General features: G+C 42.0%; 1 protein-coding gene, 1 long non-coding RNA gene and 1 other non-coding gene across 4 annotated transcripts; 1 reads left to right on the forward strand and 2 right to left on the reverse strand.

Moving 5' to 3' along the window:
- Positions 1–208: 208 nt before the first annotated feature.
- TOP1 (DNA topoisomerase I) lies at positions 209–93,861 on the reverse strand. 2 transcript variants are annotated; one of them, XM_003253580.3, is made up of 21 exons: positions 93,581–93,861; positions 93,225–93,249; positions 63,604–63,706; positions 48,848–48,971; positions 47,503–47,558; positions 44,966–45,061; positions 43,932–44,007; positions 40,614–40,720; positions 32,323–32,438; positions 27,328–27,449; positions 26,334–26,456; positions 24,446–24,633; positions 23,339–23,483; positions 11,708–11,851; positions 10,481–10,666; positions 9,247–9,315; positions 8,291–8,405; positions 6,396–6,523; positions 2,906–3,000; positions 2,540–2,689; positions 209–1,498 (listed from the first exon to the last, which is right to left on the reverse strand). In XM_003253580.3, the coding sequence occupies exons 1-21, from the start codon at positions 93,611–93,613 to the stop codon at positions 1,396–1,398; spliced, it is 2,304 nt and encodes a 767-aa protein (XP_003253628.1). In that variant the 5' UTR covers positions 93,614–93,861; the 3' UTR covers positions 209–1,395. The 2 variants fall into 2 exon arrangements, with proteins under 2 accessions (XP_003253628.1, XP_030681930.1); XM_030826070.1 differs by lacking the exons at positions 32,323–32,438; positions 40,614–40,720; positions 43,932–44,007; ... (4 more) ...; positions 93,225–93,249; positions 93,581–93,861 and adding an exon at positions 27,656–28,358.
- Positions 23,495–26,335, forward strand: LOC105740710. Its single transcript, XR_004033016.1, has 2 exons — positions 23,495–24,034; positions 25,847–26,335. It is a non-coding gene; the product is annotated as an uncharacterized LOC105740710 (long non-coding RNA).
- A 4,300-nt stretch (positions 93,862–98,161) lies between the features above and the next one.
- Positions 98,162–98,351, reverse strand: LOC115838175. The gene has a single exon (XR_004033211.1). It is a non-coding gene; the product is annotated as a U2 spliceosomal RNA (small nuclear RNA).
- Between the last annotated feature and the right edge of the window lie 45,828 nt (positions 98,352–144,179).

A 144,179-nucleotide genomic window follows, 5' to 3' on the forward strand; every position in this document is an offset into this window, starting at 1 on the left:
GAAAGGATATGGACTTTGAATCCCCTTTAACCCACACCCACAGCAGCAGGACAGGCACACAACACCCCTTTCCAGGCCAGGCCCTGCCTTATCTGCTCCTGGGAGGAATCTACTCTTGCGGACCTGAGTGGTGAGACCTCATCTCACACTAAGTCCCAGCCCCAACTCTGGCCTGAGGCCCTTTGTAACAAAGAGGCAGACACTTAAGTTTCCGTTAAGTTGTAGGAATTTATTTTAAATAACCTACAGTTGATTAAAAGGGAATTCATGATAAAAATAGAAGATACTTGAGGAAAGATGTGGGAAATGGACTCTGCACACACACTAAACTAACAATGCCTCTAAAACTAATGATTATAGCAAAAATGTCTTCACATTAAAATTCTGCTTTTTATGTTTTTTTTCCATTTTTTACACAATTACAAAAGAAAAAATAAAAGCCCTAAAATCTTGATTATTTTTCCTTTTTTTGGACCAAATACTCATTTTCCTCTAAATTTATTGACCTGTGGAACTTTTTATACAATAAAATCTTTCAAGTGAAAGATTAGGGTTAAAAAGAAAAAGATGGATATCTTAAAGGGTACAGCGAATGCTCAGAACAAAGGATGATGGGAAAATGGTTTCAGTCACTGATTATTTCATTATCCTTAGACTCACTCGCCCTTCATCCCTCCCCAACCCCAATCTACACGATCTTTAAGATCCAGAAAAAGGTTTAAATATTTTAAAATAATTAAAAAGAAATAAAAATTCACATTTAAAAAGGAACACTCAAGTCAGGAAGTATTTTCCCATCATGCTTTTCTGTGAACAGGTGTCTGAACCAAAACACTGCCAAAGCCACGACTGCTTCAAGTTTAATGAAAATTGATCCCCATGACAATAGAGTGACGACTCTAACAGGTGCGCTGGGTTTTTTGTTCTACTTAATTTTAAATTCCTGAAATGGGGGAGAGGGGAGGGAGTTTAGGAATTTATTTCTATTAAAATATAGAAGTTATTGCAAAACCCTAACTGTAAAAACGCACCAATATAATCGGACTTTGCATACAGTAGCTAAGAGAATCCAAACATTTCAGTGAAACAGTGAATTTGCCTGGTACAACGCTGACAAATTCCCATCCACTTGCCCTCTTGAAAATAAAAACAAAATTCAAAACAAATCATACAGCTAGAATTTTGATATCTGAAATATTTTTAAATAAGTTGTCCATAGGACAACTGGCTCAGCTCTCCCTTATAATATCTCCAGGTTTATCTTTTCGCAAAGATGTTGGTTTGTTAAGACTTGCTGCCTCTCTCCCCCAGGCACGAGGGCAAGCGAGGCTCAGTTTATCCATCTTTCCCAAACCACACTGTTCCTTTTCACAGAACTCTGCCTCTTGAGACTGGCTAAAACTCGTAGTCTTCATCAGCCATGTCAATGGCCCAGGCAAACTTTTCCCGCTGGGTTTTGTTGTAAATCTTCTCAATTGGGACACCCCACTTCTTGCACCTGCAAACAAAGGAGAAATAAGTGGGGGGGGGATTAGGGTGACTCAGCAATGGCCCATATCTGAGGCCCAGGGTCAGATGTTCCATCTTCTCTTTCACATCTGTCTAGTGAGGATGCAAATTAATAGTGCACCAAGCATGTTCTAAAGGTTTTATGTGATCAACTCATTTAATCTTGGCAGTGATCTCTAAAGTAGGTGCTTCTGCAGATGTACAAGTGAAAAAGGTACAAATGAAACTAAGGCAGAGACATTAGGTAATTTACTGATTTTCTCACACAGCTAGCTGGTAAGTGACCTGAAATTTGAACCCAAGCAGTTTTTCTCCATGTTCTTAACCACTATACTATATTGCCTTTTAAGAGCTAACCAAATCTCCAGCACCAAACAAGGCAAAACGAGCAGAAAGAGGTACAAAAGAGCTAGGTGGAACCTTTAGCCCGGACTAGCAAGTGCCATAGGGGAGGATATCTCCACCTATGCTCAGAACTTAACAGCTCAAACTAAACATCTTCCAAAACAAAGCCACTTGTTTCAGATGTTATGTGACAGTGTGTGTGACACACAGAGAAACCTAATATTTATCTGCCTTGTTAAAGGTCCCTCTGCCTAAGTTGCTCAGATCTGTATTCTCATCTTTATCTCCTGTTCCTACTTTCAACTGCAAAAAAAATTCAATGAAAAGTTTTGTTGAAGTGTAGAGATGGATGGGCTCTTTCCTATTCTTCCAGAAGCTAAGAGTTTCCATTCCTGTCCTAAAGTTCCATTAGGAATAGGGATGGCACCTGCCTCTTAAAAACATTAACATACACTACGAGGCAGTATGACAGCACTGACCATTTAGGAGCAACCAGAATGTTGCAATGCATTTACAGACAAGGTGCAGCAACCAGAGTAACTTGTACACAGCTGAAGCCAGAAGTTTCCCCAGAGGACTAAAGTGTGCAGCTTAGGAATGGCATGTGAAGGCCACCAGTGCTCTCGGAACCCCCTCCACCTTTCTCGAGCTAGCAGCAGGAGCTCAAGGAGGGCTCAACACTTACCAAGCCACTGTGATCCTAGGGTCCAGATAATTGAGTTTGGAGGTTCCCAAGGCAATCTGTTTATTTTCCTCTCGGTCTGTGGCTTGAACTTCCAGCTTCATCAACTGTTCCTCCAGTCTCTGAACAGCCTTCTTCTTTGACTCTACTACCCTAGAAGAATAGCAAGAGTCCTCAAGAACCAGGCCTGGGCTCTAGACAAGAGCACACTGTACCCATCCTGCCACTTTGAGTCAATAAAAGCCCTAGTACAGAGATTTCCAAAAGACATCCCTCAGAAACCATCAAAAAGCCAGGGCCCCAGGGGCCCTGACATGCTGCACACACTTTTCTCTACCAGCCTCAACTTTCACAATACCAGGTACGTACTTCTTCGTCTTTGCATCCTTCATGACCTTGGCATCAGCCTTAGCACTTTTCAGGTCTCTCCGGGCATCTGCTAGCTGTTCCTTCTTGGCATCAATCTAGGGGAAATAATAGTGGTAAGGTTATGAGCTGTAGAGGAAAAATGGCTCCACCTGAGAAGGTGAAACCAAGATGTTATCTGGACCAGGCTGTCTCTGTCAGTGGTTAGATAAAAAAAAAACAAGGGTGGCTTCATGAAGGCAGGGAGAAGATGCACAAGGACTATTGAATTCAACTATTTGTTCTTCAGTGATCCTGAAAGAAACAAGGGTTTTATAGGGCAGTAACCAGGGGCTCAGGGAAAGGAACCCGCTGGGGCTGGGAATCTGGGTGCTGATCTTTCCATCAGAGAACACTCTGCTGTCATACATCTGGGAGGATGGCTACAAATGACAGCTGTTTATCAAATAGATCCTGTGCCAGTTTTTAGCTTTCATTCCAAGAACACTGTAGGAGCCACTCTTTAGGAAGCTGAAGCAGGATACCTGCATCTACTGGGGAACCCCAGCTCATTCCTCAGATCCCACCAGTACTCTGGGAAGGTGGTGCCAGCTTATCAAGGAAAATGGATGCACTGAGGAGAGTACTCAAGGGGCTACAAACTGGCAATTAAAAGACACCCAGGAAGCCAAAGAGCTCAGCCAGTCTGTCCCAAACCAGGACATGGCAGGGCTTAGCTTTGGCATTCTGTTTTTAAAAGGAGAGAGGTCACCGGGCACGGTGGCTCACGCCTGTAATCCCAGCACTTTGGGGAGGCTGAGGCGGGCGGATCATGAGGTCAGGAGATTGAGACCATCCTGGCTAACATGGTGAAACCCCATCTCTACTAAAAATACAAAAAATTAGCCAGGCATGGTGGCGGGCACCTGTAGTCCCAGCTACTCCGGAGGCTGAGGCAGTAGAATGGCGTGAACCCGGGAGGCAGAGCTTGCAGTGAGCCGAGATCGCGCCACTGCACTCCAGCCTGGGCGACAGAGCAAGACTCTGTCTCAAAAAAAAAAAAAAGGAGAGAGGTCTGAGGTGGGAAGGACCTTAGTTGTCACTCAATGGATGTGAAAACACTTTTAGCTGTGGAGCTTTTTTTCCCATGTGAACTCTCATGGAATCCATATCTATAAGGGAAGAGACAAGGGCAGTTTCAGCCTTTCTTGCTTGTTAGAATCTTTGAAGCACCCCTGGTGAATCTAAATTCTTCTTAGATTCCTGCTTAGAGACAGCAGTGGATAACAATATGGAGCTAGAGCCCCTGTCAATGAGCTCACGCTGCTCGGAGGGCAGGAGAACCCCATACCTATGATCATCTATGTGAGGTGAAGACAGCCTCCACAGAGTAAATAACATGTGTGACACACACTGGGCTGCTCACTGAACCTAGAATTGTTTGTTGTTAGATACACACAGCCCAAGATTGGAAACAGAGGCCACCATTGTGAGAGAATCGCTAAATATGTTTTACTATGAATGGCTTACTTCCAACATCTATGTTGTCCAAAGCCAAACTGAGGGAACTGATTCTATATACAAAAGCATCACAGACACCACTAGCCAGATTCTTTTTAGGATAGAAATGTAGCAAACCACAATCTTTTAACCATTTCTGTGAATGCTAAATTGGCAGGCTATGTCAAATTCTCTCAAAGCATCAAAGACTCCATTGATTCACTTGGCAAACAGGGGTGTGTGTTTGCTTTGTGGGCACACAGGAGAGGAATCCTGGGCTTGGAGGGCTCGTCTGGCAGGCAGCCTGGGCTGCCCAAACAGTGGTTCCAGAGCGAGAGTAACAAAAGGCCACCTCATGCTCCTGGGAGGGGTTTTCCTGAATTAGGTAAACAGCACCTGAATATTCATGCTTTTATTTCTGGCTTGTAACAATAACATGAGGAGAATAAACAATTCCAGATGACCAGCATTTAACAGAGTGGCAGCAAATGTGAGCTGCTAGGATGGGCCGTCTATAGAGTTCTTTGCCTGCCAATCATATGATCCAAGGACTCAAGGTCTATGGATGTACATTCATTCACTGTGGACATGTAAATCTCTTCAAGAAAGCCAGATGGCATCTGTAGCATAAATTACAGGTTGTGTGTTACCTTTTGAACCAGCTGTATTACTCATGGGTACTTAAGGAAATCTCAACAAATGGAAAACATTCTGGGCCTTAAAATGCAGTCTCATTCCATAGCAGTAGTTCTTAAACTCCAGTTGTACAAGTATAGAATTCCATGAACTTGGATGAGAAAAAAATCTATAATTTCAATAACCTCTTTTTGGGACTTATTTATATTTATTTTTAAATTTTTAATAGAGACAGGGTCTCACTATGTTGCCCAGGTTGGTCTTGAATTACTCAGCTCAAGTGATCCTCCCACCTCAACCTCCCAAAATGCTGAGATTACAGGTGTGAGCCACTGCACCCAGCTTCTACCTGAAACTTAGTATTTCTTCTTCAGTTATGAATATGTGGAACAAACCATAGTAATAGCAGCAGCACCTATGACTTTATCATCAATAGATGTTAGACATTTTCATTTCATATTTGAATTGCTGCAGAAATCTTAAAGTATCATTGATATTAATTAATTACTACCTTGAAATTTACTACAGGCCACCTCAAGACCTTAATAAGGAAGCACATTTATTATCAGACTTTAAAATGTATTTTGATAACTGTATTTCAATATAATTTGTTTCCTTTTTAACCCTGTGTATCTGTTCTATAATGAAATATCTGCAAATTCTCACTGTGGACCACCACGTTAGGATGAATTAGTTATGAAGTCACTGCCAACACAAAAATGTTCATCATCAAATGTTAAGTGCCTTATGGTTTAAAAGCTCAGTACCAGGCGGAGTTAGGAGGAGGAAAGAGGCTCAAGGACAAGGAATAGCACCTATTTGCACACCAGTCTTTCCCTCTAGGGCAGCAATTTGTCTGGCACATGGCCAGTATTCAACAGATGTTTGATGATGAACTATATAAAAACATGATTCACGTGGAATGCGTAAAAATAAAAATAGCTATGCTAGGATTTGAAATACTTCAAATATATAATTGTTTCATCATCTTTTCAGTTTGAAACAATCTAATTTGGAAATGGCTGTATTTCTGGGCTGTGGCAAGGAATTATGAAGACTCTTTAAATCCACTTTCTTCATGTACAATAAGGACAGTAATTAGCAATTAGAATGTATATCAAAGTTAATTTTTCAAAATAGGGAGTGGCCAGTATAGAACTTCTATCCGTAGAATAAAGATTTCTTGAATAATGGATACTCTGATATTCAGTATCTTGATCAGAGATTAACTACTATCATATTTCCATTCGTTTATGTTTAGCATAGACCTTCTACGGTAGACCCAGAACTGGCCTGCTGATATGTCAGCCCTGAATCCTCTCATTTGCAGATGATCTGCCCACAGCAGACACAGTTCCCTTCATTTTATCCAAGATACCTTAGTTTGCAAGTTCATCATAGACTTCTCAAAAGTTTTTGGTGGTGCCCTCTGATGGTTACAAAGAATTGCAACAGCTCGATTGGCACGGTTATAAGAAAGGATCTTCGCTGGGACGTTCTCATCCGCTGTAAAGAAAGGAACATGGTAGCAAGAGGGTCAGTTTGTGCACCAAAAGTGAACACACAGTATGTCTTCCCCCAGTGCCTCGTCCCCATGATTTTCCTGGCCCTTATCTTACTCAGATGATTAATTCAAGTTGCCCCCAAAGACTAAGGTCAAAATTTGAGTCAATAGTCTTAAGAAAATGATAGTAGGAAGTTTATATGTAAGCTTGGCCTGGGTAAATTCCTATCACAAGAGGAACTCTGAGTCTAAGTAATATAATAAAATCTACACCTTTCTTTTTACTCAGGGAACTTGGCTAGGGACCCTTCATCTCCTTGCTTCCTCCCCACCCATATGCTCATCATAGGTGCTGCTGATATTACTATGGTTTGTTGCCCATATTCATAAGTTCTATACTGGCCACTCCCTACCTCCCCACCTCTCCACCCAATGTAGCCAGAACAGAATGAGGAACTGAAGGGGCGTTAAAAGTTTAAAAATTTTGGCTGGGCACGGTGGCTCACACCTGTAATCCCAGCACTTTGGGAGGCTGAGGCGGGCGAATCACGACGTCAGGAGATCGAGACCATCCTGGCTAACACGGTGAACCCCGTCTATACTAAAAATACAAAAAATTAGCCGGGTGAGGTGGCGGGCGCCTGTAGTCCCAGCTACTCGGGAGGCTGAGGCAGGAGAATGGCATGAACCCCGGGGGGCGGAGCTTGCAGTGAGCCGAGATGGCGTCACTGCACTCCAACCTGGGCGACAGTGAGACTCCGTCTCAAAAAAGATAAAAAAATTTAAGCCACAGTTGGTAGTATTATTATGGTTATTATTATTATTTTACAGATAGGGTCTCACTCTGTCACCCAAGCTGGAGTGAGGTGGTATAGTCGTAGCTCATTACAGCCCTAAACTCCTGGGCTCAGCCTCCCAGGTAGCTGGGATGACAGGTGCACACCACCACACCTGCCTAATTTTTAGAAATGTTAGTAAAGACGAGGTCTCACTACATTGCCCAGGCTGGTCTGGAACTCCTGGGTTCAAGTGATTCTCCTGCCTCGGCTATCCAAGTGTTGGGATTACAGGTGTGAGCCACCGCACATGGCCTGGTAGTATCTTATTTAAAAAGAAAAATTAAAAATGCCATCCAAAAAAATTGTTTTTATTTGTATAGTGTGGCATTCTTTATACCACCTTAAAATACTGACCCTCAACATAGCTACCTCTGGCTTTTCTGGTTCATATTCTAAGGCCATCTGACTTATTTACAGAGGGCAGTAGAAATTCAATAGTGACTGAGCTCCAGGAAAGAAAAGCCCATGGATCTTGGTGATAATATTCTAAAAATCAGCTATAGAAAGTATCTACTCTCTTATGGGAAAAAAATGACAGAAACCTCAAGGAAAGGACTTGTTCCTGTATTTTTCTGGTAACCATGACAACTTTACTCTCTCCAATTTAACAGAACATCACAGCACTGTCTTCACTCTGTGGGCTTTTAAGTAATATATGTATAAAACACAAATGCAGGCATTTTTATAGCAGGTGAAAAGCTGTCAGCATTCCATGAAATTAATCTTGAAGTCGGGGTGGGAAGGGGGAAACAGCACTGATCCTATGTTTATACAACAAAGCATTAGCTCACTACTAGAGGTCTAAAGGGAAAAAGTGTCTGACCACAATGGTAGGGAAAAAAAGTAGAACTGACTCTAGGACTTAGCTAAGCAAGATCACCGGATACCATTAGTAGGGGTGTGGGCCCTGTCTGGCCAAGCAATACTCACGGGCTGTGAGTTCTTTTAGCTGCTGCTGTAGCGTGATGGAGGCATTGTATGTTCGGAATACCTTGGCTGTCAAGCCCTCCATGAGATCCTGAAGATGCTTATTCAGAATACCAGTCTGGAGGAGACAAAGCAACAGAGATTTAGGTCAAAGCTATACTACCTGCTCCTTCTGGCAGCCCTAGGAGTAATTTATGCCAGTGCATTCACAGTCTTGTCAAGTTTATTGCCCTAGAAGTGGGAAGTTAGGGAAAGAGGAAAAGAATTCCAGAATACAGGGTTACATGATGCCTCTCTATGAAGTATTTCAATCTTTGTGTGTGTGTATGACAGGGTCTCACTCTGACACCCAGCCTGGAGTGTAGTGGTACAATCTCGGTTCACTGCCGCCTCCACCTCCCGGGCTCATGCAATCCTTCTGAGGCTCCTAAGCAGCTGGCATTATAGGTGTGGACTACCACACCTGGATAATGGTTTTGCCATGTTGCCCAGGCTGGTCTCAAACTCCTGACCTCAAGGGATCTGCCCTACTTGACCTCTCAAAGTGCTGGGATAACAGGCGTAAGCCACCAAGCCTGGCCCAGGTTGGTGGGCTTAACAGACCAATAAAGCAAATTTGTCCTTCCCTATTAAGATATCAGGGACAGGTTTTGGGTCTCCAGCAGGGGTGGCTGGGCATCCAGTGAAGGGAAAGCTCTGCAGGAGCAGGGAAGGATAAAAGGTAGGGCTCATCTACCCCCGACCCTGAGTGCTTTAGCAGTTGTTCTGCAGCAGATGTGTCTTCTCTTGACTACAGATTCACCGGGGGGCTCAGAAGGAGGAAGAGAGGGTGTATGGGATGCCACAGAGCAGGCCAGGCTAAAGGGAGAGCCCAAGTCATCTGCCAGCAACCCTCCCCTTTAGCTACTGTGAGGCTCTGGTTGGGAATCCCTTCAACATTGTGTGCTTTGTCTACTCACATTGAGTCTATCAAAAAGATCATCCTCGGGCTGCTTGTTCTCCATAAATAGTTGTAGGTTCTTAAAAACCTAAAAGATATAAGTGAATCCTAATTATTACTCTTTGAAAAAATCCTAGCTTTAGAAATAACCCCAAACTTAAAGAAACTTGCAAAGAAAAAGGCACAAGGAACACGCATACATCCGTCACTGAGATTCACGGTTAACATTTTACCCCATTCATCATTTGCACATTGCGCATTTATGCTCTCTCTCTCTCCATGTGTATATTTACAGATATATATACATAATTATTTGTTCTGAGCCATTTATAAGCACTTACTTACAATATGGTCCTAAAGTACATTTATAAGTACGTACTTACAATATGGTCCTAAATATTTCATTGTGTATATTCTAAAAATAGATATTCCCTTACATTTACACAGTATCAGCTTCAAAAATTTACATTGATACATACTGTTATCTAATCTGTCCAGAGTACTTCCACAGCCAGCAAAGCCTGATTACTGATTATGGTGTCCTTATGAGAAGAGGTGTCTTTATAAGAAGAGGACTGCTGGTGGGCTGGATTATTAGGATCCTGCACACTACAGGTCTCTGGTTCAAGCCCAATACTATGGAAAAGATTAGGTTGGGACTTTGGAGCTGTAGTACCCTCTTTAGTGATGGGCTCAGAGATCTGGGGACTAACATTAACCTTTCTCTGAGTCAGGAGTTGGAGAGAGGCTGAGCAAAGATGAAAAGTGACAAATGTGCCACAGGACCAGGAGATACTAAGATATAGTTAAATTATATGCTGAGTTTGCTCTAAGGGCCTATTCTACAGCATGCTCCATTGAATACTGCTATAGGAGAAGGCCATTCCTTACCAGGAAGGTAGCACAGGGCAGGACAGTGACTAAAAGGAGGTACACAAGATATCAAATAATACCTCTCCCCCCTTTCATTTATTTTTAATTTGAGAGGCAAAGTCTCACTATTTTGCCCAGGCTGGAGTACAGTGGCTATTCACAGGTGTGATCACAGCACACTACAGCCTCAAACTTTCGGTCTCCAGTGATTCTCCTGTCTCAGCCTTCTGAGTAGCTGGGTCTACAGGCACGTGCCACAATGCCTGTCTCAAGTCACTTTTGCTGGTGCCCAGCAAAGTGCAGAGCACACAAAAAAGCAGTCAACCCATGCTTGCTGAATAATGAAAAACAAGCCAGACAGTACGGGTACATTAACTTACTCGTTTCTCAACAGGGACCTTGTTATAGTATCTGATGGAGTCCTTCCCGAGGAAGTCAAACTCTACCACATATTCCTGACCATCCAACTCTGGGTGTAGATTGATGTGCTCCACACGAAGTGAGCAGCAACCCACAGTGTCTGCTGTTTCTCCTTCCTCCTTTTCATTGCCTGCTCTCAGAGCAAGCTGCCCAGGAAAGAAAGAAAAAAGATGAGCATGAATGAAGAGACATGACGCTTACACAATTTGTTTTTTTTTTTTTTTTGAGACAGAGTCTCGCCTCGCTCTGTCGCCAGGCTGGAGTGCAGTGATGCAATTTTGGCTCACTGCAAGCTCCGCCTCCCTGGTTCAAGTGATTCTCCTGCCTCAGCCTCCGGAGTAGCTGGGACTACAGGTGCCCGCCACCACGCCCGGTTAATTTTTTTTTTTTTTTTATATTTTTAGTAGAGACGGGGTTTCACCACATTGGCCAGGATGGTCTCGATCTCTTGACCTTGTGATCCACCTGCCTTGGCCTCCCAAAGTGCTAGGATTACAGGTGTGAGCCACTGCGCCCACCAGCCTTTTGACCCTTATGCAATTTCTAGGAATCCAAAACAGAAGCCTCCCAATTCTGTTTGAAGCCACAGCATCAGTCAGCATGGCCTGGGAACTCTGGATTCTGCAGTGTTACTTCCTCCCCCACTCACTATGAAATCTATAGGGATGTTAAATATTCAAGCTCCTTTTCTGTCTATTCTGTCCTCTGAAATAGGGATGGAGAAAAGAAAAAAAAATTAAATAAGGCAGCAAATGAGGGAGTGCTGCTACTCTGGGCAATCAAACTCAAAAAGCTAGTGATTTGAGACAATTCAGAACTTATGTTAAAACACAAGACTGGGAGAAAAACAGGAACTTTTTTTTCTTCTTGTGAGTACCAAGAAATTGATCTCCTCTAGAGCATGGTCTTTAAAACTATATAATGGTGATACCTGCATGGTTTATTTAACCAATTTTATAAGTTATAAGCAACTTTCTAAAGGAATGAAATAGAGTTAAAAAAAAATCAGAATCTACTGCTCACAGTAAGGCTAAGCATTGTTTTGTGCAACTTTTGATACAGTTATACACACAAATATGTGTGTGTTGAGTTGTGATATACAGTATGTGGCACAGGGCCTGGGGCAGAGCAGAAACTCCCTTTGTTAAGCTCAACACTGGACAATGCTGATGGGAAAATGCTCTCACCTTGTCGATGAAGTACAGGGCTACAGCTCTCTGTCGCACTTTCATCTCTTTGGACTTCCAGTCTTCTCGATACTGGTTCCGGATCTTGTCCACACATTTTTTCAGCCGCCGAGCAGTCTCGTATTTCTGCCAGTCCTTCTCACCCTGTAAAGACCCAAACCCAAATGTAGATTACTTCGGGACAGTGTAGTAAAGACAGACTTCGAATATAGCCAGGCAAGGTGGCGCAAGCCTATAATCCCAGCTAGCTAATCAGGAGGCTAAGGCACAAGAATTGCTTGAACGCAGGAGGCAGAGGTTGCAGTGAGCCAAGATCACGCCACTGCACTCCAGCATGGGTGACAAAGCAAGACTTTAAACAAAAGAGCAGGAACTTGACCTTAAGCAAAGGTAAAAAAGAATAGTACCGAAGAGAGAGTTTGGCACATTTAACCTGTTAAGAATGCACACTGTCCCATCTCACTGCCAAGCACAACTGACTTCTAAGGCTTTCCCAGAAGAAAGTTTCTAGCTTTAATTCTGTAAAATGTTTATGTTCCTGGGAAAAACCCACATGGGATGTCCCAAAAACTAACTTCTGTCAACACGAAGCACATAATCACCCCCCATTCCCACATCAATTTCACAGCCTTGCTGCCAACTCTGTGACCCAATAGCAGTTTTCTACCAGGACTGAATTCCATTAAATCTAAGTGAATTCCATTAAATTACAGTGTGGTGGAGCTGTCAAAGAAGCAGAACCAAAGACTACAACATGTAATTACTAAGGACACAATGACTTCCAGGAACAGACATAATTATTCACCGTTTTCTAACTTCTGCATTTAAAAGTATTTCTTGATGAGATTGAGAGAAATTATGTTTCTGGGAAGCCTTTAAAAAAATAAGAGCTTTGGGTGGAAGGGTTAAAAGCTGATTCTAAAGCCAATGAAGGGTTACTAACACCGTGTGAAAACTGAATCTAAACAATAGTGAAGAAGACTTCTGCTACCAAGCTGAATGAAAATAGACTCACAAGCAAGAGCCAATTATGACAAGTGAGAAGGGGAAAAAAATTCAAGAAATCCCAGAAGCAGGGAATTACATAAAACAGCATAAAACAGACTACATGACATAAACATAGAGAAGGAATTTAAGAATCCAAGAATCTCTGCTCTTAATTTCCCCACCGGCAACAAAGGAAAGTGGTAGTGATTTCTGCCCACACATGCCTGGTTCCTCACTATGACGTGGACCCGTGGTCCTTGAGACATAAGACCTGTGGTGAAGATAACCAGCCTTTCAGCCTGGGCAACAGAGCATGACCCTATCAAAAAAAAAAAGGTGGGGGCAGGGGGTGGGGTGGGGGCGGAACCAGCCTTCTGGGTGTGCAGAAGCATGAGATACCTAGATCAAGAATGTCTTCCACTTCTCAATCCTAAAAGTACTCAGAAATTAAAAGCTTACACAGTTAAGCTAAGGAGTCATCTGCACTCTCACATCATGTGTACCAGTGTTATGTACTTGTTTGGCTACAAAACAAGAGTTTCAGTAACTACCTGCTATTATGGGTGGGTGATTTAGGAGTTGGTGACGCAGAAAAAATACCTAAGTCTTAGTACATTTTGACATTTAACGGGGTGAATAAGAAAAGGTGAGATACAAGCTGTCTTCATGCACAAGTCAGTGGTAAATCTCCATGACAACTGTTCTTACACATGCACGGAAAAATTGGACACAAAAGGCTCACCTTCAACAGTAGAGTACCCAGCTCAGGAGTGGCCTCTTTCCCCTCACTCTAGTGCACATGGACTACCAAAGCCTCTCTCAAAGTCCCCTAAGGGTTACGTTTGCTCAGTTCCTTAGTCACACCACTGGAATGTAAGGTAGGAGTCAGGTAAACGAGATTTAGAAAAACCCAACCCGTACGTCATTCACAGGATACTACCAGACCAACTTTTCTTCACAGGCTGCCTGGGCTTCTGCACCAAGGATCTAGGATTCTCTCAAATAAGCTGAGATGGAGGTGGAGGCAGAAGCCACCCCACTTAGATCCAGCAGGAGATAGCTGGCCTCCAAGAAGTATGCTTGTCCCTGCAGTGTTCAATGCCCTGAACAAGCTTTCTTAGACTACTTTTAGAAAATAAACTATCCACCTAGGTCTTCCAGGCAAGGTCTCACAAAACCATCTCAAGAAGACAAGGAATCCACTGGAGAAGGCTGCCTTTGACCACCTCTCCTCTTTCCCTAATTCAATCACACTTCAGTAATGGGTAAAAATCTAATTTAACTGATTATAGATGACATTCTTTGGGTGACTTTTTTAAACTAGTAGGCCCACTATATTGTCTCTCTAATATAGCTATCCATTCAGCAGAGTGGTTGGGTGGAATCAGGATCTGGATCCAAGATTCCAAAGTTGGGGGTGAGAAGGCAAATTGGATTCTGTTTTCTAGTAACTTTCTCAGACGTCTGTATTGGGGAAGAGGACATCTGCCAGTATTCTTAGATGACTCTTTATTTCCCTTCTCAGTCAATCTCCACCAAACAACCACTGATCCTTCAATCTGATTACTATCATCATAGATTAATTTTGCCTAGTCTAGATTATATAAATAGAATCATACAGTATAGACTCCTCTGTCTGCCTTTTCAACTTTTTTTTTTTTTTCCTCTGAGACAGCTTCTCGCTCTGTCACCAGGCTGGGCTGGAGTACAGTGGTGCAATCTCGGCTCAGTGCAACCTCTACCCCTCAGGTTCAAGCAATTCTCATGTCTCAGGTGTGCGCCACCCCTGGCTAATTTTTGTATTTTTTTGTAGAGACAGGGTTTCGCCATGTTGGCCAGGCTGGTCTCGAACTCCTGACCTGAAGTCATCCACCCACCTTGGCCTCCCAGAGTGCTTGGATTACAGGCATGCACCAACCACACCTGGCCCTTAACCATGTTTTTAAGATTCATCCATGAATATATAAGTAGTTCCCTTCTTTAACTGCTGATAAATATAGTATATTCTATGACTATACCATAATGTGTTATCTATTCTGGGATGTTTCCAGTTTTGCACTCTTACAAATAGAGCACTGCTATGAACATTCTTGTATAAGTCTTTTCATGGACAAATACGTTTTTATTTCACTTGAGGTAAAAATAGCTAGAACTGGAATTCGTATCTCCCTGTGGTTAAATCTTCACTGATAATTAGTGATGTCGAGCACTCTTTCATTTGCTTATTTATTGACCATTCCTATATCTTCTTTTGTATAGCATATGTTCAAGTCTTTTGCTCTTTTTATTATGGGGATGGGATGTCTGTCTTTTTATTATGGAGCCATAGGAATTCTTTGTATAGTCTGGATATAAGCCCTTTGTCAGATAAACATGTTGCAAATATTTTCTTTTAGTCTGTAAATTCTGTATTTATTTTAGCAGTGTCTTTTGTTGAACATAAATTTTTAATTTTAATGAAGTCCATTTAGTCAATTGTTTCTCTTGTTGGTGTTTTTCTGTCCTAAGGAATCTACTCTAAGGTCATATTCAACCATGGTATCACCTACAAGCTTTACTATTTTAGTCTTCACACTTAGGTCTATGTTAGTCTTATTAATAAATAGATTTAAAACGTTTTGAATTTTATACTAAGATGCCAGGCTCAGAATATATATATATTTTTAATGAGCTTTTGTCTTATTTTCTCTAATAGAACTCACCAAAATGAGAGCTTCCCAAGATGAATATTGTAAAGATATTTTCCTACACATTTAGCCCTTTAATCCCTAAGTGGTTACATATAAAAGGTTGTAGGCACATACATCTTTGGAACCCCACAGAATTCTAGACTCTAAAGAGAAAAAAGGCAGAAGTGTGTATTTGGCACTGAGAGTATTTTAACAGGACTAAACGTAAAATGATGTCAACATTGATCCTAAAGTTTGCTGTACTGCATTTGAAAGAAAAATCATGATGATAAATTCTGTTTGTAAGGTTAAGGCTGGTTTGAAAAACCTGAGTTTTACTAAGGGCTACTTTCCCTGGGTTGTGAGAGCAGGTAATGCTTCCAAACTTGGCAGTGGACCGTACTTAGCAGTGAGTACACATAAGCAGCCTTTTTGTAAACTCCTAGACTATGCAGGATAAGAAACTCCTGGGTTATCTGGAATCAGAGTTTCCTTGGTTGAAACTGCAGGTTCCAGAAGGCTAGCTGTCATTCCAATGCTATTTCAGATCCTATGGGCACCAGGCACAGAGTGGGAGAGAAAGAATGGAAATACGCTTGCAAGATGTCTGTGTAATCGAAATCCTGGGGGGAAAAGCAAAAACAAACTGGGATGAACATAAAAAGATATGAATGAGTTCAGGACAACCTTTTCAGTACCTAGAGCAAGTGTTATTGTGGTTCTCAAAAATCCCAATCCTTTCAATGACCTTTGAGGCTAGAAGTAGTGTAACTGTGGCAATGACTGCAAGTAGGCCAATCCAAGTTTCCAGAAAGGGGGCAAAGACAGGATACATAAAAAGAACACACTTCAGCTGTTCTACAACTTTGTGCTTTTTACCCTTGAATGATTCCTCTAATTTTTTAAATTGTCGAAAATTCATAGTTCACATCATGCTTGTGCTACATTTCTTGATAGAGCACAGATGGGATACAATGATACACTATTACGTGAGGGAAGTGTAAGTAAAATATAGACACAAGAGTAAACAAAGACTCTTAGAATAGGAGACATCTCTGGAGGCTGAGCAGAAATGTGTAGAACAAAAGCATCATGATGGTAGCCTCCCATATAGCCGACCTAAAGCCCTCCATGAAGTAAAACCACCAGTTACCACCCTTCAACATTCTACTACAAAACCGTATCTGTTATTGACTGCTGGGTCACAATAAGTCATACTTTAATTATGTTTGCTCCAAATATGTAGCAATGTAAGTGCTCTAAGCTGGATGTGGTGGCTCACGCCTACCCAGCACTTTGGGAGGCTGAGACAGGAGGATCGCTTCTTGCTCCATGCAACAAGGGGGGACCTGAAGTCAGGGGCCTTATTAGCTTGGGCTGAGCTGGGCTAAGAGACTCCCTCCAAGACAAAAAGTAATGAACAGAGAAGAAGAAGGGGAAGAAAAGAGAACAATACATAAGCAAAAAACACCTCCCAGTTAAAAGGGCTTACAAACAGAAATTTCAAAAGACACAAGGAAAATGGCTCAGAAAAACTGCCAACAGTAATTAGCACATAAATTCACTTCAGGTAACATTTTATAGAACAATCTTAGACTTTCAAGTAAGTATGTTTAGTATGCATAAAAAGATGTAAAATCTAGAAAGAACATGAAGCTATAAAACAAAAATGAAACAAAATCAGCTATAAAATCAGAAATTTTGAAAACAAAAAGTGGTAATTGAAAAAAATTATAGATGGAATAAATTTTAGATTAAATATAATTAGAAACAGAATTAGTGAATTGGAAGTGAGTGCTACAACTCACCCAAAATGAAGTATTCCCCTGAACTTAAAAGTTAAAAAATCAGACCTAAAGAGACAAAGAGTATGAAAATATAGTTTAAAAAAGATGTCTAGATTGAAAAGTGTCAACACTCATCTAATAGGACTCTAAAAAAGAACAATAGAAGGAATGGTCTAGAAGCTATGGAAGAAATAATGATTGGTAATACTGTAGGATAAAATACATTAGTCCTCAGATTAAAAGTCTATCTATAAATACATATATATCCCTGGATATAGCATAGTGAAACCAGAATCTATCAATGATAAGACACTTTCTTGACTGGAGAAAAGACAGACTATGAATTAAGATGAAAATAAAGAAATTTTCAGGTAAACAAAGGTGAGTGAGTGCCACTGTTGGGTCTTCACTAAAGAAGCATTAAAGGGTGTATTTCAACAGGACAAGAAACCCCAGAAGGTATGAGATACAAGAAACACTGAGTATAGCAATTAATAAAACATTTGGCTGTGACTGCTGTTGACTAGGGAAAGGGTTAGGGTTTTATGGATAATTGTGTTTAAAAATAAAAATTAAAACTTAAACATGAAATATATGAACTGAAAATGAAGAACTGTTTTTATAGATAAATCATCTACATAGAAACCCCAAATGACAGACACTTTTAGAACTAAGAGTTCGGCAACCCTGAACAACTCTGAGCAACCTCTTGTATCTGCTGCCAGATACAAGACCAACGCCCCAAAATTATAAGCATTACCACTTCAGGAATAACCAACAGAAACGTAATGGATAAAAATCTCATTCACATTAGCAATAACAACTATAAGGTCACTTAAAAATAAAAATTTTTTAAATGTAAAACCTTTATGAAGAAAATTACAAAACCATATTGGTGGATATATTCAAAAGACATGAATTAATGGAGAGGTATAACATGTTCGTGAATTGGAAACTCAATTATATTGTCAGTATCTTTCCCCATTAATCTATAAATGTATTGCAATTTCAATAAAAATCTCAACAGTTTTTATTAGAATTTGTTAATCAACAAGTTTATCAACAGTTTTCATTAGAATTTGACAAGTTTATCTTAAAGTTAATATGAAACAGCAGAGGGCCAAGAATAGCCAAAGCAATTTTGAAGAATGAAACAAACTTGTCCTACTCAATAGACTTTATAAAGCTACAGTAGTTAATATGCTACTGATGCAGAAAGAGATACACAAACTAATTAAAGAGGACAGAGAGCCCAGAAACAGTCTGACATATATGTAGATATAGCTGATATACAAGAGAGCAGGTAATACAACTAAATAGTTCTGTGACAACAGTTTACTCATTTGGAAAATATATTAGGTTTCAGCTTCATCCCATATGCAAAAATACATTCTAGTGGATCTAAGACCCAAATGTAAAAAGCAAAACTTTAGAAACATTAGCAAGGATATGGAAAAAGAGGAATACTGTTGTGGGTGGGGGTGGGAGAGGAAGGAGGAGGGGAGTAATGATGTAAATTGAAGTACTTAAGAGAACAATTTGGAAATATCTAATAACGTATAAAACAAATTTTCATCCACATACACAAGAAACATGTGTTTCTTCCAGCACTGTTTATAAGGGCAAGAGACTGTGTAACAACGCTAAATGCCTCCTTAACAAGAGAATAGAGGCAGGGTATGGTGGCTCACACCTGTAATCCCGGCACTTTGTGAGGCTGAGGTGAGCAGATCACTTGAGGTCAGTTCAAGACCAGCCTGGCCAACATGGTGAAATCTCGTCTCTACTAAAAATACAAAAATTAGCTGGGTGTGGTGGCACACGCCTATAATCCCAGCTACTCAGGAGGCTGAGGCACCAAAACCACTTGAATCCGGGAGGCAGAGGTCACAGTGAGCCAAGATCACACCACTGTACTCCAGCCTGGGCGACAGAGCGAAGATACTGTCTCAAAAGACCAACAACAAAAACCAACAGAATAGGTAAGTTTTTATGATATAATAGAATACCATAACATACCAATAACAAATAAAATGGATTAATTGAAAGTGTAGGTTAAGATAATAAAACCACAAAATCAAAGCTGGAGAGAAACAAGTTGCAGAATGATCCCAGTAACATACCTAATTTAAAACTAAAACTTGTTTTTAGTTTACAATAGGTTGTACAATGTCTTTAGCTTACAATAGTTTACAACATATTGTAAACTAAAAAGTTTTAGTTATAAATTAGTACGTTACTAGTGTGTTACATATTGTAAAATTACATATTGTTTATGCACACATAAATATACTGTAAAAATACAAAAAATATGTATGAAAATAGAAACACCAAGTTCATAGTAATCTACAGGGAAGGAAGTGAATGGTATACAAGTGGCTTCAGCTATGTTTATCAGTATTTTTTATGAAATGAAACAATTGAGCACATAAGACATAATTTTAAGATTTTACAAAGCCAGATGGTGGACATACGGGTGTTCATTACATAATTATCTATTCCTGTATGTTTGAAATATTTCACTAAAAATAAAACCCCTAATGTTTGTATCTTTCTATTTTTTTCTTTTAAATCTAAAAAGAGAATGCTTCTTCCGCTGGCAATATAAAGTTAAAAATTACTCAAGGCACTACCAAACCCCAACCTTTGAAGATCTCACTATTCTGCTGAGTAGGAGACAGCCTAACAGACAACTGAGAACAAGCTCAAGAAATCATTTCTTTTTCGCCTAATGGCACCACTTTTCCAGGCCTTTAATGACTCCTATTGGGATCCCACTGCAGTTCAAGTCAGGCACTTGAGTATAAGGTTCAGAGTCTAACTCCGGGTGACTTTTAGGTTCACTACTATAATCATCATCCAGAAACTTGCACAAATGTCTATTGTGTATAGCAGTTAGCTGGATATTGGCTGGAATAAAATTGACTGGCTCTCTGCTCTTGAGGCGTTCCACCTGGTCTATCTAACAAGGATCTCAGCCCTCAGAGATGCTCCAACAATTAACTCTAATCCTTACCTGTACAAGTACTCAACATGCATTATGTATCTGTCACCTCTCTCCATCCCCATTGCCATCATTTGTCTTAAGTCATCACTGTTTCTTGCCTGGAGTACTGCAACAGCCTCCCACTGATCTCTCTACTTCTTGTTTGTGTCCAATCCAGTCTCCACAGGGCAGCAGTCAGAATGATCAATTATGTAACAAGTTTCCAAAATACAAATCTGGTGTCATTTCCCTCTTTAAATCCCAGGTTGGTGGCTTCCTTTTAAACTTAAAGGCCCTAAAACTAGCCCAAGATCCAATAGCTAGTAACTCTTAGATCTTCTTAGAGTGTATGCTCCTCATGCTCTCCTGTGACATCCACTGCTAAATGTGGCCAGCTTTAAATGCCATGTTAAAGAGACTGAACCCTTAAAGGACTTTGAACAGTGGAGTTGTCTTGAACATAGCTTCACTTCAGCAAGATTTACAGGCATTATATGTAAATCACACCAGTAGATTTACACTGCTGTAAATGCTGCAAAGGAAAAGTACAGGGTGCCATCTGGGAGTATACCAGGGTACCTGATTCGGCCTCTAGGATTCAGGGATGGCCTTTCTGAAGAGGTAACATTTAAGATGAGATTTACAGGATGAACAGGATTGTATCCCTGGAAAGAATAGGAGAATGGGTGTTTCTAATAGAGAAAATAAAGTAGCCTTTTGAAATCCCAGAGGTGAGCAAGAGCTTGGTAGTTCTGAGGGAAGAAAGAGGCAGGAGAGGAAGCTATATAGTGAGGCCAGCCGGATCTTCAGGTACTAATTTAAAAAAAATTTTCTTTACATTGTCCTTTAAATGTTATCTCTTCAGAAAGGCCATCCCTGAACCCCAGATGCTGGATCAGGTACCCTGGTATACTCTCAGATGGCACCCTGTACTTTTCCTTTGCAGCATTTATAACAGTTTATATTTACTGATGTGATTTACATATAATGCCTGTAAAACTTGCTGAAGTAAAGCTATGTTCAAGACACTCCACTGTTCAAAGTCCTTTAAGGGCTCAGTCTCTTTAACGTGGCATTTAAAGCTGGCCACATTTAGCAGTGGATGTCACAAGAAAGCATGCAGAGACTGAAGATCTAAGTTACATTCTAAGAAGATCTAAGTTAGAGTTACTAGCCACTGAATCTTGGGCAAGTTTTTGGGCCTCCCAGAGACTAAATTTACTCATCTGTAAATGGTGGCATTAGTATATGTACGTGCGGTATGCTGATCCAAATGTTAACTTAATGTGCAAATGTTTTTAATAGTAACTCTGTTATTTTGATCATTTTTAAGTTGTGGTAAAATATGCATTGATACAATTTACCACCAGTGACATTTAGTAGTATATCCACAACGTTGTGCAACTGTCACCACTTGATAATTCTTTTTATCACACCTTTTCTCAACCCCTATCCTCAACATACTCTGTATGGAGTATGTTGTATCCATACTCTGTATGGAGTATGAGGATAGGGGTTGAGAAAAAGTATCACACCTTTTCTCAACCCCTATCCTCAACATACCTCCCCTTTGTCCACGACACAGTTCTCCCTTGTTTGAAATACTACTTTTAAGACCCAACCATAACCTACTTTTCTTCATAAAGTTGTTGATCTCTAAGGTACTGCAAATAACTCCTCTGTTTATCTAATGCATTTAACTTTTATCTTTCTTCTAATACAACTGAATTCTTACCTGATTTGTCCACCAGCCCGTAAGTTCCTTGAGGGCTAAAACTATTATTTTTCTGCTTTTGTAGCCATATATACAGCTTTGTGATACTTCAGAAGAGGAATACGTGTTTCTTTAAATGACTAGTCTGCTCAACATGAGGGTTCGCTTTCTGATTTTGTACTTATCTAAACTACGAAAAGTACATTTTATTTTTATTTATTTATTTGAGACAGAGTCTCAGTCTCTTGCCCAGGCTGGAGTGCAGTGGCATGATCTCGGCTCACTGCGACCTCTGCCTCCCAGGTTCAAGCGATTCTCCTGCCTCCGCCTCCCAAGTAGGTGGGATTACAGGCATCCACTACCACGCCCGGCTAATTTTTGTGTTTTTAGTAGAGACAGGGTTTTGCCATGTTGGCCAGGCTGGTCTCGAACTCCTGACCTCAGGTGATCCGCCCATCTCGGCCTCCCAAAGTGCTGAGATTACAGGCTTGAGCCACCACACCCAGCCAGAAAAGTATATTTTATAATTGGAGAAAATATATAAACAGGTATTTTTCATTAGAAAAGTAGTGATATACAAAAGAACACAAGGCTACAAGCCAGAAAATGTACAGTTTAGTCTTGCCTATTCACATAGCCTTTTCAGCTGTGGCTTTCACATTTTAACAGACGTTATAACCTATGAACCAGGATCAAGAAGGTCTTTAGTCCCAGGTCTCCTGCACATAAAACAGTAACAGTCTACATAGAACTAATTCCTTGACTGTGTTTTTGTCTCTGTTAGGTTTATATTTCATAGTATGTTGGAGGGAAGAAGTTCGTGGGACTCTCCAAAGCTGGATATACGTAGCTATCTGGCAAACAAAAACTGATTTCCTCCAAGGCAGTTATCTTCTTGCAATAACACTATCAATAAATAACAATGCATAGATATGTAACATAGTTTTATGATGTGCTTTCACACACATCATTTCATTTGGCCCTGGTGAACCTACCCAGATGAGACTGCAGGAAGCCAGAAGTATGTAAGACACTAGATTTTACAACTTGTTTCAGGATATACAGAAATTACATTCCCTTCTCATAGCCAAGAGAGGTGAGGAAGTAGAAGACATCTGCAGAGGCCAATATACAACCACCATACTTCAACACATTCTGACCACTGGACGTTAAGCAACGTGAAGGCAGGGCCTACGTCTATCCTGTTTACCAGCATAATTCCTAGCACCAAATGTATACTGTGTGTGGCACATTTGGGATTTCAGTAAATATTTGCGAATTAATAAATAAATAAGATTACAATGTGACCAAAAAAATGGAGGCACTGTAGGAAGATCACCATAATGCTAACGATGAAAGTACTTGCCTTCTTTCAATGGGGAGGATTTTTAATTTGTCAAAGTGATTCTAGAGGACGAGAACGTTACATTTCAACAAAAAAAGGTTATCAGCACCATGAACCAGTGCAGCTCTCAACTATCTCCTTACCTTGATTCGTGAACTAGGGTTAAGCATGATGTATTTAATGGAACCTTGGATGTTCTCTGTCCAGGAAACCAGCCAAGTAACCTTGTTATCATGTCGGACCTCTTTCCACTTATGTCCTGGAGGAGGAGAAGGAACCTTGGCATCTCTGGAAATAACAGAGCAAGAGGATAGTGAAATAAGATGTGAGGAATAATTTCATCTTTCATGACCCCAAGGGGACATATCTGCTGAGCATAATTTTCCAAGTTTCCTTCTTAACAGTCAATACAGTAGTCCCACCTTATGCATGGTTTTACTTACCCTCAGTCAACTGTCATCCAAAAATATTCAATACAAAATTCCAGAAATAAACATTTTGTAAGTTTTAAATTGCACATCATTCTGAGGAGCATGATGAAATCTCTTGTAGTCCCACCTGGGACACGTGAACCATATATACAACATACCATGCTGTATACGTCACTTGCCCCTGGGTAACCTAGTAGCTGCCTTAGTTATCAGGTTGACTTTAATGGTTTTACGTTGCTTGTGTTCAAGTAATCCTTCTTTTACTTAATAAAGGCCCCAAAGTGCGAAAGTAGTGATGTTGGCAATTTGGATATGCCAAAGAGAAGCTGCACAGAGTGCTTTAAATGAAAAGGTGAAAATTATCGACTTAATAAAAAAAACCGTATGCTGAAATTGCTAAGATCTAAGGTAAGAATGAATCTTCCATCTGTGAAATTGTAAAGAAGGAAAAAGAAAGTCGTGCTAGTTTTGCTGTTGTGCCTCAGACTGCAAAAGTTATAGCCACTCTGTGATAAGTACTTAATAAGATGGAAAAGGCATTAAATTTAGGGGTGGAAGACATCAACAGAAATGTGTTCCAGGTGACAGCAACTGGGTCGAAGTTTCAGGCATCCACTGGGGGTCTTGGAACATATCACCTGTGGATGAGGGGAGACAACTGTACCTCAAAAACATCTGGAGACCTATGCATGAAATACTGTCCTGCTCTTAAGTATCTCCCTTCCCAAACAGTCCTGTGTAACCTGGGAAATATTCCCAAGTACAATAAAGGACGCCCTCCACCCCCTTTTTGGCCCATAGGATGAAGTGCGAGCTCACTTGCTACAGTTGATGATTATATCCTCGGGCATGATTCGTCTCTTCAGCATGCCCATCTTGGGGTGGTTGCCACGGCCACGGAAAAGCCCAGGAGGCTCTATCTTGAAGTTAGCAATCCTCTCTTTGTGGTTATCCATAATACAGAATCCATATTCTTTCAGTAATTTTTCATTCTCCTCTTTGATTTTCTGGAAGACAGCAAGAAAGTACTCAAAATAGATTCAGATTGCTGTTCTCTACTAATACATTTTTATCTCTTGTGGGAGACTAAGTCAAGGTAGAGAAAAGTCTGAAAATCACTAAAAAATAAATTCAAATAAAGGAAAACCTCTAGTGGTTTTCTCAAACTTAAGTATCATAAAATTCCCCAAAAAGATCTGCCTATAAGGATTGATTTCAACTAGATTCAAAACTGATTCTTGTGTCTTAAAGGATATATGTTTATAAATGTTATTTGGGTGTTTTTGAATGTACTTTAAAAATTCATACTGTTTTACTGAGTACTATCAAAACAGGAAATGGAGAAGAGTCTCTGATAGAGCCTCATAAAAGAATAGCTCAAGCCATTTAATTAAACAGCAGTTAAACAGCTTAAAAACATGGGTTTTTAAGCCCAGACAGATCTGTCAATAATTTTTTTGTAGGTATACAGGTATATATGCTCTATACTATGATCCTTGCTCCAAAAAGGTGGGGGATGGTGGGGGAGATTTTGAGCCTCCTTACCCTCTATTGACTCTTTGCGTTTTATATACTTATTGATTCAGTTTAACTAAGTTGTGCTGCCTTGTGGGTGGGAACAGATTCAGACCTTGCTGGCAGCAGGTGTCCTTGGCAGAGGCTCTGACAAGGGGATGTTTATAAAATCTATCTTTGGATCAATATTCTAAGAACAAAGCTCCAAAGTTATCTTTTAAGTTTCAAAATGCCCCTGAAGTAAATAATATACTAAATTTCACTAACTTGGAATATTGAGGATAAGATTTACCTGAGACACAAAGTCTGATGCAATTAACATTCTTATAGTAATGCATTAATTTTTAAACTAGTGACCAAATAAGTACCATGAAACAATGAGTTATATAAATACAATGGTCTGAATTATATAAACATGCAAGTCCTTTAAAATACTGAAACTACAGGAATTTGAAGTACAAAGAATTCCTTAAAATCTTTAACTTCTGGACTTCCGATTGGAAAAAATGAAATTCTAGCCTGGATTCCTTTAGTTCAGGGGCTGACAACTTTTTCTAGATAGAAAATATTTTAGGCTTGAGTACCACAGTCTCTTTTGCAACTACTCATCTCTGTCATTGTTGCATAAACACAGCCATAGATAATACGTAGACAAGTAGAGGCAGCTGGTTCCAATAAACTTTTTTTTTTTTTTTACAAAAACAGGCAGCCTGTAGAAGAAAAATGACATCCCAGCTGGATACCAGAAAGATCCTTCAGTAATAAGGATGGCCAAGGCTGGAAGATGGAGATGGATGAGCATCACAAGATTCCAGAGTAAAACAGATCAAAGAACAGAGAGGTACATGGCCAATATGATTTCATCTGTCTTAAATCCTTAATATCCAGTAGCCACTGTGGGACAGGTCTGCCCATCCTTAATTACTATATTATTGACTGGAGTTACTGACCGGTTTTTAGGTCACTGAAGCACCAAGGTTCCTATACAGAGCTACTGAGCAAAGTACTTGTTCACAATTTTCAGTCTAACTAAAACCTTTAAGAAAACTTAGACTTTGAGAATTCTAAGTCTTTAGCACAGAATGATGTGAAATTACTGATGTTAATGTTGTGTCATAAGAACCAAGAAGAAAATTAAATGAACCAATCACAATTCCAAAATTCTCCAGAGGTTTAATAAATTCTGTAGTACCAGTTTCTCTTCCTTGCTCATCTGTTTCCGAGCTTCCGTCTGGGCTTTGAAATACTGGCTCATCTGGGTAAAATCACATTTGCTTAGGTTGGTGATAATATTCTTCTCTTCATTAGTCATTTCCTAGCCAAAAGAAAATGGGGAGATGAAAGAAAAACAACAAAAATACACTAATAAGTCCTTGGGTTTCTTTGCAAATACACCCAAGCACCATTTTTTCAGTCAAAAGGTTTCTGGAAGTAGCCAATCTCAATTAATGAATTTTGAAAAAACAAAAAAACACAGTTGTATTACTTTATTATAAAATATGTACTTACTAATATTAAAATGTTTTAAAATGACTTCTCATGGAAAAAAATGAACTCTTATGTGGTTTCTAAGACTCCGTGGCACGCAGTCCCCAGGCGTAATGAATACGAGTTTGAAATCCCATACTGATTCTCTCTCGGAAATATTACCCCTATTCTATTCATTTATTAAGTCTGCTTTTTCAGAGCTAGTTCAGGAAGTAAACTTTACTGCTGCCTCTGTCCACATTATCCAAATTGAGAATAATGAGATTTTAAAAAATCACCTAGGCAAATATAGTGTATGTGGTTTCAAGAGTAGAAAGTACCTACAACAAATAAGCAAGAATTAACAGGGAGTGTTATATCAGATTAACATTTCTCTTTGCAACAGCAGACACGGGGCAGTCCTGCAGAGACAAACTTTCCGGTGCGCAACTGGAGTTGAGGTTTTCTGTTTGGCCTAATCTGATAACCCCCCACCTGCCATCACATGAGAGCCGATAGCAAAGATATACAAGTATTCTTGTTGGACAGAAACCCTACATAATATAGTAAATGAAGACAAAAAATGCGCAAGTTTAAATACAACAAAATCCATAAAACTCAAATTTTACATCAGGAAATGTTTTGCAAAATGATAATTTATTACTTAGTACTTGATTGTTTTGCAAGGTACTAGGATATTAACACATGGGCTACAGTACCTTTCTCCAGTCTTTAAAGAAATTTTTCCTAAATATTTCCTTAGTAGTATATTCATGGTCGAGCATTTTTGCAAAGAATGTAGCTACTTCCTCTGCTTTGGGGCTCAGCTTCATGACTTTACCTAGAGAAAAAAGCGGTTCCAAAAAGTGAGGTATAGTATTCATGATCTAAGTATAAATACCCAGGGCTAGCGAATTCTCTTTAATAATGGTTTGCCTTCTCATGGTATATAAAGGTCTGGTGACACATAGTAGCAACAACAACAAAGACAACATACTGATTTATATCTACTTGTACAAATTCTCCTTCTTTTTAGCATATATTTACCTGGGTCATTCTCTGGAGACTATGCCAGTTAATTGTTCCCAGGTGCCTGCTCAGGACAGGGATGACCTGGGGGAGGCCCAGTCACTCTTCCTTTTCCTTTCAGCAAGCAGGGTCCTTTACACCTCTTCAATGGTTTTTAAAAATCAAATCCTCAGAGGGACTCCTGCCACTGCTAAGCTAAGCAGCCTCTGTTCAAGAAGGGGAGGAAGGGATAGGGCAGGGAGTGGAAGAAAGGAATTGTGGGGAAAAGAAATAGGCATCTTTCTTCTTCAAAGTTAGGTGGGTGGAATATGAATAAAAAAATATATATCCATACTAGGCAAGCCCAGATTTCCCATATGAAAAGCCTAATAAGACCTTCTTCTAGAACCTTGCTATTCAACAAGTGGTTCACAGACCAGCAGCATTGGCATCATATGGGAGTTTAGAAATGCAGAATCCCAGGCCCCCTCCTAGACCTACTGAATCCTATACAGAAATTGCATTTTTAACGAGACTTGGATGCACACTAGAGTTTGCAACGCACTGCTCTGGAACATGGGTACCATGATGCTGCCTCTTTCAGGGAACCAGGATGCATCCACAGCACAAGGGATGACTGGGGTTCCTGGTGTATCCAATTGTTTATGTAAAAGCTGTCTAAAGGGGCTGGGAGCAGTGGCTCATGCCTGTAATCCCAGCACTTTCGGAGGCTGAGGCAGGCAGATCACTTGAGGTTAGGAGTTCCAGATCAGCCTGGCCAACATGGCGAAACCCCATCTCTACTAAAAATATAAAAAATTAGCCGGGCGTGGTGGTGGGAGCCTGTAACTCCAGCTACTCAGGAGGCTGAGACATGAGAATCGCTTGAACCCAGGAGGCAGGGGTTGCAGTGAGCCAAGATCGCACCACTGCACTTCAGCCTGGGCAACAGACCGAGACTCTGTCTCAAATAAACAAAAAGCTGTCTAAAGGAACTCAGATGTTTCACAATGAAAGCTACTAACTGGTGAAGAAAATCTGAATAGGGCCTACGGGTTTTATGCACCTGATTTAGTTAATAAAGCAATGAAAGAAAAGTACTTGGGACTTTAATCCACTTTTCAAACAGAATGCTTTTGACAGTACTCTTAGCGCCAATTTCCATTCTTTCTTAAAAATCCAACTTTACAACGTCACCTGGAACCAATCCATGCTATACTAAGGGCATTTGGCTATACTTAAAATGAGGTTAACTATAATTCCACCACCTTACTATTACACAGGTATTAATAATTTACCAAGGGTGCCCACATTCTTTATAGAAAACTAAAATTTAACCAGAAATCCATTTATTTCGAAACTCAGAAGACATCTTATCTCATAATGATATGCCATCTGACTGCAGGGGTGTAGAGAACTGTAGCACAAAATTGAAACGATTATAATAGAAAGAACCCACTTTGGACGCCATTAACTTAAAAGGCCAACAGGTGGCGCAGCTGCCCCCATCAACCCCCAAGCTTCTGCTTTGGAAGAAAGACACTTCGGGGAAGATAGGCCTGTGTATTAAGATTCCCTGAACTTCTTTAGAAAACTGTAACATGTTTCCGATATAAAGGAAAACATTAAGTCACTAGGAATAAAATAAATGAAATAAAATGGCAAGAAAAAAATGTAAACTGTTTTCAAGTATGTTTGGTATAAAATAAATGTTAATACCATTTTTAAAAAAAATGTGGCTGAGCATGGTGGTTCACAACTGTAATCCCAGCACTTTAGGAGGCGGTGCAAGGATCACTTCAGGTCAGGAGTTCCAGACCAGCTTGACCAACATGGTAAAACCCTGTCTCTATTAAAAATACAAAAATTAGATGTGGTGGCACGTGCCTGTAATTTCAGCTACTTGGGAGGCTGAGGCACGAGAACTGTTTGAACCTTGGAGGTGGAGGCTGCAGTGAGCCAAGATTGTGCCACTGCACTCCAGCCTGGGTGACAGAGTGTGACTCTGTCTCAAATAAATAAACGTAAAAATAAATTTTAAAAAATGAGACTTTGGGCTGTTTTACTGAATTCTGTCCTAATAGAGGGAGAAGCAACTGTGACTCCTCCTATTTTAGATGAGCTGTCAAAAGATGAAATGACGGCTCCCTGCAGCAAAGTAGTGGGAGGATGACTGGAAGGTTCCTGGCAATGTTAACACTTTGTGAAAAAGGCTGAGCTCCAGGAAAAGGAAACTGCTGAGTCAAAGCTGTAAACTGAAGGTCCTTAGAAGACGCAGTAATTCACTGCTTCAGCTAGCCCATGCCCCACCTCCCTGGCAAGTTCTAAAGGAGTCTAAGAATTCTCCTCCCCAGAGAGTAGGCAGCACTTACTGTATCAGTTTGAAGTAAAGTCAAATATGACTTCTTGACTTACTGCAGAGTAAGAGTTCACACAATCAAAGAGAAGAAATCCCAGCGGAGGACCAACTGAGAAAATGCTGGAGCCCTAAAGCAGGATCCTATAAAGGAGGACTGGGCAAGAATGGGAGGAAAGGACTATGGCAACCTGTGAACTAGACCAGGCCTCTGCTTCCTATCTTGAAGAGAAACCACAGGACTAGGGAATCTAGCTTTCCCTCTCATCGCTTTGAACCTCAAAGTGAGACTTTACCAGCTGAGCATCCTAAAGCTCCTGGTAAGTCCAGACCAGGGCTACGGAATACCTACGCTTTAAGATGGTGCTCTTCAAGGTCCTAGGCCCTTTCTCTTAATTAGGAGTTTTGGCTTTGAGTTATACTTAAGAGTCTCCAGGAATGACCAGTGTGAGGGCTGAAAGAACTGTCTTAGACTCTCTGGTCAACAGGTCAAAATGTTTACGTAATATAAGTATTTGCCTCTGAGATTATGGAGTCCTGTTAGGCTGCAAACTCCCCAAGATCAGGGTCTAAGTCAGTAGTACTATCCACTGCTGGGTCTTGGTGTCTGAACACAAATACATTCAATAAATATGTTGTTTTATTTATTTATTATTTTTTGAGACAGGGTCTCACTCTCACACAGGCTGGAGGGGAGTGGCACGATCTGGGCTCACTGCAACCTCTGCCTCCTGGACTCAAGTGATCTCCCACCTTAGCCTCCCGAGTAGCTGGGACTACAGGCGTGCACCACCACACTTGGCTAATAAATATGTCATTTTAAAAAACAAATTTCAGGCCGGGTGCAGTGGCTCACGCCTGTAATCCCAGCACTTTGGGAGGCCAAGACGGGTGGATCACGAGGTCAGGAGATCGAGACCATCCTGGCTAACACGGTGAAACCCGTCTCTAATAAAAATACAAAAAATTAGCCGGGCGCGGTGGCAGGTGCCTGTAGTCCCAGCTACTCGGGAGGCTGAGGCAGGAGAATGGCGTGAACCCGGGAGGCGGAGCTTGCAGTGAGCCGAGGTCGCGCCACTGCACTTTCCTCAGTTGCAGACCCAGCCCTTTAGTGTAAACTACTACCTAGGCCTACAAGCACTGGTGGACCTAAGGCCACTACTGGTGGGAAGAGGGATGCACCAGAATGCCTGAGTGTTCACCACTGATGCTTTTCAGCAGTTATCCTGCCCAGCGTTTCTCAAAGTTTGGTCAGCAGACCACTTGGTTCAGAAGTACTCAATCCCACCCCAGAACTTTTTCTTTTCAGTGGGGGCAGTGGGATGGGTGAGAAGAAAACAGTGAGGGGTTGAGGGTGGGAAAAATGGTGGAAAAATGGGGTGGTGAAATAACAGTGGCCAAAAGATGGTGGCAAGACAAGTGGAGGTGGAAGAGGAATGCTGGGGAAAGGAGAAGGGGGACTGTGGGGAAAGGGGACAGAAGAGGGAAGGATGGTTGGGAAAGGGGAAAGAAGAAGAGGGACGGTGGGGAAAGGGAAAAGAAGCCCACCCCACAACTGTTAAACGGGCTCAGATCCACTCTGGTGAGTCATAAGCACATAAGGGTATGAGGAACAATGCTCTAACCATTTCTGGATAAAACTCATGGAATGAAGAAAATCAGTTATTACCGTCTACATACTGCTACACTGCCAACAGGAGGCGTGTCAAAGGCTACCCTGAAATCCTTCAACCCAAGGATAGAAATACCAACGACAGATAAGAGACAATTCTGAGGGTTCTAAGAGACCCAGGCAGGGCATTTCTTTAAAGCAGCTCATCAGACTTGATTGCACATATATCAAAGGCATAGTGTTATGCTACATAGAATAGGTGACAGATGCCTACCAGCCCTATCTAGAGATTGATGGCAGACTATTAATCCTCAACCATATATTAGTACTGTTTCTAGTGATGAGCAGCTTGTCCGATTGCATTGTTATATTGCTAACATAAAGTACTACCATTCAAGTGAGGCTTTTCTAATAACTCTTGCAAAGAGTCGCTCCCTAGAAATGAAGTTCAGATCAAAACCTCCAGCTTGTGGACCACATACTGTGAGCCATGCTGACAAACCTTTTTTGGACTATGTAGGGAAGACATGAATAGCCCCTTTTTCATGGCACTTTTTCAGCAGCAAATGGGCCTTTAAGAGTTAACACCTGATGCTCCTTCCTCAAAATTGCATGGCAATAAAACAAAATGAAATAAAAAGGATTATCTATTATATAGGATCCTTTCTCGTTTTCTATCCCTAAATAGAAGCAGATTTCTTTTCTTGGCCAAGAATCAAGAACCTTGAAACAACTCACCATCATAATAAAACTTGACACTCTCTGGAAGAGGCTCATATGGTGGGGCAAATACTGGACCTTTATGTTCTAGGAATTTCCACTTGATGCCTTCAGGATAGCGCTCTTCTTCCCACCTTTAAAAGACAAAGCACAGCCTCATTTAGTGATCACCTTGTCTAACATGGGGATCATCACTGATTAAATGCCAAATAATTATCCGCTCAACTGATTAGTGCTCTGGAATGACTTCTGGGCCTCACATTCAAGGCCTGGATCAAAAGAACCAGTGTCTCTCATTTTGAAAAAGCCAACACTCACAAGTAAGATGAAATACCATGGTGAATAAAGGAAAATACATTTCAACAGCTCAGTTCAAGAATACTGGACAGAAGAGATCAACAATGAAGGAGCTCAGCAACAAGTGAGGGACTTGAAAATGTAAACAGTTGTTTCACCACAATGGCATATATGACAGAGGGATTGTTTACATTGTTCATAAGTAGGAAAAGGCCTCCTCAGAGTGGTGATGTCAGATGGAAGGTAGAGGGGAAAACAACCCTGTGAGAAAGGACATAAAGCAAGAAGACTAGGAAATGATAGCTTAACTGGGGCATGGGGCATGTTGAGTTTAAGGTACTTATGGATTACCTGGAACTATCTAGCAAACACTGATAAGTGAATCTAAAGCTCAGTGGGAACAACTTTTTGAAAATGTATTTTTAAAATGGTCGAACATAAGAAAAAAATGAGTAATACAATAAACACCATATACGCCTGTAATCCCAGCACTTTGGGAGGCCGAGGCGGGCGGATCACAAGGTCAGGAGGTTGATACCAGCCTGGGCAATGTGGTGAAACTCCGTCTCTACTAAAAATACAAAAACTAGCCGGCCATGGTGGCGCGCACCTGTAGTCCCAGCTGCTCAGGAGGCTGAGGCACGAGAATTGCTTGAACCCAGGAGGCGGAAGTTGCAGTGAGCCAAGATTGTGCCACTGCACTCCAGCCTGGGCAACAGAGTGAGACTCCATCTCAAAAAAGAGAAAAAAAAAAGGTTAATAATTTGCTACATTTCCTATTTTGGCTGAACCATTTTCAAAGTTAGTTGCAGATTTGATACTCCACCACTAAATATTTCAGCAAGTATCTCTACAAAAATAATATTCTTCCACATAACCACAAAACTATTATCACATCTAACAAAATAATCTCCTAGTATAATTCTAATTCCCAATCCATATTAAAAACTTTTTCCTATTTTATCTAAATTTATTTTATAGACCAGGATCCAACTCAGGCTCACAAACTGCAACTGGCTGATATACCTCAAGTTTCTTTTACTCGAATAGATAACTTACTACCCTCATATTTACTTTCCAAGTCCAATATTTTATTATTTTATTTTATTATCAATCATTCAGCCATGGAACAAGTCCAATATTTTAAACAAAGTTCGGAAACATCAAATAAAAATTACATGTATCAAACCATATTGTAACAATGGTATTACTATAAAACCAAAGTCAACGTATATGGTCAAATGATTTACAACAAGGATGCTTAAGACCATTCAATGGAGAAAGAACAGTCTTTTCAACAATAGTGTTGGCAAAATAATCAAACTGGGTCTTTACATTATATACAAAAATTAATTCAAAATGGATCAAAGACCTAAATATAAGAGCAAAAATACAAAACTCTTAGAAGACAACATAGGGGAAAAGCTTCACAATACTGGATTTGACAGTGATTTATTGGATATGACACGTAAAACACAGGTAACAAAAAGAATAAATGAATTGCAGCTAGGCAGAGTACCTCACACCTGTAATCCCCGCACTTTGGGTGGCTGGGGCGGGCAGATCACTTGAGGACAAGAGTTTGAGACCAGCCTGGCCAACATGGCGAGACCCCCGTCTCTACTAAAAATACAAAAATTATCCAGGCATGGGGGCACACGCCTGTAATCCCAGCTACTCAGGAGACTGAGACACAAGAATCGTTTGAACCTGGAAGGTGAAGGTTGCAGTGAGCCGAGATCACGCGACTGCACTCCAGCCTGGGCAACAGAGAGACACTCTGTCTCAATAAATAAATAAACTGAACTTCACTGAACTTAAAAACTTCTGTGCATCAAAGGACACTTCAAGAGAGTGAAAGACAACTCACAGAATTAGAGAAAATATTTGTAAATCATGTATCTGATAAAGGGTTAACATACAAAATATATAAAGAGCTCCTATATCTCAATAAACAACCCAATTAAAAAAATGGGCAAAGTCTCAGTCTTAAGGGGCTGGGTGCAGTGGCTCAAGCCTGTAATCCCAATACTTTGGGAGGTCAAGGTGGGCGGAGGGATCACTTGAGGTCAGGAGTTCGAGACCAGCCTGGCCAACATGGCAAAACTCTGTATCTATTAAAAATTCAAAAAATTAGCCAGGCGTGGTGGTGCATGCCTGTAATCTCAGCTACTCAGGAGGTTGAGGCATGAGAATCACTTGAACCTGGGAGGCAGAGGTTGCACTGAGCCAAGATTGCGCCACTGCACTCCAGCCTGGGCAACAGAGCAAGACTCCATCTCAAAAAAAAAAAAAAAAAAAAAAAACAGCGTGGGGGTGGGGCAAAGAACTTGAATGGTCATTTTCCTAAAGAAGATATACAAGTGGCCAATAAGCACCTGAAAAAATACTCAACGTCACTAATCATTAGGAAAATATCAATCAAAACCACAATGAGATACCACTCATACTCAGAAGGATGGCAATAAAACAAAAAATAACAAGTGTTGGTGAAGGTGTAGGGAAGCTAGCACCCTTGTGTGGTCCTGGTAGGAACGTAAAAAGGTGCAGCCAATGTGGAAAAGATAGTACAGCAGTTCCTCAAAAAGTTAAGCATAGAAATGCCACATGACCCAGCAATTCCATTCCCAGGAATATACCCAATATTCAAACAAATATTTGTACACAAATGTTCACAGCAGCACTATCTGCAACAGCCAAAGGCAGAAATAACCCGTGTCCATCAAAAGATGAATGAATAAACAAAATGCAGGACAAACAATGGAATATTATTTAGCCTTTAAAAGTCAGAAAATTCTGAAACATGCTACAATATGGACGAGCGTTGACATTCTGTTCAGTGAAATAGGTCAGTCACAAAGGACAAATACTGTATGACTATTAATACAAGGTACCTAGAGTAGTCAAATTCATAGAGACAGAAAGTAGAATGGTGTTTACCAAGAACTGGGGGAATAGGCTGGGCACGGTGGCTCACGCTTGTAATCCCAGCACTTTGGGAGGCCAAGGCAGGCAGATCACCTGAGGTCAGGAGTTTTGAGACCAGCCTGGCCAACATGGCGAAACCCCGTCTCTACCAAAAATATAAAAAATTAGCCGGGAATGGTGGTGGGAGCCTGTAATCCCAGCTACTTGGGAGGCTGAGGCAGGAGAATTACTTGAACCCAGGAGGCGAAGCTTGCAGTGAACTGAGATCGCACCACTGCACTCTAACCTGGGCGACAGAGCGAGACTCTGTCTCAAAAAAAAAAAAGAACTGGGGCAACAGAGAAGTGGTGAATTGTTAATAACTACAGAGTTTTGGTTTTGCAAGATGTAGAGTTCTGGAGATGGTGATGGTGTACAACAATATGAATGTACTTAATGCCACTGAATTGTACACTTAAAAATGGTTAAGATGATACATGTTATGTCATATGTATTTTACACAATTTAAACAAAAATATTTAACAGAATCTTAGACCTCAAAGGAACATTAAAGATCTTCTATAATTAACCTACCACTTTTTCAGATATGAAGTTGGCAGAGTCATTGATATATTAATAGAAAGATCTCAATGCAGGAAACCACCCAATCGTAGAGTCTTATTACTCTCCAAATAGAGAAAATATACATATATGTAGGTGTATGAGAACATCTGCAAGAAGCCTATCTGTAGCAGTCACAGAGTAACTATGAGGAGATTCAGAAGGTCACCCTTACCCTTATCCTGGGACTTTGGCACCATTCTTCTCATCGACTACAGTGTTTTTATTTATTTTTTTTGAGACAGAGTCTCGCTCTGTCGCCCAGGCTGGAGTGCAGTCGCGCGATCTCCGCTCACTGCAAGCTCCGCCTCCAGGGTTCACACCATTCTCACGCCTCAGCCTCCTGAGTACCTGGGACTACAGGTGCCTGCCATCACGCCCAGCTAATTTTGTTTTTGTATTTTTAGCAGAGACAGTTTAGACACCATGTTAGCCAGGATGGTCTCGATCTACTGACCTCGTGATCTGCTCGCTTCAGCCTTTCCAAAGTGCTGGGATTACAGGCGTGAGTCACCACGCCTGGCCCTACAGTGTTTTTAAATCAAGACTCCGAACTGTTTTTACAATTCTTATTTCAACATGTGTATCTTGAAGACCCACAGCAACTTCTTTACCATTTAAGCAAATTAAGAGATTCAGCAAATCACAACACTAAACTTCAGTTTAAACAGAAAGACAGAATATCTGTTTCAGTAAGCTCACGTGACTGGGTTGACAGCTATTATTATGAAATAATAATAAAAGCAAACAGTTCTGTCCTTTTAGCCTCCCCATGAATGCATATATCCTCTCCCCTAATTTAAAAACAAATAAACAAACAAAAACATGTACTTAGACATCAAAATGGCTTCCCTTTGGCAGCTTGACTTGAATAATCAAGTATCAATTTAATAATAAAATTTGCCTGAAAGGGGAAAGGTGGAAAAGTGCTAGAAATATAAAGACAGGAAAGTAAACTCCACGTGCTGTCTGATATCAAGTTCCCTTGCAGTTAACAAGCACTTCACAGTATGCTATAAAACTCATATTTAATTTTTTTAAATTTAGAAATAAACGTCAGATGCTATAGCTTCTGAATGTTAATCCTTGAAATTTAAGGGCAGTTTTTCTGGTTTGAGCAAAATGTCAATAATCCATATTCCATAAATTTCTTATCACTATCACTGACCATATATTTATGAGTCCTGGTCTTGCAACACTAATTCCTTACAACATTATAGTCCTGACTCTTCACAGCATTTTACCTTTGCTAAGAGATTCAAAACTCCATTTAAAGTCACACCTAACACCTGCAATAAACTTGCCAGGTTCTAATTCTTTATGAAGAATCATCTGTTGAGAATTAACTTGCAACTTATATTCCCACAGGTCAGCCCTGACACAAAAGTGTACTTAATTAACCCAACAGTGCTGAAACCCTGTTCAGCTACAATGGCCAACAGTTAAAACTCAGGACATCTGGGATAAACAGGATTTCATGTATGAACCCAAGCACACTGCCACCACTTATAACAATCTTTCTATGGCGATAATGTGATATAGCAAAGAAACCCTGAGGGACCTGGACCTTTTCCAACTGAACAATTACCAAAGGAGGGAGATAAAGATCAGAGTAAGTGGTTTTTTCTGGTAAAGACAAACAGGTTTGCGGACTTAGAGGGAAGCAAAAGATCTGCAAATTTGTCAAGCTTGTAAAGTGTGTACTTCTTTTAGTGAGATAGCATAAGGAATAGTAAAAATAAGAGTATCTGCCATTTAAGTCCCCGACTAGGTCATCAGTACCAGTCACCGAGGACTGGATAACTGACTTCAGAGTACGATACACAGCCTCTAGCTATCAGTTAAGAGGCTCTTCATTCCTATTCTCAACTCCAAAAACTCAGTGTGCCATTCAAGCACTGTGCTTGAAAAGAATGTGCAAGGTTTAACCATCACACCTGAGAAATGCATGTGTTAGAAGCTGTAGCAAAGCCTGCTCATTCCTCAAAAAGCAACTTTTAGTTAAAGACTAGCCAGTTCCCCTTTAACCCAAAATAAGAATAAAAACCAAAAGTCATGGTCTGCCAGAGTGAATGTGTGGCAACACTGATAAGGATTTCAACCACAAAAGCAAAATTAGGCTCCTAAACCCCTCAAGGGCACCTAATTCTACACATACAAGGCCGGACCCAGTGCACTTGCCTGGATCCCGAAAAGAGCCAAAGCTCCCAAGTAAAGGGCAGACAGCAGGGAGCTCCTGATAAGGAAATGTATTTGTTCATTTATCAAGCATTTATTGAATACCTACCACAGAACCCTGACTGATGAATTACTAACCTACCATTCTCTTAACTCCCAATAATAACCCCTAATTTACACAATCACTTTATTTCTAGAAATCATTTTCTTAAAGGTCAAGATCACTGAAAATGTATTAGTTCTAAAGAAAAGTGAAATAAAAACGAGGAAAATAAACCCATGTGGGTTTTTCTGTTTTGTTTTGTTTTTGAGACAGAGACTTGCTTTGTTGCCCAGGCTGGAGTGCAGTGGTGCAATCTCAGCTCACTGCAACCTCCACCTCCCGGGTTCAAGCAATTTTCCTGCCTCAGCTTCCTAAGTAGCTGGGACTACAGGTATCCGCCACCATGCCCGGCTAACTTTTGTATTTTTAGCAGAGATGAGGTTTCGCCATGTTGGCCAGGCTGGTCTCGAACTCCTGACCTTGTGATCCACCCACCTCGGCCTCCCAAAGTGCTGGGATTAGGCATGGGCCACCGTGCCCAGCTTTTTTTTTTTTTTTTTTTTTAATTCTTTTTTTGAGAGACGGAGTCTCGCTCTGTTGCTCAGGCTGGAGTGCGGTGGCACGATCTCAGCTCACTGCAACCTCCGCCTCCCAGATGCAAGTGATTCTCCTGCCTCAGCTTCCCAAGTAGCTGGGACTACAGCTGTGCGCCACCACACCCAGCTAATTTTTGTATTTTTAGCAGAGATGAGGTTTCGCCATGTTGGCCAGGTTGGTCTCGAACTCCTGACCTCAGGTGATCCACCAGCCTTGGCCTCCCAAAGTGCTGGGATTACAGATATGAGCCACCGCACCTGGCCTCCTTTTACTTTCTGACTCCGACCTCTGGAAAGAGGCAGGGTTGCTCTGCTCTGTGATATTCCTTTTCTATACTTCCCATTTAATCCCACGATGCCATAGCAACATGCCAATCACACAGCTGTCACCGTGTGGCCACATTTCTGCCACTGTGGCTCTCCTTCTCTCTGCCACCTTCCTGGTCAGTGCTCTTTCTCCCTTTCCTCAGAGGTGCTGTGGACATCAAAGTTCTAAATTACAAAAGCCATAAAGGCACATAAACAGGTTTGGAAGGCTATACACCAAATTATGAACAGTGATTACCTCAAAGCTGGAAAGGAAAATGAGAATGGGAGAAGAGAGGTAAAGGTGACTTTGATTTTTATTCTAACTATTAAATCTCTCAATCATTTGAGTTTTTTCATCATAAACACAAAATCATGTACTGCTGGTATAGTTAGTTAAACAGAACATGTTAACAGAAATAAGTATTTTTTAAAAACGTTTATTTCAAGATTCTAAACAGCAAAAGTAGAAAAGTTCTCCACCTAAATACACTTCTCAAGAGCAACCAGCTATGACTAAACTGTCCTTCATAAAGACTGAATTTTCACTCCTACAGGAAGGCGAATGCTTGTTTTCTTATATTTGCAACTCTAGATATTTTCACTTACTTATTAATCTTTCCCAATCTGAGAGGCATTAAACAAAAAGATTTATCATTTTTTTTTGCATCTTTGATTACTTATGAAGTTGATCACATTTTTAGATGTTTATTAACCATTTATTTTACTAAACTGCCTATTCCTCACATTCTGATTAGATCATTCCTTTCATATTTGTTTTAAAAGAGCTTTTTTTATATTAGGAATATCAGCCCTTTGCATTGCAAATATTTTGCCTTGGGTTTTTTTTTTTAAATGGCATGAAGTCGTCCATCTGCCATCAATTGAACTTTCATGTATCAAATGTAAAACACCTTTCCTTATGGCTCTGGTTATGTCTTGCTTCAAAGGATCTTCACTACTGCACAATTATAAAAATATTCACCCATGTTTTCTTGTTGAGGTTTCTTCTGTTGTTGAACAGGCAGTTCTCCCAACACGACTTACATAATAATCTATCCTTTCCCTATGGTTTTAAATGCATCTGTACTCTCTTCGTATGCTAAATTCCCACCTATACATAGGTCTGCTTCTACAGTCCATTCTGTTCACAGTGGTGGAAACCAGTTGGAGTTCCAGTAGATTTAGAACCAGTTAATGATTACACTAGAAGTTGGAAAACTTACTTCAGAATGTTACTCTAGAGCAATTAAGTATTTTCCCCCAAATATCAGGATATTAATTTTAATAACTCAATACTCTTGCTTCGTAAGGATATGCAATAAAAGAGGTGGCATTTTAACCCAGTGCTGAGATGTTACCATTTCCACTTCTGTTCCTCTTCTTTCTTCGGCTTCTTTTTCTTGTTATCTGGCTCAGGAACTTTTTTATCTTTATCTTTATTCTTGGGTTTTTTCAGTTTACCATCCTACAAAGAAACATGGTGAGAAAGTACTTAAATAAGGACTGATCACACTTCTGGAGGCAGTTTTTGGGAGCCATGAGGAAGAAAAATTGTAATCATAGAGTATTAGAACTAAAGAAGATCTTAGCACTCCTCTCATTTGACAGATGAATAACAATGTACTGGTGCTCTGTTCTAGAGCAGTATTTCCTAAAATTTCCTGACAAATAACTACTTGAGAAAGTAATCAAAAAAACACTCTGCAGGGGAAGAGACTGGGAAACTTGTTTTTTTTTTAAACCTCAAAGGAGTTTGGAAAAGTACTGCTCTAGAGAGTAATCCGAGTATATTTTCCTCACTTATGTTTAATCCTACTCATCTTTAAACCTCTTCCAGTACAATCAAATAACGGCTATACGAGGCTTTGCATTAGATATTTAGTATTCAGCATGAAAGAAAATTCCCAGTTGCTTTAGTGGAGTATAGTACTATCGCTGCTGCTTGTATACATAGTCATGACGCAGTAAGCAAGTATTTGTGAGGTTCTAAAATGATACCAATTCCTATGGTGGTATTTCTTTATGGCTCTTCTTTGAACTCTGAATGTAAATGGGCTGACCACAGTGACACAATAAAAAGCCATCAAACCTAAACAGGCACAATTCACCAATACAGGAGATAAATCTCAAAATATACACACAAAACCCAAACAAAAATGTAATATTCAACAAGTGAAGATCCCACTCAGAATCTGAACTCTTTTGAAGAATATTTTCCTTTGTCCTGCCTATTCAACATAATTTAACTAACTATTCAGTCTTTATTCAACAAGTTTTATATAGCAATGAAAGGTGGTTTTGAACCATCTGAAAATCAATTAAAGAGTGGCACAGCTGGAAAGTGTATGGATGGGTTCATTTAACCACTTTCAGTTACAATCAAGGACTTTGAAACATGTTTTGTCACTTGATCAAGGTCATACAGCTGTTATTAACTATGATAAGGGCCTAACTTTATGAGAAAAATAACAGAATGTGACTTATGGGAATAAATGGAATAAACATTTTAGACTCTCATAATAGGAGGGCAATCAAGATAGGAATAGAAAAAAGAGGAAAGCTTACAGTACCATCCATATTTTAAAACAGGCACGGAGAATATAAATATGTGGGTATGTTTGGGAGAAGGTACTACAGGATCACATTAATTCAGATAATGTTTACTATTTAGGGTGAAACACACCACAGGAAAGGGAAATGCTTTTCAGTGAAGATACTCTAAACAGCTTCTGAGCAGGCATCCAGCTGGTCCCATCAGGAAACGACTGGCTACACTGTATGTTTTCAAGCCTCAAATTGGGGTTTCAGTCACTTAGAGACCTCAGAACAATTCTCAAAAACAAGAGAAAAAAACAAAACAAAACAAAAAAACCATAGTTGGCGAGTGAGGTTTAATGACAGATTCTGCCATCTGGGGTCCCTGCCACAGTAAGACTGTGTTAATTCAGAGTCTTTCAGCCAGCATTTTTCCCCCTATATGGTAGGGCTGCTAAATAGAATGATAAAAAATGAAGTCAACTGTTCTTTTTTCCCCAATGGTTTAACAAACTCAGAGTATTATTTTTGCATAAATGCAATATAAACGTAACAGAAAAAAACACTTGGAGAACTCAAGTTTTATATTCCTTTACTGACTAGTCTGTACTGATTAGGTACATAGAAGTGGAGTGATTGGCTACCATAATCACTACTTAACATTTCACTCTCAATTCCTTGAATTAGTGCTTATTAATCTCAACTTCGGCCAAGAATAAACTAGTTGTCAAAAAAAGTGCAACCTTCTAAATTCAGGACCTGATCATCTCTCTATGGCTCAACTCACTCACTAATAGTCTTATGATTTCATTAAAGACCTTTCTTCTCCCTCCTTGCAGAATTAGAGCATCAGCAAAGTCCCAGAGGAGGTAGGATAATATAGTAGCTGGTGTGCTGGCACTGAAGTCAGACTGCATGGGATCAAATGCTGGCTTTTCCACCTTAGTAGCTATGTGACCTCAGGCAAATGATTCAGTATTTCTATACTCTATTTCTGCATCTGCAAAATGGAGATGATAATAGGGATATAACAACTATTCAGGTTGTAAGGATGAAATGAAATGATACATATATAAAAAATATAGAAGAGTGCCTGGCACATGGTAAGCACCTATTACATTTAATTGTGATTATTAACATCATTCTATTATGATAGATTATCCTCTTAAGACTCCCTGCCCCTTCACTATCACTCTCTTTACTGCTGGTACTTCAAACTATCCACTTTACATCTGTGAACCCATTTTGCCCATGACAGTGGCTAACCTCAAATGTAGCATAAGAGCTAAGAACTCACCCAACCCCTTCTTCTCTTAGGGGAGGGGCATCATTAAGACCCCTGTGAATTTCTGACATCTTTTCTTGAATTACCTGCTAACAATTTTTTAGTACAAGAACTCAAAAGTGTCAAAAGGAGGAAGCATATGATTCTATTTTCAATCTACCACAAGCATCAACAGGAACATTTAGGAAAGCATTTAAACAGAACTGAGTTTTTTGAGGAAGGTTATAGGCCAAGAGGATAAAGAAGGGAGCATGTGTGTTCCAGATAGAGGAACAGCAGGTGCTACATAAAGCTTGGAAGTTTGAAAGAAAGGAGGCTAGTGTGACTGGTACAAGTAAGCTAGAGAAGAGGCACAAGATGAAGAGAGGCACAAGATGCAGAGGCCAGATTGGGATAAGCTGCAGTAAAGAGTTTGGGTGTCAATTATATGTCAAAGGGGCACCCATTAAAGAACTTTAGATAGGAATGGTTACCCAAAGTGAATGATGAGCAAAAAATTCTTAGGGAAATTTCTTCAGGGTTATAAGCCAAAATGTGGTTTCCTGTTAACACTGCCTCTGTATATACGAAGATGACATAGTTTTGGAAGAACATCTGTTGGCAGCATAGCTGTGGGTTGACAGACACCCAGGAAGGCTGAGAGCAGAATCACTGCTGGTTGTGGTTAAGACACTGTGGGGATTCACAGAGATCTTAAAACTACCAGTGCCACAGGCCACCACTTATTAAATGTTTTCCCTGTTATTACTATAACAAGCCAATAAATACCTAAAACTCATTTGTCTTAAGAAGTTGCTTACTGGAAAACTCCCACTTCCAAACTCAAGTCCCAAAGGGCCTAAGTCTCTTTACTAACCTCTTCTTCCTCTAGTTTTCTTTTCTTCTCCTTCTTGGTATCTTCTGTTTTAATTTTCTTAGGTTTATAATCAGCACTAGAAAGGGGAACATGAATACACAGTTAACATAATTATGATTCAGGAGTTCTCACTCATAAGAGACCTACAAACTCTTGGAAGCCTCCATGGCAGGAGTAATTACTGTTATCCTTGGCTGGGCATTCTACGGTCAAGACTAACAGAAATAGAGAAAATAATAAGGGTCAGACCAAAGAGTAATAGTTACAGCCCTATATAGAAGAAAACAAACCACTTACACCAGCCTGGAAGCAAAATAGGGTGGGGGGATATATGCAGAAATAAATATCATTATCAGATGAAAGTCTGGAAAAAAAATAAAATAAATAAAAATAAAAGATGAAAGCACACTAGCTACCACATAGCAGTAACTCACTGGAATGTGAAGGAAAGAAATTCTATACTGAATGAATACAAATGAGTTCACTAAGTATTTCCCTTCTCCCTTTCCATCCAATTTCTACTGTAATAATAGCATAATAAGCTATGTAAGAGTGAAAATAATGAATATAATTTAATCTCATTGAATCTGGGGAAAGAGGTACATGTAAGCCTCAACTGTTTTATGAGCAGTTTTATTATTTTTACACACTGAAACTTCACTTAGAATGTTTGACAGGAACAGGTCTAAGAGAAACTGCTTTAAGTTATCTGCGGTAGGCAATGAGAAATTTTAAGTAACTTAAATAATTTATTCTTCATTAATTCTGTATTATTTGAAATTTCTACAATAAATATCTATTGCCTTTTCAGTAAGAAAAATTTATATAATCTTCATGTAAGCCTTGGGTATACTGCTTGTTTAGCAAACTCTACTTCTCATAGTTCAGAGAAATCAGTCCATTAATCACAAATTCCAAATGAGTAAAAGCCAATTAATGCAGTTTCTATATGTATTATAAAGAAACACATCACATTTATTCTTTAAACTCCTCCTTTTTGTTTTCAAAAGTCAAAGTTTTAAGAAAATACTCACTCATCCTCATCTCGAGGTCTCTTTAATGGCTTTATATCCTCTTTAGGAGGAACAAAATAGCCATCATCTTCAGGTTCATCTTTAATTTGTGGTGGACTAAAGAGAAAAAAAATTGCTGGTCAGAGTGCTAGAATATCTGTATTCTATTAATACAAAGAAGGAATATGTCATCTTGTTGAAAAGAAGCTAATATAAATAAGGATAACCACATACATATTATGAAGATTTTCTGTGAGCACTTTTTCTCACTTCAATCCTGTGAAGTAGACAGTATTTGTCCTCATTGTACAGGTGAATGGGCAATATCAGGATTTGGGATCAAGACTCCTTAATTCTAAGTCAGAATTCTTTCTCACTATTTCTTAGCTATCTTTGCCAGCATGGCATGAACCACTCCAGAAATAAACCTAAGGTGTTTTCTTGCCTTACATGAGAAATCTACCATATATTTGACCCGACAATCTGAACTGATTGTTCCAGTACTCCAAAAGCTAAAGTACAGCTTTTACAAGGAAAGGAATAAACATTGATTTCCCCAACTTAGTACCTTAAAGTTCTAAAAATCTGGCAATAATGTACATGTATATCCAGTTACATGGAAAAATAACCAAGCTGACAACATTACAACAAAAGAAGGGCACGTGTTAAACCAGAATAAACAGAAGGTATCCTATGCCAAATCTATTCATTGTTCAACGTCCTAACTTAGGTTTACTTTATATACAGAAGAGTGTCTCACTACTATTTGTTAAGATCTTACCTTCAAAATATAAATATAAAAAGACAATCCTTTGAGACAACCATCTTGAACCAAAACAGAGAAGGAACAAGTAAAAAATACCATAGAGCCCAGCAATCACTGCAGCCATGGGATGCTCTCTGGCCTGGCACATCTCTTCAGAACCTCACTGCCTTAACTCAGTACAAGAAATGGCCTCCTTACATGCAGCTGCCCCCTGTGGAGGGATCCAAGGATTAAGAATCCAGACTCCACTGCAAAGTATATTCACAGGGTTTCAAGAGTACCCTCAACCAAAAAAAGCATACTGGGTCCCCTTGCTTGTGATAGAATTTGAATGTTTAAAGAACTTATTTCAGCACACTAACCAAATGCCAGCTTCTACAGCTGTTCCCCCTCCTGCCTGAATACTGACAGAGACCCTAGGGTCCAGAAGGAAAGAAAGCCTATCATTTACCCAACTAGTTAAGTAAATGCTAGATCCTAAGTTTGTCACACTGAAGACAAAAACATGTGGGAAGGGTTACGAGGTCTGAAGGAAGAAGTCCTAAAACAATTTACCAGAAAACTATTCCAGTGAAGCATCTGGATTCTCTACAAAGACATACACACAAGCCAGCAAGGAGTCCAGCAAAGTGAACATGGAGACCACTGCCTCAAAGAAGGCTGTGTTCCTAATCTTCTAACCCAAAAAGTCTGAAAATGAACTCACGACTACACACCAAGTCCAAAAAGTTTATTTGTATCAGTTTAATAAAAATCCAAGGCAGTCTCTTGGCAGAGATTAGCCCAGCAGTGCCTCAGTCACTTTATCTCAGAAATCAAAATTCCTAGGGCAGCTTGCAGCTCTAATGCTTCCTGAATTTTATTATTCTGCATTCCTAGAACAATTATGAAACATGCCTGAAGAGGGCACCTGCTTCTCCTTGTCTAAACGACCCCAGAGTACCAGGCACAATTGTCAAAAATTTTAACAAATGAAACTGAAAGTTCAAAGATTCAAGGAAGCAAAACTCTCAAAGTGTTTTGTCCTAGTCAATAATGCAAACACTTAACAACCATTTCTAATAAATCCCTTCTGTCATTCAGTGAAGTGAGAATATACAACAATAAACATCCAGTTGTTTCGAAACTAGAGGGGACCTTTGGGCTTATTTTAGGAAATTGAGGCTGAGGAAAACAAAATTATAAAGGTAAAAACAGTATAGGGAGTAACCTCTAGATTGTGCGCATTTTCCTCTCCTTCTAGAAAAGAGATAACATAATTCTACCCAAATCTACACTCATCCCTAACATGTAGGTCAAATGATTTTTTATATATAAGCCTCCCAATATTACTAATGACGAAATCAGACTAAGTGATTTTTCAGAAAACTCCATAATCACTACTGCATATGAAGTTTCTTTTTAGAGAAATGAAAATGTTCTGGAATTAGCGAAGGGGCTGTAATACCTTGTGAATATACTAAAAAAACAAACAAAAAAACAGTACACTGTATACCATTAAAAAGACAAATTTTGTGATATGCAAATCAAATCTCAATTTTTAAAAATCTCTCCTGTCAACCTTCTCTATTCGAAATAACCTTCTGGAAAATGTGCTGGTCAGTCTCACTATATGGCACTGTAGAAAGACTCAGGTTGGCTTAGACCAAGTCTTCTCACTGCTGAGTTTCTGGGAACCATCAAGATGGCCAGGTCAGTGGGTTTTGTGTTAACTCAGACAACACTACAACACAGGCAGCTGGCCTGCTGCCCACCCAGAGAAAGGGAAGCCCATGCAGCAGCAAACTCTTACCTAGAGAAGCCATTTTCCTTCTCCTTCTTTATTTTTGCATCCCCAGAGGCTCGAACCTGAAAAGTAAAACAACAGTAACTAGTACCTTGAAAGGACTAAATTTGAAGAAACCTCTTTTTGAGAATACGTAGCATCAATTCTTGGGACATCATGATCACAGGCTGGCTCTTATGTTAGCAAAACTGAAAAGATGAACTAAAGGTCCTGACATTTGTGTCCAAAACTCGTTTTTAACAATTCTTCTGGGTGAAACTGTCCAACTCATTGAGAAAGGTTTCCCTTCAAAATGGCAGCTTTTTACTTTTAAATGGCGGCAGGTCTCTTTTCCCCAATAAATATGTTCCACTACTCAAGAATTTGCCATTGGCAGTGCAGAGAGGAAACAAAAGCAAAAACCAAACAAACAAAACATATAAACTGGGCCAGATGTGATGGCTCATGCCTGTAATCCCAACACTTTGGGAGGATGAGGTGGGAGGACTGCTTGAGGCCAGGAGTTCGAGACTAGCCTCGCCAACACAGTGAGACCCCCGTCTTTATTTAAAAAACAAACAAAAAAAAAAGTAGTCTATGCCCTGCCTTCTCTGACTTAGACAAAGTATACTCATGACCCCCTCCCCCTTTGACTTCCTGCTTTCTAGATTTGTCAGAAAATTTATCTTTCAAAAAAATCTTCATATATACACACAAAGGGATACACACACACATACAGATATACAGAGTATCTCTGGAAGGATACAAAACATAATCAGTATAGTGGTTGCCTCTGAGAAGGATGGGAGACAGTGAGTCAGGGGTGAAGAGATGTCTTCTTCACCATATTCCTTATTTCATAGTATCTGAATTTACCAAGTACAAAAATTACTTTTGCAAAGCTAAAATAAAAACAATCTCTTTTTAAAACTATACAGAGTATTATTCATTCTTAGCCGGGTGAGCCTAGTCCTTTTTAGAAGGCTTGCAGTGGTTATGCTGGAACCAAAAGCCACAAAGGACACCAGCATCACTAAATTTTCACTCGGGAAGAACCTCTAATGAACAGACGACCAACAAGGCATTAGGCCTTCTCCCAAAAACAATTAGTTTTTCCTAATGCATTCTCAATGCATCCATTGGCAATATAAAGTAAAAAAGGTAATGATAGGGACAGATCTGCTACTGTGAGACATATGGTGGTAAAAGGCTTAGTTTTTATAGTTTAGGACTAACGTTTGCTCTAAATTCTCCTGACAAGAGAACTTTCACTTCAAGACCAAGGGATCTTACTATGCAATTAAGATACCTGCTTTTAAAGGTAAACAAAAGTGCATCCATGTCCCTTCCTCCCCTATAGAAAACTCTGTACCTTTTCCTCTTTTCGTTTTTCCTTGTCTCTGTCTTTATGTTTGTCTTTATGCTTTTCTGAGCTTCCATCTTTGTGTTTGGTCTTCTCCTTCTCTTTGTGTTTCTTTTCAGAATCTTTATGTTCACTGTAAAAAGTTAAGTCACAAAGCATTAGCCCAGAGTAGGGACCACAAGGATTTGTTTCACAAGATATCCTAAGGTAACATGAACCGTGGAAACTTACAGTACTTAAACAAACAGTACCGACAGAAGGTTCAAGTAGAGGGTCTTGGCTACATCGGACTTTTTCTTGTTTGATGTTTTTATTTTTGCAAAGAACAGAAATCATCATTCTAGACACACCAGGACATTTTTTTTTTAAAGTGACTAAGAATACACAGCCAGCCCTGTGTATTTCTGCAACATTCTACCAGCACAAAAACAATAATGAAAGCTCCAACTTCAGCATTAATATCTGATGTGAGGAAGTTAAAACCAACTCACCAAAAATGTGTTTGGTGGCTTTGTGCCAGACTCGAAACATACCACACACGTAGCCAAGCCAGGGTTTATTTCCTGGCTAGGAATACAGTGGGTATTTCCTTCTAGTTTTAACTAGGCAGGTTAGTCACTTCTAGATGGGACTCACATTAGTCCTTTCCTCACAATAAGAAAAGACCCATCTGAAAGCAAGGGCATAGGAGTGTTCTTTGTTAAAGGTTAAAAAGCAAAGTATGACATTATAAGGCAAGAGCCATGAAAATGTTCATAGCTTCTTACCCTGGGATCAAGCTCCTGGAAATTTATCTTAGGGAAATAACATTACATATAAAGATGTTTATTTTGGGCTGGGCGTAGTGGCTCAAGCCTGTAATCCCAGCACTTTGGGAGGCCGAGGCAGGCGAATCACGAGGTCAGGAGACCGAGACCATCCTGGCTAACACAGTGAAACCCCGTCTCTACTAAAAATACAAAAAATTAGCCGGGCGTGGTGGCAGGTGCCTGTAGTCCCAGCTACTCGGGAGGCTGAGGCAGGAGAATGGCATGAACCCGGGAGGTGGAGCTTGCAGTGAGCCGAGATAGCGCCACTGCACTCCAGCCTGGGCGACAGAGTGAGACTCCGCCTCAAAAAAAATTAATTAATTTAAAAAAGATATTTTGGTGCTTCCCTTAAACAACAACAACAACAACAACAAAATAAACAAAAACGAACAAACCCCAAAATTGGATACACCTAACAAGAGGGGAAACTGTAATATATCAAATTATTTAACTGCTAAGCTATAATTTGAGTACCACAAATACATTTGGAAAGTGTTTATGACAGAAAAAGGATATAATAAAATAACTGCAACTATGTAAAAACATGCATGTGGTCAAAGACTAAAGAAGCAATAAGCAAAAACCACAAGTTGTAGTTTAAGGTGACAGAACACTATTATTTTTCAGTACACCAGGACAGGCAGTTAAGGAGCCTTGCTTACTGCACTAACCAATGCACAGGAAAAAAAGACTTCATCAGCAATGAGCTCATTAGGCTATGTCCACCCCATGAAGTTTGTTCTAAAGGGACATTTGACTACAGCAGAAGATCACAAAGGGAGAAACAAATGATGGCATGCAGTTAGGCAGAGCAACAAAATCTAGATCAGGAAAATATCTGCTATTAACACCCTGCACACAAAAGTAGCTACAACTTGAGATAGGTACTTGAGTGATGAATGGCAGAAACTTTAAGAAATCTAGCCAGGGAGAAACAGGACGCACTATACGTTAGGGAAGACCCAAGTATTGAAATAGATGGAAAAAAAAAAAAAATGCCCACTTACCCTTGCTTACATATTTCTCCCTCTATATTACTCTCATTAGACTGTTATTTACATGTGACACACATTTAAATAACAAGTTTCTATAGGAGGAAAATTCTTTTTAACTCATGAGAACAGAGCACACTGGATGTGCATGGTTACAAAATTTCTCCACCATGCTTTTTGTTCTTGGAATCAATATGATGTTCCTCTAACTCAATGTGTTCTCATAATCTGTGTTTTTTACCAAAATGCAATGTTTTATTTAAAAATGTATCCCTTACTTTGTTTAAAAAAAAAAAAAAAGTCTTCCAATTGCATTAGCACTCGTCTTATCTGTTCTCATTAATTTCGCCAAGCTTTAGAATGAATGGTCAAAGAGCAAGGTTGCTGAGATTATAATTGATTCTTCAGGAGTTAATGTATATGTAATCACAGGCACTTGGTTTTTATACTACCAGAAAAATGTTTGAGCTTACCATTCCATTATAAAAGCATGGTAGTTTTGTTTTATTAAGCATCAACTGTAAGAGGGTATACAGTCATCTATACAAGGTTTTGCCTAAAAGCAAAAAATCTGGGAACAATTGCATCTGTAATATTGATGAATGAATATACTGCCTCCCCCTGCCCTGCCAACTATAGTGGGGGAGGGGACGGCAAAACAAAATTCTACTTTCTAAGCAAGCATTGTACTTGGTATTTTCACATACATTATTTCATTCAATTCTCACAACACTTCTGTGAGGCAGGTTTTATTATCTATCCCCACATCCTGATACAAACAGGAGACAATGGTTAAAAGACTTACTCAAAGTTGCAATGTTAAAAGTAAAGCTGGGATTTAAACTTAGTATTTCCACCTCCAAGTTCAGAGCAGCCTCCACTACATATCAATACCCTATATTTCCACTAAATTGATACCTACTGCTTAAGGTAGGCTGGTGTTAAGAAACAGCCATGGTGAGTCTGAGACTTGCTATAAGGTCCTAGCTTTATTTTACCATCAAGCAGAAACTTTCTAGAATAAAGATGTTTGGATACCTGAAAGGATAAAAAACCTTTGGGGTTGCTTGTTTCTTTTCTTTTCTTTTTTTTTTTTTCCATTGTCTTCCCATGAAACTATAAATGGCTAATTCAGGAATCTGAATTCATGAACGCTCCATCTTCCTTTAAGTTCTACCTTCCCCTGACCCGTTCTCTTTCTCATTGAAAGCATTTCTTAGAATGTTAGCCAATTTCACTAGAAAACTGGCTTTCTGAGCCTTTTGGCAATCACAACATAGGTACCTACAAGTGCACATGTAGCCCTGCAGTTTTCAGCTTTGCTGTACATTATCACACCAAACAGAGATCAGGGAAAAGGAATCAACAAATGACAAGGCAAATGAGACATGTGCCAGGAAGCCAAAAGTCAATGATATTTCCTCTGCCTGCTAACCAGAGAGAAATGTATATAGGAAATTCAAAGTTCCTGCTAGAGTAGTAAACCCCTTTGTAGGTCACAATTAATCACAAAAACCAGAATGGGATGAAGCTATCATCCTGACTTTCCAAAGGAAGCCAAGTCTCCTCTACTCCTAACTGTTTAGGCATAAGAGCAGATTTGCATTTTTATACTAGCTGAACTCAGATGATTCAGGGTTAAGGACAGCTTCTGTTACAGGGCATTACATTGGAGACTGTTAGAAATTTGGGTTTTATACAGCTCCACCAGGCTTCTGAATACAATGTGATCATCCCTACTTGTCAGGTGCTGTTACTGTCCCTGCCTCCACAAACAAAGAGAGCAGAGTGCCTGGGAGCCCAACCTGGCATCCATAACCCCCAAACCGGCAGGAGTGCTGGCAAAGAGCAAACCCCACTGCCAATCTTTCCTAGGAATGTGCCTGAAGGAAGTAGCAAAGGCACTGGGGAACAAGTCCTATGATACAGAAGCATGTCCAGGGCTGTGCCAGGAAAGTCAGAAACAGGATTTGGCCAGCATATAAAATGGAGTCAATGTGGGGTCAGTCAGGCTGACTCATCCATTTGAGATTTTCTAACATGTATGTCTTTTTCCAAAAGGCTTAGGACATATTTGACTTTCATGGTAGCTAAAGAACTGTACTTTCCTCATTAACAGTGAAATGATGGAAATTCTGACCAATGCAGAAAGTTCATTTGCTGGCTGCCTGTTTTAAGAGATACTGTGTTATCTTCATACTGATCTTGTTACTTTTCCATACACAATAGACACAATATGTCAAAGTCACAAAAGGGCTTTAAAAGTACAATTGAAGGCTATAATATTAGCCAGTTTAGAGGCTGAAAAACAGCTGATTAATTATTGAAGAAACTTCAGTAGGGCTAAATTAGAAAAATGCTGGATACCCCGAAAGGATAAAAACCTTCGGGGTTGCCTTTTTTGTCTCCCCACCCCACCCATTTTGTCTTCTAAGAGTAGAAGAAAGGCTTAATATCAACCATAGGAAGGAAACCAAAGGTTGGACAAACATATTTTAAGAGTAAGTTTAGTCTGGGATATGCTGAAGGACAAAAATACAGACAGTAGCAGTCCTAGAACTTCTATAATGGTCACACTTATGGATGAAATATGAATTTACCCCATGGGCATAAGGAACTCTGAATGAGAAAACAACCAATTATTGGCTAGGCATAGATGCTGACTTCTTGGTTCATAGTTTGCATCTGTATGGGGTAAGATTCCAACACACTAGCAGGGACTAGAAAGCAAAAGTCAATGCTAAAGCGAACAAATGGAAAGATCCAAAGCCACCTTTCCAGAGTGTTCATGCCATGTGTTATGCTTCAATTGGCTGAATTCCATTAAAGAAAAAATAACCTGGCTGGACATGGTGGCTCACGCCTGTAATCCTAGCACTTTAGGAGGCCGAGGTGGGCAGATCACCTGAGGTCAGGAGTTCGAGACCAGCCTGGGCAACACAGTGAAACCCCATTTCTACTAAAAATACAAAAATTAGCTGGGCGTGGTGGCGCATGCCTGTAATCCCAGCTACTGGGGAGGCTGAGGCAGGAGAATCACTTGAACCAGGGAGTCAGAGGCTGCAGTGAGCCGAGATCACAACACTGCACTCCAGCCTGGCAACAGACTGAGACTCCGTCTCAAAAAAAAAAGAAAGAAAAAAATAACTTAACACTATTTTTAAAGTGATGACAGCAAAACCTTTAGTCTATGATTCTTGTTGGAGCTAAGCAGACCACAGAAAAGGGTGACCAGGGTTTCTCTAAGGCACTTATACAGAAGAGTGGAAGAAAGGGTGGAAGTAGGGAGCCGGTAGGGAACAATGTTTCCCGTCTGGCAAAGCATTGTTTCTTTAGGAAAAAAGACCACCACTACCACGACAAAATACTGATATTCTGGAAAGCTAGAATGTTGGCTATGGGAAACCATTTAAATCTGTCCTCTATCCCCCATAAAAGTATTTAACAGGTACTTGAGTAGCACCCAGTGCCAGGCACTTATCTAAACACATTTGATATCGGTAACAAAACTCAGGTAAGTACTGGTATCTCCATTTCACAGATGTGGAAACTGAAGCACAGACAAGTTAAGTAACTCACCCAAGGAACTACCTCTAATGAGAGAAACAGGATTTAAACTAGGGCAGTCTGGCTCCAGAGTCATGCACTTGACTACTCTGTTACTTCCCAAACAAAGCAAAAAAGCACTGTTAAAGGTAGAAGGAGCCTCCATATATTCTGAGAAAAGGACTTAGCCACTAACAGCCCAGCTACCTGTCTACTCCTCAAGGCAGCAGACCTCTGCAGGTCACATGAAGTTGGATCATGGGGATTCCTGTGAGACAGCACAGAGAGCTTCAAAGTCTTGGTTTAGGAGGGAAACTCATGATCCTTTCAAGGATAGTAGACAGTTAAAGCTTAAACGATGTTTGTTAAATTAAATATTTAAGTAACTTCAAAAGTTGCCTGTGGGAAAAGAGCGCAGCTTCTGAAATGAGCCAGTTTGCAAAAGGCACTAAGAAACAAGGGTTCCTTAATGTCCATCATCATTATACACTACAATGCCGATCATATATCACTAAACAAAATCACAAGGACTCTGGCGTTTTACATTATAGAAGTATCAAAACTTCAAGGTAAATGTAATTTCCTAGAAATTATTTAATCCTTTGTTGTCAGGCCAGAGAGGATAAAAGGATGTGCCCAAAGATGGCAAAACCGATACCCATTCTAACTCCCATTCCTCCCTTAAGTTCTTTGTCTCTATTAATAGCGTAAACAGCCACCCAGTTATCCAAGACAGGAACCCTTTTTCTTAGACCCTTCATGTCATTTGTGGCTAAGTCTTATATCCACTTTGCTCAACTATTTCCAGTGGCTTCTTGCTCAACTCAAAATCGAGTCCCAACATTTCCCCCCAATTTTTAGTTAGTGTAAGTAACAAGTCCCAACTTTTTGAAATGGCATTTAATAGTTTTGCCTCAAGCCACTTTTTTGGGTCTCATTTTCTACTATTCCACCTAACTAGATTCCTCCCAGAACAAAGCATATACTACAATGCCTCTATGTTTTGCTTATGTTTTTCTTTCTAACCATTATTTTCCATTAGCAAAATCTTAACCATCTTTGAATGGCTAGCTCAAATGCTGTCTCCACCATGAAATCTTAAAAACAATGATTATGGTGCACTATGATAGGGATAAATATTGAAAATATCAGGGCTCCAAATTGAATGCTATCAATAACTACTGAATTAGATTCAACTACCAAACTCAACAGCTCCAATTATCTGCATATTATACTAGGCTTTGTGGTAATTATCATCATCACCATCATTATCTCAATTATTTAGTATGTTACAGTTCCCAAAGAGCTATCATATACATAAACAAACTTGAAAGATTGATAAAGCAGGTATTGTTGTCAACCCTTGACCAAAAGAGAAAATGAGACCCAGAGAAGTTAAGCAGCTTGGATCATGACACGTAGCTTATAAATGATAGAACCCAGCCTCTTAACTTTTATCTTAGTGTGCTATTCAACATATCATACTGACTCCCATGTGAATGGTGGTGGTACTGAGTTTCCTCATTTCCAAACTGTTCAATCTTCTCTGCCTACCTATGTTAGTTGTCCATTTCCCCCAGACAGGATGATATAGTGATGTGTAGACAAAGGGAGGGCTTTGGCAAACCACTCACAAGGAAAGCAGCAAACATATCTTTTAAATTTTATTAATTTCAGAAAAATCTCCCCGAATCTGAGAACTGGATGCTTAATTCAAGCGCATATTCCTAAAATCCTACATTCTCTCAATTACAATTCAGGTAGGATTTGGAACTAAAAGGAAAGCAGAAGCCAAAAGCATCCTTATTCTCAGATGTTTCTCACACTGACAGTACAGAATAGCACTGCCAATATGGCTGGAAAAGTACTTCCCTTGCTATTTCACAGCAGTTTTCTGTCTTCCCTTGCTTTCCACAAATTTGTCACTCCAGTGTGAATGCCAGGTTTAAAATTAGCAAGAAATGCACAGAGTCAAAAACTAGGAGGAGGAATTTCATTTCACACGATTCTCTTATTTTCTAAAATCAAGCCCCCCTCCCAAATTGCTTTTAATAGTATTCTGTTTATACAAGAGATCTACTATTAAAGATAAACAATGGATAAGAATGTAACCCTTTAAGAAAGGTAGCTCGTGAGATCCTACAAGCTACGTAATTCCTTGGCATCTTAGAAGAGTATTCCTTTTGAGATTATTTATGTATTTTTTAAAAGAGGGCTGGCCATGGTGGCTCATGCCTGTAACCCCAACACTATGGGATGCCAATGTGGGAGCCCAAAAGTTCCAGACCAGCCTGGGCAACACAGCAAGACCGCCATCTCTACTAAAAACAAAAAAGTTAATTAACCAAGCATGGTGGTGCATGCCTATTGTCTCAGCTATTCAAGAGGCTGAGGTGGGAGGACCCCTTGGGCCCAGGGAGGCTGCAGTGAGCTATAATCACACCACCGCACCCAAGCCTAGGAGTCAATGAGACCCTGACTCCAAAAAAAAAAAAAAAGAAAAAGGATCTGAGGAGCAAAATATTAATGCTAACAGAAAGAAGCAGTGTCAAGAGATAAGTGATGACTGATGAAATTATCTTTTAACTTTGGTGTGAGCTGTTCTTGTGATGTTACAGGCCAGAAAAGAGAAAGAGATGAAGTTTTCATAGGTTCAGAATTTGATGAGATTAACACTTTCAGTGACAAAGATTTCAGGGATTTGGGGACAAAGAGAGATAAAGGCAGTGCCTGAGGTGATCTGACATTTTTAAACCTGAGTTTCCTACCATATGCATGCAAGTAAGGGGTGCTTGTATTTAAACAGACAGTTTGGCTACAAAACTAACTCTTTTTACACAGGGAGGTATTTTTCACTGGAAGGAATAATGTAGTGGGGACTCAGGATCCTTGGTCTCGCATCCTCTTATTTCTGCTACCACATCACTGTGGGACTTTGAGCATGTGACCTCAGACTCCTGTCCACACAGAGAAGACAAGATGAAATGATTCTTAACACCTACTCCCTTGTTTTGCACCTTGCATGAGGACAATAAAGAGGAAACCAAATGGCATCTCCTGGGATGTGGATCCATAGCCCCATTTTGTTTCTGCAGAAAGGCTACTCTCCCACTCCAAGTCTGCAGTATTGCTACTGCACAGGAGAGTAAATGCCTCCTGGGCTTGGGTCCTAAGTGTAGCCTGATGACAAATGATTGGTGCTAATATCTAGCAGAGAAGGAAGGGACACGGAAACACATTTGAAACACTTGTTTTCTCGTAACAAATGGCCACAAAATTAGCTACAATTGATTAGCAAGGACTAGAATAAATGAAAGCATTTTGGAACAGAACATGCTAAATCCTAATTATTCTGGGGTTCAGATGTGATTAAATAATCCCCCAGATTTCTTTAATCTGCTACTGAAGAAATCGAAGAAACCCTAAACTATTTAAAAGATCAGAGGTACTTTAAAGGGATCACAGTGTATATAAAATTTTACTGGAGGCCGGGTGCGGTGGCTCAAGCCTGTAATCCCAGCACTTTGGGAGGCTGAGGCAGGAGGATCACAAGGTCAGGAGTTCGAGACCAGCCTGGCCAATATGGTGAAACCTCGTCTCTACTAAAAATACAAAAATTAGCTTGGGGTGTTGGCGGGCGCCTGTAGTCCTAGCTACTCGGGAGGCTGACGCAGGAGAATCGCTTGAACCCAGGAGGCAGAGGTTGCAGTGAGCCGAGATCACACCACTGCACTCCAGCCTGGGCGACAAAGCGAGACTCCACCTCAAAAAAAAATAATAAAATAAAATAGTTTTACTGGAATATAACCAATATCCTTGCTTTGTTGCAAAGAGGTACTGTATCAGTAGACATCAAAACAAGAAGTACTTAAAAGTTTGCTTACAACAGATCATCTGATTAAACTGTTAAAATTTACTCATGTGAATAAGAAACCAAGGGCTAGATTTAGTCATGTCATATGTAAACAGAAACTCAGGCCAGATTTTTCCAATAGCTCTTGGCAAAAAGGCTTCTATTTTTATAGGAATGAAGAAAATACTAAAAGGCACAAAAGTGGCTGGGCGCAGTGGCTCACGCCTGTAATCCCAGGACTTTGGGAGGCCAAGGCAGGTAGATCACGAGGTCAGGAGATCGAGACCATCCTGGCTAACATGGTAAAACCCCGTCTCTACTAAAAATGTAAAAAATTAGCGGGGCATGGTGGCGGGCACCTGTAGTCCCAGCTACTTGGGAGGCTGAGGCAGGAGAATGGCATGAACCCGGGAGGCAGAGGATGCAGTGAGCCGAGATTGTGTCACTGCACTCAAGCCTGGGTGACAGAGCGAGACTCTGTCTTAAAAAAAAAAAAAAAAAAGAAAGAAAAAAGGCACAAAAGTACATACAATAAATTATTGAATTTACCTACAATATGATCTTGGAAAAGTATGCTTTTAAATAGATGTAAAAGTGTCATCTCTGCACATCTGTAGAGCAGTTCACAACTGAAGAGCTTCTATATTTATTGACTCCCATGGTTTCCCTGTGAAGCATGTATCAAAATTAAGATGAAGAAACTGAGTTGAAGAAGGTTCAGTAACCTAGCCAAGATCACATGAGACTTAAATGGATGCACAAGGATGAGGATTTCTTCTAAAAAGAATCACATCCCTTTTTTTTTTTTTAAGAGAAGATTTTTGTAAAACAGGACAGGGCCAAACTTATATGTCTCAAAGCCCTTTACGTCACTTTTACTGTATCTTTCCTCCCACAACAAAGTAGAATGTGTTAGAGAAGATAAGTTTTCAAAAGCTTATGTTTTAAATATTAACCTCTTTCTTCTTAAAGTCTTCTGGAATTTCTTCTTACAGTCTAGTAATATAAAAATCAACATTCTTCATCTGATCTGTAAGCAGGTCTCTCACCTCCTCAGATGATACTGTTCATGGTCAAAGGTTATCTAATTTTTTTTTCACACTTCACATCAATTAGCACAGTAAAAACATAGCAGGCAGCCAGCCATTGTTGGACATGATCTAGCAATTCTACTCCTAGGTATATACCCTGGAGAATGAAAGCAGAACTCAAACATGTATTTGTAGCCAAAGGATGGAAACAACCCACGTGTCCATCAACAGGTGGATTTTTTTAAATGTGATTACAGGCATACAATGGAATATAATTCAGTCATAAAAAAGAATGAATTTCTGATATGCTACAATATGGATAAACCTTGAAAACATATTAAGAGAATACAGAACAGATTAAAAAAAGATAAATATTGTATTCTTTCACTTATATGAGGTACTCAGAATAGGTAAATTCATAAAGATAAAAAGTAGAAGGGAAAGAGAAAAAAAGACAAAGTAGAAAGATATTGGGACAGGGGAAGAGAATGAAAAGTTATTATTTAGTGAATTCAGAGATTGGGATGATGAAAAGTTCTGGAGATAGTGGTGATAGTTGCATACTATTGTTAATGTACTAAATGCTACTTTAAAATGGTAAATTTTGTTATGCTTATTTTACCACACACAATTGTGTGAAAAATGAGATAAGCCAAAGTGACTTAATGACTATCCTATAGAAGATTAAGAGTATGTGAGAAGAGAGAAGATGGGAATTAATGTACCCATAGATCATCCACTCATTAATTCAATAAATATAGACTAGTAAGTGCCAGCTATCTGCCAGGTACCATACTAAGCCTGAAGGATGCAAAATGAATACAAAAGGCCAGGCGTGGTGGCTCACACCTGTAATCCTAGCACTTTGGGAGGCCAAGGTGGGCGGATCACTTGAGGTCAGGAGTTTGAGACCAGCCTAGCCAACATGGTGAAACCCTGTCTCTACTAAAAATACAAAAAATTAGCTGGGTGTGGGCGCACGCACCTTAATCCCAGCTACTTGGGAGGCTGAGGCAGGAGAGTCACTTGAACCTGGGAGGTGGAGATAGCAGTGAGCTGAGATGGCACCACTGCACTCCAGCCTGGGCAACAGAGCAACACTCCGTCTCAAAAAAAAAAAAAAAAAAAAAAAAACCACCCCCCGCCCCACACCACCCCAGAAAAAACAAAAAAGATCCCAATTCTGCTTTCAGGGACTTTAGAGTCCAGGAGGCCATAGAGAAAAGTAAAGAGACAATTAAATATCATAATAATTATTATGCTAGGAATATATTCAAGGCACCAGAGAGCACACAAAAGTGGCATTTAATATGGGTAGAAAGGATACCTGGAACAAATCGAGTCTGAGTTGCAACTAAAAGAATGACAGCAAAAGGGCAAGAGAGTATTACAGAACCAACAACAGCATGTTTAAAGGCTTAGTGGCATCAGAAAACATGCTATGTTTAAGGAACTGAAAAGAAGTTCACAAGACTGAATATGGAATGTGAAATAAGGATAAACAGCAAAACAGGTAGCAGAGAAAGACAGCCAAAAACTGGTAAGGAATAACTGTGCATTAGAAAGAGGTGAAAAAGGTGGCCAAAAAGATGGAGAGGCATGGAGGCATTAAAGCCAAAGAAGATGGTTTAAGGAGGGTGGGGTCCAAAGTATGAGCTATTTTGGCACATTTCGTGTGCACTTAAAAAGAATGTATTCTAACATCGTGGTAATGGTACAGAAACACTAACAGCATGGTAATGGTACAAAAACAGACACATAGACCAAATGGAACAGAACAGAGAACCCAGAAATAAAACCACACACCGACAGCAATCTAATCTTCAAGAAAGTCAACCAAAATAAGCAGTGGGGAAAAGACTCCCTATTCAATAAATGATGCTAGGATAACTGGCTAGCCATATGCAGAAAACTGAAACTGGACCCCTTCCTTACACCAAATACAAAAATCAATTCAAGATGGATTAAATACTTAAATGTAAAACCTAAAACTATAAAAACCCTAAGACGACAACCTAGGCAATACCATTCTGGACATAGGAACGAGCAAAGATTTCATGGCAAAGATGCCAAAAGCAATTGCAGCAAAAGCAAAAACTGACAAATGGGATCTGATTAAACTATCAACAGAGTTAACAGACAACTTACAGAATGGGAGAAAATATTCACTAACTATGCATCTAACAGGTATATATCCAGAATCTATAAGGAACCTAAATGATTCAACAAGCAAAAAACAAGTAACCCCATTAAAAAACAAGCAAAAGACATGAACAGACATTTCTCAAAAGATGACATACAAATGGCCAACAAATGTATGAAAAAATGCTCCACGTCACTAATCATCAGAGAAATGCAAATCAAAACCACAATGAGATATCATCTCACACCAGCCACAATGGCTATTAAAAATCAAAAAACAGCAGATGCTGGCAAGGCTGCAGAAAAAAGGGAACACTTACACACTGTTGATGAGAATGTAAATTAGTCCAGCCACTAGGGAAAGCAGTTTGGAGATTTCTCAAAGAACTTAAAAAAACAACTACCTTCTGATCCAGCAATCCCCTTACTCGGTTATCCAAAAGAAAACAAATCATTTTACTAAAAAGACACATGCACTCACATGTTCACTGCAGCACTATTCTCAATAGCGAAGACATGGAATCAACCTAGGTACCCAGCAATGATGGATTGGATAAAGAAAATGTTGTACATATCTACCACGGAATACTATATGGTCATAGAAAAAGAACTGAATCATGTCCTTTGTAGCAACATGGATGCAACTGGAGGCTGTTATCCTGAGCAAATTAAGGCAAGAACAGAATACCAAATACCACATGGTCTCACTTTAAAGCAGGAGCTAAACATCAGGTGCTCATGGACATAAAGATGGCAATAATAGACACTGGAGACTACTAGACCAGGGAGGGCGGTAAGGGGTGAAAAACTAATTGTTGGGTTCTATGCTCAGTACCTGGGTGACGGGATCATTTGTACCCAAACCTCAGCATCACAGCAATATACCCAGGTAACAAAGTTCCCTATATGTACCCACTGAATCTAAAATAAAACCTGAAAAAATTAAAAGCGGAAAAGTAGACGAAAAGAAAAGAGAAAATTCTAATATTGTTGGATGGGAAAAACCTATAAATGTCGATTAGATCAAGTTGGTTGATATTGTTCAAGTCTTCCATATCCTTAATTATTTTCTATTTGGACTAAAAATTATTGAGAAAGATAGTAAAATCTCTGACCATAATTATGAATGTTTATTTCTCTTTGCAGCTCTATCAGATTTACTTCATGTATTGTGAGGCTGTGATGTTAGTGGATAAACATTTGTAACTGTTATGTTCTCCTAACGGGTCCCTTTTTATCATTATGCAATAAACTTCTTTATCCTTGGCAATATTCTTTGCTGTACGGTAGATATTAACATAAGCTAGACAACTATAAACTAGAAAAGATGTAGAGTAGATTCAACTACTGAGATTAAATTTACCAGAATAATGAAAATGGAAACTAGATGATCAAGTGATAAGAGATGAGTGAGAGATAGGGAAAAAAGGCCATAGGCATGATACATGATTCCCAAAGAAATGTTCCCAAGAGAGAAAATTAAATCTGGTTATTTTAATGATTTGCAAAAAAGAACAGACTTAGAAAGCAATTCTCACTTTAACTTGTCTACAGACAATAAGACAAGTTAATAAAGAAGTTCTAATAACTCTAGAATGGAGACACTTGTTCTAATGTGTGACAGATCTTTACATTCCCTAACCTAGCTCAGGCCACTATGGGAATGGGAATACCATATGGCTTTCTCACCAACAACTGTCTTTAAATCAGAATGGAAGTGCAAGTCCTCATTTTCAATAACTAGATTTAACCACTTGCCTCCTACACCAAAAAAAATGGGAGCAAAATGAACAAGAGAAACATCTTCTTGAGGTTTGCATCCCAGAAGGCAGCACTATTGAGTTTCATTCATATTGGTGATTGTAGGCTTTTGTGGGAGCCAAACTCCTCTGATAACATGATGAAAGCTAGGAATAGTCTCTCCAGGAAATCTCATATACTCAACCATTTGCATATAATTTCAGGGACTAACAGACCATGGAAGCCCAAGTTAAGAATTTTTAATGTAAACTCTTTAAAATATAGAAAGAAGAAAAAAAAATCAGGTCTCCAATCCAGTTACCTCTTAGCAAGGCAAGCTTGCTACAGACTTGATTAAATGCCATCATGTGTCACAATGAATCCTTACCTATCTAAGTGAACAACTGTATTTTTAATGAGGTATATATTAAAAGAAAATTAAACATACTTGCTTTATACATCTTGATCTGAACAATGGCATCCCATTTAAGGCCTAAATCATGGCCATCCTCATGCAACTCTAGGATCAAATACAGTTTCTACTTACTTTGCTATCTTTACCCGTAGCTCAAGTTAAGACCTATTCCAGGTAAGCCAAGCAATGGCCAACACACTGCTGAATGATGAGGGACTTGCTTGATTCCACCCTTACCTGTTGCTATGCTTGGACTTTTCCCGGTCCTTCTCCTTGTCCTTTTTGTGTTCTTTGTGCCGGTGTTCTCGATCTTTGTGTTTATCTTTGTGTTTATGAGAATCTGCAACCATAAGAGATGAGTCAGTTAACAGGAGTCATGAGCTATCTTCTGTATGCCTACCTTGACAAGCTGGTCAAGAAGTACAATGACAGGATTCAAATGGCATGGCAGGCATAATAGCACATGCCACTGAAAAAAAAAGCTTTCACAAAGAAGCCCAGACAAAGCGTCCCATTAGCCTGCTTCTACAATCAAGACAAGTTACTAATACGGGGAGGATGAGGAAATGAGAGCCAATTATTCTGTGGAAAGAAGCCACAGTTTGGCGTTTTTCTCCCTAGACATAATACTATTAAGCCTGACCTATAAATGATAACAAAGGGATAGTATTGAACACTGACTCTAAAGATCAGATGTTATAACTTCTGAAAAATCCAAACCTCAAGAGATATGTTTTTAAATGAACGTTAATAAGGTGTAATTTTTAAACAATAAAATACAGTCAGCCCTCCATATCCACCAGTTCAGCACCATAGATTCAACCATTTGCAGACTGAAAATATTCAAGGAAAAATAAAAATAGTAATAACAATACAACCAAAAAAATACAAATCCCCACACAATATAACAACTATTTATATAGTTACACCGTATTAGGTAATCTAAGTAATGTGGTGGTGAGTTAAAGTATATATAACGATTGTGTAGGTTATATGCAAATACTGTGCCATTTTATATTCAAAAAACTTAAACATCTGCAAATTTTGGTATACTAGGGGCAGAGGGTGGGGTGGTCCTGGAACCAATCCCCTACAAATATTAAGAAATAACTGTAATAATAAACATTTCAAAGACACCCACAGGTGCAATCCCCACTACAATAAAGATTTAGAACAAGTCCATCATCTCAGAAAGTTTCCCTTGTGCTCCTTCTCAGTCATTCCCCATCTTCCACCCCTTGCCCAAAGGAAGCACTGATCTGATCATGCTATATATTAGATTTGTCTAGATTTCTAGATTTCATGTAAATAACATCATATAGGATTTATTCTTTTTGTGTCTGATGTCTTTCTCTCAGCATAACATTTGTGACATTCATCCATGTTGTCGGATATATCAGGTGTTGGTTCCATTTTATTGCTGAATGGTGTTACATTGTATGGATATATTGTAACTTACCCATTCACCTGCTGGACAATTTAGTTGTTTCCAGGCATTGGTTATTATTTATCTGCTACAAACATTCATATACAAATATTTCTATTGACATGTTTTCATTTCTCTTGGGTACATACTTAGGAGAAAAGTTACTGGGTAATATAAAAAATGTATATGTAACTTTACAGGAAATTGCCAAATTGTACCATTGTATATATCCATCAAAAATTCATTAGCGTTCCAATTGCTACAAATTTTCACCAATATCTGCTATCAGTCTTTAATTTTAGCCATTCTAGCAGGTGTGGAGTGGTATCTCACTGTGGTTTCAATTCACATGTCTGATGATTAAATTATGTTTAATGACAAGCATCTTTTCGTGTGCTTGTTGGCTTCTCATATACCTTCTTTGGTGAAGTATCTGCCTATATCTTTCTTGGTCTTCTTATTAGCTAGTTGTAAGAGCTCTTTATACATTCTGGATTACCAATTTTTGTTAGCTATATGAACTGTGAATATTTTCTCCCCATCATTTTCTTGTTTTTATTTCTTAATGGTGTCTTTCAAAGAGCAAAAGTTTTAAATTTTGATCAAGTCCACTTCATCAATTTTCTCTTTTAGGGTCTGTATGTTTTGTGCCCCAAGATATCTTTGCCTACTCAAGGGCTACATAGATTTTATCTCTCTCTCTTTTGCAGGGAAAGGCAGGGAAAGAGTCTCATTTTCTTGCCCCAAGATATCTTTGCCTACTCAAGGGCCACACAGATTTTCTCTCTCTCTTTTTTTAGGGGGAAAGGCAGGGAAAGAGTCTCATTTTCTTATATCACGATGTTACACAGGCTCCTCTCGAACTCCTGGGCTCAAGCAATCCTCCTGCCACAGCCTTTGGAATGGCTGGGATTACAAGGGCATATCACCACCTTATTTATTTATTTATTTATTTTCTAGCAGTTTTGCAGAGTTAAGGGCCAGTGTTCATTTTTTCCTAATCAATAAAGACGTCAAGTTGCTCTAACACCATTTTTTTAAGTTCAGGGGTATATGTGCAGGTTTGTTATATAGGTAAACTTGTGTCATGGAGGTCTGTTGTACAGATTATTTCATCACCCAGGAATTAAGCCTACTACCCACTAATTATGTTTCCTGATTCTCTCCCTCCTCTCACCCTCCATCCTCCAAAAGGCCCCTGTATCTGCTGTTCCCCTATATGTGTCTATGTGTTCTCATCATTTAGCTCCCACTTATAAGTGAGAACATGCAACATTTGGTTTTCGGTTCCTCTGTTACGTTTGCTAAGGGTAATGGCCTCTAGTTCCATCCATGTTCCTGCAAAGGACACAATCTCGTTCTTATGGCTGCACAGTATTCCGTGGTGTACATGTGCCATATTCCTTTTTTATCCAGTCTACCATTAATGAACATTGAGGTTGATTCCATGTCTTTGCTACCGTGAATAGTCTAGCATTATTTTTTAAAAGATGGCCCTTTCCCCATTAAATTGTCTTGGCCTTTTCGAGTGGTCATATAATCATAGGTCTATTTCCGGACCCTCTATTCTAACCTTACACAAATACACACTATCTTGACTATAAGATTGTTTGGTACTCTGCTTTTCAAGAGGTATAGCCTAATCCCCCTCCCCTTGAGTGTGGGCTGGACACTGTGACTCACTCCTAACAAACAGGATGAAGTGGAATTGTGAGGGGGCAACTTCCGACACTAGGCCATAAAAGGTATTAGATCTTCCTTCCTACTCTCTCCTTGCTCTGGGGGAGGCCAGTGACACACTGTCATGTACTCACTCAGAAGCCCTCTGGAAAGGCCCATGTAGTAAGAAACTGAAGCTTCCTGCCAATTAGCCATGTGAATGAGCCATCTTGGAAGTGGACCTTCTAGCCTAAATTAAGTTTTCAAATGACTGCAGCCCTGGCTGACATACTGACTGCAATCTACAGATGGTAAGCCAAAGCCATCCAGACAAACTATGTCTGGATCCCTGACTCACAGGAACTACATGAGAAAATAAGTTTTAAGCTATTATATTTTGAGGCAACATGTTTTATAGCAATCAATTAATAATGTATAAGCAATGTGTCTTCATCCCATGATTGGCTCACAGCAAAAGAAGCCACATGTGTCATAATCTGCTGAGCATCTATTCTGTGCCAGGCCCTGGGAAAACAGAAATCTGCATGACCGTTGTACTAACTGTAAGAAATTCCCATCCTAAAGTGATGGGAAAAAATAGTATCATATGGTGTCAGAAGTAGGATTTGAACTCAGTCTTCCATGCAGCATACAGAACCCTTCAGCTTCTTCTAAAAACCTCGAGTCTATAATTTTAAAATGCTAAGTTGATTCACACAAGGTTAGTGGCCCCGGTTTACTTGACAGCAATATCCCATTACTTCTGCCTCAAACCAAACACTTACGGCTAAAATAATAATAATGACAATACATGTAATAGCACTACAATCTGGAATAAAGCATGTGTCACTTAATTTTGTTTGCAGCCCAGATTCAATAAACAAGCCTCAGAACATCAAGATCTGCTAATACAGCCCTAGGGTATGGCAAGGACATCACATTAAAAAAAAAACTACTATGTATAATTCAACAAACGCATAAATATATATGAAGAAGACTGGAATATAGACATCAAAATATTAAAAGCAGTTATCTTAGAGTAGTCAATTTATGGGTAATGAGTTTTTGTGCATATACTTCATCTTGTTTTCTAGTTTTCCCCATAATAAATTACTTTTATAGTAAAAAATGGACCAAGCTTTAAAAATTTATTTTGACAAATACTAGTGTACATAGGAAAATTTGCTTAAATCACTAAAAAGCTCTCAATTTAAAAAGGAAATTAAGTAAAGGATAAATTGAAAGTAATTCCAGGCAGGTTTCAGATAATGGTCTGCCAATAACATTTTTTTTTTTTTTTTAAATTTTTTTGGAGACAGAGTCTCACTCTGTCACCCAGGCTGGAGTGCAGTGGTGTGATCTCAGCTCACTGCAACCTCAGCCTCCCGGGTTCAAGCAATTCTCCTGCCTCAGCCTCCCGAGTAGCTGAGACTACAGGTGCACGCCGCCACGCCCGGCTAATTTTTTGTATTTTAGTAGAGATGGGGTTTCACCGTGTTGCCGAGGCTTGGTCTCAAACTCCTGAGCTCAGGCAATCTGTCTGCCTCAGCCTCCCAAAGTCCGGTGCTGGGATCACAGGCGTGAGCCACTGCGCCCGGCCACATTTTTTTTTTAATGCACAAAATTTCAAAATTGATTTTAAGCCAGGTCCCCAAGTTTTTTAAAGCAACTGCTGTCTAAAAACGCAAATCAAAAATGTCTGGTGAGAAACTCGGGGCTGTGGCTCATTAATCTCACTGACACAAGTAAGACCTAGGTCAAAGATCTGAACCCCAAGTATTCCTATTTTAAAGGAATGGCTGAGCACAGTGGCTCATGTTTGCAATCCCAACACTTTTGGAGGCCAAGGTGGGAGGCTTACTTGAGGCCAGGAGTTTGAGACCAGCCTGGGCAACATAGCAAGACGTCGTCTCTACAAAAACTTTTTAAAAAATTAGTTGGGCATCTTGGTGCACCTGTAATATTGGCTGCTCCGAGGGTGAGGTGGGAAGACTGCTTGGGCACAGGAGTTCAAGGATGGAGCTGTGATTACACCACTGCACTCTACTTGGGCTACAGAGCAAGACCCTCTCTCTAAAAAACAAATAAAAGTTATTACATGTGCTATGTGTGCTGTGAAAGGTGTGTCAAAAAGTGTATTACATGGCAACTTCTTCAAATATCTTAATGACTATTATATTGTACTATATAAATTTACTTAGTAAATTTGTAATTTCTGAGTAAATATAAACTTACATTACTGCTGAGAAATGATAAGGAGGCAAATTGAGGTCAGTACAAAATAACTAACCACTAAAAGAATGGGATGCCTTCTGAACGCCAAAAGCATTTAAACAAACTAAATAACCAACTGAAAGGGAAACTGTAGAGATAATCTGCAGTAGGTAAACTAACAGATTAAAGAATCTCTAAAGATGAATACTGAAGTACTTCCATGTAAGTGATGCCTGGAATTTGCTTATAATACTCTCTGGTGCCGGGGGGGGTGGGGGGGGGACCAAGAGATATGGGGATAGACAAAATTCGACTGGCAAAAGGTTGATAATTATTGAAGCTGAGTGACAGACACATGATGGGTGTTCATTATATTTCTCTATGTGTATGCTTGAAACTTTTCATAAGAAAAAGTTAAACACTATCTTTAAGCTTCTTCCTTTCCAACCCTTCATTTTTGTGTTATTATATGAGGGCATGGCAAGAAGACTGGCCTAGTTCCAAGAGAGGGTTTGTGTTAAGGAATAGTAAGAGATAAAAGTAAAAGCAAAATAACCAGCTAGAGGTTTCTGAAGCAATCTACAAAAAAAGTGATAGCAAAGCAACTGAGAAGGAAGGAAAAAATGTAAAAGCACATTTGGGAAAATGGAAGTAGAACCCAGTTCCAGGAACTCACTATGTGTAATAAATGCAGTGTAATAAAGAATCAGAGAAAGTCTTTATGTCCAGGTGACTGGGGGAACAAGGGGCCTCGGCAAAAACAAGAAACTTGTGCAGAATAAAGATGGCAAAAAAGACTGAAGAAATGATGGACCGGCCTGAGCCATATTGTATCTAAAGTAACAGTGGGACATCTGACTAAAGATGTTGGTCAGAAGAGATGCCAGTAAGTGAAAAAATAAAGCCAATAAGGGCATACAGATCTACATCCCTCGTGGTGAAAATACGTGTTTGGAGAGAACATACTGTGGCCTTGAAGATTACTTTCAGCACATACCTTTTCCCCTTAACTGGGATTCATCTACTAGTGTTATTTAAAATGTTTTAGAGGAAGGACCCTGACATTTCAAGCACCTGTTAAATGCAAAAAGAAATGTGTTGAACTTAACTGACAGCTATGAAAGATGCAAACCAGTGCATATTAAATCATCAGAAAACCTAATTCATTGTGAATTTAGGCCAACTAATGCTTTCTAGTAACAAATATTGTAATTCCTAGTGAAAATTCTAGATGAAGACATGGGAGGAAGCCTCCTGAAATAAAGCAATCTTGATAAAACAGAAGACTTATAGCAACTAACACCTTTCACTGTAATTTAACTGGAGTTACTCCCTAAGGACAGATAAGTTAAACAGACAGAACAGGAATCAACATCTTTTGCTATTGTTACCTAACATATTCCCTGGGGTTTAAAAAGCTTTTAAGTAAAGAAGCTTCCAACAGACAAAAGGAAAGTGTCTCTGTCTTTTCCTACTGTAGGAATAGGTGTTAGGTAGCATTACACAGGAGTTGAGGGTTAATGTGTAAAAAAAAAAAAGAAAAATAAAAAAAATAAATCCTTTTCCTACTGTTTCAGAAATATATTCTGAAGACTAATTCAATTTAAAACCAAATATATTCAAGTCCAAAGCATCCCGCTAAAGACTCACCAGACAAGGACTCTGCCCTCAAGGAGTTTAAAATCCACTAAGGTAATTAAGATATAATCTCAAGTAGCTGGCTGCCCAAGGCACACAAGAGAAAAGGGCACTAATACGGGTGCCAGCACCATGCTAGGGTGCTTTCAAACACTATCTCAACTCAAGTTTCTTACCACTCTCACGATAGAGAAATAGTCCCAGTTCACAAAAGATAATAATGGGTATCTAGGTATCTGTATTAGTCCATTCTCACGCTGCTAATAAAGACATACCCAAGACTGGGTAATTTATAAAGAGGTTTAATTGACTCACAGTTCCGCAGAGCTGGGAAGGCCTCAGGAAACTTACAATCATGGTGGAAGGGGAAGCAAACACGTCCTTCTTCAAATGGTGGGAGGAAGGAGAAATGTGAAGCAAAGTGGGGTGGGTGGGGGGGGCGGGGTGGGGAAGCCCCTTATAAAACCATCGGACCTCATGAGAACTCACTATCACAAGAACAGCATGGAGGTAACTGCCCGGGTGATTCAATTACCTCCCACCGGGTCCCTCCCACAACACATGAGGATTATGGGAGCTACAATTCAACATGAGATTTGGGTGGGGACACAGCCAAACCATATCAGTATCCTTTACTAAATGTATATTTTGTGCAAGGCAGTATTACATATATCACCTCTAATTTTCACAACTCTGGGTGGTAACAATTTCCTCAAATCTAAGATATTTTTTGCCTCATTTTACCATCTCTGAAAATAAGGTGCATCTAGTTGGTATAAACCCCATGAAGGAAGAATTTGGCAAAATCAAACTCACACTCTCCCTCTTTAAACCCAGCGATCCCATGCCTAACCATTTGGTCTGAAAAAACACTCCAAGGTGTATCTAGAGAAATAAGTGGATGATGACAAAGTTAAGAGGCAGTATTTTTAATAAGTGACAGGGAAACAAAGGAGGCAGCATGTAGAATGGCAGATCAATGGAATAGCAAAAGGGTTAAGAAAAAATGTTTTAGGAAACATTTGAAACTCAAAATTTCAAATGTCAATTAACATTGAAGTAACAGTTTCTATTGCATCATGATGCTCCCGTATTTAGAAACTATACGAACTCTTTATAAAGGTAATAGACATTTTCCAAATGAAGCATGTGGGTACCATTACTTCCACATCTCTTACATGCTAGCAAGATTTTCTATTTTTCTGCCCTGCTGCTATTTTTCAGTAAGCGCAGTAAGGCAGTAAGATTGCTTAATTTATGGGCACTTGGGGGGAAAAAAGTTTAAGAGTAAAAATACTGAATCTAGGTTAACTGCCTCCTTGTTTCAAAGTGAAGAGTAATATAATGAGATAAAACAGCCTGGTTCCACCAGCGAACAAGATGAAATAAAGACCCTGGATCCAAGAGTGACAGTTAGGAGTTAACATAGGCTTCCTGGAGGATGCAGTTTGAGCCAAGTCTTACTGAAAGCTAAGAGGGAGTTGGCAAGACAAAGGAAGGTGAAAGGGCATTCTTGGTGGATGTGCTACACTGCAGCAAGAAATGAGCCGCGACAGCCAGCTATTACTATCATTGCTGAAAAATTCATCCTCTCCTGAATGAGCAAAATTAAGTGAGACATACTTCTCCCAGCTAGGAAATGGGAGAGTTGACTGTTTTCAGGAGCATATTAAAAAATAAAATCCCAGAGTTATGTTTATCTCCCTAAAGTCATGTGTGCAAAGCAGTTTTTTTTGTTGATTGTTTGTTTAGACAGAGTCTCACTCTATTGTCCAGGGTGGAGTGCAGTGGTGCAATCTCAGCTCACTGCAACCTCCGCCTCCCAGGTTCAAGCGATTCTCCTGCCTCAGGCTCCCGAGTAGCTGGGATTACAGATGCATACCAGCATGTCCAGCTAATTTTTGTATTTTTGTAGAGACAGGGTTTCACCATGTTTACCAGGCTGGTCTCGAACTCCTGACCTCAAGTGATCCACCCGCCTTGGGCTCCCAAAGTGCTGGGATTACAGGAGTGAGCCACCATGCCTTTTTTCTCTCTTTTTTAAAAAAGTTATAGATATACTCCCACTTCTTGTAACTCTAGAGTCCTAGTTCTCTGCTTAGATAGAAAGGAAACAAAATATACAGGAATAAGAAACTCAGTATCAAATGAATCCAACAAAATTTGATCCAACTGTTAAAAAATTCCTGAAAGCTGGCCTAAACTCAAAATGACAATGAAGCTGCAGATATGGAAACCAAGTACAAGGTTAACCCTAAGTGGCCAAATCAATGTCACATCAGGCATATATAATTTAAAAGTTCATTCTCCATAGGGAAAACAGACAAATACACAAATTACATGAGGGAAAGAAATAACCAAGTCTGTAAAATACTTTGTTAAACATGTTCAAACATGATGAGCACAAAAGACCATGACCAAACCCTAATGTGATAAGAGGCACTGCAGAGCAGCACAGAGGTCCCCTTTAGGGACCTCTGAAGGAAGCTGGAGAAAGCAGACTTGTTCAACAGTGAAAAATATCTTATTCAAAATCCTTTGTTCTATCACTCAGTGTATGACCTTGGGTAAAAGTCACGTAACTACTAGATCTATGAGAAGGTAGCATAAATCAGTGGTAAAGAGCTTCAAATCTCTGTCCGTCATGTACTAGATACCTATGACCTTAGTAAATTTGCTTATCTTACAGATGAAGAAACTTGGGCTCAGAAAATTTCAGTGATTTTAAAGAATTTTATTTTGAAAGTCAATCAATATTTGTGTATAGTTGTAAGAGAATTCCTGGCTAATCTCCAAGAAATTATAAACATGTTAACTGTCAATGCGGTACAACCATTCCTAAACCTTCTCCTTGATTAATTTGCATAGAACTGAAGTCAGCCTACTCAATCATTTCATACAACTTAGCTCAGGTTGCATTTGAGGCAGCAACCATACCCATTTACAATGCCCACCGAGCCAACAACTGAGAAATGCTGTCTGATTTTCCTTCCTATACTGAGATCCAGGAAAGAAAAGTACTTATGAAAAAGGAAGTAAACTTTGGCCTACTCTAACAACCCTGGTACTTGGAAGCATAAAGAACTTAGAGGTTTTAAGGAAGGCACTGTTAATGCCATAGCATTCCCCATGCAGAAGCACATGTGCCTGTTTAGCTGTGGTCAGTAGGTGGCTAACAGTGTTGCCAATCTTATTCTACCTGGCTTCTCTAAACTCAATCCAAGCAAAAACATTTACTCTTTCTTAAGGGAGAAAAGGTAAGTCATCAGCACAGAATACTGATTGTTTTATCAACTATTCCATGATCTTAAAGCTTTTAGCATAATCAGATCAGGGCAGGAAAGAAGAGTCCTTTGCTGCCTTACAAGCAAAGGCAGAGAGCTTTCCAATATAAAGGAGACTCTTTGCCATGTTTTGAGCCAGTCCCCTTTACACTGCCTTTTGATGATAGATTTGAGACTTACGGCAGCTGTATAATATGATAGGCTCCTCCTTCAAAGATAATCATCAAGTCAAGTGTATGGGGAATGGAGGTGGGGCATAGTTACACAATCAAAAACTACCTTCTCCAAAAAGACACTCACAATATAACTTCTGTCAAAGACAATCTCTGCTCTTCTCTGACATACAAATATACAACTAGCGCATAAGGAAAGTGAACACTAGAACCATTTGAGTGAACACAATGGGTGAATAAATTATTTAAAGAAAATATCATCTAATTATTAAAACTCTTGTACTGGGATAAACCCTTACATCTTCTACTTCCTCCCTGACTTTCAAACCCATATCACATCCCCAAAAGCAGGAGTTTTAACAAAATCAACATTCTCTTTAACACTCTATACCCAGTATATTCTAATACTTTTTAAAGAAGACTGCTTTTGTCTAGGACAGATAACAAGCTGGTCTTGAGTGATAAAAGACTGGCATCCGGGAGTGCAGTAAATATCAGGGGTGTGTGAATCTCCCAGGAACTTAATGCAAAACGAAAGGCAGTGAAAAAGCCTGAAAACTTGTCATCATTAAAAGGGGAATGGTTGAGGAGTAAAAACAAGTATCCCCCAACTGTTAGGGGAGAGGAAAGGGCATATTTCTTTTTACTCCTCAAATTCAGACTATACCAATGTTGGTCCAGTTTCAATCCAGGACACCCTGTCTGTGGGCCATCTTAATGGTGGCTGGTTTCAATTTGTAGCCTACGGAAGAGTCCTTATCACTACTTTACAGCAATTCTGAAGGAGAACATTTCCAAAATTCCAGGGCATAGTTAACAGCCTTTCAAAGTAAGCAGGACAGAGACTGTTTCTGGCTAAAGGCCCAAAGAGCTCTGGAATTCAAAAGGAAAGAAAACTGCTGGGAGGATTCAGCTCTAAAGAAACCCTTAAAAAACTGAAGAATGAGGGCTGACAGCAATGGCTCACGCCTGTAATCCCAGCACTTTGGGAGGCCAAGGCTCGTGGATCACCTGAGTTCAGGAGTTCAAGACCAGCCTGACCAACACGGTAAAATCTCATCTCTACTAAAAAATACAAAAATTAGCCGGGTATGGTGATGCACACCTGTAATCCCAGCTACTTGGGAGACTGAGGCAGGACTATCACTTGAACCCGGAGGCGGGGTTGCAGTGAGCCAAGATCGTGCCATTGCACTCCAGCCTAAGCAACAAAAGTGAAACTCTGCCTCAACATAAAACAAAACAAAACTAAACAATGAGAGAAGAGACTCGTAACATTTCCAATTTTTAAAGTCCACATGACCATTTATTCTCCCTAAATGTGTACTACATATAAACAAGAATTTTTGTCATGGACTTGCTCATCATTGAAACTATGGGGTTCCCCTGTTAGGGACCTGGTACTTGAAAGCTAACAAAACAAACAAACAAAAAAAACATCTCCAGCTAAGAAGATGGCAGACAAGTATAAATAGTTCTTCTGTCCTTAAGGAAGTTGGGGTTCACAATATTCATTCGTTCAAGTATTTACTGAGTGCCACTTCAGTGTTGAAATACAACTCAGCCCCAAAACTGAGTCCTTGCCCTCATCAAGTTTCATAATAAGCATAATACCCACCTGACCCCATCCCAACAGTGGCAGCTGTTGACTGAGTAACTTTGAAAAGGGAGGGGAAAAAGGGTCCCCCTAACTGCCCAAGTTTCACTGGACTTGCCTCCATGAAGTTCCAGAATCAGCCTCTAATGTTACAGTTGGAGAAGACCCTCCTAAGAAATTACGAAGATCAAGTTCAAGACAGGGTCAAACTGAATTAAATGAAAGTTGCCAATTATTTTGCAAAGTGTGGTCTTTCTCTTCAATATTCAAAACTTGGGGAAATACCATCGGAAACTTAGAAGTGCATTGCATTAAAAGACTCAGAGTTGCTCAAAGACCCAATTTTGTTATCGTCTCTGCAACACAACTTCAAATTTCTAAAACCTGTCACTACAATTTCCAAAGTGCCCATGTGTTCAGAAGAAATGCCACAAACTGACTTAAAAACACTTCAAGAATTAGGTTCTTAAACATCAGCAGCTGTGTGAGATTAGTGTTCAGCTATTATCCTTAAAGGCTTTGCCATGGAGAAGACACACAAGAAGGAGCCTATTGGTCTACTTTATGCCTCAAACTGACACACACAAAAAAGGGTTAAATGGTCAGAGAATGTTTTCTCTTCCAGGCCACTTCCGCATTTAAATTTCTTTTATGGCTTTACAACACCACAATTACCTTTATCTGTCTCTCCACAACCCCTTCCTGTCTTATTTTACAACCTTCTCTCCTTACCTTAATCTGTCTCTCCACAACCCCTGCCTGTCTTATTTTACAACCTTCTCTCCCATCCCACTCCTTCCATTATGCTCCTTAAATTCAAGTTCATCTTCTTGCCTTCCTCTGGTTCTAATTAATTACATTTAAAATTCAAAAAAATAATTCAGACTTCAGTGATAGGACTGACAAACTATCTTTCAGAGAAGTATGTACTTGATCTACAAGGTCTTCTGATCTGGAGATTCTAGGCGCAATTAGAGCCAGAACAGACTGTTCATTGTTTTATTATTATGCCAAAAACTAAATGACAGATTTAAAAGTCAATTTCACTTTCTAATAGTAAGAAGACATGCTTAGAGCAACTCCTTTAATGCAACATCCTGGTGGGGTTTTAGATAACTTATTTCTCAGCTTTAGGTCTCAGTTTTCTGATCTATAAAATGACCTTTATTGACCCCTTACATCTGGTCACATGAAACCTATGAATTTTAAAAATTGTCTTGGTCCATGTGGATTTAGGTAAAAAGAAAATTTTAAATGCTTGAGTGCAGTGGTTCTCAAATATTCCTGTGTATGAGCCCCGGTACTTGGAATCATCCTCAGATATTTTAACACAAGCTCTTCAGGTAACTATAATCTACTGTCCAGAACCATATTTTGAAGAAACCCTGCATTATTATTTCTTATTCCTGAGTCTTCTGAGCAATATTAATACCAAACACGAGCCACCTACAAAAATTGATGTGCTGCTGATTTTATTTTCAGTTTCTATTCCAATTGGGTCTCTCTGTTCCTTTAAAACGCAGGCATGTGCTGAATCAGCCTCTGGGGAATTTTTTTTTTTTTTTTTTTAATTTATAGCCTAGACTATTAAGTCTCTACAATTGAGGAAGAAAGAGGTTGTTCTCACCTGCTACTCTTCCAACCCCTATTTGAGAGGAAGAAGGAAAAGCTACTTAAGGGGTGGCACAGCTACTCTAACTTAGATAATAAGGAGGGAGTTAGTCAGGCTCTTTAAAATAGAAGTTTCCTTTGTTGTCTGGACACTAATGGGTAGAGTCATGCTTAGAGAGAGACAGGTAACTGAGTCCTGCCAGTGGGGCTCAGATGCCTCGGGGAGCTAGAGGCTACGTACCAAGAGTCCTGGCGAGCTTCCTGTGATACACACAAGCACATTCAATCAGGTCAGCAAACTTTTTCTGTGAAGGGCCAGGTACTAAATAGTTTACGCCTTGTAGCCCATTCAAGTTCCACTGCAAGTATTCAATTCGGCCACAGTAGCACAAAAACAACCATAGATTACATGTAAATGAACAAGCATGGCCACATTCTAGTGAACTTTATTTATGGACACTGGAATTTGTATTTCACATGATTTTCCTGTGTCATGAAGTAATACTCTTTCAATTTTTTTCCTCCAACTACATTCTGAGAAATGTGTCATTAGGCGATTTGGTCATGCAAACAACATAGTGTGCTTACACAAACCTAGGTGGTATAGCCTACTACCACCTAGGCTATATGGTATAGCCTGTTGCTCCTAGGCTACAAACCTGTACAGCATATTACAGTACTGTAGGAAACTGTAACACAGTGTTAAGTATTTGTGTTTCTGAACGTATCTACAACACAGAAAAGGGGCAGTAAAAATACCACCTTCTATCTTATGGGACCATCATTATATAAGTGGTCTATTGTTGACAGAAATCTTGTTATGTGGCACATGCCTAAATTTAAAAATACAAAAACCATTCTTAGTTTGTGGGCCACACAAAAGCAGGTGTAGTTTGCAGAACACTGCGCTAGTATTAACTAGAAAGTATCCACAATGTCTCCTGTAGAAAGGTGTCTTACTCAAGCTCAGGGTCTAAATGAAGAATATCCTCCCTGACTTACCTACAACTCCTGTCTAACACACCTCAGCTTTCTGCTAACTTGTTCTCGTCTCTCTTCTCTCCCTGCACACAGCCCATGAATGGCCAACCAACTTGACTTGAAAGTGGTTAAAATCTACCGCCACTCTGCAAAACTAAGTGAGTCACATGAGAACTCTGAAGAGAGGCCAATGACTGGCCCACTGCTAATTCTGCTTCTTATGCAGCAAGCTGGTTAAATTTGTTATTTATCCCCCTTGAAGTGGGAACAACATCATACTTGTTCACAAAATGCTAACCACCTCTGATGAAATTCCTTAGTAAATAAGCAGACTTCAGGAACCCTTATAAAATAAGGTTTCTAGTTAATCCTTAGTTAACAAAAAGATCCTTTTTCTTGAATACTCAAATAGGTTTTACTAATTTCTGGAATAACTGGGTCCAAGCACAAGCTGAACTGCTAAAAAATAAACTATCCAGGGAGATTTGCTGCAAAGGCAAGGAAGCTTCCCTTAATAGGGAAAGAATGACATTAAAGTGCAGCAGAGCCTGCATTTAGTCTGTTAAGGACACATCATAAGTGAAGAGATGGGAGCCCCCAGTCTGATGGGTAATTCCACTACAGCCCAGAATTCTCAGGAGGCAACTAAGTCACCCCAGGTCCCCCTTTACCTTGTTTTGTATCACAATTAAGAACTCAGGCTGTGGCATGAGGTAGGCCTAGATTAGCCTCCCTGCTCTGTGGCTTAGTTATAACTATATAGCCTTGAGCTAGTTACTTTACTTAAACCATGAGCTTCAATTTCTTCAAACGTAAACTGGCCCAGTTAACATTACTGGAAATAGTAATGTTAACTACCTCAGGATTGATCAATGAAAGCTCAGAATTCTTAAGACGCTGCCTAGGGCATTAAAAATGTTCAAATATCAGCTATTTATTTCATTCCTATTCATTTTCTCCTTGCATCCCCCAAAAACTGATCACAACTTGAAGCTAAACCTGGAGGAATCTGGATCTATTCCCAGTCCTTAAGCAATTTATTCAAGTTGTTATCTAAGACCTTACATGACAGTGGTCCTCATAGTGGTCAAAGCTACAATCCGATTTTGTTCCATCAGACTAATATATGTCTAGCTAATTGTGAGCCAGATTACTTATAAGATGCAGCCTACACTGGTCATGAGCACGCAAGTGAGAAGATAACCCCAGATGGCATACAGAAGCTGAGTTCTGATCTGCTTTTACTATAAGCAACACCTTGCATGAGTTAGCTTCTTGGATGCTATTTGGTAGTCTACAATCTTTGATTCTCTACCACTTATAGTAGGATATTGACTTATTACTGATAACACTTTAACAAATAGAAATAAATTACCTTCTTGTTATAGGCAACATGCTAGAAACTTACAATTTCAAATGAAGTTGTGGGATAAAACCAACCATTTTAAAGGCTACTAATCCATAAAGATGCATATAAATATAAGTTCATCTGTTTTGTCAACTACACAATAGACATAACCTACCTCATAGGGTTGCTGAGATAAAATAAGAACTTAACTTCATCCAAAGGACCTGAAATTTTCACCTGTTTAGCTCTAAGTGGTCAAATAAAACAGACAACTGCCTGAACTTCCAACTGCTCTGGTAAACACAATTTTACTTACCAGTTGTAAGTCCTCTTAGGACTTACAATGTCAGTCAGGATAAAACAATGTAGACACACTGAAGGAAGGCTGTTATTCAAACTCATAACATCAAATTCACGTGTCTTTGGATTTTTAAATTCCAAGAGCCCCAATCACTCATATTCCAAGCAGAATCTAAACCACAATCTCTTGGGTCTTACCTAAATTTTATCTAGAGCTGTGCTGTCCAATATGGTAGCCACTAGCCACATGTGGCTAGTTTATATTTAAATAGCCAAATGTGGCTAGTTTATATTTAAATTAAAACAAAATAAAATAAAATAACTAAGTTCTTTGGTCCCACTTGCCACATATTTCAAGGGGGCTCAAAAGCCTCATATGGGCCAGGTGCAGTGGCTCGTGCTTGTAATCCCAGCACTTTGGGAGGCTGAGGCAGGTGGATCACTAGAGGCCAGGAGATTGACACAAACCTGCTCAACATGGCAAAACCCCGTCTCTACTAAATACAAAAAAACTGGCTGAGTGTGGTGGCCCACACCTGTAATCTCAGCTATCAGGAGGCTGAGGGTCAATCACTTGAGCCTGGAAGGCAGAGGTTGCAGTAAGCTGAGATCGCGCCACTGCACTCCAGCCTGAATGACAGAGCAAGACTCTTGTCTCTCTCTCTCTCTCTCTCTCTCACACACACCCCTCATATGGCTAATAGCTACCATACTGGACAGCACAAATATAGGACATTTCCATCATGACAAAAAGCTCTATTGGATGAAATTATCCAGGACAATACTCTGCTTTCTAGCACTCTCCACTCTACCAGTTGCAGCCCAGTCAAGGACTTTTCCCTACATGGCACTGCACTATTCTGTATGGTTCCCAGGCCTGGCTAAGCTGGCTATCTCAAAGCAGCCTGCTTCTGCACAGAACCTCTGGAGAATCAGGCCCTCAATGAGCACCTGCCCAGAAAACATTTCAACTGAAGCGTAAGACAAAACTGAGATAGGGCAATTATTTTAAGCTTCAGGAGCAGGGCAAACAAATCCCATTTTTACTAACTACCTTTCTTCTCTTAATAGAAGACAACACTGGAATTTTTTTACTTATCTCCGAAAGTAATTAACTAGTACAAGACCCTTAAGATGGGCAATTGCATTTCTTTTTTTCTTTTTCTTTTTTTTGAGAAGGAGTTTTGCTCTTGTTGCCCTGCTGGAGTGCAATGGCATGATCTTGGCTCACCGCAACCTCCGCCTCCCGGGTTCAAGCGATTCTCCTGCCTCAGCCTCCCGAGTAGCTAGGATTACAGGTGTCTGCCACCACACCCGGCTAATTTTCTATTTTTAGTAGAAGTGGGGTTTCTCCATGTTGGTCAGGCTGGTCTCAAACTCCCGACCTCAGGTGATCCGCCTGCCTCAGCCTCCCAAAGTGCTGGGATTACAGGCGTGAGCCACCGCACCCGGCTGGGCACTTGCATTTCATATACTGCTCTATAACAAGTCACATTTTCACAAGGACATCCCTGCACTACAAATGCATCTTCTTTCCCAAGAGGCAGAACTTAAAAGGGAAAAAGGACTTGTCTAACCTGAAAATGTATCTTCTCAGGCCAGCTCAATTAGGGCAGGCCCATTCCTGTAGGCTTGTCCTCCTTTGCTTCCATTAAGGAACCCTTAATGCCTGGGAAGAGTTAGAGTGACTACAAACCTCTGGCCTACGTGCGATCCACAGCTCAGCCTAAACTGTCTTTGTTTCCAATGGTCAGGGGCCTCCAAACACACTAAGACCACACCTTATCTGGCCATAAAGATTTTAAGTGTGCTGATACATTGTTTCATGTATCCTATTACTAATTCAACCAAGGGACCTTCTTTGTCTAAACAATTCTTACTGACAGGGCTTGAAATGCACAGGCCATTCTCTGGGCCACTGGCTGTAGAAAGAATAAGACTGAACACACCTCTCCTACTGAGGTGGCATATATTCTTTAGAAATACAAGAAACCTTTCTGGTGTTAACCATATCACTGCCCCTTAAATTTTTTTATACTCCAGAAGATCCTCCCCCGATTATGAATTACTCCAACTTCACAATTGTAAAAAAGCACAAGTAATGAACCCCATCCATGGTTCCTTGTGAAAGAACAAGGAATACTGCTTAAGAGGTTGAATTACTACAAAACTGGTATCTTGCTCTATTCTATTGGCTCTGAAACTTCAGTGCACATCTGATCACCTGGTAGACACTCAATGAAAGCCAGAGAAAAGTGGTTACACTTCTGGCTTGGGGTTAGGTGGTAATGCAGGCAGACTTCCCTAGAAACGAAATGGAGTATCTGTGACTATGCCATCAATATTCAAACAGGCTCTGAGATGTTTAGAACTCTCAAGGAGCTCACAATACCTAGTGCCTTCCTAAAAATATGTAGTAAAATGGAGAAGTATTGGGTACATCTAGCTAAACCTTATCAAATTCTAAAGACTAAGAGGCAAGAGGCATTCATTCATTCCAGAGTATAAGAAATACTACTTAAACAGAACCTAACATGGTCTTTTTTTTTTTTTTTGGAGACGATGCCTCACTGTCTCCCAGGCTGAAGTGCAGTGGTGCCATCTTGGCTCATTGCAACCTCTGCCTCCCAGGTTCAAGTGATTCTCCTGCTTCAGCCTCCTGAGTATCTAGGACTACAGGCATGCGCCACCATGCCCAGCTAATTTTTTGTATTTTTAGTAGAGATGAGGTTTTTTAAAAAAATCAAATTTCTGATAAATGTACTTGTTAGTGACTTCTCAGTGTTAGCTGCCTGGCCCTGGAGCACTTCTGATTTGGAAATCAAGTGTAACAAGCCAGTAGTTATAAAGACTAGCCAATTTGTGCTCATTCTCCTCCCTTTCCTTTCCTCTCCCGGTTAAGTGGAAGCATTAAAAATTAATAAATAGATCCTGAGTCACAATCAATTCCTAAGAAGCTATTGTTTCTTCATTTCTGGTATTAAATAGTAAGAACTACTTACATTGCATCCATTCCTGCAAAAATGCACTGACTGTACGATTAAGGCACAGTAAGCCTAACATTTTGTCCCGATCACTTTTCTAGTATTCAAACCACTGTAAGTAATACCACTATGTACTCTGCATCTTTCTCTGAAGAGCTTTAACAGCTTTTATGTATTACCCATATCAAGATACTTCATGGATTAGGAAGGGGCAATAATTTTTAAATAGTTTCATAAAATTAGTTTCCCAGGACTTTAAGTAGAGTTTATTCTCTAAGATTTTAGTTCTTCAAATACGTGAAGATGGTGATTTTAAATTCTTTATTTCAATCAATTCAGTTCAAGGATTTAAATTATTTCAAATACTTGAATTAGCTATTGTCACATGATTTCCCACATAGAATGTGAACATCTCTAGCCATTCTGACAACCTATCTGCTCAGGAAATGTGAAAACTATTTTTCTTTTTTTGAGATGGAGTCTCGCTCTGTCGCCCAGGCTGCAGTGCAGTGGCGCAATCTCGGCTCACTGCAAGTTCCACCTCCCGGGTTCACGCCATTCTCCTGCCTCAGCCTCCCAAGTAGCTGGGACTACAGGCACCTGCCACCACACCCGGCTAATTTTTTGTATTTTTAGTAGAGACAGGGTTTCACTGTGTTAGCCAGGATGATCTCAATCTCCTGACCTTGTGATCCGCCCACCTCGGCCTCCTAAAATGCTGGAATTACAGGCATGAGCCACCACCGCACCCAGCCGAAAACTATTTTTCTAAAATTCATGCAACATGGGTGTCTGATACAAAAAGATAATGGGAAATAAATACACAGAACTTAATCTTTTTGCCTATTTCAGGCAAAAAAGTTTAATGGGTATATAGTATACTAAAAAAAAAAAAAACATTTTTTGTAACATTTTAAGAAATAAGAGTTTGGAAATCTTTGGAAATCCAAGGTCCTAGGTCTCCAATTTCTTTAAGGGGGGAAAAACTCATGATTAGGACTAAATGGAGACATCACTCTCTTGCACTGATAGTGAAATATTAACTGCCAGAAAGTACCTCCAGTCCCCATTCATGTTGTACGACAGCAGCCTTTGTAGTGAGGCCTAATGAAAAATCTCAACAGAGGAAGTGACTGTATATACCTACAACATACTAATTTCAAAGTTCATCCTGATAGGCATGTGGGTTTGTCTTGTTCATCTGTGTCTAGTTACAATATTCACTTTCTGAATGTTTGTATGAATGAATATGGCAACTTAAACTTTTCCATTTACAATTAAACGTGAAAATTTTAGCTTCCTAAGTAGATTGCCAAATATTGCACCATCCCAAGTGTGAAATGGGAAAGTTAATCACTGCCAAAGATGATGATGATAATTTTTTTTTTTGAGACAGGGTCTCACTCTGTTGCCCAAGATGGGGTAGGTACAGTGGCATGCTCACGGCTCACTGCAACCTCCACCTCCCAGGGCTTAAGCAATCCTTCCACCTCAGCCTTCTAAGTAGCTGGAACTACAGGCGTGCACCAACACACCTGGCTAATTTTTGTATTTTTTTGTTGAGACAGGTTTTTCCCATGTTGCCTAGGCTGATCTTCAACTCCTGGGCTCAAGTGATCTGCCCATCTCGGCCTCCCAAAGTGCTGGGATTATAGGCATGAGCCTCCAGGTCTGCCCCAAAGATTTTTAATCCACAATTTAAGGTATGAGAAACAAACGAAGTGGTGTGTATGCAGCAAGTCTTGTCACTGGGCAACTGAAGTTGCCACAAAGTCAAAGCAAGTCAGTACCCTCCTGAGCCAGCCCTTCTATGACTTACAGCAATAGTATCATACTCAATACTCCCTAGTGACCCCTCCAGCTTGGTTAAAATTTCACAATAGATGTATGTCCAAATTTAAAGAAGTTAAAGATATTCCTTTTGTACAAAAGACTAATAAAGCAATTTCTGAAAAAGGTGTTTTTTTTTGTTTTTTTTTTTTTTTTTAAGCACTGGCAAGGAACTAAAAATTCTGTTCTAAGCTTCACCTTTAATAAAGTAATCCTCACATGCTCTTTAATCCTCAGTGTTGTAAGGTAAGTATTAAACCTACTTTATAGGTGAAGAACTAAGGCTCTGATATTAACTTGTTCAAAGACCTAGCCATTGAGCAGAAGCTCAAGAACTCGAATTTAAATTCCCTTTAAGTCTCTATTATGGGGTATTGGGGATGTAGAGGGGGTTGGAGGGCAGGAGACTATTCGCATTCTGTATCAGAGGAAAATGAAAGAAAAAGAGACCAAAGCTTTGAAGGCTTTTAAATCCAACCCTATTGTGGGCACATTCCTTGTATACTGAGGGCAACAGAGCTACAGAGCATTAACAAATACTCATCTTCCCAGATTTTTTTCCCATATTTTATGAGCTATATTTTTCCTGATATGTTTATTTTTGAAGACTCTTTAAAATTAGGCCCTATTCCATAATTTCTATACAACAAAATTATGTCCTCCTGACTACTTTTAATTGAATATAAGTCTGCGCCTGTTGTGATGCTTCTGTGATAATCCTTTTCCTGAATGGCGTAAGATCTCTACTAAGATCCATTTGGCTTAAATCTAATGAACACTAGTGAACACATCCTTAAATGACTTTCGTTTATTTCCTTTAAGTAACACTTCCAAAATAACAAATTCAAGGCAATTCAATATTCAGCATTAGCTACACTTATGAGCCATTACTGAAATTTCTGCTGACTTTATCAAATTTTTTCATGGAATCTCCCAAATGCCTATACTCACGCATAACTGTTAACATGGCATTTGGTACTAAATTCTCACACATAAGCTTTATTATATTATTTAAGGTATTCTTATTCCCAAGAATTACTATTTCGAAGAAAACCAATGGTCACTTTAAGCAACTATTTGAATAAATGAAAAACAGAAGTAATTCTCAGGTGCTTTGAGACTTCTCTGTTTAATTTAAAAACGTTTTGGGGGAGAAGTAAAATAGCAGCCTTTGAAAAAATATGCTGACACAAGACATACTGAATTTTGTGGTTTTAAAAAAACAAATAATTAACTTGGCATTTTATTAAATCCATCGAAAAGGGTCAAGTTATTTTTAATAGAAAATCCATAATTCTATTAAATGGTTGAGAAATTAGTCACATCAATAGACTTCTTTCATTTCTGAGCCCATCTTCTGTACTGCTAGAAGTTCTTTCGGCAATGACCACTTTGCTGTAAACACTCTTAGAAAAGTAGGAACTAGATATACAATTGGCTCCTTCTTAGCCCAAACCTAGATATGAAGACACCTTTTACTTTACAGTGACCGCTTTGTAATTGGAAGAGATCAGTGTAGGCTCTGCTGATTCAATTAGGTAAAGACTCAACAACACTAGTTACATGTTACAATTCACTGTGTAAATGTCAAGAAGATTTAAAACTTTAACAGGGAATACCAATGAAAGACAGACTCCCCAACATCAATCACTATTTCAAACCTAACATTCAAAATAAAGATCCAGTTGAGAATAGAGGCTGTCTCATCAAAGTTTACATTTTACAATGAGGACAGAGAGGCACCTTCATATACTCATCTAATTCTCAATAGTTTGTGAAACATAAATATTATCCTTGCTTATGGATGAGAAAACAAGGTTCAGTGGCCAGGTCATGTTTCATAGGAAGAATAGGGACTTATCCAGATTTTTCGGAATCCTACACCAATTTTCTATTTTACCACAGCTGTCTCCTCACACCCCCACTCTTCCCCTAGACCTAACATTCCACATACAAAGGGTCCAAGCTATCTCTACCAGCAGATAATCAAGAGCAGGTTGTGACATCTGTACTAGAAGCTTATCAATTACAGCCTGAGTGGGGTTTCCAGAATCTGGACCAAGGCAGCATGTTATCAAAAAGGGGACATGAAAAGGCATAAAGGGTAAAAAGAAAAAAACGTTTCCTTTCCTGATCTCTGGTTCTCCCCACAAGCTTATGCAATCTATACTACCTTCATTCAATTCAGATTTAATGCACATAAAAATGTGGTACCTAATAAGTTTTCAAAATTAGTTCCCTTCATCCCACTTCTCCTCCTGCTGCTTGGCAAGAGCTCACATAGTCAACTACAAGGAAACAAAGGGGCTACCTCACTGGAGTCAGGTTAACTAAAAGGTCTTAGCCAATGAGATCCACAAATGACAATGATCCTGAAACCTCCTAGATTAGTCTCCTGCACAATCAGTAATATACCTACAAAGCTTTATAAATCTGGGCATTCATACATATATGATAGCAAGATTAACATTTGGACTTCTACTAAGGGGCAAAAGGGTGTATTATTCTGGTGGAGGACTAACCTTCAACAAAGAACTTTTTTTCTGTAAACTCCAACAGCCAAGAAAAGTCCTAGGCATCTATCTTTGCTAGGGTATGCTAAGAAAAACAATATAAAGAATACTGGGACCACAAGCTGGCTGGGTTGGTTTCGTTCTTAAAATATAGGAAAACGTCAGAATACCCAGGGATCTGTTAAATTTTTTTCCCAATATCATCATTTACAACAACAAATACAGGAGATCTGAAGTCCCTAAAAATGCTGATTGCTTTAACATCTTTTGTTGGAGCTTACCTAGGTGTTTCTTAGGAATGCTAATGAACTGTGTTCTTTAGGTTCCTTGAATCCACAGAAACAAAAATGTTAATTTCAAAGGCTCAGAGGGGAATTAATGGCCTGGTAGAGATGCCTCCCCACCCCAAATCTGATGGGAAGGGTAGAAGGGAGATGGTAAATTAAAACATTTATTACACATTTCAGAAAAATTTAGCAGACAGGTAAGTGAGTGAAACTAGAAGCTTAAGACAACAAATGAAAAATGAATACCTACCAAAAAGAAATTAAGGGTCGGGCACAGTGGCTCACGCCTGTGATCCCAGCACTTTGAGAGACTGAGGCGGGCAGGCTGCTTGAGCCCAGGGGTTCAAGGCCAGCCTGGGCAACATGGCGAGAAACCTCGTCTCTACAAAAAATGCAAAAATTAGCCCGGCGTGGTGGCGTGCACCTGTAGTTCCAGCTACTTGGGAGGGTGAGGTAAGAGGATTGCTTGAGCCCAGGAGGCGGAGGTTGCAGTGAGCTGAGATCACACTACTGCGCTCCAGCGTGGGCAACAAACAGAAACCCTGTCTGCCCCCCACGCTGCCCAAAAAAAAAAAGAAAAGGAAAGAAGTTAAAATTAAAAGTTGCCTACCTCCCTGGGAATTTCTTTCTTTACTAAACATTAAGAGACATAAATGACACACATAAAGACAGTTAATACAAACTTTGATAGAGATAGCCAAAGTTGATATTATGATCTATGTACTCCAGAGATATGCATGAGATACCAGTAACATCACTTCTCTCCCAGTTTGAAAAATATCTAGGATCTTTCCTATACACACAGAAAATGTTCAACACTATCTATTTACTATTAAACCATTTCAGCAAACTATCAGCCATTTCTTATAACGCCACCAAAATACCATTAATATCTAACAGACATTCCTCTACAAGCTTCCCCACAACCCCCAATCAAACTTTGTCCACCCTGCCCTCATTTACATCCCTCTCCACCCTTCCCAGGCCCTATGCTATCAACACAACACATACTGTCCACATCTAGACAGGCAGGTGGCAGGGAGGGTGGGGGTTGGCAAAATGCTAATTATTCCATCCGTGGCCTCAATTTTAGATTTTCTACTGCAACTATTGGCCTGGAGCCATGGGGATGGAAAGCTGCTGCTCAAACTTGAGATGTATGAGGCATGGAAATAGGGAGAAAAGACAGTTCCAAATATTACTACTCGAAGTTTAAACACAATCTGAAAGCTTCCTTTAAACACAATACCCATTCGCCTCTTAAGGACTAGTTTGGAAGTCTCTAAACTCTTTACCTTAAGAAATCCAAGTGTCAACTGTTTGCCTAAATGCCCTTATTATCCAAAGTTAATGGTTTCAAAATAATTAAGGGATAGTCAGATAATCTACATACAACACAGAAAATTCACTCAACTGACTCTCACCTTCACAACCAATATATTTTACTATTCTTTCAAGAGGGTTTCTTTTTTTAAACCTCCAGGTCCAATGTCAAAATACTCATTTCAAACATTTCCACAGCTTCATTAAAACTAATTACATTTGAATTCATTTTCCCAAGTGAACCCAGTTTACTGGAGTTCAACAGTTTCACATGGGAAAGCTGCAATCCTTCACAAAACACACTTCTGAGGAAACAACTTTGGATTTGAAGAATATCAGTTTTACTTTGCACTAAAAAGATGGCAAAAGGCAAAAATTGATAATGATGTGTCATGTAAATATGCATTCATGTCCAACTAATATGAAACAACATGGTTCTAGTATAATCTGAAATCTTCTAAAATGATATGCATTCAGAAAGCACAACAGAATCATTTTCCATACCACTAGCAGCAGGGGACAACGGTTACTATATAATTAATATACAACACAGCTGTATATTAGAAGGCAAACATTTTTTTGCACCTCCCCACCCCTCACATGCACTGAAAACAAGCAAAACAAAAAAAACCTCACGGCCCAATTTTGGAATATAAACTTTAAGACACGTTATTTAATAATCTGAACAAACTAATGAATGTCTTTCCAACTCTCTCAATTCCCCATCCTTATGCTGACAGCAAGGGGAAAAAGTCAGACTCAATTCCTTTTTTTTTTTTTTTGCTGCTATTGGTTAAAATGAGATTTGGGGACTGACCTTGGTTTCCTATTTTCCATTTTACTCTATCTACTGAACCAAAGAAAAGCAGGAGTTGGTGACTGTTACTGCTAGCTATATTACTTAGTTTACACCTTTCAAGCCACAACGTATTTCTGATTCTTTTAGTGATGCCTGGATTTTCTTGTTTTTACTAGAAACATCCAATCCAAGCCTAAAATTTGTTTGTGAGATCTGATATGCTGGTAAGCTAAAAAAACACATGTTGACAAGCAACTTTGTTTTATGTCAAAGCGTAGTATAAAAATCCTAGCGGCTAATTCTAAAAAGGTGCCTCAAGAGTCCAGTTGCAATGTAAGCAAAGACAACCACCCTGGAGCATAATGCTTAAGTATTTCCTGATTGAGTCTGAGGATGCTGCAGATTTCATTTCGCGGTACCATCACTTTTCAGTTTTAAAAAATGTAGTGGCAATTTTCAGATAGCCACATCATCAGCTATCTGAAATCCCCCCACTGCAATCAGCTATGCTACCGCCCATCCCAACCCATACCCAACAGCACAGAAGTACAACTATTAGCATCAGAAACAATTCATATTTAATTACCTTCATCCAATTTGATTCCATTAAGCCAACCAGAATCAGCACAAGATGATGTCAAACCATGATCCCATGTATCACTTCTTAGAATAAAGACTGATGGAGCCAAGTATTGTGCTTTGCTAAGGGAGTCAAATCGGGAAGAACTCCCTATCTCCATAGCAGACAGGCAAAAACTTCAAGACCTCTGAAACAGCAGAAGAGTCGCTAACACTCTAACCTGGTATTACCATTATCAATCCTACAGATAGCTAGGCAGCCTGTACTGTACTGTAATAATGACTCAGCCCCACTACAGTTAGTTCTACCAATACTTAGGAAGTCTTTTCACTTAGACTTAGATATGGTTTCTGCTCCAAATTCCTAACTCACTGTCAACATTTTAAATATAAATAACGGAGTCTCCCAGCAGTTGAGTATGCGCCAGAATGTTCTAAATTACATACAAACAGCGACAATTTTAAATATTGTGAAGAATGAGCTCCAAAGTGGGGGGGGTGGGGGGGAAATCTTTTATATCTTAGGGAATGAGGGCAAGCAAAATGAGAGATGTTTGATTTTAATATATGAACTTGTACAGTTCATCTGTAAGATGGGTTAGGCCCTCTTAAAATCATGCTTAAGCAATCTTAATACAAAGTTCAATACTGACATGTCTGGGCATAATTAAACATTGATTTCTACTTTTTTTAAAGTGTCTTTCATAGTTACAAAAATCAATCACTGGTTAACAATGTATTACTTGAGACAGCAAGCATAGTTACTAACACCACATCTTCCAGACAATATTCACAAAGAATAATTACACCAATGTCAGACCTTTATGGTGGCAGGGAGACAGTCAAAGCGCTTTTTCTCTTCAAAAAGCATGTTTAGATAAAAAGCAAATGACAAATTATCAAATCCTTCCTTCCCTCTCTCCTTTTTCAGCTCTGTAAGAAAATAGAGATTTGTGGCTTTTGATTTTTTCATGCTAGTATCATATAGTATCACTCTAGCATAGTGGCTCAGCTCATGGGATTTACACTGGCCAACTCACGGCCCTTGGGCAAGCTAGTAAATACACTGAAGCCTCAGTTTCCTCATCTACAGAACAGAAATAACAGGACCTAACTCACAAGGATCCTTCCAAGGATTACATTTAATTAGATGATCCATGGAAAGAGCTGAGATTCATGCCTGGCAGTAAGTATTCAATAAATATTAGCTATTATTGCTATTAAATGTGAGCCAACACATTCTAAAAGTCAACATAGGCAGATTACTTCAGCCTCTATAAAAATGTCAGTAAAGATCAATAACCTAGCCAGCTCACAATCATTCACGTGACTTAGGTGAGAACCATGTAAGCGAACTTTCTCACAAGAAAGGGCTAAACTTTGTTTCATTACTTACATTACCTACTCAGCCCAGCCTGACAGCCAAAAGAACACATTCTATATTAAGATCCCACCTTCCTCTAGCAAGGTCAAAAGGACTTCTTACATCCTCACCTGCACATCCTTTCTTTGCCCCTGTATCCCAAAGAAACATGTCTATACTGTGGTTTTCTAAACTGCAGGCCTCACCTCCTCCCTCTTTTAAAATCGTGATAGGTTGGTTAAATGTACTTAAGAAACACTCCAACCCCTGACAATTCTCTGCGCTCAGTCTTCCACAACCCCCAGCTCATAAGTCACCTCCCCTGAGAAATTTCCCCACCCTCAGACAAAATTAAGTCCCCTATACTCCAAAGCATTTTGGGTACACATATGCCTCAGCAGTTACCTTATAATTAACTAATTATGTCTCCCCCAATAGACTGAATTGAGAGCAAGGGAGTGTTATGGTTACAGGATCAGCTCTAGCACCAAGCACAGTGGTTGGCACATATCTGGTGCTCAAGAAATGCCATACTTTAAACCAGATTCTCTCCTGGCTGAGTACCATCTCCTGCTGGATGCCCCACTTCAAACTCTGAACATAAGGTTGCTCTCAGTAGAGCAGGCTAACAAGATGGACTGCTGATTACAACATTAGAAAACCTACTCATCAGCTTCTCCCATTGGAGAGGTTCCCGGAACCCAAACTCAACTGAGCAGGATTATGTACCATCAAAATCAGTGGGAATTCCCAGCACACTACAGAAGGTACCTTCTCCTTCAACAGGGTTGTTCGAAAGCCTGCAAAGATGAGCTTTTTATTGGAGGAATCTTCCCTGGGTAACTGAAGTGGAAATACACTAAAAATAAATGCCTTGATTTGGCTGAAAAGGGTTCAAAAACATAAAGAATTGAAAAAAAAAAAAAAAAGCTAGTTCTTGATTCCTGAAGAACAGTGGCTCGTGAAAAAGAATGAACAGGAAGCAGGGGTGGGTGCTGGACACTCTTTGCTTCAATACATAAAACCTTTTTTTCCTCCCTACAACCCAAACGAAAAGGCCAACACACCAAGTCCACAAGAGATGCTCAACAATCTTTCCTTCCAACAAGTACACTAAACTGCGTTTCCAAAAAAACACTGCATTGGGAACCTCGGCCACAATGAAAAGTTCCAGTGACTAACATAATTTTTTAAAAATCCAACATTTACATTGGGTGACCCACAGAGAACTTGCAAACTTTCTTTAGGGAGGTACTGCTACCTTTGCAAAGAACGTAACTTGGGAAAAACAACCTGGAAATATAAAGAACTCCACAAACGGTGGCTTTAGTTTTAGAGCCATAATTCCTATCATAAACAGCCTATCCAAAAAAAAATTAACAGTTGCTTAAGGAAATCTTTCATTCTGGAAGCAGAAAAGGAAACAAACATGAAGCATAAAGGGAATAACCCCCAAAATAAAGTTTAAAAAATAATAATTCAGTCCCCCAGCCTTCCCTCTCTGGTAAAGTATGTGATTTATACGGCTTTGCTCTGCAGAAAGCTCGTTCTGGGCAGCTCAAGGAAAGAGCCGAGGGAGGGAGAGAAAGAGACACAGGCACAGAAAGGAGAGGAGAGAGAAAAAGAAAATGGCGCAGAGACTAAGTCCCGACCGTCGACAAGGCGACTTTCCCGGGAGGAATCCCGGCCCGGAAAGACCGCCCGAGGCCCGGTGGCGGACGACACGGGGTCTCCGTTGCCCCCTCTTGGGAGGGCCGGGATCTGGGGGAGCTGGGGTCCCCGGAAAGGGGGTCAAGAGGCGGCCCGATGGGAACAATGGGGCCGGTGAGCGAGGAGCCGGGACTTAGTCTCTGGGACGCCATGTCTGTCCTCTGCCCGGCACCGGCAGGGCGCGGGGGAGGCGGCCGGCGGCTGGGGGGCCCCGGGGTCGGGGCAGGGGGCACACTCACCATTCAATCGGAAATCCGCTTCGATCTGGAAAAAGAAAAGGGGAGAATATCAAACAACAGCCACTTTAACCCCTCCGGCGGCGAGCGCGCGCGGCCGGGGGCCTGGCCCACCCTGCACCCCCAGGGAGGACGGGGCCCCGGGGGTGGCCACGGAGGGCAGCCATCCCCCCCTCGAACTGTAACTTCGCGGCCCTCGCTCGAAGCCTAGCGAGCCGACCTACTCCGGCAGGCGGCCCCTCGCCGGGGGCTCCGGCCTGTCAAAGCGGCCGGGCCGGGGCTGAGGTCGGGGCCTGCGCCGGGGGTCACGGGACGGCCAGGCCGGGGTCCGGGGCCGCCAGGGTCAGGCCGGGCCGTACCTGGGAATCGTTGTGGAGGTGGTCCCCACTCATGTCGGCCCGGAGGGACGAGCGCGGCGGCAGGCGAGGCGGCGTGGGGGAGACGCAGACGGCGAACCAGCCTGTGCAGGCGGACGGGGACCCCGGAGGCTCGAAGAGGCGCAGGTAAGCGGCGGTGACTGTGGGCCCGAGACTCCAAAAACGGCTGAGGCTGCCACCACGGCGGCGACGCTGCCTGACTGCCGGGCGGGCGGCGAGAACAGACCCCAGCAGTTGTGTAACAGCCTAAGTTCGCATTTGGGATCACTGCGCCTGCGCGGCCGCTTTTAAACAACACGTCGGCGACGTCAGCGCTCGCGGAAAGAGGCAGAGGGTTGCGGCCCGCCCCCTCGCGGTTCGCCAGACGGACCTGCCTTTGCATCGCAAGCCCCGCCTCCGGGCCGTGCGCGCACCGCTGTGATTTGCATAAGGAGCCGACTCCTCCCACGGCGTCCCACCCCAAGCAGCCTCCCCTTCCTCTCCCGACGCCTTTTCTCGGAACCCCAACCCCTCTGCTAGGCAGTGCGCAGGCGCCACCCGGGCACCGCCTCCGGACCAGCGCAGCCACGTGGTGGGCCTTTAAAGGCCGCGGCGGGACCCAGGCAATCTTGGGCAGAGCTGGTATCCGGCGTCCGCATCTCCTTGGAGCGGCGAGTACCTTGGCAGCTGGGACCCCAGAGGTCTCCCCAGCGCCTCCTTTCTTGCTAAGCCGGCCCTGAGGCCGCCTAATGGGAGGAGTCCTCTCCCCAGCCTTTGTCCAGGCCCTCCAACTTCTGGAGTATTTCACGCCCACTTTTTAAAAATTGTTTTAATTTTTCAACCAACCAAGGATCCGGTTTAACCCCAGTTTTCCGCCGAGTACATGTAGCCCTGGGTCACCAAGGATCTGATTTCTTTGGTTCATTCTACAAATACTTACTGAGCATCCGCTATGAGCCCAGGAATTGTGCTCAGGGGAGGGGGAATGCAAGAGACCAAAGGGAACTGAACCTGTCTCTATCGGCCGCTATATCCCTGGCATGCTGGGAGGACGGGGCAAATGGGGAATAGAACTACCGTTTATAGAGCATCTATTCTGTACCCAGCTCTGAATTCTCACAATAGCTCTGTGAGGTCGCCTGTATTACAAGTCAAACTGTCCTAAAGACAAGGGACCAACAGCCACCTGCCTTGCATCTATAGTTGGATGCCTCTCAAGCTTCTCTGGGAATGAACTCAACTCCACTCAGCTAGAAAAAGCCCCATCCTGACACCTTCCTTTCCCTCATTTCCCCCTAGTCCCGCTGATTGCATCTCTTCACTCCATCTACTTCTCTCCGCTGCCCATAAGCCTTTGAAGTCTGCGTTCTCCTGCTTGGATTAATACAATGCGCTGGCTGGGGGTGGTGTCTCACACTTGTAATCTTAGCACTTTGGGAGGCTGAGGCTGGCAGATCACTTGAAACCAGGAGTTCACGACCAGCCTGGGCAACATGGCAAAACCCCGACTCTACAAAAAATACAAAAACTGGCGGGGTGTGGTGGCATGTGCCTGTAGTCCTGGCTACTCAGGAGGCTGAGGTGGGAGGATCACCTGAGCCTGACGAGGAGGTCGAGGCTGCACTGCACTCCAGCCTGGGCAACAGAGTGAGACCCGGTCTAAAAAAACCAAAAAACAAACCAACAAAAAAACACTGCACTCCAAAACACTACACTCCTAACAGGGATTGCTGCTTCCATTCTTGGCCCTCTCCTAAACTGCATTCCAACAATTGCCAAAATGATCTTCTCAACATGCTAATCTAACCATTACTCCTTTGTGGATATTGCCACATCTATTACCACTTTCACTATTATTATTTCATATTTTAATTGATCTCCTTTTTATTTACCTTCATCTGTGAAATAATATCTATGAAATCATTTGGAAGTAAGTATGAAAAATGTTCATCCAGTGGACCATCAGTATCTTTATCACATCTAATGGTAAACATTAGATGTGTTTACCACATCTTGTGAATGCTTCAAGATCAACCTAAATATCGCTTTTTCAAAGTGACTCTTCGGCGCACTACTGACCCTGCTTCCACTGGCTGACCAAGGGTGCCATATAGGCCAGGTGCGGTGGCTAACGCCTGTAATCACAAAGTGGCCTGTAACCACTTTGGGAGGTCAACGTGGGTGGATTACTTGAGGTCAGGAGTTCAACAACAGCCTGGCCAACGTGGCGAAACCCTGTCTCTACTAAAAATACAAAAATTAGCAGAGTGTGGTGGTGCACACCTGTAATCCCAGCTACTCGGGAGGCTGAGGCAGGAGAATCACTTGAACCTGGGAGGCAGAGGTTGCAGTAAGCTGAGACCGCACCACTGTACTCCAGCCTGGGCAACAGAGTGAGTGAGTCTCAAAAAATAAATAAACAAATAAAAATAAAAGGTGCCTTATAGTAGCTATCTCCTTTGTAACACTTATGACACTTGTTATCAAGTTACAATGGAGTAATTGGTTTCCTGTCTATTTCCCCTATAGAAAGCAAGGTCTGTGAGAGGGGGGAATCTTGTCCATCTTGCCTACCACTGAATTCCCAGCACCCAGCAACAGGCCCTCCTGCAGAAGAGGTGCTCAAGAAATAAGCAAATCAAAGCAGGTTATCCTGCTTTGGTCAGGAGCACACATTTGGAAGACAAATCAGCTTAGGTTTGAATTCTGCTCTGCTGTTTGCTACCTGTGTGATCTCAGGCAAGTTGTTTAACTTCTCTGAGTCCCTGTTTCCTCATCCACTCCATGGTGATCATTGTGGGTATGTAATGACTATCAAAAAATAATTGTTTGAGGGCAGGCACCTAGTAAGTGCTGAGTCTTGGATTCATACTCAGGTCGGCCTGACTCCAAAGCTCTACTCTTTCTCTGAAGCAAGCTGCCAGAGCCAGTTTTGCTTTGCTCTTGGTGTCTCTTCTCATACTCTTCCCATCTCAGGATCAATCCCTGGCCAGAAGATGAGGCATCTGCTTGCTGCAGTGAGTGCAAGACAATTTGAGGACTGCCTTCAGGAATAACAGTGCATCCACACTACTCCACTCTCCCAACCCCCATTTCACAGGGAGAATCTGCATTTCTCCCAACCTCAGTTTCCTAGGGAGAATCTGCATTTTTTTTTTTTTTTTTTTTTGAGATGGAGTCTCTGTCACCCAGGCTGGAGTGCAGTGGCGCCATCTGGGTTTACTGCAACCTCCGCCTCTTGGGTTCAAGCGATTATCCTGCCTCAGCCTCCTGGGTAGCTGGAATTACAGCCACGCATCACCACACCCAGCTAATTTTTGCAATTTTAGTAGAGATGAGGTTTCACTATGTTGGTCAGGCTGGTCTCGAAATCCTGACCTCGTGATCTGCCCACCTTCACCTCCCAAAGTGTTGTGATTACAGGCATGAGCCACCGTACCCGGCCTGCATTTGCTTTCCAGGTCCCTCCAAAGAAGACTAGGTAGGCATGAAAACAGCACAGACTTCACAATGGCAGACCGAGGACATCCCCGTGCACAGACATGGAAATATCCGAGCAGTCTTGTCACAGGCTGAACTTCTCTGCCAGCATGTGTGGCTGGCAGTGCTCAGAGGTTGACTGACTTACTCTGTCTTACAGAGACCACTCCTGACTCCTAACACTTCAAACACATGTCCCCACCATATGGTACTTGAGGAGATTATTGATAGTGCATGGACAAGCATTTTAATTCTAATAGATATGTATTTCGATGTGTATGAGAAAAAATAACCATTGTTTTAAGGATATAACTGGGATGAGGCTTTTTAAAAAAGTGATTGATTTACATAAAAACATATAGGAATAGTGCACAGAGCGGACATATAAGACAAACTCCAGGAAGGTTGTAGGCAAATAAATGAGGTTTGGGAAACACTGCTTTAAATCAAGACTGTTCACTCATGGATCATCCCCACCCTTATAAAAATAACCAGCAGGTGAAAACTGGTAGGGTAAGTCTGTCTCCAAAGTATGCATTGGGAACAGTGGACGGTTTATAGATAATCCACTAAAAGAAGAGCTCCACATACAAATACATACATTATTATATTTACAGTTAAACAGGTTTTTTCCCAGGTGCCTTCTCAGGGTCTTCCATATGTAAATACTTATGTGACTCTTGAAAAGAGGGACATGGTGTGCAGCATCTCCAAAATGTAGGCAAACCCGGCCAGGAGTGGTGGCTCATGCCTGTAGTGCCAGCACTTTGGGAGTCCGGGGTTGGGGGGGTGGGTGGGGTGGATCACCTGAGGTCAGGAGTTCGAGACCAGCCTGGCCAACATGGTGAACCCTGTCTCTACTAAAAATACAAAAATTAGCTGGGCATGGTGGCACACACCTGTAATCCCAGCTACTTGGGAGGCTGAGGCAGGAGAATTGCTTGAATCCTGGAGGCAGAGGTTACAGTGAGCCGAGATGGCACCACTGCACTCCAGCCTGGGTGACAGAGGGAGACTCCATCTTGGAAAAGAAAAATGTAGGTAAATCCAAAAACACTTTTTTCCAGACTACCTCTTGAGACTTGGGCTTTTTGGGAGTGGTAGAGAGGGTGCACCGTTCCTGGAGGTACTGCAATCCAGGCCAATGTGTAGAGTGGACAGAGCAAGCTCCTATTCCATCTCCTTGCTCCAAAAATCTATTTATTATATTATCCTCAGATAGAGGATGTACCAGATATTAAACTGGTAAGAACAGATACTGCACATGATCTTAACCAGAAGGCCAAGAAGCAATGAGACTTGAGCTTTTTGAAATGACTGAACCTCGAGACTCTTGATCTAGGTTGTCACCCAGGATCTAGTTCTTATTCATTTGATTCCGACTCTCTTAGGCTAGTTATCAACCTGGCCCAACTCTTGTCTCCCAGAACTGAACACCTCTAGGGTTGTCTAAACAACTCCTGCTTTTCAGGGACCCATCCATCTGCACACTTTCCCCGGACTGCAAGATTATGGAGGAACAAGATACACAAATACACAGATGTGCTGCTACAGTTGTTTGGACCAGGATGGGCACTTGATCCAAGCTGAGCCACTCAGGTTAACTTCCTTAAGGCTCTAGAATTTGGAACAGAAGAGTGGTTCCATCTATCTTCTTGTGGATAGATCTGTAGTATGTAGATTAGGGAGCTGCTCCTGGCGATACTTGCTGTCGGAAGGGCCAGAGAAACCTGGAGGTGGGGGAGGATATAGGAGAAAGTGGGTGGAGGAAGAGAAGAGATAAGAGATAGAAGTCCCTGCTGCCAGATGGCTCACACCTGTAAGCCTAACACTTTGGGAGCCTGAGGTGGCTGGATCATTTGAGCCTAGGAGTTTGAGGCCAGCCTGTGCAACATGGCAAAATCCTGTCTCTACGAACAAAAATTAGCTGGGCATAGTGGTGTGTGCCTATAGTCTCAGCTACTAGGGAGGCTGAGGTGAGGAACATCTGAGAGGCTGAGGCAGCAGTGAGCCAAGATCGTGCCACTGCACTCCAGCCTGGGTGACAGAGTGTCACCTTGTCTCAAAAGAGAGAGAGAGAGAGGATCCTGATGAATGAAGTTCAGGACCCTGGTTCCTACTTTCTCCTGAAGCCTTGTTGCATGGTTCCTGTTCTGGCACCTTTAAATTGATTCCCCCTTTTGCTTAATTGCTCTCTGATGGGTTGGTCCTAATCTCTACTTGATTCCTGGGCAATCACAAGGCCTCTGTTATCCTTTTGGCACCCCCCTCTGGGGCTATCATGCTGTGGAACAGGATGCCCCTCCTGACGTTTTGACCCTTGGATGCTGGCACATTCTTGACTTTGCCAATTCTTTGACAGTGATGTCTTCTAGCAGCTCTCCCCTCCCATGCCTAAGAATCTGCTGCCTTTTCAAGATTCCGATACCCTTGGAAAAGAACCTGCTGGGTGCTCAAGAAAGGAGATTCAGGCTGGTGATCTCAGGAACAACCAGAAAAGCTCTTTGCCTCCTAGAATGAAACAGCTCAGCAACAGCTGAGAAGTGTGGAATAAAAAGGTCAGAATCAGGCTGGGCGCGGTGGCTCACGCCTGCAATCCCAGCACTTTGGGAGGCCAAGGCGGGTGGATCACCTGAGGTCGGGAGTTCGAGACCAGCCTGACCAACATGGAGAAACCCCTCTCTACCAAAAACACAAAATTAGCCAGGCGTGGTGCTGCATGCCTGTAATCCCAGCTACTAGGGAGGCTGAGGCAGGAGAATCGCTTGAACTTGGGAGGTGGAGGTTGCAGTGAGCCGAGAGTGCACCTTGCACTCCAGCCTGGGCTACGAGAGGGAAACTCCGTCTCAAAAAAAAAAAGGTCAGAATCAATAAGAAAGCTGGCAACTCTTGAATTATGAAATGAGAGGCAGTCAAGCAACAAAGATGTAGGATCTTGGCCATGTGGCTTGGGGCAAGAAAAGTAGTCCACTTGTATCTCCATTGTCTTCCTGCCAGAATACATCCTTTCTGTGATGAGGACATTTATTCATTCAACCAGTATTCCCTGAGGAATGAAGACAAATAGGTACTACTTACCTATTTGAGGTTGGTAGGTCCCATACTAAGCCCTAGAGATATAGCTATTTATAAGACCTAATCCTCATTTTGGAAGAGTGCCTAGTCTGATAACGAGACAGATGTATTCCCCAACTATAACGCTAAGGTATAAGGAATAATAGGGAAGAGGAGGCCCTCTTGAGTGCTGTGGGAACTCTTGAGTAAAGGAGCACATCTAACTCACCAGTGGTGGTGGGGGCAATATTAGGAAAGGTTTCTAGTTGGACACTATTCTTGAAAGATGAGGGGGTGCTAGCCCATGGAAGAGAAGAAAAGATATTGCAAGAAGAGAGGCAATATATGCAGAGCCATAGCTTTGGTCAGGATGGAGCAGAGGGTAAAAGTGAAGATATAACCCATGTAGGCTGGGCAGGTGGGAGAGGCCCTCCCGGTGCCGGTGGAGATACTGCAAGGTGAACTATGACAGGGTTTTAAACAGGTATGAGAACAATCACAGGCAGCAGAGGGGGAACAGTTTGGTGGAATTGACACTGGAAATAAGCAGATTAGCTCGGAGGTCCAGGGAGACCATTGTGTTTCAGAAGCAGCCTTAATCATGGAAGATCATTTGGAATACCTGAAGATAGAAAGTATCTGTACCTGTGATGGGGACAGAAGGATTTGGCCTGTGTCAAGGGTATAGCCCAAAGAGAAGCTGTAAAGCAGCTCTCTCTGAATCCCCCTCTCTCAATGTGTGCTGCTGGGACATCCTGCAGCTGCCTGAGTCCAGCTGCCTCCAGCTAGAGAACCAGCAGGCAGTGGGAGGCATAGAGGCAGAGACCAGGCTCCAGGAAACACTGGAAGATTCTAGGAGTGAGAGAAGCTCCCAGATGCCTCAGCATGACTCCCCAAGAAAATGGAACAGAAGTAGCTGCCTCACTCAGTAACCAGCAGGTGATCCTTTAGCCAAAGTTGGGTTTTGAAAAGGCCTACTTCCCCATCCTCCCTCCCCACAAGCCCTCCGAGTCCTCAATCCCCTCCCTTCCACCTCCCCAGAGCCTAGTTCACTCGAGCATCTTCTCTCCCTCCTGCATAGCAACTTCTCCTCCTCCCAGTTTTCCTCCTTGACGCTGTTAAAATTCATGTCTCACGTTAATTGGTTGCTTACCACGTCTCTGCCCTGTGCTGAGTGCTTCACATACATTTTCACATAATCATTGCAATAACCATATGAAATGGGCTACTTGTTCCACCATTTTACAGACAAGGAAACTGAGACTTAGGAAAGTTAAGTAAGTTAACTTGCCCAAAGTCACACAGCTATTAAGTGGTGGGGCCATGATTTGAACTCAAGCAGTGTGTGTATGGAGCCCAGTCTTAGAACCCCTAACCTGCTTCCCAAGTTGTCCTTAGGTCACTGTTGCCCTCACCTGTGTTTGAAAGATTCAGAAAGGATAGTCTACACGTGCTGCCTTTTCTGCTTTATTTTTCATTCCTTAAACACTGTTGGTCTGGCTTCTATTCTAATCAGGGACTTCCTAGTTTCCAAATAGAGTAGGCTATTCTTCTCCACCTTCCTGCAGCACTCAATGAGGTGGATGAGCACATTCTTTGAGGTCCTTTGCACTTGGATCCAATGACCACTAATTCTCCCGGCTTTTTTCTTACCTCTCCAAATACCATTTCTCTCTCGCTCTTTTCTTTCAGCACAATTTAACAGATCCCCAAGATTATATGATCAAACTTGTCTTCTCTCTATATGCCCCCCTCTTGGTAGCCTTATTTTTATTTTGAGACGGAGTCTCACTCTGTTGCCCAGGCTGGAGTGCAGTGGTGTTGATCTCAGCTCTCTGCAACCTCACCTCCCAGGTTCAAGTAATTCTCCTGCCTCAGCCTCCCAAGTAGCTGGGATTGCAGGTGCCCACCACCACACCTGGCTAATTTTTGTACTTTTAGTAGAGACGAGATTTTACCACGTTGGCCAGGCTGGTCTCAAACTCCTGATCTCAAATGATCTGCCCACCTTGGCTTCCCAAAGTGCTGGGATTACAGGCATGAGCCACTGTGCCCGGCCAGGTAGCTTCTTAAATGAATGTCTCCAGCCTTGACTTCTTTTTAGAACCATAGAAATATTTACCCATATGCCTATTGCATGTGTCCACTTGATGACCCCCACAGCCCTTTGGTCCTGGGTTCAGCTTTTCTCCTGAAACTGCCCTTCCCTTCTATGGTCTCCGCTTAGCGAATAGCTCTATTCCTCCCAGTCACTCAGGCTGAGAACCTTGAAGCCTCTTGAGTTAACCCTTGATCCTGTCCTCCACATCCCATTGGTGGCTACTACCTATATGGAATCTGCCCAAGACTTTCTTTTGTAATTGTCCCTCCTTCCCCAGGTTCTCATTGCATCCTGACCCTTCTTTGGCTTCCCTGCATCACACACACACACACACACACACACACACACACACACACACACACAATCAACTATAAGCCAGGAACTGTGCTAGTATTTGGAATTCAGCCGTGAACTAGAAAGACAAGGCCCCTGCTCTCAAGGAGCTCAGGTCTGGTGGGTGAGACAGAGAAAGGAACAAGTAATTGTCACTTACTGTGATGAGTGCCTCGAGGATAAAGTACAGTGTGTTTGCAGTAGGAGCCCTTTAGAAGAACTGCCATCCAGAATTACAGAGTCAGGCACGGATTTCCAGTGGAAATGGCACTTAAACTTAGGTCTCAAAATGGAAACAGAAGTCAGCCAGGTAAAGGTTGGGGAGAATAAAGAAGGCAAGTGAGGGAGACAAGCACTCAAGGCCAAGAGAACAGATGGGCAAAAATTTGGAAACTGGAAAGAGCAGGGTTTATGTGGGGAACTGCTGGTAATTCAGTACGGCTAAGGGGTAGAGGGTGAAGAGGAGTAGTGAGAGATGAGGCTGGAGGGGTAAGCAAGGCCCAATTCATGCAGGGTCTCTAAGGCATTTGCAGTTTATCTTCATAGCACTGGGGAGTCACTGTGAGTTGCTATGAGCAATGGAGGAACATAATATGTGTTTTCAAAAATATTACCTACAGGCCGGGCATGGTGGCTCATGCCTGTAATCCTAGCACCTTGGGAGGCCGAGGTGGGCAGATTGCCTGAGCTCAGGAGTTTGAAAACAGCCTGGGCAACATGGCGAAATCCCGTCTCTACTAAAAATACACACACACACACACACACACACACACACACACACACAAATTAGCTGGGTGTGGTGGCACACACCTATAATCGCTTAAACCTGGGAGGCAGAGGTTGCAATGAGCTGAGATTGCACCACTGCACTCCAGCCTGGGCGACAGAGCAAGACACTGTCAAAAAAAGAAAAAAATAAATAAGAAGAAAGAAAATGGATTTAAAGTATTCAAGACTTGAGGCTTGGCTAGGCATGGTGGCTCACACCTGTAATCTCAATGTTTTGGGAGACCAAGGTGGAAGGATTGCTCGAGCCCAGGAGTTCAAGACCAGCCTAGGCAAGGTAGCAAGACCTCATCTCTCCCCCCAAAAATGTTTTTCAAATTAGTCAGGCATGGGAGTATGCACATGTAGTCCTAGCTAGGCAGGAGACTGAAGTGCGGGGATTACCTGAGCCCAGGAGTTTGAAGTTACAGTGAGCTGTAATCATGCCACTGCACTCTACAGAGTGACAGAGTGAGACCGTGTCTCTAAAACAGAACAAAACACCACACAAAGCTTGTTAGAATATAGTTAAGAGGTTATTGTCATCATTGAGGCAAAAATGATGATGGCCCTGATCGGCAAAAAAGCCATGAGGATGGAGAGAAGTGTATGTGTTTGGGGGATATTCATGACATAGGGTTGATGTATTAGTGATTGATTATATATACCAGGGAAAGGGAGTGGGGGAGTCAAGGATGAGGATGGCAGTGCATTCACAAAGAGGGAACACTTGGGATCTGTTTTAAGGAAAGATGACGAGTTCATTCTGTACATGTTGAGTTTGAAGTGTCTGTGGATTAGCTGAGTCAAGATGTCTAGTAGGCAGCTGAATATGTGAGTTTGGAGCTCAGGAGAGGGACTGCAGGTTGTTAGTATCATGGTAGTACCTGGAGTTAATTACACTAGATGACATCATTTGGGAGGTCCTGGAAGGACAGCCTTATTTTAGGAATGGGCCTGAGTTAGGAATGAAATAGAAGGTGAGGAAGTGGAGATAGCAAGTTTGAACAAGTCATTCAAGAGATTTAGCTACAAACAGTAGGAAGAACATAATGCAGCAACTAAAGTAGCCTGGCATTAAGAGAGGCTTATAACGTTTGTTTATGATGGACATGACACACTCATGTCTAATAGGAGGGTCTGCGATTTCCAGTTCAGGGCCTTTTGGCTCATCCCAGCACCCTTGACAAAGTACTAGCACAGTTGATATGCCAGGAAATCTGGGTCAGATAAAGAGTGAGGTCCATTCGAAGGAGACACCCCTCTTTGCCTCTAAGAGGTGACAAGCTGCTTCCAACCTCACCTCCAAGATTCTGGTACCTTTCCCACAGGAACTCACTTGAGGATTGACTCACAGAACTAGTTTTTCAGGATGGCTCATGCAGGCCCCTGAGGATATTCTCCTCCCAAAGGACAGAGTCCAGGCCTACAGGGTCTGTCCATACCTTTCCAGGATCAGCTATGGGTGCCTGGAAAGGGGCCAGGCAGAACAGACACCAGCTCTGGTGGTGGAACTAGAGAAAGACACTCAGAGCCCAGGAAGATGGAAGTTCCTCATCAGATTCTGTAATGCAGTCAAGTTCCACTGACATTCCCTGATGTCTGTTTGGTGCCAGGCCCGGCTAGTAGTTAGTTCTGTGATGAACTCAACATGGCTTCCACCTGGAGGTAGAGAAAATAGACAATTACAATACAGAGTTCTGGGACCTTGTGAGAGAGCCCTCAGGGCTGGAAAGCCAAGAAGACTCTTCCTTGGGAGCCCAGCCTTAAGGGTTTGATGGGAGAAAGATAATGCTAAAAACTCTAAATTCTCCCACTGACCCAGAACTTAGCTTTCCTTCTATTTTTGGAAAACATAACCTAATAATTTAAACAATCTATTTAAAACTATTTTTTTTTCTTCTGTGGACTTTTCCCTTCATGGTGAGCATTTGGGTTCAAAGGGGGAGACAGAACTTAGGGAAAATATTTGCACAAGTCCTTACAGAATGTTCAAACCTAGCCTTGGAACCTCCAAATTAAAAGCAGGTGAGGCCCACATTGCTGGATGTTGGACAGCCCCCGGGCTCAATCCTCAGACCTTTTTTCTTTGTCCTCTTGATTCACTATCTTATTCACTAACTATATACTGAGAAGTTCGAAGTTCATACCTGAAATCAGGGCCTAGCTCCCAGGTGTCAAACTTATGTATCCAGCTGCCTATCCAATATTCCTATTTGGACTTCCAACAGGCTTCTTAAACATAATGTGTCCCAAATCAACCCTCTATCTTTCCTCTCAAGCCTGTTCCTCCTTTGGTCTTCCCCAATCATAGTTAATGGCTTAGGTCATCCTTGACTCTGTTTTTTTTTTTGAGACAGAGTCTCGCTCTGTCGCCCAGGCTGGAGTGCAGTGGAAACATCTCGGCTCACTGCAAACTCCGCCTCCCGGGTTCAAGCAATTCTTCTGTCTCAGCCTCCTGAGTAGCTGGGACTACAGTTGCACACCACCATGCCTGGCTAATTTTTGTATTTTTAGTAGAGACAGGGTTTCACCATATTGGTTAGGCTTGTCTCGAACTCCTGACCTCTCAATCTGCCCACCTCGGCCTCCCAAGGTGCTGGGATTACAGGCGTGAGCCACCACGCCCCGCATCCTTGACTCTGTTTTGCCTGCCTACTCCCCTTTATCCAATTTGTCAACAAATCCTGTTGACTTCACCTTCAAATATCCTGATGTTAACCATTTCTCACCATGCCCTTTGCTTTCACTTTAGCCCAAATCGCCATCATCTCCACCTGGTTTAATGCGGGAGTCTCCTAACTGGTGTCCCCTGCTCTATGTTTGTCATCCCATGGTATATAGTCAGAACAAGCGATCCTTTAAAACAGAGTGGTCCTATTTAAGACTTGAGATCCTGGCCAGGCATGGTGGCTCATGCCTGTAATCTCCGCACATTCAGAGGCCAAGGTAGGAGGATGACTTAGAGCCAGGAGATCAAGATCATCTTGGGCAACAGTGAGATACTATTTCAACGAACATTTTTAAAAATTTAGCTGGGCCTGGTGGCACATGCTTCTAGTCTCAGCTATTCAGGAGGCTGAGGCAGAAGGAGCTGCCTAGTTTGAGGCTGCAATGAGCTATGATCATACCGCTGCACTCCAGCCTGGGCGACGGAGTAGACCTTGTCTGTTTAAAAAAAAAAAAAAAAGAAAAGAAAAGAAAGAGGGCTGGGCGCAGTGGCTCACACCTGTAATCCTAGCACTTTGGGAGGCTGAGGCGGGCAGGTCACCTGAGGTCAGGAATTCGAGACCAGCCTGGCCAACATGGTGAAACCCCATCTCTACTAAATACACAAAAAATTTAGCCAGGCGTGGTGGCGGGTGCCTGTAGTCCCAGCTATTTGGGAGGCTGAGGCAGGGTGAATTGCTTAAACCTAGGAGGCCGAGGCTGCAGTGAGCCAAGATTGTGCCACTGCACTCCAGCCTGGGCCACAGAATGAGACTCCATCTCAAGAAAAAAAAAAAAAAGAAAGAAGAAGGTCGGGTGCGGTGGCTCATGCCTGTAATCCCAGCACTTTGGGAGGCTGAGGCAGGTGGATCACCTGAGGTCAGGAGTTCGAGACCAGCCTGACCAAGATGGTGAAACCCCGTCTCTACTAAAAATACAAAATTAGCCAGGTGTGGTGGCACATGTCTGTAATCTCAGCTACTCGGGAGGCTGAGGGAGGAGAATTGCTTAAACTCAGGAGGCAGAGGTTGCAGTGAGTCAAGGTCGCACCATTGCACTCCAGCCTGGGCAATAGAGTGAGACTCTGTCACAAAACAAAACAAAACAAAACAAAACAAAAAAAGTAAGATCCTGTCACTCTCCTGTGCAAAACTCTCCAGTGGCTCCCATCTCATTCAGGGTAAAGTCAAAGATTTACAGTGGCCCCAAGACCCTGCCACACCTGCTCCCCTCCAAGGCCTCACTTGACCTCATCCTTGTTGCTCTACACCTTGGTCACCTCTTTCCAGCCACCCTGGGCTCTGTAAAAGCCTAGCACACACCACTCATTCTCCAGCATTAGCCCTTTGCATTTGTGGATCTTTCTACCTCAAATGTCCTTCCTCCAGATATCTCCATGGCCTAGTGCCTCTCTTCTTTCAGATCCTTGCTAAACTAAGACAGGCCCTGACTACTCTATTTAAAATTACAACCCCCTCCCCTCAGTTCTTCCCTCTTTCCATCCCTGCTTTATTTGTCTCCAACGCACTTGTCACCATTTGGCCTACGGAATATTTTACTTATTGTTTTCCCCGAATAGGATGTAATCTTGATGACAGCAGCAATTCTAACAGTTTATTTATTTATGTATTTATTATTTTTGAGACAAAAATAATATTATGTTGTCACCCAGGCTGGAGTACAGCAGTACAACCATGACTCACTGCAGCCTTGACCTCCTAGACTCAACCAATCTTCCCACTTCAGCCTGCTGAGCAGATGGGGCTACAGGTGTGTGCCAACATGCTCAGCTAATTGTTTATATTTTGTAGACACAGAGTCTTCCTATGTCGCCCAGATTGGTCTCGAACTCCTGAGCTTAAAGGTGTTCTGCTTTGATATCCCAAAGTGCTAGGATTACAGGCATGAGCCACCATGCCTGGTTTTCTTAGTTTATTTAGTGCCACATTTCTACCATCCACAGAAGTGCCTGACACACATAAGGTATTCAATTAACATTTGTTGAATAAATGAATTATGGGCTGCAACGGGCTCCTAATATGTGTCAAGCAGGGGCCTGGAATGTACCAAAAAACTCCTTATAGTGAATAACATGATTCCCTTTTTTTTTTTTTTTTTTGAGATGGAGTTTCATTCTTGTTGCCCAGGCTGGAGTGCAATGGCACAATCTTCGCTCACTGCGACCTCCGCTTCCTGGGTTCAAGCGATTCTCCTGCCCTAGCCTCCTGAGCAGCTGAGATCACAGGTACGAGCCAACATGCCCAGCTAAATTTTTTGTGTTTTTAGTAGAGATGGGATTTCTCCATGTTGGCCAGGCTGTTCTGGAACTCCTGACCTCAGGTGATCCACCCTCCTCGGCCTCCCAAAGTGCTAGGATTACAGGTGTGAGCCACTGCACCTGGCCATGATTCCCACTTTGGAGATAAAAAGATTGAGGCTTAAGGCTAAGTGTGGTAGCTCACGCCTATAATCCTAGCACTTCAGGAGGCCAAGGCGGGTGGATCACCTGAGGTCAGGAGTTTGAGACCAGCCTGGCCAACATGGCGACACCTCGTCTCTATTAAAAATACAAAAATTAGCTGGGCGTGGTGGTTCACACCTGTAATCCCAGCTATTTGGGAGGCTGAGGCAGGAGAATGGCTTGAACCTGGGAGGTGGAGGTTGCAGTGAGCCCAGATCACACCACTTCACTCCAGCCTAGGCTAGAGCAAAACTCTGTCTCAAATAATAAATAAATAAATAAAAAGAAGACAGGCTTGGGGAAGTATGAGTGCCCTTTTCCTCTGTTCCTATAGCAGCTTGCACATGGCCCCAGTCTCAGCACCTATCACACCTATCATTATCCATTTCCTCAACTAGATGTAAGATTTTATTTTATTTTATTTTATTTTATTTTATTTTATTTTATTTTATTTTATTTTATTTTTGAGATGGAGTCTTGCTCTGTCACCCAGGCTGGAGTGCAGTGGTGCGATCTCAGCTCACTGCAAGCTCCGCCTCCTGGGTTCACGCCATTCTCCTGCCTCAGTCTCCTGAGTAGCTGGGACCACAGGCACCCACCACCATGTCCAGCTAATTTTTGTGTGTATGTGTATTTTTAGTAGAGACGGGGTTTCACTGTGTTAGCCAGGATGGTCTCATGATCTGCCCGCCTCGGCCTCCCAAAGTGCTGAGATTACAGGCGTGAGCCATGGTGCCCGGCTAGATGTAAGATTTTTAAGTTCAGGGACTATTCTATCTTTTATTTATTGTTGCATCTCCAACACCTGGCAGAAAGGTGGGCACATAATAGGTGCTTAAGAAATATTTGTTGCATGAATACATGAATGAAATGGGCAAGTCAGGGTACAAACTCACAACTTTCAAAAAGAAAAGTCTCTGCCCACCCCACCCCCCTCTGCCCTAGAGTGTTCCTGAGACAGCCACAGAGCCAACAGTTAAGTCCCTCCGCCTGGCAGAGTGCCTTCTTGCAAATCCTCACCCACAGAGTCAGAAGTATTTTAGATGGGGAGAAGGATACACTGGCTGACAGTTCTTTCCCATCACACCAGGCAAACGGAAATCATTTCTCCAGTCAATCCCTGCCAGTCCTCTAGAGTCAAGGTCCCTCTTATTCCTTGCCTCCGAGCAAGATCGCGCCATTGCACTCCAGCCTGGGGACAAGAGCAAGACCTCATCTCAAAAAAAAAAAAGAAAGAAATGATCAACCCAGTCTTTTCATTGTAGGGCTGGAGCCACACCAAGGGCCAGAGAGGGGCAGGGACTTGCGGGAGGTCTTACATTGAGTTTGTGATTCATACATAGGACAGAACCCAAGTATCCTTCTCCCAGCACAGTGCTATTTCCACATACCCCATTGATAGGAAATGGAGCGCCTCTTATTCAAGTGATTCTCCTGTCTCAGCCTCCTGAGTAGCTGGGACTACAGGCATGCGCCACCATGCCCAGCAATTTTTGTATTTTTAGTAGAGACAGGGTTTCACCATGTTGGCCAGGATGGTCTCGATCTCCTGACCTTGTGATCTGCCCACTTCAGCTTCCCAAAGTGCTGGGATTACAGGCATAATCTGATCTGCAGTCCGCCTCCCTAATTTCTCCAATCCTCAGCTGCTGGGTCGGGCTCCCTGCCCATCCATCCACTCACCCAGCCTTCAGCCAACAGCCTCTGTGAGCCTGCTCTGGGCCATGTGATAGCTGAACTAACCCCCATTCCATTCCTACTGTGAGCTGACTTGGTTCTTTAAGTCTTCATTCCAATAAACTCTTTTTTTCGCCTCTTCTCTTTATACTGTCCGCCACCCCTGATCCCAAGTCTTAGGTCTATGGAGATGGCTCATTCCAACCATGGATGATTGTGGGCCTCTTGTCACATCTGCTTCTTTCTCTTGGCTCTTAATTTCTTTAGATCAGTCATTTTTAAACTATTGTGTGTGTGTGTGTCTGTGTGTGTGTGTGTGAGATGGACTCCTTTGAGAAGCTGATGTGGGCTATGGTATCTCTTCCTCTAATAAATATTAATACCTATGCACTTAAAAACAGCATTTTGCATATAAGTTCCGGTGCACCTAGATCAAGATCTCTCCTTGCCTTCTCCCCACCCCTCTAGATTTCTGGTTGTTTTTGGTTCCCAAATCAGTCCACCTGGTCTCCTTTCAGAAGCAGAAGCTTCTTCCTACAATATTATCAATACTGTTCTTATTAACAGCAACAGCAAGATTTGTACATTTTTCATGCATCAACTGATTTCAACCTCTCAATAACCCCAAGAGAAAGGAACTATTATTGTCCCATTTTTACAGATGAGAGAGCTGCTTGGTTACATGTTTTGCCAAAATCACACAATTCTAAGTCCAGGGTTTCTTCCTCTGCACGATGGATGGTGTATTGCCTATTATTAACTGCTGTGTTTTTTTTAACCTTTCCCATTTCCACCACCCAAAACCTACCTTCCCCACCCCTACCCTCACCCTATGGTGTATTGCCTATTATTCTTAACTGCTGTTTTCTTTGACCTCCTCCATTTCTACCACCTAAAAACCCTCTCCCTCACCACCACCCCCATTTCTCTGAAGCTCCCTCTTTCTCCCCCATCCACTTTTCAACTGACCACAGGTGGCTTCTTTGTAGTTGCTTGAACATATGTGAGCCATGAAAGGGTTTCGTTTCCCCTTCTGTTCTCAGCCCAGCTGTGCCAGCCTCTGTGATCCTTGTGAGCTTTAAATGAGGCACTCCAGACCCTTCTTACGCAGGCCACGGCATTTCTGGAACTGCCACACCTAAAATCCAGGTATGAGGAAGGAAGGAGACACCTATTTGAACACCTACATTGTACCAGGCCTCGTGCTTGGCATAGAGACACTGAACCCAACCTTTAAAGGCCTCAGCTTCCAGATCCTTCCAGGCATCTTACTGATGGGCACCTGGAGGCTCTGAGATGATTAGTCTGATTCCATCTGCTGTCTGTCTGTCTGTCTGTGGGTGGTTAGGGGCCTCTTGGTAGCATGGCTAACCCTTTATTTATTTTATTTTATTTTATTTTTTGAGATGGAGTCTAGCTTTGTCACCAGGCTGGAGTGTAGTGGCATGATCTTGGCTCACTGCAACCTCTGCCTCTCTGATTCAAGCGATTCTCCTGTCTCAGCCTCCTGAGTAGCTGGGACTACAGGCATGCGCCACCATGCCCAGCAATTTTTGTATTTTTAGTAGAGACAGGGTTTCACCATGTTGGCCAGGATGGTCTCGATCTCCTGACCTTGTGATCTGCCCATTTCAGCTTCCCAAAGTGCTGGGATTACAGGCGTAATCCCAGCCCGTACCCGGCCCTAAAACCTTTTATCAAAGTGTAATATAGGCCAGGTGCAGTGGCTCATGCCTGTAATCCAACACTTTGGGAGGCTGAGGTGGGCAGATATGGAAGTTTGAGACCAGCCTGGCCAACATGGTGAGACCCCATCTCTATTAAAAATACAAAAGGGTTAGCCAGGTGTGGTGGCACATGCCTGTAATCCTAGCTACTAGAGTGGCTGAGGCAGGAGAATCGCTGAACCTGGGTGGCGGAGGTTGCAATGAGCTGAGATGGTGGCCACTGCACTCCAGCCTGGGCAACAGAGTGAGACTGTCTAAAAAAAAAAAAAAATCATCTGAACTGAACCAAGAATCTGTAGCCTCAAAGGGGATTTGGCTGTAAACCAATCTTCCACTGAAGCCTCCAGAATCCCAAAGTGTGCTCTTAATAAATGGTCCAGAGCATGTCTGATCAGTTCCTCTGATGCTCAAGTTCTCTGCCCATTGTTGCTTTTTTCTTTCTTTTTTTAAGTTCTGGAAAAAAAACATTAGAGACTCTAGGTAGGAGCCCCCTACGCCACAGAGAACTCTAGCCTTGATCACTCCTTGATTATGAGTGACAGAGAAATCATCATCTCACAAGGCTACATATTGCATTTTTTAGACAGATCTGGCAACTTAGATTTAAACTTTTTAAAACACACGTGTGCGCGCACATAAACACAAAATAAAAAAATCCTTGTTTGAGCTGAAATATGCTGCAATTTTTGCTCACTAATTCTAGTCCTGCCCTATGTGGCCTTCCATAATTAGTTTAGTCAATTCAGTAATTGAGTCTCAGGTGCTGAGGCACTTGAGGCAGACTTCCTGGACTCCACATTCTTCCTGTGGGGATCCTGGGATCTACTGAGTCAGGGATGTGGGCGTATCAACATTTGCCAAAGAACATTCCACTGGACCCTAATCCCCCGAAAGGCCTTATGAAAACAGAACCCTGAGCTCAGATAAGTTGGGGAAATGCTATATTGCTCTTCTGGTCTTTATCACATCTCATTCCCCAGAAATCTTTATGAAAACAGAACTCTGAGCTCAAGTAAACTGGGGAGATGTTACATGTTCTCTGGTCTGTATCACATCTCACACTAGCACAGAGAAGACTCTTAAGGTCCTGAAGCATTAAAAACCCTGTTTCACTCTGTCAGTGACCGGTCTGAGTTAGAATCCTTTTTTCCAAAGAGGAAAATTTCTATGAATTTTTCTCAGAATGAATGTCCTCCAGTACAGGACATAGGCCAGTTAGCTGTAAGCATCCTCTAAAACTACACTGTCTAATCTGATAGCCGCTAGCACCCAGGACTACTGAGTACTTGAAAGTTCAAACTCAGATGTGCTGTGAGTGTGAAATATACACTGGATTTCAGATTCTTAGTACAAAAATAAAATGAAATATGAATACTTTTTATATTGATATATGTTGAAATATTGGGTTAAAATTTGTTATTAAAATTAATTTCATCTATTTACGGTTACTTTTTTTTTTTTTGAGACGGAGTCTCGCTCTGTCACCCAGGCTGGAGTGCGGTGGTGCGATCTCGGCTCACTGCAAGCTCCGACTCCCGGGTTCACGCCATTCTCCCGCCTCAGCCTCTCCGAGTAGCTGGGACTACAGGCGCCTGCCACCACGCCCAGCTAATTTTTTGTATTTTTAGTAGAGACGGGGTTTCACCATGGTCTCGATCTCCTGACCTCGTGATCCGCCCGCCTCGGCCTCCCAAAGTGCTGGGATTACAAGCGTGAGCCACCGCGCCCAGCCTACTGTTACTTTTTAAAATGTGGCTACCAGAGACCAGGCACAATGGCTCACACCTGTAATCTCAGCATTTGGGGAGGCTGAGGCAGGTGGATCCCCTGAGCTCGGGTGTTTGAGACCAGCCTGGGCAACATGATGAAATGCTATTTGTACCAAAAATACAAAAAATTAGCCAGGTGTGGTGGTGTGCACCTGTGGTCCCAGCTACTCAGAAGCTGAGGTGGGAGAATCACTTGAGCCTGGGAGACAGAGGCTACCAGAAAATTGATTTATTTTATTTATTTATTTTTAGACACAGGGTCTCAGCCTGTCACCCAGGCTGGAGTGTAGTGGCATGGTCATGGCTCACGGCAGGCTCGAGCAATCTTCCCACCTCACCCTCTTGAGTAGCTGGGACTACAAATGCATGCCACCATGCCTGGCTAATATTTGTATTTTTGTAGAGACAGGATTTTACCATGATCACTTGAGCCACCCATCTCGGACTCCCAAAGTACTGGGATTACAGGCATGAGCCAAAGCACCCAACCCAAAAATTTATTATTATGCACGTGGCATGCATTGTATTTTCATTGGAGAGTGCTGCTCCAGTGTTCTGTGCTGCTGGGGAAGGCTGTTTTGGGCTGTATAGGGGAATGTGAGAGGGAGGGGGTGGGTAGCCCAGTGTAGGAAGTAGAAGGGAACTGCGGGATTCACTGGAAGGGCAGCTCAGGAAGCCTAAGAGCAGGGTGGTCAGGAAGTGGTGACTAAGTTGAGACCTGAAAGATGAGAAGGAGTTAGCTGGAGGAAGGCAGAGAAAACAGCATGGGTCAAAGCCTTGAAGTGAAAGAGGAACTGTATGTATTCCAGGCTGTCCAAGTCTTCAGGGGCAGAGGGTAGACAGTGACCCAACCTGACCCCAGAGAAGGTAGCAAGGGCCAAGACTTTTATGGCCAGGCAAGCCTCTGTAAAGGGTTTATCCTGAAGGCACTGTGAAGCCATGGCAGAGTTTTCAGCTGGTTGAGACTAGACAGATTTGCATTTTAGAAAGATTGCCCCTGACATTTTGAGTGGGGTATGGATGGATGGAGGCATAAACTGGAGGCAGAGGAGCCTTTACATAAACTGTTGAAGTTATCTAAGAGGGAGATGATAAAAGTCTGGACTATGCTACATCCCTTTGAATTGAAGAAAGCCAATGTCTAGGAAATAGACTTGGAGTGGGGACCACTGATCCCAGGCTATTTGGAGATGGAAATAGGGGAGAGGTTGGAGTCAACATTAATATCTGGGGTTCTGAGTAGTAAGGCTATGACGGGAGACCAGAAATCTATGGGAGGGGAAGAGGATGAGTTCAAGGTGACTTTGAGAAGCATGTGGGGTTATAAGTGGGAATATCTGAGACAAAGTAGATAGGCAGGTTTAGAGGTTGGAAGACAGTTATGGGCTGGAGATAGAGTTGGGCGGAAATGTCTCCCCTATGAGCCTTAGGTTCCTTATCTGAAAAATGGGGATGTAATCTACTTCCCAGAGTTAGTGTGATGATTAGATTATGTAACATTGATGGCAGTGGTGGCCTGTCTAGAGTGGCCACTGCCATGATGCAGGCTGCAGTGGGGAAGGCACTCCACAGAACCAGCAGGAGCTGGGAACAGGCAGAAGCCCCGCCATCTTCTGAATTGACAGGGTGGAAGCTTCACCCTCCTTGGGCGCAGCTGCAGCTGCCCAAACCAGGGCTGCAGACCCAGGCATCTTTGTACTCTTGGGGGCCCAGGAAGGATCCCTGCCCCTGCAGGCTCAGAAATGCCTGCTTCCACTGCCTGGCCTCTCCCTGCTCCTGGCAACTGCTTCGATCTCAGAGCAAAGTTGAGGCTGATCTCAGGCGCTGTTGCAACCCAGCTGGGTGTGTGCATGCTTGGGGCAGCACTGACACACCAGCCCCCTGCCACCTTGGCCCACTTCAGACTTTGGGCACCAACTAACATGGAAGGGAGACCAAGGAAGGGCTGAGGGCAGCTCAGCACTGACCTGCAGGTGCCCCTCTGCCTGAACAGCCTGGGTGCTATGAACAGTGGCAGGAGGCAGATAGGCTCTGGGTAAAAAGGGGTGGGTCCCTGATGAAGCCCCACCTTCAATCCTGGGAAGGCCTGAAGCCTGGGGGCCAGGCTGCCAGTCCTGCAGATTGGAGTAGGAACTTATGGTGCCTTTTCTGGGCCTGCCCATGGCCACTCATGGACCAATCAGCATGCACTTCCTCCCCTCTGAAGCCCATAAGAACCCTCGACTCAGCCAGACTCAGAGAGATGTCAGGACAACCAGCTGCAGAAAGGAGCTTTCCCCTCTGGAGTCTCCTCTCTGCTGGGAGCTGAGCAGACCTCAGGATGACCAGCTGCAGAGAGGAGCTGCCCACTCCAGGGTCTTGTAGCTCCTCTCTGCTGAGAGCTGAACATTAAAGTTGAACATTAGAGGGACACCCTGGCAGCAGAGAGGAGCTACCCACTGTGAGTCTCCTCTGAACTGCTCTATGGCTCAATAAAGCTCTTCAGCTTGCTCACCCTCCACTTGTCTGTGTACCTCATTCTTCCCAGACATGGGACAAGAACTCAGGACCTCCTGAATGGCAGGGCTGAAAGAGCTGTAACACAAACAGGGCTGAAACACACCTCTTGCCCACCATGTTGTGGGTAAGAAGAAGGGGAGAAGAGCTGAGGCCCTTCAGGGACCCCAGACCTAGGAGCTCCCTGAGCCAGGGCTGTGACACCCTCTTTAGGGGTCTGTGGTTCCTGACATATCCAAGCCCCCAGGAACCATTGCATTCCCCAGTGGCAGCAGTGGAAGCTGCTTGCAGGATGCCTGTTCCAGCTGCAGCCTCGTAGGGAGCCAGCACTCATGCTGGCACCTGGAGCTGCCCACTCCACCACAGCCATTGTTCCTGGCTGTGCACAGTGGCTGGACCCCACGCTTGCTTGCTCACACACACCCTCGCCGCTCCACTCGCCCTTGGCAGGCATGGGATCCAGGCCATTAGCATGAGCTGAGCACAGCCTGCCAGGCCAAGTGGGCGCAGTGAGCCTGAGCAAAACTCTGGCAAAGGCACCACTGGCCACAGAGGTTTCCGGCTGGTGAAGTAACAGCCCAAGGATACCATAATGACATGTTGGATGTGCCTGGCATTGCACAGACACACAATAGGTGCTTGGGAAGCATTGGTTCTTTCTTTCAGAGGGTCTATCATCCTCATTTCCCACATGGCCAAACTTACCAAGGTCTTTGCAGCTTCTGCTTCCTTCTCTAGTACTCATGGGTCCCCAATCTGTGCTTACAAAGTCCCTAGTGTAGTGATGGGGAGATGTTTCTGGAAGCAGTAGTGGGAAAGTGTGAGTGAAGGCAGCTCCCCCTGCCTGGGTCGTCCTAGAATAGGAAGAGGGTGAGCAGTCAATACATGCAGTGGAGAGGACTCTGGCCTGGGAGGAAGGAAGATAAGCTACTTGCCCCAACTCTGCCACCAGCACAATCAGTAAACCTTGCTCTGTTCTAAGCCTCAGTTTCTCCACTTCTTCAAGGAAGGGTCTTCCAGCTGAGCCTTTCCCTGTTTCTGTCCCTATCTCCTTCTCTCTCCCAGAAAGTCTCTTGCCTTCTCTTGACTCACAGAAGACATCACTTCCTTGAAGACTTGGCTCACTATAAGCCTCCTGGCGGCTCCTTCCTGGGGCACTGGGCCAAACTCCTGACAAGATTAAGAAGAGGTTTTGGAACTGGGCCAGACTAGGAAAACAGGAAAGATGATGAACAAAGCTTCCCTCCTTCTGAGGGTTGTTTATTCCAGTGTTCCTTCAGTTGAGTTTTCTGGGTACACAGCAGCCCTTGGCTTTCCATCCCATGTGCAGCCTCTGGCCCAGTCATAGAGCTTGTCACACAGACTTGCTCGGTGCCCACTTGTCCAACTGCCCCAAACTCCTGGAAACCAGAAAGAATACAGATGTATCTCAACTGAATGCCTACCATATTTCCATAGGAGGAACTGTCTTCGCATAAAAGCCCTTCTGCAGCTCCTTAAGGTAAGCAGTGTTCTTTCCATTTTGCAGCCATGAAAACTGAGGCTCAGAGAGGCTCCCCAAGGTCACCCAGCATGTTGGTGTTGGATCCAGAAATGGAGGGAGTTGGAAGGGAGGATGTCTTATCAGTTAAGACAATATTCTTTGGAGGCTGATGAACCTTTCTGAGTTTGAATTTTGACTGCCACTTACTGCCTGTGGAATCTGGACAAGTTCCTAGCGGGAAGCAGTTTTGGGTCACAGTGGGGATCACAGACTCTGGAATCAAATGTCAGTTCCACCATCTGCTAGTTATGTGACCTTGGGCAAGTTCTTTGCCTCTCTGCACTTCAGTTTCCACAGCTGTCAAACAGGATAATAATAGTGCCGGCCTCATCAACTTGTCGTGTGGATTAAACGTGATAATCCTTGTGGGGCATTTAGCACAGTGTCTGGCCCATGGTTCAGTGCCATCTATGTCAGCTATGGTTTGAATGCAGGCCCCACTGACTCTGGCTACCACCTGTTTCCCTGCCTATCACCTGTCACCCTGGTGGCTCACTCAGCACTTGGCGTGTTGTAGGTGCTCCCGGGCTTACTGACTGAAGGAGTGGTTGGGAATTGACTCAGTGTTTCTGAAAGCAGGCTTCTGACAATGTGTGGGAGAAGGAATCTGGAGGAAGATGATTTTCAGGAGTTTCCCAACCAATCAGCAAGTAATTGCTTTTTGCACGCTAGTATGAACTTAGACAAGTTTCAGATTGGTTCTCTGAATGTTACCTGTGCAATCAGAAGCATACCTATGCTCACACCTATGGAAGCAATCTATACTGATTGTGGACTGTTCAAATGCTACATAAAGACCGAAAGCAGAGAGTTTAGTAAACTTGCTTCAGAAGAGTTGCCCACTATTTATCTGAGGCATGTCCTTCCAGAATTTTCCTAAGCCCTATACCTTTTTTTTTGTTTTTTTGAGACAGGGTCTCACTCTGTCACCCAGGCTGGAGTGCAGTGGCATGTGATCTTGGATCACTGCAACCTCTGCCTTCTGGGCTCAAGCAATCCTAGCACCTCAGCCTCCCGAGTAGCTGGGACCACAGGTGCACACCACTACACCTGACTTTTTTTTTTTTTCTTTGTAGAGGCAGAGTTTTGCCATGTTGCCCAGGGTGATCTTGAACTCCTGGGCTTAAGTGATCTGCCCACCTCGACCTCCCAAAGTGCTGGGATTACAGGCGTGAACCACCATGCCTGGCCTCTATGCCTATGCCTCATTTTTGAGTGTCACTGTGTACCCTAGTCGGTGTTAGACACTGCAGGTCCCCAAAGAAGTAGAGATGACTGTCTGTACCTTAGGGGCAGGCACAGTTGGGGTGGGACCCAGAATTCACGGAACACTTAATCAGCAATTAAAATGTCCACAGTACCAGTGACTCACTCATTCAATACGTACTTAACATTTGTGGTTCGGAGACCCGGAAATGACAAATCAAGGTCCTACTTGGTTTCAGAGTGAGCCCCGAGCTTGAATCAGCAAGGAAACCCTTTGGTATACTTGACCCCTGATTATGGGCCTGTCAACAAGCCTCAGTGGGAGGGCAGGATGGGTGATGTGTCCTCGCTGCCCAGAAAATTGCACTTTCCTGCCTCATTTATTGTACGTAGAGAAGTGAACTGAGGAGCCCGACAGGCTGGGCTTACTACAGGTAGTTTCTAGGACCTTGGGTGACTCACTCCCTTCTCTGAGCCTCAGGTTTCTCATTTGAAGCATGCAGAGGATCCTTCTGCCTTGAAAGGCACATTTCTCATTCATTCATTCATTTGTAAAAGATGGTATTTCATGAGTGTGGAGGGATGACTCAATAAACATAGCCATCTAGGGGGAAAAAAAGAATTGGGTCATTTGGTAGATTGTATTACTGTTCAGCAAATATTTACTTTCCCCAGCCCCCACCACCATGGGAGGAACATACTTCCTCACCCTGTTGATATTGCACTTGGCCATGTGACTTGCTTTGGCCATGAGAATATGTGTGGAAGTCACAGGGGCCAGGCCCAAGGCACAAAGTGTTTCCATTCATCCCTTTGAGCAACTGTCCTCGGCCATGAGAACCACAAGTCCCACACAGTGGAGGCTCCTTCAGCCTGGACTCCAAATGAGAAGATACATAAGACAGCCACCTACTCACCCACAGCCTGGAGCCCAGCCTAGCCAGCCCCAGAAAGCCCTGCAGAGCCCCAGCTTGACCCATAGACCCCTGGGCGAGAAGTGAATGTTTACTGTTGTAAGCACCAGACTTCTGGAAATTGTCTTTTATGCATCACTGTCACAGCAAAATCTGACCAGTGTGGATCCCTGGCTCACTCCTTATATTGACTTTAGCTTGGGTCTTGAGCGAGATTTTCTTTTTTTTTCTTTTTTATTATTATTATTATTTTTGATACAGAGTCTCACTCTGTCACCCAGGCTGGAATGCAATGGTGCGATCTCGGCTCACTGCAACCTCCGCCTCACTGGTTCAAGCAATTCTCCTGCCTCAGCCTCCCGAGTAGCTGGGATCACCAGGCCTGCCACCACACCTGGCTAATTTTTGTATTTTTAGTAGAGACGGGGTTTCACCATGTTTGCCAGGCTGGTCTAGAACTCCTGGCCTCAGGTGATCCACCCGCCTCAGCCTCCCAAAGTGCTGGGATTACAGGCATGAGCCACCATGCCCAACCAAGCAAGGATTTTCTTGTTAGATGATATTTGACCTGAGATCTGAATGTTTAAGAGGTGCTAGTCATGTGGCCATCTAGGGGAGAAATGTGCCAGGCAACAGGAATAGCAATGCCGTGGTCCTGAGGCTGGAGGAAACTTGGCCTGTTCAGGAAAAGAAAGAAGGCCAGTGTGGGGCCAGGCATGGTGGCTCACTCCTGTAATCCTAGCACTTCGGGAGGCAGAGGTGGGCAGATCACGAGGTCAGGAGACAGACCATCCTGGCTAACATGGTGAAAACCCGTCTCTACTAAAAATACAAAAAATTAGCCGGGCATGGTGGCGGGCGCCTGTAGTCCCAGCTAGTCGGGAGGCTGAGGCAGGAGAATGGTGTGAACCCAGAGCGTGCAGTGAGCCGAGATCACACCACTGAACTCCAGCCTGGGCGACAGAGCAAGCCTCCGTCTCAAAAAAATAAATAAATAAAATTCAAAAAAAAAGAAGGCCAGTGTGAAAGAAATAAGGGTTGTTTGGTAACCGAGAGGGACATAGTCTGAGCTCTAGACTCATATGTTCAACAGGGCACTTCAGGCTGGGCATGGTGGCTCACACCTGTAATTATTTTATTTTTAATTGACACATAATGATTGTATTTATGGTGTACAATGTGATGTTTCAATACATATATACACTATGATAATCAAATCAAGGTAATTAGAAAACCCATCACCTCAAACATTTAGCGTTTCTTTGTGGTGAGAACATTTCAAATCCTCTTTTCTGCTATTTTGAGATGTACATTATTCTTAACTATAGTCACCCTATTGTGCAATAGAACACCAGAACTTATTTCTCCTACCTAATTGTAACGTGGTACTTATTGGCCAACCTCTCCTCCTCCTCCCTCTACCAACCCCTCCCTAGCCTCTAGTAACCACTATTTTACCCTCTACTTCTATGAGATTTAAAACAAAAAATTCTTTTTTGTTTTGAGACAGGGTCTTTGTCAGCCAGGCTGGAGTGCAGTGGTGCAATTACAGCTCACTGCAGCCTTGAACTCCTGGGCTGAAGTGATCCTCCTGCCTCAGCCTCCTGAGTAGCTGAGAACCACAGGAATGTACCGCCCCACCCAGAATTTTTTTTTTTTTTTTTTTGAGTCAGAGTCTTGCTCTGTTGCCCAGGCTGGAGTGCAATGGCACGATCTCGGCATACTGCAACCTCCGCCTCCTGGGTTCAAGCAACTCTCCCGAGTAGCTGGGATTACAGGTGGCTGCCACCACGCCCGGCTAATTTTTTTTGTATTTATAGTAGAGACGGGGTTTCACCATATTGGTCAGGCTGGTCTTGAACTCCTGACCTCATGATCTGCCCACCTCAGCCTCCCAAAGTGCTGGAATTACAGGCATTAGCTACTGTGCCTACCCAGAAAATTTTTAAATTTTTTGTAGAGATGGAGTCTTGGTATGTTGCTCAGGCTGGTCTTGAACTCCTGGATTCAAGCAATCCTCCTTTCTTGGCCTCCCAAAGTGTTGGGATTACAGGCTTGAGCCACTGTGCCAAGTGGAGATCAATTTTTTTAGGTTCCACAGATAAGTAAGAATATACAGTTTGTTTTTCTGTGTCTGGCTTATTTCACGTAACATAAAGTCACCAGATTCATCCATGTAGTCACAAATGAATGGGATTTGGTTCTTTTTTATGGCTGAATAGTATTCCATTGTTTACACGTACTGCATTGTCTTCATCCATTCATTCGTTGATGAACACTTAGGTTGATTCCATACACTGGCTATTGTGAATAATGCTGCAATAAATATGGGAGCACAGATACCTCTTTGACATGCTGATTTCACTTCATTTCCTTTCCTTTATTTTATTTTATTTTCAAGACAGAGTCTCACTCTGTTGTCCAGGCTGGAGTGCAGTGGTGCCATCTTGGCTCACTGCAGCCTCTGCCTCCCAGGTTCAAGCGATTCTCCTGTCTCGGCCTTCCAAATAGCTGGGACTATGGGCACGTGCCACCACACCCAGCTAATCTTTTGTATTTTTAGTAGAGACAAGGTTTTACCATGTTGGCCAGGCTGGTCTCAAACTCTTGGCCTCAAGATCCACCTGTCACGGCCTCCCAAAGTGCTGGGATTACAGGCATGAGCCACTGGGCCCAGCCTATTTCTTTTAGATGTATACCTAGTAGTTGGATTCCTGGATCATATGGTAGTTCCATTTTTAATTTTGGGGGGAACCTCCATACTGTTTTCTACAACAGCTGTACCAATTTACAGTTCCACCAACAGTGTGTAAGGGTTCCCTTTTGTCTGCATCCTCGCCAACACTCGTCTTTTGTCTTTTTGATAATAGCGGCTCTAACTGGAGTGAGATGATATCTGTTTATGGTTTTGATTTGCATTTCCCTGATGACTAGTGATGTTGAGCATTCTTTCAAATATCTGTTGGCCATTTGAAGTCTTATTTTGAGAAATGTCTATTCGGGTCTTTTCTCCACTTTAAAATTGGATTATTTGGTTTGTTTTTTGTTTTTGTTTTTGGTTTATTGCTGTTGAGTTGTCTGAGTTACTTATATATTCTGGATATTAACCAGATGTATAGTTTGCAAATATTTTCTCCCATTCTGTGTATTATCTCTTCATGCATTGATTGTTTTTTTGTGCAGAAGCTTTTCAGTTTGATGTAATTCCATTTGTCTATGTTTGCTTTTGATGCCTGTACTTTATTTTTATTTTTATTTTTGAGACAGAGTCTTGCTCTGTAGTCCAGGCTGGAGTGCAGTGGTGTGCTCTCAGCTCACTGCAACCGCCACCTCCCAAGTTCAAGCGATTTTCCTGCCTCAGCCTTCTGAGAGTAGCTGGGACTACAAGCGTATGTCACTACGACCAGCTAATTTTTGTATTTTTAGCAAAGACGAGTTTTCGCCATGTTGGCCAGGCTGGTCTCGAACTCCTGACCTCACGTGATCCGCCCACCTTGGCCTCCCAAAGTTCTGGGATTACAGGCATGAGCCACTGCACCCAGCCTATGCCTGTGCTTTTGAGGGCTTATCTAAAAAACCCTTGTCCAAAACAATGTAAAAAAATGTGTCCCCATGTTTTCTTCTAGTAGAGTTTCATAGTTTTGGATCTTGGATCTAAGTGTTTAATCCATTTTGAGTTGATTTTTGTATATGGTGAAAGGTAGGGGTCTAGTTTCATTTTTTTGCATATAAATATCCAATTTTCCTGGCACCATATATTGATGAGACTGTCCTTTCCCCCGATGTGTGTTTTTTGCACCTTTGTTGAAAAATGAGTTGGCTGGAGTTGTAGGGATTTATTTCTGATCTCTCTATTCTGTTCCATTGGTCTATACATCTGTTTCTAAGTAGTTTGAAGTACTAGCCAATGTATTTCTTTTTTTGTATAATGCCTTTTATCTTATCACATTTCTCTGGTTCCTTTGGCCTTGGAGGTGGTTTTTATAGCAGAAGTGCAGAAAGAATGAAAATAAGCAAATATTAGCTTTTTTCCTTTTTAGTATGAGAAATTTTAAGCATTTACAAAAGTAAAGAGAATAATGTAATGAACCCTTACATACTCATCACCCAGCTTAAAGTGATCAACTTATGGGTAAACTTCTTTTTTTTTTTTTGAGACAGAGTCTTGCTTTGTTGCCCAGGCTGGAGTGCAGTGGTGCAATCTCAGCTCGCTGCAAGTTCTGCCTCCCGGGTTCATGCCATTCTCCTGCCTCAGCCTTCTGAGTAGCTGGGACTACAGGCGCCCGCCACCACGCCCAGCTAATTTATTTTTTATTTTTTTATTTTTAGTAGAGATGGGGTTTCACCGTGTTAGCCAGGATGGTCTCGATCTCATGACCTCGTGATCCGCCTGCCTGGGCCTCCCAAAGTGCTGGGATTACAGGCGTGAGCCACTGCGCCTGGCCAGATAAACTTCTTTCATTATATGCCCATCTACCCTCTCCTTTATGGGATAATTTCTGTGCAGATCTCAAACATCATATCATTTAATCAGTAAACATTTCTCCATGTCTGTCTAAAAAAGGAACTTTAAACACATAGCCACAATTATTATTATTACACCTAAAAAACCAACAACAATTCTTAATATCATCCAATATCCAGTCCATGTTTAAATATACTGAATTGGCTGGGCACGGTGGCTCATGCCTGTAATCCCAGCACTTTGGGAAGCTGAGGCAGGCGGATCACTCAAGGTCAGAAGTTCGAGACCAGTCTGGCCAATATGGCGAAACCCTGTCTCTACTAAAAATACAGAAATTAGCCGGGCATGGCGGCATGCACCTGTGGTCCCAGCTACACGGGAGGCAGAGGTTGCAGTGAGCTGAGATGGTGCCACTGCACTCCAGCCTGGGCAACAGAACTAGACTCTGTCTCAAAAAATATATATATATACGTATATATATATACGTATATATGTATATATGTGTATATATGTATGTGTGTGTGTGTGTGTGTATACCCAATTGTTGCATAATTTAAAACATGTAATGTATTTATTTGAATCATGATCCAAACAAGGTCTACACAATCCACTGATTGGTAATAATTAAGTCTCTTTTACCCTTTAGGCTCTCCCTTTCTCTCTTTTTTAAGTGTGGAAGGTGGAATAAGCAGGATTGGAGAGATTTTCCCTTGCTCTGTCTTCAGTTTGTTTATTGAAGAAATAAGAGGCTGGGCAGGGTGGCTCATGCTTGTAATCTCAGCATTTTAGGAGGCTGAGGCTGGTGGATCACTTGAGGTCAGGAGTTCAAGACCAGACTGGTCAACATGGTGAAAACCCGTTGCTACCAAAAAAAAAAAAAACACCACCACAACCAACAATGCCCCCCCAAAAAAACAACAAACAAAAACAACAACAAAACTAGCCAGGTGTGGTGGCACGTGCCTGTAGTCCTAGCTACTTGGGAGGCTGAGGCAGCAGAATCACTTGAACTTGGGAGGTGGAGGTTGTAGTGAGCAGAGATTGCACCACTGCACTCCAGCCTAGGTCACAGAGTGAGACCCTGTCTCAAAAAAAAAAACATATATATATATACACACACATATATATACACACATATATATGTGTATATATAAATATATGTATAGTATATACCTTGTAGAGTCTTCTACCTTCTGGTTTGTGGATTGCATCCCTGTGGTGTCATCTAACACATGAGTCCCCAATCCCTTGTACTGGTCCTCAGCCTGATTCCTAACAGGCCACACAGCAGGAGGTGAGTGGTGGGCCACTGAGCGAAGCTTCATTTGTATTTACAGCTGCTCCCCATCACTCGCATTACCACCTGAGCTCTGCTTCCTGTCAGATCAGCAGCAGCATTTGAATCTCGTAGGAGTGCGAACTCTTGTGAACTGCACATGTGAGTGATCTAGGTTGCATGCTTCTTATGAGAGTCTAGGTAATGCCTGATGATCTGAGTTAGAACAATTTCATCCTGACCCCTTCCCTTGTCTGTGGAAAAATAGTCTATGAAAAATCGTCTTCTATGTTTCATCCTGACCCCCTCTGTTGTCTGTGGAAAAATTGTCTTCTAGCCCCAAAATTGTCTTCTACGGCACGGTCCCTAGTGCCAAAAAGGTTGGGGACCGCTGATCTAACACATTCCTCTGACCTCTAGTTCATGTGACTAGTATCTTAATAAAGTCAGGTTAAGTGTTTTTAGCAAGAATACTTCATAGGTAATATTATGTACCTATACGAGGAGGCACATTCAGTATATTTGTCTCATTCTGTGCAATTCCTAGCCGTTGACGATCATGGCCTAGATCCACTGTTTCCTTAAAGGGTGTAAAGTACAAAATGCAAAATTCAAAGTCTTTAGATTTTTTTCCTCATTAATTAGCTGAAATAATTCTGTAAGGAGAAATTTCCTCTAGCCAATTATTCGGTTACAATCAGATACGGTTCATACAGAAAAAGTAGAAAAGGTGCTTGATTCTTTCCCTTTATTTACCCATTTTCAAAATAAGGAGTTGGTGTCCTAACATGCTCAAAGGGAATCCAGTGAAGTTTTCCTTTTCCCTCCCTCTCCCTCCCTCCTCTTTATTTTTTTTTTCTTCCTCTCTTTTTCTTCCTTTCCTTTCCTTTCCTTTCCTTTCCTTTCCTTTCCTTTCCTTCCTTCTCTCTCCTTTCTCTCTCTTTCTTTCTTTTTCTCTTTCTTTCTTTCTTTTTCTCTTTCTTTCTTTCCTTCTTTCTTTCCTTTCTTTCTTTCTCCTTCCTTCCTTCCTTCCTTCCTTCCTTCCTTCCTTCCTTTCTTCCTCTCTCTTCCTTTCCTTCCCTTCCTTCCTTCCCTCCCTCCCTTTTCTTTCTTGCTTTCTTAGGTGCTTTATTGAAAAAGAAATTACAGAACATAAACTGCTCATTCTTAACGTATATAATTTGATAATAAGTATCTTAAAAAGATTGCTACTGCTGTTACTGTCTTGACTCAAGGATGGCTCCATACCTACTTATTTAAAAAAATTGGCTGGGCGCAGTGGCTCACGCCTGTAATCCTAGCACTTTGGGAGGCTGAGGCAGGTGGATCACCTGAGGTCAGGAGTTCGAGACCAGCCTGACCAACATGGTGAAACTCCATCTGTACTAAATATAAAAATTTAGCTGGGCGTAGTGGCGCATGACTGTAATCCCAGCTACTTGGGAGGCTGAGGCAGGAGAATCGCTTGAACCCAGAAGGCAGAAGTTGCAGTGAGCCAAGATTGTACCATTGCACTCCAGGCTGGGCAACAAGAATGAAACTCCATCTCAAAAAAAAAAAAAATTCAGAAAAACAAGGAAAATATAGCAAATAAGTTGCATGTAATTGACACATAATAGTTGTACATATTTATGGGGTACAGTATGATATTTCAATACATGTGTACAATGCGTAACAATCAAATCAGGATAATTAGCCAATCTATCATTTCTCTTTTTTTGAGTATCATTATAAACTTACAGAGTTTGAATCTGTTTTATTTTAAATCCTACTGATGCTTCAATTGCCTCATCTTTGGTCAACAGGAGCTTCGTCAAGACATTGGCTTCTGAGTCCTTTTGACACGACACTATAGCTTTATTGCTTTCTGGAATGAAAAAGTCTTCCTGGTTCATCTTGTGTATTTTTTGCTCCAGACCTTGAATCAGCTATTTCTCCTAGGAGCCCTAGTTCTTTTGTGGGAAATGGTATTTTGATATTGCAACCTTTTCTCTAGGGGTGCTCATAGTTACTGCATTGGTAACTGTTTCTAGGCCTTTTTAGTGGGTAGAGCTAGAGAAAAAAAGTTTTAAGAGATCTTGAGTTCATACTGATATTTTAAATTTCAATTTAGGGTATAGCATTTTTATTTATTTTATTTTATATTTATATTTTTTCTTACGCTGAAAATGTTGGTTTTAGTGGCAATAACATTAGATTTATTTGCTTTATCTTATAATGTATAAAATAACAATTTATATTAATAACATATGGAAAACATTTTAAGATTAAAAACTGGTCAGGTATGGTGGGTCACGCCTGTAATCCCAGCACTTTGGGAGGCCGAGGGGGGGCGGATCACCTGATGTTGGGAGTTCGAGACCAGCCTGACAAACATGGAAAAACCCCGTCTCTACTAAAAATACAAAAAAATTAGCCAGGCATGGTGGCACATGCCTGTAATCCCAGCTACTCTGGAGGCTGAGGCGGGAGAATCACTTGAACCTGGGAGGCAGAGGCTGTGGTGAACTGAGATCGCACCATTGCACTCTAGCCTGGGCAACGAGAGCGAAACTCCATCTCAAAAAAAAAAAAAAAAAAATTAAAAACTTTTCTTTTTTTGGCAGTTCCTCTTGTCCTTTGGGTATATCCTGATGGGAATGTACAAATTACTATGCTTAAAGTCATTTGAAATAATTCTTCTCTGAGCACTTATATCATCAATTTAATACATAGTTTGATACATTCATTTCATTTTGCTTTCATTTTAGGAGTTACTTTATTTAAAATTCCATTTTGTTTTAATGATTATGTGGAACATTTACATTGTTCCATAGCCAAATCTTCAAAATAAATATATTCAGGTAAGTCTAGCTTCTATACTTGTTCTTTGTACTCCGATGTCTTCCTTTCTCATCGAGAGTCATTTTTTAAAAAGTTCTTTTCTTTTATTTAAAAAATATAAGCAAATATATATATTGATTTCCCCTCTTTTGTACATAAATGTTAGCATACCATACACTTTTCTTCTTTTACTTAACTATATATATATATGTATATACATATTATATTTTATTTATTATTTATTTATTTATTGAGACAGGGTCTTGCCCTGTTGCCCAGACCCGTGTGCAGTGTTGTGAACATGGCTCACTGCAGCCTCAACCCCCTGGGCTCAAGCAATCTGGCCACCTCAACCGTTTGAACAGCTGGGGCCACAGGCGTGGACTACCACGCCTGGCTAATTTTCCTTCTTTTTTTTTTTTTTTTTTTTGTAGAGACAAGGTTTCACTAGGTTGGCCAGGCTGGTTTTGAACTCCTGGGTTCAAGTGATCCTCCTGTCTCAGGCTTCTGAAGTGCTGGGATTGTAGGCATGAGCCACCACGCCCAGCCTAACAATATATTCTGAAGATCACTCTACTACAGTAGACAAAGATAGCTCTTATTCCATTTTATGGCTTCATAGTACTCCACTGTGTACATATACCATAATTTATTCACATAATCCCCTGTTGATGGATGTTTGGGTAGTTTCTAGCCCCTTGTTATTACAATGAGTGCTGCAACAAGGAGCCTTGTGTCAGACATTTGCCAGAGTATTTTTGGGATTGACTCATGGAAGTTGTATTGCTAAGTAAATGCATATGTAATATTGGCTTTTGAGATCCTAGCCCAAGAATGCTCTCTTTTTTGTTAGTTATTTTTTAAATAGCAAAATCTATCAAAACTCTTTTCACTGTAAATTGACAATTTATAGCTGTATAAATTTGTGAGGTACAAAGTGATGTTATAATGTACGAATACAATGTGGAAGAATTAAGTCAAGCTAGTTAACACATCCACAGCCTCAACAAGAATACTACCTGTGTGAGCTTTTTTCACACTTCCTCTCTGTGCCTCAGTTTCTCATCTGCAAAATGGGAATAATAACAGTATTTACCTCAGGGAGTTGTTGGGAAGACTATAGGGGCTAGTTGTTTTAAAGTGTTTAGAATAGACTGGGCATGGTGGCTCATGCCTGTAATCCCAGCACTTTGGGAGGCCAAGGTGGGCAGATCACTTGAGGTCAGGAGTTCGAGACCAGCCTGGCCAACATGGTGAGACCCCTGTCTCTATTAAAAGTGTAAAAATTAGGGCCAGGCGTGGTCGCGCATGCCTGCAATCCCAGCACTTTGGGAGGCTGAGGTAGGCAGATTGCCTGAGCTTAGGAGTTCAAGACCACCCTGGGCAACAGGGTGAAACCTTGTCTCTACTAAAAAAAAATACAAAAAATTAGCTGGACATGGTGGTGGGCACCTGTAGTCCCAGCTACTTGGGAGGCTGAGGCAGGAGAATTGCTTGAACCCAGAAGGCAGAGGTTGCAGTGAGCCGAGATCGAGCCACTGCACTCCAGCCTGGGCGACAGAGGGCGACACTGTCTCCAAAAAAAAAGAAAAGAAAAGAAAAATTAGCCGGGCGTGGTGGTGGGTGCCTATAATCCCAGCTACTTGGAAGGCTGAGGCAGGAGAATCACTTGAACCCAGGAGGAGGAGGTTGCAGTGAGCTGAGATGGTGCCACTGCTCTCCAGCCTGTGCAACAGAGTGAGACTCCATCTCAGTAAATAAATAAATAAATAAATAAATAAAGTGCTTAGAATTTTCCTGGTACATGGAAAATGTTCAATAAACGTTAGCTGCTTTTATTTTTATTAGCAAAGGGATAGAAAGTATGGGAATATGTGGACAGGTGGAACAGTAGAGTTAGATGCTGCTGTAAGTTTTTAAGAAGGGATTCTGGAGCTGTTCCTTCTGCTCCTGCAGGAAAGGGAAGAATTGAGGAACCCAGAAATGAAGTTTGAAGATTAAATGAATAGGACAAGGACTGATAGCTTAATGCTAGCATAGACAGTGGCCCCTAAGGCTCCAAATGCCCCTCTTCCCAATGCTTGAGTGCTGGCTACACACTCTGACCTGTCTAGATACTTAGATGCACTCTGGAGGAAGAGAGGGAGGAAGCAGTCACTTGACCACATTTAACCTGAACTTATTTACAGTAAATCTCTGCCACTAGGCTGGATGGGCACTTGGGATAGAAATGAAATTCAGTTATACAAAAATAAGGTATTTTATATATTCATTTTACATGAGCTTATGGCCTATGAAATTCAACTCATTACAACATAATTATTGACTGATAGCCTGAGGCGCAAGAGGAGGGTGTGAAAGAATGGAAGGAGTGGGAGGGAATAAAAGAAATATTGGAAGGCAGCTCTTTGTTCACCTTACACCTGGGGCTAGAGCTCTGATGTCCAATATGGTAGCCACTAGCTACACGAGTCCGATGACTACCAAATTGGAAAACCTAGCTATAGAAATTTTCAGCATTGCACTGTTCTATTGGACAGTGCTGGGAATGTTGATCGGCCGTGCATAGTGGGTGGCAGAGTGTAAACCCTGGTGCTGGAGGTCCATCCTGATATCCTCATTTTTGGTTCCCGATAAATGGGCTCAAACTGGTCCTCTGAAGGTCCTGGACAGCTGCTCGCATCCACATGGCCATCCAAGCCTGTGTCTTGGGCTTCTGCTCCTTCCTCCTTCCTCTAGGGAGTAACTGCCTGCAGCTCTAGCTCTTTATCCCCTTTCTTACAACCTGTTCCCCCAAAGTCATGCCCAGACTCATGTCCTGGGTCTCCTTCCCAGGATCTCAGGAGGCTTCAGTCAAGCTGGTCTATTTGTTCTCTGTCATCTGCCTAGACTGAATTAAGGTGGCTGGCAGGCTCCCTGGAATTGGAGCCAGACAGGCACCCCCAGTTAGTTCCTCCTTACTCTCTGCTGGCTCATATTTCCTGTTTTTAATAGCTAGGTCCCTGGTCCTATCAAGGGGTGATAAAAGGCCTGTCTCTTCCCTCCCCCACCATGCTTACTTTGAAAAGGGGGAAGTGGAACTGTTCAGTGTTCATGAGCTGGGCTAATAGCACCTTCTGTCATGCAGCCCTCCCAGTCTGAAACCTCCAGCTCTCAGTCCTACTCAGGTTCCCACACCCACCCCACAAAAAGCCTTGTCTGAGGCTTCCTCCAGAATTGCAAGGTCTGGAGAGCTGGGTGCCACAGACCCAGAGGAAGTTTCCAGAGAAAGCTCTGTTCTGCTTCTTTTTTTTTTTTTTTTTTTTTGAGACAGAGTCTTGCTCTGTCACCCAGGCTGGAGTTCAGTGGCTGGATCTCTGCTCACTGCAAGCTCTGCCTCCCGGGTTCACACCATTCTCCTGCCTCAGCCTCCCAAGTAGCTGGGACTACAGGTACCCGCCACCACGCCTGCCTAATTTTTTGTATTATTTAGTAGAGACAGTGTTTCACCGTGTTAGCCAGGATGGTCTCGATCTCCTGACCTCATGATCCACCTGCCTCGGCCTCTCAAAGTGCTGGGATTACAGGTGTGAGCCACCGCGCCTGGCCTGTTCTGCTTGCTTCTGCAGAGATGATGTGACCACCTCACTGCTATCCAAGTTCCATTCAATGAATATTTGTTGGTCATCTGGGCCTGACCCTGAGGTCACCAGGGTCTACAAGGCAGATGAAAGCCCTGCTCCTTAGACATCTGCCCTAGTGGGGGAGACAGACAACAAAGAAGAAAAATGGGATCCTGGTTGAGGAGCTGGTGGGGGGCAGATTCTAATATTGGAGGTTCTTTTGGGTTGGAGGGAGGTGGGCATGCTAGGCAGGGACAAGATGGAAAAGAGAGAGGAGGTGTATGCCTGACTGTGAGCTCCATGAAGGCAGGGACTGTGCCCTATTTGCCCTCCATTGATTCCTCAGTGATTGCTTCCATTGATTCCACTGATTCCTCCTCAGAGCAGGAGCTCATGAAACACTGAATGAATGACTGACCAGCGCTGCTGAGATAGGCGCAAAGCTGGGGGCTTCTGAGCTGTACTTGCCTCTGTGGTCCCCACGGCTGCCCTTGTTGCATGGGGCCTGGACCCCAGCCCCAGCCCAGCCAGCTTTGCTGCCACTTGGATTCATTCTCTGCAGTTTCCAAGTCTTTCCCTGAGCTATGGCCTCCAACCTATCCCAGCTCAGGGCCGGTATGTGTCTAGGCAGCTCTATCCAGCGCTTTCCTCACTTGGCAATTTGTGAAGTGGAGACATCAAGTGGTCAGATCCCGGAATGGCAGCAGTCGAGCTGTGGACACAGAGCAAAGGCTCCCGAGCCCTCCTGCCAGGCTGAGCCCTGATGCAGCGATGATTAGTACTGGGTCCACACAGAACCTTATCCTGGCTGAGCCCAGATTCCAGCCATAGAACAAACTCTAATCCTGGTCACAGACGGAGACCTTCATCTCCTAATTAGAGGTCTAACAGGGGTACTCCTAAACAATTCCCCTAATTTTACATTTGTACTGTAATGACTTGATACAACTTTAAAAACTTTTTTTTTGGAAGGGTCACATATATTCAGAATTTTCCAAACTAAACATATCCATGCAACCAATGCTCATTGCTGGCATCCCAGACGCCTTCATCTTCATACTTCCTTCTACTCACTACCTCCCCAAGGGTAACAACTTCTATATATTTGAAATCATACTGTATATTCTTTTCTTTTTTTTTGAGACAGGGTCTCGCTCTGTCACCTAGGCTGGAGTGCAGTGGTGTGATCTTGGCTCACTGCAACCTCTGCCTCCCAGGTTCAAGTGATTCTTGTGTCTGAGTAGCTGGGACTACATGTGCGCGCCACCATGCCCAGCTAATTTTTTGTATTTTTAGTGGAGACAGGGTTTCGATCATGTTGGCCAGGCTGTGTATATTCTTTTCAGTGTCTGGCTTCTTCTGCCCAACATCATGTTGGTGAAATTCATCCACATTGATGTGTGTCCTTGTTGATTGGTTATACTTGGTGTGCACAGTCAGCCCCCTATATCCATGGATTCTGCATCCATGGATTCAACCAGCCGCAGATTAAAAACATTTTAAAAAAATGTTGCGTCTATACTGAACATGTACAGACTTTTTTCTTGTCTTTTTTTTTTTTTTTTTTTTTTTTTTTGAGACGGAGTCTCACTCTTTCACCCAGGCTAGAGTGCAGTAGTGCAATCTTGGGTCACTGCAACATCCACCTCCCAGGTTCGGGTGATTCTTCTGCCTCAGCCTCCCAAGTAGCTGGGATTACAGGCATCTGCCACCATGCCTGGCTGATTTTTGTATTTTTAGTATAGACAGGGTTTCATCATGTTGCCCAGGCTGGTCTTGAACTCCTGACCTCAGGTGACCTGCCTGCCTCGGCCTCCCAAAGTTGCTGGGATTACAGGCATAATCCACCACCCCCAGCCCTTATCATTATTTTCTTTTCCTTCCTTCCTTCCTTCCTTCCTTCCTTCCTTCCTTCCTTCCTTTTCTTTTCTTTTCTTTTCTTTTGAGACGGAGTCTTGCTCTGTCACCCAGGCTGGAGTGCAGTGGCGCATCTTGGCTTACTGCAAGCTCTGCCTCCCGGGTTCACCATTCTCCTGCCTCAGCCTCCCAAGTAGCTGGGATTACAGGAGCCCGCCACCATGCCCAGCTAATTTTTTCTAATTTTAGTAGAGACGGGATTTCACTGTGTTAGCCAGGATGGTCTCGATTTCCTGACCTCGTGATCTGCCTGCCTCGGCCTCCCAAAGTGCTGGGATTATAGGCATGAGCCATCGCACCCAGCCCATTATTTTCTTAAAATACAGCATAACAACTATTTACATAGCATTTACATTGCATTAGGTATTATAAGCAATCTAGAGATGATTTAAAGTTTATGGGAGGATGTGCATAGGTTATATTCAAATACAACACCATTTTATGTAAAAAACCTGAGTATTCCTGAATTTTTGTATCTGTGGGAGTCCTGGAATCAATCCCCCATGGATACTGAGGGATAGCTGTATTTCATTGTGTGAATTTATACTGCAACTTAGTTATATATTCTATTGTCAATGAGCATTTGGGTACTTCCATTTGGAGGTTATTGTAAGTAGTGCTGCCATGGATTTTGTAGTATATGTCATCTGGTGAACAGAGCTAGGCATCTCTGTACCTAGAAGTGGAATTGCTGGGTTATGGGTTTTGTATTGATTTAGCTTCAGTAGATGCTAATAGTTTTCTGAAGTAGTTATACCGATTTACATGCCCCACTCAGGGTATGCCAATTCCATACCGTTACACTACTCATTCTAGACTTTCTGTCTTTTCTACTGTAGACTTTCTGGATGATGTGTACTGATGATATCACTCTTGGATGGGCCTGCAATGCAGATGAGCTTATGTGCAGATGTATCAATTGTATTATTAATAAATGGAAGGGATTTTAATGGAACTGGCCCTGCTATCTTATAATTGACATTGAAAAGGGATCCAGCTCAACACTTCTAAAACCCAAATAAAAGATTTTGGTCATTTAAGCAAAAATTTGTAAATCTGTCAAATTCATAAACTCATAAGGGACTACTTTTATCACTTAACTGCTTATTCTTAGTAACTCTTTTGTTTTTTTCGTTGGAGACAGGGTCTCACTCTGTTGCCTAGGCTGGAGCGCAATGGCAGTCTCAGTTCACTGAAGCCTCTGCCTCACAGGCTCAAGTGATTCTCCATCCTCAGCCTCCCAAGCAGCTGAGATTACAGGCATATGCCACCACGCCTGGCCGATTTTTGTATTTTTAGTAGAGATGGGGTTTCACTATGTTGACCAGGCTGGTCTTGAACTCCTGGCCTCAAGCGATCCACCCACCTTAGCCTCTCCAAGTGCTGAGATTACAGGCATGAGCCACCGTGCCCAGCCAAAAACTCTTATCTGATCAGACATTTTGTTGCACTTAAGCTTGGAAGATTCAATAGGAAGTAATTTTTTGCTAAATTGGGATTTAGCATTATTTGTTTTATATATGTGTGTGTATAAATATACATGAGTAATATACTAGAGTATACTAGTGTACTGCTCTTGTAGCATATGTCCATTGGTGAACATAGGTAGGCATTTCTGTACCTAGAAGTGTGTATATACATACACATACATTTATATTATATTATATTACACACACACACACACACACACACACACACACACACACACACACACAGTATTAATTGACAGTTGTAAGACACAGCTTTAGGAAACTAGTTGCCGAATTTTGTCTTGATCTTGCTGAGCACAGTGTTTGTTTATTTGGCCCAAAGAAGCAATGGCCCAGGGACCATTTTGGGGAGCTGCCTTCTAGATCTGCAGAAAGTATAAAATGGTTCCAAGCAAACAAACACTGGAGTTACCAGGGTTCCAGATCCACCTTCCACATCAGAGCCCCAATTCCCACTTTACCTGACTTGCTGGCACTGTGTCTGGGCTCCGAGGCATGGAGATCATGCAGGATGGATGAGGCAGAAATGACTAGGAGACTCTCCAGCTGCCAGTGTGCAGAAGCCTCCACAACTGGCAACCAATCAAGTATCATACTTGTAAAACAATTCTTTTTTTTTTTTTGAGACAGAGTTTCACCCTTGTTGCCCAGGCTAGAGTGCAGTGGTGTGATCTCGGCTCACTGCAAACTCCACCTTCCTGTTTCAAGCAATTCTCCTGCCTCAGCCTCCCAAGTAGCTGGGATTACAGGTGCCTGCCACCATGCCTGGCTAATTTTGTATTTTTAGTAGAGATAGGGTTTCACCATGTTGGCCAGGCTGGTCTTGAACTCTTGACCTTGTAATCCACCTGCCTCAGCCTCCTAAAGTGCTGGGATTACAGGCGTGAGCCACCGCACCTGGCCAAAACAATTCTTTTAGCTAAAAGTCATACATTTCCTCTTATTTAAATGACAGGCTGATTTTTGTCTCTGCTTACAGGAAACACATACCTTGGAAGTGGTCAACCTTCATAGTCTGAAGGAGGAAGTGGTCAAATACCAAGATCGGAACGTGGTCTATTAATCACTGGGCAGGAGTGTGTAGAGGAAGCCAGGCTGGGGAATGGAGACCCTGCTAGGGACCACATCAGACCCAGGTTACAATCAAGCGTTGGTACCTGAAAGCTGTTCTATCTCCATCTGGAGACTTTTCACTTCTTTGCTCTGGACAGGCTTGGCTGATCCCAGCATTTAACAACATTTAACTGCATTTAACTCTCAAAGGCAATCTTGTCACCCTCATTTCTATTCCATCTCAAGGACTAACAATTTCAAGGGTAAAAAGTAAAAAATAGGGGGATGAAGAAATAGGGACAAAGGGGAAATGGGAGAAGAAAGCTAAGAGCAATCAGGGGAGAGGTTAGTGCAAGCAATGCAGTTTATAGACTCCTAGGTGCTTGGAAACGATGGGCCACAAATCTGACTCTGAGCTTCCTAGCAGCCATTGTGAAAAGGGAAATGTGATCCATCACATGATTCATAAAGCTTGTCAGGTAAAAAGCAGAACAGTTTCCCCCCAGAGAAAATGCCTATTCCTATTATTAAGATTTGGAAGAAATTTCTTCTGGGGCACACAGAGAGACACAGTGCTAGCAAGTCAGTTAAAGTGGAAATTGGGGCTCTGATGTGGAAGGTGGATCTGGAACCCTGGGAACTCCAGTGTTTCTTTGCTTGGAACCATTTTATACTTTCTGCAGATCTAGAAGGCAGCTCCCCAAAATGGTACCTGGGCCATTGCTTCTTTGGGCCATCTCAGGAGGTAAAGAAATGGCCTTTTGAATCACAAGTGAGCAAGGAGGTAAGAAGTCTTTCGTGGCCTGGGTTACTCCCAGCAGGTGAAGCTTGATACTGGCTGCTGTCTTTTACCCTGGACCCCGGATGGGTAACACAGGTGAATGTTGGGACTACAGAGAGGTGAGCATAATATCTTGCTCACTCTGGAAAGACCCAAAGAGATAATTCATCCCATTTCTTTATCTTCTGATGGGACATTTTGCCAAAATTCTTTCTGGACTTAGAAATGTTTTTTTGGCTCCAGAGTCCCTCTCTTGGGAGAGCAGAGGGCAGGAGATTCACAGCATCTTAAGAGTTTATAACACTAGACTCCTGGGGCAGGCAGAAGCGTGGCCCCCAAAGATATTTTGCATCCAAACTCCAGGAACCTGCAAACACTTTACCTTAACATGGCCCAAGGGACTTTGCAGATGCGATTAAGTTAAGAATCTTGAGACGGGGAGATGATCCCGGATTATCTGGCTGGGCCCAGTGTAATCACAAGGTCCTTATAAGAGGAAGGCAGGATGAAAGTCAGAGAAAGAGCTGTGATGATAGAGTCAGAGGTCAAGGCTCGGCGTGGTGGCTCATGCCAGTAATCCCAGCACTTTGGAGGCTGAGGCAGGTGGGTTGCTTGAGTACAGGAGTTCGAGACCAACCTGGGCAACACAGAGAGATCCTGTCTGTACAAAAAATACAAAAAGTTAGCTGGGTGTGGTGGCGCATGCCTGAAGTCCCAGCTACTTGGGAGGCTGAGGTGGGAGGATCACATGGGCCCAGGAAGCCAGGACTTCGGTGAGCCGTGATTGCACCACTGCACTCCAGCCTGGGTGACAGAGTGAGATCCTGTCTCAACAACAACAACAACAACAACAACAACAACAAAAAGTAGAATCAAAGGTTAGAGTGATTCAATGGCTGGCTTGAAGATGGATAAGGGCCACAAGCCATGGAATGTGGGTGGCCTTTAGAAGCTGGAAGAGGCAAGGAACACATTTTGCCCTAGAGCCTCCAGGAAGAATGCGGCTCTGTGGAAACCTTGATTTTTCGCCCTATTCTGACTTGCAGGACTGTAAAATACTATGTATTGTTTAAGTGGTTAAGTTGTTACAGCAGCAATGGGAACTGAATACAACCCCCCAACACTCACTCACACACACACACTTAGCATTTGAAATATGCCTTGTGGACTTTTCCTCATCTAGCCAAATATATCCAGCTATATAGAGAAAAGTCGTGTTTGGTGGACTGGGGTTTGGTCATTCAGGGCCCAGAGCTGCCAGAGCCTGTCCAGGCACATTCCAAGGAGAAAGGGTTGGAGCCAACACACTTCTAGTATCTCTACAGCTGCTGGTCAGGGTGGCCCCCGTGGAATGTATTTGACTCCCCCAATCTGATGCCATTGAACATCCACTTTTTCTGGCTCTGAATCCAGGGCTGCTCATTGGGAGAGAATGCACTGGTCTGGCCAGTGATAAAATGCTGGTCCCTGCTGCTCGCTGCTCATTCACCTCAGCCTGTGCACTGACAGTAATAGCAACATGTGCTGAGAACTTACTCTGTGCCAACACTTTGCATGGGGGATCTCATGGAATTCTTACCAGGACTTCGTGCAGCTGGCTCTGCTTGACCATAGGCTGTCAGTGTGACCTTCAGAACGACCAGCAAGGCCTGGGATTTGGTTGCCCAATTGCAGCTCTGTGCTGAGAAGGCCTCAGCGTGCCAGCATGAGTACCCTTGGGGAGTAACACCTCCATTTTGTCTTAGTTCAGACTGCTATAACAGAATACCACAGACTCGGTGGCTGAAATAACAGAATTTAATTTATAATGGTTTTGGAGGCTGAGATGTCCAAGTTCAAGGTGCTGGAAGATTCAGTATCTGGTGGGGACACTCTTCTTGCTTTGCAGAGGGCTGTGTTCTTGTTGTATCCTCACAAGGTAGAGAGGGGGAGATCTAGCTATTGATCGATTGAAAGAGAGAGAGGGGCCTCTCTTATGTTTCTTCTCTTTTCATTATTTTTTCTTTTCTTTTCTTTTTCTTTCTTTCTTTTTATGTTTCCTCTTAAAAGGGAACTAACCCCATTCATGAGAGCCCCACCTTCATGACCTAATCACATCTCAAAGGTCTCACCTCTTAATACCATCCCATTAGGGATTAGGCTTCAACATATTACTTTTGGGGAGGACACAAACATTTAGTCCATAGTAACTTTGATCTTTCTCTTTCTTGATTTCTGTAGTTGGAATTCCTGAAAGCTGCCTTGACTCCTCCTGGAACAATGTGGGACATAAATAAACAAGTAGATGGTAACTAAAAAATCTGAGTGCTGGGTGGACACAAACTTGTCCTCCAATCCTAACCTCATACTAAATTTTGCGTGATTCTCCCCTTGATCTCTGACCCTGGTCCTATACTGACCCTTAATCCCACATGGAGTGGGACAACCTACTCTCGGTTTACATGAATAGCTTATTGCGGGATTGGTATGTGCCAGGTGCTGGTCTAAGTGTTTTACATTTATTCATGGATTTAATCTTCCCAATGGCCCTAGGGATAGGCATTATTATAACTTCTGTTTTAGAATGAATGCTTATATAGTATTTTTATTTTTATTTATTTTTGAGACAGGGCCACACCTTGTCACCCAGGCTGGAGGGCAGTGCCATGATCTCAGCTCACTGCAGTCTCAACCTCCCAGGATCAAGTGATTCCCCCACCTCAGTCTCCTGAGTAGCTGGGACTACAGGCGCATACCACCATGCCTAGCTAATTTTTTTTTAAAATTTTTGGTAGAGATGGGGTTTCACCATGTTGCCCAAGCTAGTCTTAAACTCTTGGACGATGCTCCTGCCTCGGCCTCCCAAAGTGCTGGGATTACAGGTGTGAGCCACCATGCCCAGCTGTATTTTTAAAGTATTAATTGAGCTTCAGAGTCTGTTTGAAATAGATACAAATAATATATTAAATTAATTAATTCATTCACTCATTCATTCACCAAACATGTATCACATTCCTGCTTTCTACAAGGCCAAGGGTCAAGTGCTGGGGATACCAGAAGATAAGGCAGATACAGGATGGGGCTCCAGCCTGCAAAGCTGATGGCCCAGTTTCCTCTCCTCCCCATCTGCTTCGGCTCATTGGCAGCCCCCTTCCCAGGTGGGATATCAAGGGGTATCATGTTGACTTCTTAGTTTCAGGCAAAGGCCCTTTCCCAAACCCTCCTTCCACTCTAGGGAACAGAAGAGTCAGGGAGGTGCTAAGAAACAGAAGTGAAACTTCATTAGATGATCTGGTGAATTTGAATGCATCGTCATCTTCAGAGTTGGGGGTGAAAGGGCATGGGCTTAGCTACCACTTCTGAGAGCAGCACATCGGCTTTGCACAGGGGACAGGCGCTGGGGCTATGCCCAAGTGGGTACCAAGACCAGCAAGTGTCCCTTGCATGTCCATCTTCCCCTTTCTCACAGGAAGGGCAGGTGGATGGGAAGTCAGGCTGTTTTAACTTAGCTGTTTCCCTAGCAGTAAACTCAGCAGGTGTCAGCAACTATTTGTTGAATGAACAGATGAACCTTACTTGGGTTTCAAGCCCAGCTGGGCAGTTTAGCAGCTGTGTGGCCCTGAGAAAACTGCTTTCTTCTCTGTGTTTTCCCTTTGTCATCCATCAGGAGAGGACAGTGAAACCTACTAGTGATTATTCAGTATTTCAATCTTGTAAAAAAAAAAAAAGCACTTTTTAAATTTAAAATAAACATAAAGAAAATCACCAAGACAAATGTATGGTTCAATGAGTTATAAAGCAAACATCTTTGTAACCACTACTCAATTTAAGATTAGCACTTTGCAAGCACCCTCCCCAAGTTTCCGTTCCCAATCTTAGCCCCCTTACTCCCTCCACCATGAACTAGTAACATGACTTTCACAGTAATCACTTTCTGGCAATACTTTGTTTTATCACCTAAGTGTGTATTCCTAGACACTATTGTTTAGACTTGCCCACAAAGAAAAAGATGAATCCTTGTAGTCCCAGCTACTCAGGAGGCTGAAATAGGAGAATCACCTGAGCCCAGAGAGGTTGAGGCTGCAGTGAGCTGTGATTGCACCACTGCACTCTAGCAGAGGCGACAGAGCAAGATCCTGTCTCAAAAAAAGAGATACTTTTTTTTTTTGAGACGGAGTCTCACTCTGTCGCTCAGGCTGGAGTGTGGTGGTGTGATCTCGGCTCACTGCAAGCTCCACCTCCCAGGTTCATGCCATTCTCCTGCCTCAGCCTCCCGAGTAGCACCCGCCACCACACCCGGCTAATTTTTTGTATTTTTAGTAGAGACAGGGTTTCACCGTGTTAGCCAGGATGGTCTCGATCTCCTGACCTTGTGATCCACCCGCTTCAGCCTCCCAAAGTGCTGGGATTACAGGCGTGAGCCACCGCGCCTGGCCAAGAGATACATCTTTAAAGCCTCTTTTATTTATTTATTGTTTATTTTACTTTTTTTTTTTTTTTAAAGAAATGGAGTCTCGCTTTGCCACCCAGGCTGGAGTGCAGGGGTGCCATCACAGCTCATTGTAGCCTTGAACTCCTGAACTCAAGTGATCCTCCTGCCCCAGGCTCCTGGGTAGCTGGGACTACAGGTGCATGCCATCATGCATGCCTGGCTTAAGGTCTCTTTTAATCTATAAGTTTCCCCCTACCCTTTCTTTTCCTTATCAGTTATCTGTTTAGCCAGTAGAGTTTCCCACAGTCTGCATTTTGCTGACTGCGTTGTCACCATGCAGGTCTATGCGTTCCTCTGTCCTCTGTGCTTCCTGCAACTTGGAAGCTGGACTCAGAGGCTTGATCAGACTTGGGGCCAATCCCTTTGGCCACATTCTCAGTAGGCTTGTGTTTCATCTGGAAGCACATTATGTTGGATCATCCTCCTTTTATGTTGGCAACTGTTGATGCTCATCATGGGTAAGTCCATTAATTCATCAGATATAGCAAAGTGATAGCATTCCAGTCCTATCTTTTCTTTTTCATGTATGAGGAGGAATACTTTTAGAAAGTGACACTCCCCCTCATTTACTCTGTTACTCAGTGGTACAGTTCACATAGGAAAGGCAGAATAAATGCTTGATTCTTTTACCAATGTTCAAGAGAATTAATTAGTTCTTTATCATTATTTGAAAGAGACTAATAAGGTTTCTTTTCAATATCATTATAAGCTCTAGGATTTAACCATATTTGATGGATTACAATCAGTTATAAGAATTATTCCTTATTGGCTGGGTGTAGTGGCTCATACCTGTACTCCCAGCACTTAGGGAGGCTGAAGCAGGACACTTAGTTGAGCCCAGGAGTTCAAGATCAGCCTGGGCAACATAGTGAAACCTCATCTCTACAAAAAATACAAAAATTAGCTGGGCACGGTGGTATGTGCCTGTAGTCCCAGCTACTCAGGAGGCTGAGGTGGCAGGATTGCTTGAGCCCAGGAGGTTGAGACTGCAGTGAGCTGTGATGGTGCCATTGCACTCCAGCCTGGGTGACAGAGCGAGACCCTGTCTCAAAACAACAACAAAGAGAACAAAGAGTTCTTCTTCTTCTCCTTCTTCTTCTTCTTCTTCTTCTTCTTCTTCTTCTTCTTCTTCTTCTTCTTCTTCTTCTTCTTCTTCTTCTTCTTCCTCCTCTTCCTCTTCCTCCTCCTTCTTCTTCTTCTCCTTCTTTCTTCTTCTTCTTTCTTTCTTCTTCTCCTTCTCTTTCCTCTTCTTCTTCTTCTTCTTTCTTCTCCTTCTCCTTCTCCTTCTCCTTCTTCTTCTTCTTCTTCTTCTTCTTCTTCTTCTTCTTCTTCTTCTTCTTCTTCTTCTTCTTCTTCTTCTTCTTCTTCTTCTTCCTCTCCTCCTCCTCCTCCTCCTCCTCCTTCTCCTTCTAATTCTCCTTCTCCTTCTCCTTCTTCTTCTTCTTCTTCTTTTATTTTTCTTTCAGATTGAGTCTGGCTCTGTAACTCAGGCTGGAGTGCAGTGGCACTATCTCAACTAACTGCAGCCTCCACCTCCCGGGTTCAAGCGATTCTCATGCCCCAGCCTCCTGAGTAGCTGGGATTATAGGCACACACCACCACGCCCAGCTAACTTTGGTATTTTTAGTATAGACGGGGTTTCACCATGTTGGCCAGGCTAGTCTTGAACTCCTGGCCTCAAGTGATCTGCCTGCCTTGGCCTCCCAAAGTGCTGGGATTACAGGCATGAGTCACCACACCCCACCAAGAATTCTTTTTTTTAAAAAGTTTTTTTAAATTAATTTAAGCCACAGCTTCTATAAGAATTACTCTTTTTGAAGCCCCAATGGTCCCATTCTTGGCCAGTGAGACCCTCTTTAGGTTGGCTCTTGAGTCCTTTTGCTATAATCCTAGTTGTCTCTGAGAGAGTCATCTCTGATGCCATGCTTTCTATATGACAGGATGTACCAAATTAATCTGCATTCATAATGTTCTGCTCCAGACCTGGAATCAGCTTTTTCTCCAGGAAGTCCTTTTATTTTTATATATTTTTTGAGACGGGGTCTCACTCTGTCACCCAAGCTGGAGTGCAGTGGTGCCATTACAGCTCACTGCAGCCTTGACCTCCTGGGATCAATTGATCTTCCCACCTCAGCCTCCTGAGTAGCTGGGACTACAGGCATGCAACAATATGCCCAGCTAATTTTTGTATTTTCTGTAGAGAAGGGGTTTCTCCATGTTGCCCAGGCTGGTCTTGAACTCCTGGGCCCACCCTGGCCTCCTAAAGTGTTGGGATTACAGGGGTGAGCCACTGTGCCTGGCCCCGTTTAATTTTTAAATGGAAAATAGGGTTTCATGACCACTGTCTGGATGCTAGGGATGAAAATGGCTACTGATTTGGTCATTAGGAAATATATTTTATCACGCACACACCTTTCAGCCAGAAACCAGGAGGATAGCACCCTGTGTTCACACTAATAATTCCAATTCACACAAGTTTTTCACTTAAT

This window comes from Nomascus leucogenys, chromosome 13, assembly GCF_006542625.1.
Source record: "Nomascus leucogenys isolate Asia chromosome 13, Asia_NLE_v1, whole genome shotgun sequence".
Taxonomy (NCBI): domain Eukaryota; kingdom Metazoa; phylum Chordata; class Mammalia; order Primates; family Hylobatidae; genus Nomascus; species Nomascus leucogenys.

Excerpts from the sequence above, each read along its gene's own strand:
- TOP1 (XM_003253580.3), bottom strand. The coding sequence starts at position 93,613 with ATGAGTGGGGACCACCTCCACAACGATTCCCAG. Across the intron at positions 48,972-63,603 it reads AAGTCCAAGCATAGCAACAG|TGAACATAAAGATTCTGAAA; the intron begins GTAAGGGTGGAA and ends AACTTTTTACAG. Across the intron at positions 23,484-24,445 it reads ATAATCATCAACTGTAGCAA|AGATGCCAAGGTTCCTTCTC; the intron begins GTGAGCTCGCAC and ends TGTTATTTCCAG.